General features: G+C 39.9%; 1 protein-coding gene across 1 annotated transcript; it reads left to right on the top strand.

Annotated features, from left to right (window-relative positions):
- The first annotated feature begins 34948 nt into the window (after positions 1 to 34948).
- Positions 34949 to 136994, top strand: LOC121959247 (SRC kinase signaling inhibitor 1-like). Its single transcript, XM_042508473.1, is given in 21 exon segments — positions 34949 to 35069; positions 62912 to 63219; positions 81479 to 81505; positions 98537 to 98738; positions 100686 to 100815; positions 102088 to 102259; positions 108898 to 109838; positions 112811 to 112900; positions 114481 to 114521; positions 117098 to 117258; positions 119451 to 119626; positions 120483 to 120613; positions 122398 to 122545; positions 124790 to 125114; positions 126279 to 126423; positions 126426 to 126620; positions 126711 to 126808; positions 126810 to 126854; positions 132209 to 132361; positions 132462 to 132563; positions 135910 to 136994. Coding segments are annotated over 20 exon segments (3720 nt in total). The 5' UTR covers positions 34949 to 35069; positions 62912 to 62934; the 3' UTR covers positions 136063 to 136994.
- The last annotated feature ends 7185 nt before the right edge of the window (positions 136995 to 144179 follow it).

The following is a 144179-nucleotide window of genomic DNA, read 5'->3' as shown; positions in this document are numbered from 1 at the left end:
CTTGCAATTTGTGTGACATTTCTTCGTCAGTCTTTGCCTTTTTTTCTCTTTTTTTGTGGTGTTTGCATGTTTGCTGGACTCTGCTCCTGCCTGCTTTGATTTCATGGCGTCTTGTGAGCTCATGCAGGCTGGGCGTACTTGTTTGTATGACACAATAATAAAAAATTCATTCATTCATTGTGAGGTTTCTGTGGATCCTCTGCTGCAGGACGCTCGGCTCTGCACAGAAGCTAAATGTCTCCACTGACCCGCTCTGTGTGTGTGTGTGTGTGTGTGTGTGTGTGGTTAAATATCAGCGTGTGCTCCGGTAACCCTTCCTGTCCTCTGTGGATGAGGTTGCTATGGTAACAAATTTTTTTGGCCTGGATGGCCAGGTAAATTAAAGGGGCGAGAGGAGACGGACGGAGGAGATATGGGTCAGAGAGGCTTCAAAGAGAGCGAGGACATGTGCAGCACTATTATGGGATGTGTGATCACCGAGGGAATGGGCTGTTCAGATATGACCATTCAACAATTCAAAATTAAAAAGAGAGTGTTTTAATATTTAGAATTTAACCCTTTGAAACTGGGGGACATTGGCTTTATTTATTTCATAAACATGGGAAAGCGATGAGCAGTGAGAGAAGAAAAATGTAAAATTTGCAAGAAAATAGCTACAAGGAAATTACCTGATAAATTAGTTAAAACAAACAAACACAAAATAACAAACAAAAATTTACAAAAAAAGTAAAAAAAACAAACAAACAAAAAAAACAATGACTGTGATTCAATATAATGATATAAATCAAGGGAAAATACAAAAATAAAATACTTTCTTTTTGTTTGTTTTTGTTTTTTTTTTCTTTTTAAAGCCAAATGATTAAAATAATATAAAATAAAATAAAATGAAATAAAATACAATAAAATAAAATAAAGGGGATTTAGTTTTCTCAACTAGAATTACCCACCTGGCAGTGTAGAGAAAAGCTTCAAAACAAACTTTAAATCACAATATAAAATTCAAGTAATTGCATTTTTTTTGCCAAATCTGTTATTCATAAGAAGAGATAGAAAACTGAAACAATTGTAAGACTTTTTTTCCTAAAAATTTGGATATCTTTATATATTTAAAAATGAAAAATAAAATAGATTAAAATAGATGAATAAACAAAAAAAAAAACATACAAGAAATATATGAAATACATGCAATATTTATCTGAATATTGGTTTAAATTCCTCTGCGTGATTGTAGGAAAACATAAAAGAAAAAAAAAATGAAAATAATATATTTTTCCTTCATTTAGCTATTTCTACATTGTTATATCGATTGTTAATCGTGTAAATTATATTTATTTACATTTAGCAAATATATCTCATTATATTTCATTAATTATATGCTCATCTTTGGTTTTCAGTAAGAAGAAGTAAAAAAAGACAACATAAACTTTATTTGGTTGAATCACCGCCCGGCGGGGCTGTTAGGTGACACAAATCAAGCGCTACCGAAGCTGTCACCGCCGCCCGGCAGGTGTGTTCACGTGAGCGTGTTTGGGAGGAAAACACGTCGGTTTAAATGTCCGTTTTTAACGTTAAAATGCCGTTTTTTCGCATTTAAGTGTTGGTTGAAAGCGGACAGAAAGAAGAAAGTGGAAACGTCTCCAAACTCAAGCAGCGGGTTTGTTCGGTTTGTTTCTGCGTCATCATCGGGATGAAGCGGCGAGCTAACATGCTAACGGTAAGTTTAGCTCCGTTTGTTTGTTTGTTTGTTTGTTTGTTTGTTTGTGTATGGAGTTAAACTAGCTTATATAATAATAGCGTGTTTTTGGATAAGCTAAGCTAACGTTTGTTTGTTTGTTTGCTTGTGCGCGGAGCTAAATAAGCTACTCAAACAGTGTGTTTTTCGGCCAAGCTAACGTTTGTTTGTTTTGCTTGTTTGTTTGTTTGTGTATGTGTAGGAACTAACATAGCTAATATAACGGTGTGTTTTTCGGCTAAGCTAACGTTTGTTTGTTTTGCTATGGAGCTAACATAGCTAATATAACGTGTGTTTTTCGGCTAAGCTAACGTTTGTTTGTTTTGCTTGTTTGTTTGTTTGTTTGTGTATGGAGCTAACATAGCTAATATAACGGTGTGTTTTTCGGCTAAGCTAACGTTTGTTTGTTTTGCTTGTTTGTTTGTTTGTGTATATGGAGCTAAATAGCTAATATAACGGTGTGTTTTTCGGCTAAGTTAACGTTTGTTTGTTTGCTTGTGTATAAAGCTAACATAGCTGACATAACATTATGTTTTTTAGGCTACCATAAGGTAACTTTTGTTTGTTTGTTTTTGTATGGAGTTAACCTAGCTTATATAACGGTGTGTTTTTAGGCTAAGTTAACGTTTGTTTGTTTGCTCGTGAATGGAGCTAACATAGCTAATATAACGGTGTGTTTTTAAGCCTATGATAAGCTAACGTTTGTTTTTTTTTGCGTTATTTGTTTGTTTGTTTATGTATGGAGCTATCCTTGCTAATATTACCGTGTGTTTTTTATGCTTAGCTAACGTTTGTTTGTTTGTTTGTTTGTTTTGCTAACCTAGCTAATATACCAGTATGTGTTTTTAAGGCTAAGCTAATGTTTGCTGGTTTGTTGTCAGTCGGTTTACGTTAATTGTCTGTCAGTTAATTGTAGTTATGTTGTGTCGATGACTGTTTCCCCCAAATCTAAACCCTCAGTTTTTCATGGTTTTATACTTAAAGCACTTACGAAACTAAACAAACGTTTAGTGTGTTTTAACCCTTTGAAACCTGGATCAGCATTCAGATGCCTGTCACAACCATTTAAACCTCTGAACACAGACAAAATAGGTGCGATTTTTTCTTAACACTTGGGAATAAAAGCAATGAGCAACATGGTAAGAAATGTTTAAATTCCTAGAAATTAGTAGATTTGCAAAATTATTTTTTAAAAGCTAGGGAAAAATGTCTGGGGAAAAAAAGAAAAAAGGCTGAGGAAAATTTTATTTATACTTATCATAATGACATATTTAAAATTCAGTAACAAAATGATTATAAAAATGTTTAAAGCACTTTATCCAGGTCATGTATCTGTTTTTCCTTCTCATTCTCCTTTTCATACATGAAATTTGCAACTAAAAAGGTAAGACCTCAAATATGAATTATATGTAATTGAAAATTAAAAATAAATAATTTATTCAAAAGAATGTCAGAATTAAAACAAAATTAGATTTAAATTGAAATGATCCGTTTCCCACAATTGTTATTTTGAAAATGTTTTTGATGAAAAATATATATATATTTCAAGATAAAAAAAAACATTAGCTTGTAGTTGCAAATGTTATTTGTTAAATCATTAAGAAAAAACAACAAAAAAAAAACAAATTAACAAATCTTTTGGCTCCATAGATTATTTGCTGGTGTCTTCCGTTTTTTTCTTTTTACAGATTTACAGAACCTCGATAAAACAGTTGTAATTGTTAGTTGCTCAGTCTTTCCCAGTCACTGCCTTTGTTTGGTTTAAAGAAGAGCGTTTGTGTGATTGTTGAGCGTCTGCAGCCTTTACTTGGTTTCCCACTCAGGAGGTAAGGAGAGGCTGATCCACTTAAACTGTCTTAAAGCGTCTTTTTATTTGATGAATAGACTTGTCGTTCAGGTGTTAAGTGTGACCTTGGTCCTCTGCGTCAGCAGCTGGTATGTTCTTACCTCTTTCCTTCAGTTTCCTCTCGCAGTGAAAAAGACGTGTCGCTCTCAGGTGAAGTGGAGAATTTGTTCAAAGATGAGAAAATGTTTTAATGTTAGTTCTGCATCAGCCTGAGGAGGTGTGGAGCAGTTCTTGTGCTTTGGCACAATGCATGCTGGGATAGGTTTGATCGCCCCTGGGACCTTGAATAAGCAGGTAAAGAGAAATGATGAATGAGCTTCACACAGTGTCAGAAGTTAACTTTTTTTGGCTCAGCAGCTGAGGGGAGTGGTAGATTAAAAAAAAATCCAACAGCCAAGGAAGTAGTGGGTGATAAATCGGATATACTTGATGTATTGCGTCTTGTTCCACATGCTGTGTATAAAATTACTGAGTATTAATTGTCTTGTTGTTATTGTAAGCCACCGGCATGAGACTCGCTTCGACATTATGTTTTTCCCTCTTTCACTGATCTCTGCCCCTCTCAGACACACACACAACATGCAGGGCTTTTGCAGAGCTCCAGATCATCACTATTTAGTCACATTTTGTGGCCATGGAGCACTACTGTGACTTGCAAATACAATTAATATATAAAGTGGAGAGCTGTTAGTTTATTTCCAGCTCTCAGAGAATAAATCATCACGTTTCGTGGCGTTGTAGTAACACTCTAACCTAATGAGTGGGAGTGGATGTAGTGTGAGCAGGTGAGGTGTGTGTTTGTATCTGTAGAGCTCTGATCATGACCAAATCGCACCAGTATGACTTGCAAATTTTAGTAATATCTGAACTGGAGAGCTGTTAGTTTGTTGCTCACGCACAGTGGATGAATCCTCACGGTCAAAGGCGCCGCTGTATCTGTTCAACTGTTCAACTTTTGCAGTCACTGTGTACTTAAAATGGTTGGCAATACTGGAATCACACAAGGGGGCATTTAACTGCTTTTAAATACTGTTAAATGCGAGTTTGTGGCACATATCCTACTAATATTTTGAAACCGAGTGTCGTGTATCTGTCTCCCATATGTCTCCCAGTGACCGCAGGTCACAGTTTAGCCCTGGCTTTACTGGACTCACTGGAATGAAAAGTGCAGCTTTTGCCATTTGTTGTTTCTGGTTTGTGGCCACTTTAATCTGACCAAACTGGAACGAAACATTGATATCGAGCCTTTGACAACCGAATTAGGCCGCTTATGAAGTTTTCTTTGGACCACAAATGTCCTGTGTTGCCAAAGTCTGTTGGGAGTTCTGCCATTATGGAGGAAAGCAGGACAGACGGCACACAGGGCAACCAGTTATCAGAAAAATCACTTTTGTTAATCAAGTGTGTCGCCTTTACTGAGAACATTTCAGCATAAACATAAAAAAAACACTTGATAATCTTGTCAAACATTTGTCATACAGATATTAAAGTAAAACTACATTATTTTAGGCAAATTACATTGAATGCGTAAGCTAAAAAAAACCTACCAACCTACCACCTATGAAGTGTGATAAACTTGCATGCTCTATGCATCTGCACAGAAACATTAGTCATGTTTCAGCCTCTAGATTTTAATTAATGAATCAATTTGTGACATTTATATTTATGTGACAACAATAGCAGAACAATTAAAATGCATAAAATAAAATAAAAATCACATTAGACTTCACTTAGTAACATGTTCTAAAGTTTGGTGGAGTGTAAATGGTTAGAAACGTTTTATTTGAACACAGTCAAAATGATAAAAATTGAAGAATGAAAAGCATATGAAACAGCCCCATAAAGATCGAGAATTTTCTCAGTTTTTTGATTCTTCATTCACCACGGAGACATTTGAGAAAAACAAATTCAGTATAAAAGAAGACGAGTAATTGATTAACAAATGATAATTTGAAAGTTGAAGTTTTACTTTAAAATGAAATAGATTGTAATTAGTCAACTACACACAGATATATTTTGCAGGTGGCATGAAAGATAGATTATTTTTAGTAATTAATGCAGTAGACAAAAGAAACTATATTAATAATAATCTTGAATATATAACAAAAAGAAAAGGAGCTCTTTTCAAAGGAGGAACGAGTTCATAAATAAGTGATTTGTGAGTTTTCAGAGCTGCACAGAAAAAAACAGGCGATATGCTTGAGAGGAGGGGAAGCTGTTGAGCTACTTGTGTATGAACTCATTAATTCCATAATGAAAGGAGCATTTCTTTAATCTAAACTTGGAGTTTTCTCTGTTTTATTCTGGTGCCAGCGGCTAAAAATGCATTAAGTTGTGGAGACATTGCATCTTGGTTGTTTGCTTGGCTGCTGATTACAGTTTGGCAGAGCTCCAAAAGACAAAACTACATTTAGAAGAGTATTTTTCAATATTAATAGGTCACAAAGTCAAGTCTCTGCAGATTTTTAGGCTCATATCAAGCCTTCAGGCATCTAAGTTTTCTGTTTTAGTGAATGCAAAGTGCTCGGTTGTCTCTGATTCGTCTCTTTGAATCATTTTTTTAAAACGACGTCCAGCAGAGTCATTTAAAAATCTGCCCACTCAGTCTAGAACTTCATTAAAACAACATAGTGTTTACCTGACCTACTTTTCGGCGCGATAATTCACATTCATGCAAACATCAAAGTGTCTGTCTGCCTGATTTGCTGTGAAACCCCAAAATAGAACGACTCAATTAAAACCAAACCAGTGACAAACAAAAGGTGTTTGGAGCCGTTTAACATCAGACAAACACCAGCTGATTTGAAGACGGTTTTAGTCCCGGTCGCCTCTTTCATCCCCTATGAAAAGAAGAAGTAATTAATGACAGACTCGCCCGATGCAATATGTTAAGAGATTGATATGATGATATGAGTTTTAATGCTGTAATGACAGGGTGTTTGTACTGCAGTCTGGCTTCATATTGTTTTCAGCGGGAGATCAAGGCTTTTTGATGCTGCTGTATGAGTAATTAAATATATCAAGGTGTGAATGCAATTACTACGAAGCACACTTTAATCTGATTTTCTTTGAAGTGCTCTCCCCGTCTGTTGAGCTCTATTCACCCGTCTGTCAGATGCTTTATGTCTTTTTAGAAACGTGTCCTTGTCGGGGGCATTTTTTATTCTTTTAACCAGAAAATGTCTGTAGCTCCTAATACTGAACGTCTCGGTGTAGACCTTCCAGTTAGTACGTTTACATGATGTTAGAAAAAGTCAAATTATTGTGTCAGTCCGAGTAAAACTGGTCTTTTGAAATACATGTAAATGTGTTGGTCCAAATTAAATCGGAGTAAATCAAATTTCTTGAAGTCGGACTATCGCAGTTGAGCTATTAGGTCATGTGCACACCTCAGACAGACTTTAACTGGATGAGGTATTCTCCACGTGCACCTAGTCGCCCTCCTGCGGTGGTCAGAGAGGGACTGTTTGTTAATTATGAAAGGGGGAAGAGGTGCTGCAAAACAGGTCAGGCATTTTTTTTAAAAGTAAGCACTGAGGAGGAACTTGTTTTTTTAATTTTGGCTTATAGGTGAGGGACATACGACTTTGAATTGTAGTATTTTATATTTATTTTAAATTAAAAAGTCACACTCAAGCCACCCCCCTCCTCTGATAAATAAAGAACAGTCCCACAACGCCAGCACGGAAGCTGAGTGGATGTCCTGCTGTGGACGGGGCTGCAGCAAAACATATTTTAGCCTCTGGAAAAAAACTAACAAAAAAAATCACCAGTATCAGTTTAAGTGTTGACTATATTTGAATATTTGCTCCTCTTTACCTTCCACAAGAGCTGAGGGGGGCAGCAGTAGAGCAGCAGCTCTGCTGTTAAGAGTAAATTGACTGTTTTTCACACTGGAGTCTTATGTTCTTGATACAGCAGGTCAAAAATACAGCATACATTGTCAAAAAATATATAAATAAAATAAAATAAATCAGTATGTTGTGTTGTATAAAATGTCATTGTAAAATCTCAAAAAAGTTCATAGTGTAGTATGTCTAAAAATAAAAAAACAACTGTATTTTACATTAAAAAAATGTCATAGTATATCAAAAAAGGGAATAATGTCTTAGTAATGTAGAGTCAAAGCGTAACAAGAAAGTCATAATATAGTACGTAAAAAAAAAAATGTATATAGTATTTATTTAAAAAAAAAACAGACTTAGTAAAGTATGTCGAAAAAATCTTTTAAATTTCATGGAATAGTATGTCAAAAAAATAAATAAAGTAAGGTCATAGGATATTATGTCACAGTATGGTATGTCAAAAACAGCTTCAGATCCCTGCTGGTAAAGGCTGCCTTACGGCAAAATAATATAAATTTAGCACAAAATTAAAAGGAAATTGACTTTATTAGGTGGCTTGATACTAATCACTTAAGGCAGAGTTTGCTCAGTGTCGTTTGATTTTGTGTACATGACCTGGCGGTTTTCTACCCGGAAGTTATTGTAAATAAAGTTATTATAGATTCTGATTTGGTCTATATCATAGACCGTATAAATAATGTAGGTTTATATCTCCACCTGCCGTGGCAGAATTGGACATACTTCCGTCAATAAATTGATTCTCCCCCGGTGCTTACTAGGACAAGGACAGTAGTCTAATTAAATCGAGCTATAGCCGTAGCTCGACTGAACTGTGCATGTAAAGGTACTGAGTGTGTCCTGGCTCCTCTGTGGTCTTGTTTCAGTCCAGAGTCATGAGCGGGTCCAGTCTTTATAAAGCTCAGTACTGTAACCAACCTGTCACCTGCAATTTTGTCTGAATCAATTCGGTACACGCTCTGCCCTGACCCGTTAATGTAAGGCCAACGACCCGACTCGTACCAATTATCAAACAGGCTCAGGACGGCCGCTGCTGCAGGCGGTGCAGGCACAGGTTAGGGCTGCGTAATGGCTGTGGGGCTGAGGGAGCAAATTATGTGATGTTGTACATGAAAACATTTTAAACAGTGTGATGATGTGACTGCAGAGGCAAAGGAGTCTCTGTGTTTTCAGTGGTTCATATTTATTTCTGTATCTGCTCACGTGTTGGGCCTGGGCAGTATTTAGTATTTCATACTTTAATACCTTACTGACATTTCACTAGGGTATACGGTATGTGACATCAGTGTGTGGCGCTAATATCTCCCCAATGGTGAGTTTACTAATTACTTTCAGCATTTCTGACTAAATAATAGACATAATAGAAACTATGGGTGGGAAAAAAGTTGGTTTTTGTATGTATTGTGATTTTCTTTGGGCTGATTTAAAAAAAGAAAAAAAGAGGATTTTTTCCCCTCCAGAATCAAGCTAGTTTTATTTATTTTAAAAAGCATATTTTTTGTTTAATTTAGTGTACAATTTGTTCATGTATATTACATCTAGGTTAATTTAAAGGCCCACATTTGTGTCGTGTGAAGATTTCAGGAACTCAATTTATTTTGGCCTGATTTTATTTAATTGTGTATGGTGCTATCTTAATGAACAGGCACAGCTAAATGTAGCAGTTTACTTAAAAAAATCAGTGTTGCATATTATTTACCATTAATCTGTGCAGCTGAAATAAATGTCAGACTGACTGACAGACATGTGATGTGCATTGATTTTTATAAGTGTATGATTCAACTTCTGTTTTTGTTTAAGAAAGGAAAGAAAATCGCAATAATCGATACTGTCAAATTAAAATACTTGTAGAATATCATGACGTGTAAAATCTTCTGAAAAATAAGCTATTTTCCTCATTAAACAAAGAAATGCAACAGACAATTTTCTTTCATACTTTTAAAATAATTTATGCTAATTTTTGGGCCAGGATCCTTGTCATTGTCTTTACATGTTTTTGAGAGAAATCAAGCCAAATTGCTCAGGTTTCAAAGGGAGAATTTGACAGCCCACCTGAGCGTTGCTGTCCTGCTGTGACCTCATGTTGGAAAAGTTAACTAGTGCTCCCTCATTGTATTAACCCTCATTGAGTCCGTGCACGTCTCCGCTGTCGCCTAACGTGAACCGATGTCCCTCTTCTTGACATCTGGCAATTTCCAGGAACGCCGCATCAGTCTTTTTGAAGTCCTCTACACCTGTCCTTTCCTCTCCGTCTGTGGGTAATTGCTGCCGCTCTGTGTGATGTATGTGCTGTTACTGTATGTGTCTGCAGCGTCGGCCGCATCCCCGATTCATTATTCAGCTCCCCCGGCCAGACGCAGCGAGAGAGCAGCTGCTCTCGCTGTCACCGGTCAACCAGGAATCCATGAATCTGTAATTATCCTGTCATCTCTTTCTGTCCTGCTGCCTTTTCTGTCCCTGCTCTGTATTTATTCCCTCTGTCTTCATCTGTCTGTTTCTGGGCTCAGTCCGTCAGTCACTCAGCCTGGCAGCCGGTCCACCTGTCACTTCTCAGCCTCCTGTCATCCTCCTTTTACCTGGAAAGAGTTTTCTTAACATCCTCTTCCTCTCCTCCCTGCCCTCCTTTGGCCTCATGCCGCAACATACTTAAAGGCATAGTTCACCAAATAATGAATATTCAGTCATTAGCTGCTTCACCCTCATTTCGATGGAAAGTTGGGTGAAGTTTTATTGTCCACAAAACACTGCTAAACGTTCAAAAATACATAATAATAAGGGTGCATATCATATACATAAAATGTGTCAGTAGCAGGAAGTATACAGATCCTTTACTTAGCCTAAGTAAAAGTAGTACCACACTGTAAAAATACCCTTTCACAAGTAAAGCACTACACATAAATGTTACTTTAGTAAAAATATATAAGTACAATGAAGTAAATTTATTGAAGTATTAACAATATGTACTCATGCATTTAGTAAATCGTGCATTTAATAATTCAAGATAATTAAAAGAATCAAAAAGAAAAGCAGCAAGTCCACATACATCTGAAGATGGAAGGATACATTTTTTTTTTAGCATGAAAAATGAATTAAATTTATAATTTTAATTTGAAAAGTCACTTGTAAGTTAGCAAATAATTGCAGTGGAGTAAAAAGTACAATATTTCCTTATGAAGTGTAGTGGAGTAAAAGTGGAAAGTGGCATGAGATTAAAATACTCAAGTAATGTAAATGTTCCTCAAATTTGTATTTAGGTATAGTACTTGATTAAATGTTTTAGTTACTTTCTAGCTCTGGTCAGCAGAGGGATGCACAGACAGTAATTTGTGTCAGTGTACCAAGTATAGCAATATTTCTTTAGCCCTGAAATTTAATAATCCCGTTATTATAATTACTCTAAAACACTCTCTAAATTGGATTAAATGTTATTCATGTATTTTTTAAAAAAATGTTCCTTAAAGCTAAAACTTATTTTCTTTTGCACTTGGCGACAATTTGTGGGCTGTGAAAACGAAATGTTTTTCTCTTATTTTGGTAATTGTGTTCTCTTATTTTTGCTTTTCTCTTAAGTGAAAAGCAAAAATAAGAAAACATTGATGAATTTCAAAAATCAGTGGGTATTCATCAAATAAGAAACTAATCGTGGATGCAAACAAAAATAGATGAAAATGAGTCCGTGTGTTTATGTGTGTTCAAATCCAGTGTTTATGAAGGTAAAACCCTCATAAACACTAAAAAGACTGATGTTAAATCGGGTAAATATGGAGTAAACTTCCGACCCATCCATTCATCTTTTTCCCACTCTCTTCCCCTCACCTATCCCACTTCTCACTGTAATTACATCCCCACTTCTCTCTCTTCAGGGCTCGATTTGTCTCTCACTGAGCTGTGACTTACTGTGTTAATTACCTCACCGCTGGTACCGAAAGGTGCCGAGAATGTCGCGCACAAACCATTCTCAATGAGATTTCGGGAGAGAGAAACCAAGGCTGAGCATACATCATGCTGATATATTTTTCTATTACCCACCTGTAGCGTGGTGCACGATGAGTGTGTATGTGTGTGTGTGCAGCAAAGTGAGGGCGTGTCCCTCAAGGGCAAAGGGAAGACACTCTGGAGCATTATAAGCACGGGAGCGTCCGCGCTCTCAAGGCCCAGCAAGCTCCATCTTTAATTTATCACTATGTTTTATTTACCAGCAAGTCAATTCAGGCCACCGAGCAACAAACAAGGCTCTGTATTGACTCGTGTGCAGCGTCCTGTCCACTTTGGTTTATCGGCATGCAGAGCTGCACTCGTGTCCGGAGGCCTGTCACGATAGCGACTTTTGGTGGACGATTAGGGCTGTCACGGTGAAGGAATTTCCTCTGTGGTGATTAAAGGTGGCTCAGTAGCACCTCACGTTGGATAAAATGGGAGGTGGACAAACAGAAGTATGTGTATAAACTTAAGTTAAGATTTATTTACAGAGAACAAAGAAATGAAGGCATACGAAAGTCTCTAAGGCTTTCACCACCATGCTCTTTGTGAGTGTTTTAGACACCGTTGTACTGTGAGGAGGGAGGGTGAGACCTGTAAAGGGGTACATGTAGGGCTGGGCAATCGGACTTTAAAATAATATAGCGATATGCTGATATACTGTAAGGGCTGGGCGATAAAATGATAATGATATCAAATGTGCAACAGCCCACTCCAGCGCAGACATGTCCGACAGCCCGCTCCAGCGCAGACATGTCCGACAGCCCGCTCCAGTGCGCAGACATGTCCGACAGCCCGCTCCAGCACGCAGATATGTCCGACAGCCCTCTCCAGTGTGGAAATGTGCGACAGTCATATAATGTCCACTGTCCACTGTCATATAATGAAGTTGAATACACTTCTGATATTATAACATTTAATAAAATACAGTTAAAAAGAAAATGTACTTTTATAATAAATTGTTAAAAAATACTGTTATAATTAAATAAACCAAAGCCTGGCACTCTGTGGTTGCAAAATGTAACTAAATAGTCACCATCAGTCTCCTGCTCACACTACCACTCATTAAGTTAGACTGTTACCACAGCACCATTAAATGTAATGATTTATTCATTTTTTGAAATCATTTTGATTTTTTAATTTAAAATTTAAAATTTGATTTAATTTTTAATTCAAATTATCATTTAAATGAAAACTTCATCAACTTGTCTTTTATCCTAAATATTCAGTTTTCAGTCTGTTCATCTCGCATTAGTTATTTTTATTGCAGGATAATGAATGTAGTGAACTAGAAGAAATTATTTTTTTAATCATTCTTTTGTTTTATCTAGAGGCTACCAACAGTTTCATTTGTTCTCACAGAATAATTTCTATAATCAGAAAAAATGAATACTTTGCATTTGTGTATTAATGCAATATTGCCAAGCAAATTATCACTTTGCTGTATTTATTTTTTTCCTTTCACCACAGTAATAAAAAGGATAATAATGGAAGTACACTCTTTGAAAGAGCGTTCACCTTTTGATTGTGGGTGCTGGATCAGCAAACTTAGAGAAGCAGCTGCTGCGGAGGTGAGTTACAGCAAACTTTCTGTTACTCCTGTTACAGAGGTCAGATATTAAACTTAGCGCTGGAAAGCTTTCACTGCGTTCTGCTGCTTCATCTGTGCCCTCAGTATGTGATTGCGATTGCTGATAATGTCACCAATTACATAATTATTTTGTATCTATCAAATGTCTGTTTATTTTTCTTTTTTTTTTTTCCCAGGATAGTTTGTTGACGTCAGGGTCCTTTTTTTGGTGAAACTCCTATTTTGCTTCCTCTTTTCTATCCTGTTTTGTGGTGTCCAGACATTTCCCAGCTCCCCACACAGGAGATCCCATTATCAGGTGTCATAGTGTGCATGACATACAGCCCCTCTGACCCTGAACACACACTGTCACACCCAAACACACACACACACACACACACACACGTACACACACACACACACACACACACACACACACACACACACACACACACTCTGTCTCATTAATTCATGGCCTTCAACTCAGGATTGAATTACAGCCTGTGCAAGTGCAGGATTTACTTTGACAATATCCTTTGTTGCATGCACACGCACACACACACACACACACACACACACACACACACACACACACACACACACACTTGCAGTTCAGCTGCAGTGTTTCATCACACATGCGTACGCAGCTCATGATACGCTATCAGTGTTTGCTATTCCTCACTTTGCTCGCCGCTATTCATAATTCATCGCCACCGCGAGTTTGTGTCCCGAAAAGTGTCAGAGAAACATCTGCATTTCTTGATTCCTTTTCATCCCAGCATCGGCTTCTTCCCCTCCTCAGCCGCACAGCGAGCGTGGCGTCAAGCCCACATATTGAATTACTGATGCACACTACAGTATATTCCCACAGACACATGATTAAAATCCAATGCGTATAATGACGGCGCTCACTTCAAAGGCAGCTGGTTGGGGGGACGCAGGCCCTTTAAGAGAGGCAGAGCGGGGAGGGCTCCGCATCCATAAAACATGAGTTTATTCAGTGGCCATGCTAAGACATGGTTAGGAGCGCCTCTGCACTCCGGCGTGCTCTCAACACAGGCAGAGCATCCTCCGTCCGTCCGTCCGACCACACGCTTCTCGCAGAGACATGGACGCGCTGAGAAGGAAGGGATAAAATCAAAAAGCAAGGGAGAAACAGCAGAAGAAGAAGAGTGAATGGGGAAGAAAGAAGAGGTTGTAAAGAAGATAAGAGAGAAAGTGACGGCAGCGCGGTAGAGGAGCGTAAACAGGTGCATCGAGGCGGAGAATGGGCAATTCCTCCTTCCCAGGCATGTCCCCTCTCTCTCCGTCCATTCTGTAGTTGCAGGTATTTCTAACTTGAGTGCCCTTCTCTGACGCGCTGCTGGGGGTGCTGGGAAACTACCGCTGTTTACCTTTCTCCTTCAGTGTGTCTGTGTTTGCTGCACATCTGTCTCTACATGCATGCTTTTGAGAGATTTTCAGAGTTAAAACTACATCTTTGGCACTTTTTAAAAATAGTCTGTAGCAGCACTGCAGTGTGTGTATTTATAATATCTGGGACACTGAGTTCTTCTAAGTTTTTTTTAAATTTGCTTTGATTTGTGATAAAGCCTCAGATTGAGTTATCCTGTTTTTAAGTGCTGCAGCCCATTTGAAATGCATTAGAAGTGTGTTTTGAGATGCAGATATTGAGTGTGTCTGAGAGGAGTGGCGGGTGTGAGCGTCTGCTGGTGTCGGTTGCGTCTGGCAGCAGCAGCACTTGTTTACTGGAGACTGTTGATGTTCTGGCTCTCTGTGGTTGGCATCTGGGGCAGCATGAAAGGGGGGCATTGAGGGATGTACAGAGGCTGCTGCTGGTCAGAGAGATGGAAAGAGTGATGCAGACAATGATGCTGGTTTATAGTCGATGTTAATGCAGTGGTTGGAAATATAGAGTCATTGATCTTTACTTGGAAGGAAGATGTCCAGCTGTAATGACAAAAACTAATTTGCAGCGTAAACATATTTGATTTATTTTTTCTTCAGATGTTAAAGTTAATGGTTTTGTGGTGGTTTATCCTTATTTAATTTGCAGTTTGTGCCCATCATATTGATAATCACATTTGAGTCTGAAAAGTAAATCCTTTACCAGTGATTAAATAAAACAATGACGCAGCATTAAATAAATCACAAAATGTAACAAAATAATACATTACATGTTAGAAAAATACAACACATGAATTATTTTCAAAAGCAAATGCCATTTATTCCAATGTGATCTCATCCCGACTTGTCAAATTGTGAAGCCCGAGGCATCATTAAAATGATGGCAAGGTTGCCAGTTAGATTCAGGCAGCAAAACTACTCTGTTACGTTTAGGAAAAGATGACGGTGGTGGTTTATGTTCGTCACGTCATGTGACGTGTCACTAATAGGGCTGGATGTCTTTTAAAAAATGACAGTACCTGTACCAAACCCCAGGTGTCCCTCAGATCCTTAAGAACTCTTAAAGGGCATTTAATTAATTAATCTAAAAATATAAGGCCTTAATCGGTATTAAGATGTCTTAAACCAATCTTTCAAGAGTCTTAAAAAAGAGTCTTAAAAAAACAAGATATTTTTTCTAACATTGTATTGTATAATCTAAAAATAAAGCAAATTCCTCTCAAATTAACATCATTAATGTTTGTTTCAATAAATATTTGGGCACACAGTTTTATTATTTTTTTAATATAGTATTAAGTAATTGATGTTGGCTAATGTGTTTGTCCTTTTTTCAAGTCTTAAAACGTCTTAAATCCCGCTTTTCTGATATAGGGACCCTGAATACCCTTAAAAAGATAGCGGGATTTGCTTGAAAATGAATACATTTTTGTATTTTTTTATTTTTACCTCATTTAATACCCATTGATTTTGGTAAAAATGCAGTTATTGTTTGACGATTGTTTGGAGAAGTTTTGATGCTACTTGGTTTGAACGGATACTGAGATCTGCGTCACTGGTCTAGTGGGTCAAAGTCCTGTGATTGTTTTGACCCATTTATAGTTTATTAAAACGAGCTTTCTTGCTCTATATATTCCGTCTGTTGCTCTGAACTAATGACATGTGGGTTTACGTTGGAGTTTGTTTAAAGCTCAACTTAATTTTGCACATTGCACAAAAGGTTTTGGCAGTTTATAATAATGATTATTCTAATAATAATAATAACTCTCGAAATTAAAACAGGTAAAAGTGCAAAGTATATGGAAGTGCAATAATTCGGGTTTGATTCTTGGCCAGAAAACTTTTGTTGCAATTTTTCAGTCCCTTTCTATTTCTGTCAATATACAAATATGAGGCAAAATGACATTAAAACAAATAAGCAAATGGTATATTGCCCAAGCAAAATGCCTGAAAACCTTTTTTTTTTTTTTTTTTTACCATTTGTATGATAAAAAAAATACTTTTAACCTATTTTGAAAACTGCATGCATTGTATAATGTCTTAAGTTTTATGCATTTTTCTGTATTTACTACCTTCCATCTCCAGACATATGGACATATGCATATATTTTTTGATACAGTTACAACTTGGTAAACGGCTTCAAATCCTTTTAATCGTGCAGCAATTGGAGAATATTTTTTATCCAGATAAAAACAGTCTGAGGTTTGTGGAAATACCTTCACCACAGCGTGTTGTTAAACAACCTTCTGGGCTTTTCAAAGATCACCACCTCCAGATAAAAAGCCACTTATCTCATGAGAGAGGCACAAACCGGTGCTGCTGCAGACCGACTGCAGGCTGCCAGAGTGCAAAATGGAGGTCTTCACCATCTTTAATCAGTATTGATTTACATGATACCCTCCAACACACTCACACTGCACAGATCTGTGTCGGAGCAAGAAAAGAGTCTCTTGAACACGTCGGGAGATAGGAAAAAACACCAGCTATCTTAAAACTTGGTTCGATATGAGGCTTGTCACATCCCGCGCGCCGTCTCACTCGGAAATCGCTGAGAGGATTAAATGTGAACAGAGCGTTTTGAAATACAGAATATACAGTCGCCCTTGAACATCTCAAACTTATCTCTTTGTGCTGCATGACGGTGTGAGTCATGTCACCTCAGTGACATGCCAGAGGAGAGGGGGGGCGGGCGGGGGCGGAGGTGGTGTAGCAGATCAAGCGTGCTGGAATCACAAGTGACTGGGGAGCAAAAGAGACGGAGAAGAGACGGGGTAGAGGATCTGTCAGAGAGCCGAGGAGCAGCAGCCAAACGGCAGTTTTCCCATGTCAGCCTGATCAAACTTGTTGACATCTGGAAGGAGATGGAAGAGAGAGAGAGAAAGGGAGGGAGAGATGAAGGGCGGAGAGAGGGAGCTGCAGAGGCAGAGGGTGTCGACATCTGAGCACTGATTGATGCGGTGGCTGCGGAGCCACCAGGTGAGGCTGAGCCGACTATAATATTGACTCAGGGATGCCTTTTTCTCCCGAGAGCTGCTTTGCACTCTGACATTCAGAAGCTCTGTTGCAGCTTCGTCCTTGAAGTCGCTTCGTTTGACTCCTTTCTTTTCTGAGTCAAAACAACATTTTCCAGAAATTTGGTTTCAAGCGCAGAGACTGCAGAGACCCAAATGCAGCGTCGACACCAGAGGCTTCATCATTTTAAAACGGTTGAGAAAGTGAAGCTTCGACTGACAAATGACTTCATATTGAAAAGTTTTAATATCTTCCTGCTCTGCTCGAACCCTCTGTGATACATGAAGGTAGTTAACCTGCTGACAGTTTAAACTTCTTATCACCTTATCGACTTATCTATGTACTTATGCAACCCATTGGTTAAAAATCTCAACTGTAAAGCCTCCTGCAGACTGTAAGATTTTTGCAATCTTGTAAGTTTAGTGCAGCTACACTCTGGGACGCGGATCTGAATAAACTTGGGTCCGACATCAAGTTTGATGTATGCAGACTGTATGATGACATCACCTAGTGAATCTCAAGCTATGACCCCTGTCCATCCACGTCAATACGCAAGAACAAAATGTCCTCTGCATCCCTCGTCCCGGGGTTATCTATTTAGAGTAAAATAATTGATAAAGTCGGGTATTATTTAGGGCGTGGCTAGCGACCTGTCAGTCAGAATAAGGATGTAAAATTACAGATATCCTCCACAGCTCCACCCTCTCATCTAAATATGGTCATTTTTGGCTCCAAAAAAGCAAGATGCGTTGGCCAAAATGCCAAACGTAAGCCATTAAAACCAAACCATAGATGATGTCATGGTGGCTCGGTCCACTTCTTTTACAATGTTTTTGATCAGTAGCTGTTTCACCGTTTTGCAGCCATGAAAAGTGTCTCTAAGTGGATTTCCATTAACCATCAAATTGTGCAAATTTAGGTGATATTTCAGACGTTTGGAAAAAGCCTTATTTGGTAAAACTGCAGTGGAAACACTTTTTGTCTTTTCTAGGTCACATGATGTCTATGTGCTTGTCAGTAAAAACCGGCTCCCTCATGATGCAGCAGGAGCTACATGAGCTGTTATTGCATTACTCTTCAAAAGTTGAGAGGATCATTTGGAAGTTTTGAATCCACAATTCCTCTGTGAAATCGTGGACTTGCTCCCAGAAACGCCTCATACGTGGCTGCTCGATCTATGAGGGGCTCGCCTTTCCATTATGGCTCCATAATACGCCTAGTCACCTTCGATTGTAAATATTGACAGCTAGTGCGGTGTCTGCAATAGAAAAAGCCTGCTAATGTTTTGAAAATCCATCGTCATGCTTCTTTTAATGTTATTGTCAGAGGAGAAGTTGCAGAACATCACTCACTGGAAACGCAGTCATCATGCGATTGTGTTTTATCGACAATATTTCAAAAATATCCTTTAAGTTTTGTGCAAGCCAGTAATGAAAATCCCGCCTTCTGTTTTCCGGAGTAGGTTGGGACGCAGTTGTGTCTCCCAGTGTCTTCATAAAGTATAGATTGTCCCGTTTGAAGGGGACGTGATGGGTCCGGGGACGATTGTGAGGCTGAGAGCAGCACCTGTGGAGCTGGCAGAGATTCAGTTTCTTGTTCAAGGACGTGACAGTAACTCTGCTCGCTGCTCGTCCCTGCTGCCTGTTTAAAAAAGGCTGCTCCAGTGTGATCTAATAGAAACTCCATTGATATAAAATCAGTTATGTACATATAGCTTTTTATTGTTGGATGATATCATCAGAAGTTTTTTACCAGCTTCAGAATCAGACGAGATCAGAGGATAGAGACGATTTTCAGTGTATAATTAAACAACCTTGGCCTTCCCTATCACAGACAGCAATGAAAGATTGACGACACATCACAGCAGAGTTATTAACAATAAATCCTGTTCATTTGGCTCTGTGTGGCTCTGTAAAGCTGACCCAGCATAATCTTGGCAGCCTTTCTGTGGATGTTGTTTCATTTATTCAGTGGAGCTTTTGGAACTAAAGAGAGCTGATCAAAAAACTCCTCTGCAAGGTGGTTTAAGATGTTGAGCCAGTGAGTTGGATGTCAGTCACACTGGCAGTCGGCTCCATTCAAATAAAAACACATTTCTGTTGTTGCAAGTTGTGTTTGGTAAAAAAAAAAAAAAAAGCATGAAGAGACTCCCAACATTTTTTTTCTGGGACAGTGAGAACATCTTTGCATCTACTTACAATTTTACTAACTTGACCTGCTTTGGCCTCCATGTGCATCTGACTTCCCCCTTACAAGCTGAGACTGCTAACATGTAACATGGTTGAAATAATCATTATTGTGCATCACTGGTTATGATATCTTCATGTCTCACTTGAGAGTCAAAGGGAATCTTTAAGCTTGACAGAAATAGTGATTTGATATATGTCGTGATTGATATCAAAAAAAATTATTGTGATAACACTTTTTTCCATATCACTCAGCCCTTGTAGTTTTTTAAGTTTCTCACCAAAAACTACATTTTACAAGATTACATTCAGACACATTACACTTTACATAAACTGCTTTGATAATTAAGTTTAATAAAATACTGTTATAGAAATGTAAAAATAAGGATTACCTTCGCATAGTCCACTAGTATACACTGTTCAAACATTTTACTAAGTATGAAATATTCGATCAAGTGGCTCTGACACTGCCGTTAGCTGTTAGTTGCAGCCACCAGCTGCGAACGTTAACTGGCTCCCCTCCTGCTGATTTTAACATAGATTTGATGCTCCCAATGTCGCATTATCAGGGAAACAACAGTGTGCGTCCCCCGGTGTGTCCATAGTTACTGCGTCCTTTTGTCCTGATGATACCCAGAAGAGATACCCCGTTCATCACAAACACGTTTTGTATTGTCCCCGTGATGACGGGACGTCATCAGTCTGGAGCTCTGCTTTTAAGACTGTGCTAAATTAATGTGACACAACAGAAAAACTGCAGCCACTGCAATTGCTGCATGTAATCGTATTTGCTGATAGTCCAATAACGCCAATACCAGCCGATACCAATTTTCAACAGATAAATCAGTGCATCCCTGTTTTGTATCTTAAATTTGTGTTCTAGCTGATTCAGGCTTCAGACAAACACACAAAGAAACATGTAAAAGGAGAATAGAGGATTATTTCAAAAGAGCATCTGCCTTTTGTTGTTATTGTTGCAGAACAGATGCTGTTGACTCTTATACAGTTTTGCATACACAGAGAGATTATTCGCTCTTAAAATATAACCAGGTGTCTTTACAAGCAAATCCCGCCGTATGAAGACAAATGATATTCAGTCGGCTCGGAGAGAAAAAAGTCTAACAATATAAAGTAGGATAAAAAAAGTGAAGCAGCCTTTTATGCTTTTGTCATCAGTATTTTTGTACCCCAGCCTCCTGAAGCTGTGTACAAGTGGAAGAAAAATGGAGGGAATAAGCAGGGAGAAGCTCCTGCTGGAAGCGACGCTGGTTTGCTTTTCTGTTGTAAATCAGCTTAATTGCAAACCACTGCGTCACATTTTTCTCCGTATAGCAGCCGTTCACATTTTCTCCTCCAATCGACAGCTGCTGGACATAAAGTGCTGATAATGACCTCAGGTCTGCTAATGCGGGCACGCTGATGTGTTCTCATTGAATCTCCTCTGCACCAGTGGAGGGCCGAGCAATACAGTATCTATCACAGCTCTCACACCAATTATATGTTATTTTTTAAATGATCTGCACACACACTGTCCATACCATCAACGACATAATGGACCCCTGCAGTGGTGCATGCAGTCACATGACAGAACAGATATATGTGTGTGTAATAAGGATGCAACTTTCTGATGGTTCTCCACATTGGTGCATTTGTGTATGTCCATTAAATGTCGACAGATTATCCACTTGGCCAATTATTGGGGCCGATATTTGGCATTTTGCTGACTATCTGCATCTGCATTTTATTTTAATGACTGCGATAATATAATTAAAAATTGCAAAGAAAGTGTCAGCATGGGAGGAACGTTTACTTTGTAAAACACCAGGGAGCTATTTTTATTTATTCTTTTTTAAAATTTTTCATAAATTTCACTTGAGTTAATTATAAAAATGCTGGGAACTTGCTGTATGTGATGCTAAAAGGTGCAGTTTCGATTTAACATTTGCTAAAGGCGTATTTTATATTTGCAATTTCGATTTGCTGAATTTGAGGGTTAACGGAAACCTGCCTAGAGACGGGAGGATTCTGGCGTCACAATAGGGTTTTGCGATATGAAGGTATCCAGTACTTTTCACAACATTAGAATCTATGTATGGATTTTTCATCCTGTGCCCCCTCTCTAAATTTTGAGATTTTGGGGGGTTTGTGGATGCAGCACTGGCAGACCTTGTCATTAATTTTCTTTAACCTCAGCAGCAGTTTATGACGTTGCTTCAGGTTCCGGTGATACGATCCAGAGAGTCCACTCGGAGTTAAAGCCTTCATCTTTTAGTTTGAAGGCTTATCAGACGCTAAAGCACGGCTCAGCGGTTTGCAATATTGGAAGGAAGGATTTTACTTCTCTGGAAAGTTATCATGACAGCAATCGTTTTATCTTTTGTTGTGATAACTGTGAGGTAAACAATAGAAATGCAGTGTGTATGTTACAAAGTAATCAACAAAGAATCGGGGTGCAGCAGAAGTTGGTCCAACTTTTGTGCCGGATAAACGTGTGTTGACACCTTGCTGCTCCATCTGAGGGGGCTGTGTGTTTTGCAGGCAGGGCTTAAATCTGTCTGTACACAGCTTTATCCATCCATGACAAAGGTATCAGGATAAATCCCACCCCAGGACATCACAAGTGCGTAGTGGACACTGCAGGCTGTTGAAATACCAAAAACCCACTGTATTGATCCCTTTAAAAAGTGCTCCAGTGATTTAACCCTTGTGCAACCTGGATCAACCTCAGTTCAGTTCTCGCCTTCAGATGCTTTTCAGATGCATTTAAACCTCGAAACCTGAGCAAATGGGTTTGCTTTATTTTGAAAACATGAAAAAAGGCAATGAGCAACTTTGCAAGAAATGTCCCAGAAATTGCAAGAAAAGTTAGTTAAAGGTGACCTGAAAATTTACCTGAAAAAAGAGGAAGAGAGGGAGTTATTAGAAAACTAACAAAAAAGGAGAAAAGTTACCCCAAAAATGTTTTTAATAATCAATCAATCATTGTTATAGTTATGTATTTAAAATTATCTTATAGAACAAAAATCTATTTTTTATTACTTATTTTCTGCTCATTTATTTGTTTGTTTTTGTTTTTTACTTTTTTTTCTCTTCAGGTGTCTTGAAATTATAACTAATTTCTTGCCAATATTTTGTGTCATTTCTTGTAAATGTACTTATTTTCTTCTTCCAGTGTTCTTGAAGGGAATAAGGACTATTTGCTCAGGTTTGAAAGGGTTAAACGTGCACTTGAATATGTCGCAGCTGGAATACATCTGGCACAGATGTGACGTGACGTGTTTTTTTACCTGCTACACAGACTCCGTCTTTATGTTTACGTGGCAGACTGTGTGTGTATGGAGTTTTTCCAAATGATAATGCAGTTGGTTACGCAGGGTTTGGAGGCGTATAGGCTACATTACCTGCTACTAAATTAATTAACTGGATCGTTTTAAATACACGATGCATTGCTCGATTTAATTTAATGTGAAATGAAACAGCATCTACAAGAGATACCTCCACTGCTCATTTAAATCCTTTTAAAGATAAGATTAGATAAGAAGCCTTTATTGTCAATGCATCGAAAATACAACGAAATTACGAGTGCCCCTCCCAGCAGTGCTTAAAAAAAAATCACACTGGAGCACATACACTTAAAAAACAGTCATAAAACAAGGGCAGGGAGAAAGTGCATTAGTATAAACTATAAATAAGTAGAATAAATACAATGACATCTATGATAAATAAAATGAAATGTATGCAGAGTCATATGTGTGTTGGCTGAGAGAGTGGAGGGCCGTGGAAAGAAACACGAGTGCTGATGAGTTCGGTGATTTTATTGACCTGTATCATTTACCTGAGGGCAGAAGGTCAAATAAGTGGTGTGTTTTTTTGTGCTGTGTTGATGGTGACCCTCTGTACAGATTGTACTTTATTTTTTTTTTAAATAATGTATGTAGTTTTTACCTGTTGGAGGGGTGTGGTCAGTGTGGGCTAACTGCATGTGTGAGCACTATGTGACAGCTGTCTCGCTGAGCAGCTGCGGCTCACACCCTTGCAGTATTTGCAGCATTTTTTGCTGTGACGCTCGTGCAGCGAGCAGCGAGTTTCCAGCTGATGTAACTACCTTATTTCCATAATTAAAAGCAGATACTACATTAATCTGTGGAGCCGTTAGGTGCAAAGTAGCTCAGGTGGTGGAGAAGGCGCCCCATGTACAGAGACTGTGTCCACGCCGCAGTGGCCGCCGGTTCTAGTCCGACCTTTGAACTTTGCTGCATGTCATTCTGCCTCTCTCTCCCCCTTTCACACTATGTCTGTCCTATACAATAAAAGCACAAAATCCCATAAAAAATATCTTAATTTATGGAGCCGTGCAGCCACTTCTTTGCCAACAACATGGTGCGGCAAATATTTCACAATAAAACGCGTTCACAACTGAAAGGATTATGTCGACAGAAATGTTGTCAGAGGGCTTTAAATGTGAAACAGAACCAGGAGAGATTGAGTTTAAGCATAAATAGTTATATTTTTCATGTCTGTGACAGATAAAGACAGGTGAAATGTGTTTATCGAAAGACCATATTTATTGTAATTGTTTTGCCGAAAACTGTGCACGCCATGCAGAAAAAAAATTGGCGAGCCCTCTATTGGTCGAGTCACAGGGTCCAGATTTCTCCATAGTCATTAGAAGTGTCAAACTTTTACCTTGTAAATCCTCAGGGAGATTTTTTAATTTATTCATTTTTTAATCTAAATTTTCACTTTGTTGCTGGAAACTTGCTTTATTTGATTTAGAAATTTCAGTTTCAATTTCAGGCATATATACAAAGTTTTGTGTTGGAGTTTATTTTATTCCAAATTCTTAATATTGACAAAAAGATTTTCATTTTTATTGTAAATGCATATCAGTTCCAAATATTGGTTATCAGTCTCATTAAGTACTAATAATAGGTATCGGTATGGGCCCTGAAAAACTTATATCGGCTGACCTCTACTTTACTTAAGTACTTTTTTTTCTACTACTTTAAATTTCATGCAACCTCATGTAATTCAACTTCATACTTCCACTACATTTCAGAAACATTCAGACACATGTCAAACTGGGAACGTTTCTATATTTATAGCTCTAACTTGTTAACATGGGTGCCAAAAACCCCCACCAGGTTCTGCAATGTACGCGTGCTTCTCACACAGGTAGTGTGGCCCTTGACTTTGAATGAGCTGCTGAAACATTTGAACCAGCACTTCCCAAAATGCAAATTCAAGCTCCAAAAACACAGCTTTATTAGAGCCTCCCTGCCTGGGAAAGCTCTGCAGCCCGTTCGTTATGCCGTCTCTCTCTACATTATGTCTGAACCCAGCTGAGATCACTTTGCTGACATCTCTTGCATTATTTTCGAAGCTCCTGCAGAGCTGCGGAGGACGTTATACAACAGTTTTCACAGGCTGAGAGCAGTGCTCACCGTGACCAGTAAATTGACTTTGACATGTAAAATTGGTCAAGTGCCTCTTTAAGTCCCACCGGGGACTTGTTCCATTAGTGCGACCTATAGATCTCCCTCACAGAGACATTTTTACTCGTCTCGCACAGGTGTAACTAATAATATTAATAATGGCTTTATTCTGTTTAGCAGTCTGGAGTCCTGCTGTCGGCATTTACATGCAGGCTCACTGGGACAGCTCACTAAATATAATGTCGTTAATGTTATTAGTTACACTTGTGCTTTTCCTGCTTTATAGGGTCAAGATGTCCGCCGTGAATAAAGGTTTATTAACAGAGCTGAGGACTCTTCTCTCAGGTTAGTGGATGGCAACCAAGATGTTCATGGTCTTGTTTTGTATTATAGCTCATAAAAGAAGTCTGTATCTCTGCAGTTATTGTTCTTGACGCAACGTCTGCATAAATTCACTGTTTAACACCTTTCATAGACATCAGTTTACTTGTGCTGTGTTCCTTTCACAACCGCTAAAACCTTTGAAACCTGAGAAAATTCATTTGGTTTTGTTTTTTTTCAAAGCTTGAGGGGGAAGAGCAATACGCATATCGGGTAGAAATACCCCGCAGTCGGCAAGAAACTGCCCTGGACATTAGTTTGTTGGTTTTTTTTTAAAGAGAGAGACAAAGTTATTAGAAATTTATATTAAAAAAAAGGGAAAATGTCTAGAGAACAGAACAGAAATATGTATATGTGTGTGTGTATTAGCACTTTTTTGCTTTGTTTTGCTAATTTTCAGGTTATTTTTTAATTTTCTAACTTAACTTTTTTTGCTTATTCATCAGGCCAATTTCTCTTTTATCATTTTTTTATCATTTCAGTTTTTTGTTTGTGCTTTTTTCAGGCAATTTTCTTGCTGTTTTTTCCTTTCTTTTTTATTCCTAAATTTGCTGGTCATTTTCTTTTTTCTTTTCTTTTTGCTGCTAAATTTTTGTGTCATTTCTTTTTTTCTTTTCTTTCTTTTGCTAATTTTCAGGCCATGTCTTTTCTTAATTATCAGTCTTTTTTTGTGCTAATTTTCATACCATTTTCTTTCCTTTTTTGTTGCTAATTTTTGTCCCCCCGCCCCCTTTATTTTTCAATTTTTTTCCAGGTCATTTCCTTTTTTAATAACTTTCTCTTTATGCCATTTTTCAAGTCATTTTCTTGTAACATTTTAAAAACAGATTTCTTGCTAATTTTGTGTAATTTCTTATTTAGTTGCTCATTGCCTTCTCCTTGTGATTTTGCAAGAACTCAAGCCAATTTGTTTCAAAGAGTTCAAGACTCCTCTGAAGCAGGTCTCTCTGCACATATTCTCCTGTATTTTTCCATGAGCTTGTTTGGCTCTGTAAAAGAAATCTCTGGATGACTTTCTTTGTTGTGCTACATAAAAGCACGGACTGATTTGTCCCACAGAAGACATCCCCGAAAACGGCCTTTGTAGCAGCTTTTAAGATACCATAGTGGAGGCATTTACAATTGTCATGGGGTTGTGGATTTTGCAGTGTGTGTGTGTGTGTGTGTGTGTGTGTGTGTGTGTGTGTGAGAGTGAGAGAGAGAGAGAGAGAGAGAGAGATTACTTCAAGGTCTTCTGCTTCCATCACATATTCTGGCATTTCTAGTGCAGTGGGAAATACATCCAGAGTCTAATTTGACAACTTTCCCTGAAAGACCGAATCACAGATATTCATCTCCACGTTTTTTTTTTCTCGTACAGCTGTAACGTTTTGTCCTTGATAAGGGACTGCTATTTCAGTGACATCTCTGGTAGAGAACGGCCTATCAGATGGCATTACTGTCACAGATGAGGGCACAAAGAGCAGAGAGGAGCCGGCGCTGTCGCAGGTAAACATTCCTGTGGCAGCGCAGAGAGGCCGGAGGATGAGGAGAGTACCTCTCGCTTTGTTGTTGTTCTGGTGAGAGAAATTCATCATGTGAAGCAGATTCATCACTGTAAGATCTGCAGGCACAGAACCGCACGCTGTTTCACATATTTCACATGCTGGATGCGTACCCTGATCAGCCCTGACTTCACCGGGGATATCAAGTCTTATTTGCTCAAACCGCGGCATTATATGGCGAAGACGGGGACTCCAGTTTGTCACTTGAAATCCCAAACAAATTGACTTTAGTGGTGACATTGAATCTGGATTTGTGGACTAATAAGTTTCTATAAAACGCCTCTACCTGGCAGACATCACGGAGAATGATAATAGTGAGAACATAACGTGGTGTTAAGGAGTAATACCGGGCTGAGAGCAGAGTTTCACCGCCTTCTCTTGTTGAATGTTTCTGTGCCACCTCCTCTGGTGTGACACACCCTGGAGTACGCATCTGCATCACTGCAGCAAAAGTGAGAAGTTTCCACTGAAGGTCAGAAAAAAACAAGATTTCAGCTGCTTTTTAGCTCTGGTGACATGGCTCTGTGGATGGCTCTGTGTGTCAGTCCTCCACTTTGGCCCAGACTGAAAACTACTGAATAAAATTAGCTGTGTTATTTGGAACGAACATTTATGATCCCCAAAAGATGAATCCTGTGACTTTAGTGATCCTCTGACTTTTCATCTAACGCCATCATCTGGTCATTTTAATTTTTGCAATACTTTGCTTTATGAATACCTGCAAAACTATTTCCATCAGCCTCATCTGTAATTTTTTTTAGTGCCAGTTAACAAATGCCATCATATGGTGAACATGCGTAACATGATTCCTGCGTAACAGCCCAGTCACCTGAAGAAAAGGTTTGCATTGTACTTTTCTGCAACCACAAATGTGTTACATTTGCACTTTAATATGTATCATATCAACATTTCTGTCCCCCATGTATTTTTCGGGTATAACTTCATTTTAGAATTTGAGTCTTGGGGTGGATAATTGATCTGTAGAGCGGGTCAGAGGTGATCAGATCGATTGATGACAGCAGCAGCAGGTGAAGAGGGTTAGCTTTAGGTCGGATTAACTTTTAGGGGCCGTTTACATGGCAGCGGTTCTTGTATGAAATATTTAAATTTTTTTGCCATTTGGCCTTTTGTTTACATGACAATGGTGTTTTGGGGACCTGAAAACACAAACTTTTGATACAAGGTTCTAGAGTTTGATCTTTTTAAAACGCCACTCCCTCTGTCTCTTTCTGACGCTCTTGTGAGAACGGTGATGTCATGACCGCACTTTACGCATTACGTTTCAGACAAATAGCCGCACACAAGTAGGAGGACAACGATAACAACAGTGGCGGACTACCGATCTGTGTTTGTGCTGCTTGCTCTACTGAGTTTATTAACACTCCTCCAGCAAAGTTTGTGCGTTTGCCATCCACAGAAGAACACCAGGCGCCTTTATGGGCAGGCGCGTGGTGTTCTTCTGTGGTGTTTTATTCTATTTGTTGCACATCATGTGACCTATAAAAGTGAAATAGTGTGCCCATTGCAGTTTTGTGAAATTTATGTTTTTTCGCCTGAAATACCACCTCATGTGAGCGTTACAACTTTTTTTGGCAATAAATAGCAGTTTTTTCAAAACTGATGTTTCCATTAGGTGAATTTTATATTCGCAGTTTCAATTTGTGCAATTTGAGGGCTTTATGGAAACCTTCTGTCACTTTCCACCCCACTGCTCAGTCACAGTGGAGGTGGGTCGAAAAAATGCCCCAAAGACCATCACCAACCAACACGTCCACCTACATGTACAAGTGCTGAACAACAACAGAGGAGAAATAACACTGAACCCAAATATATCCCGAGGGTCTGTCCTCTCTCCCTGCGTGCTTCAGCTTTCCACCTTAGGCCGACATTTTAACTTCCGTATATATTTCACATTACAACCAGACGCATCCTGATGACTCAGCTGAAAAAATGCTGCATCTCTAAAGAGCTCTAGAGAGCCCTGAAAAACCAATATCGGGAAAAATCATGCAATTTCGAATTTGGCTGGACAATCACATATCGCCCAACCGAATAGAAGAAAATCTGGAGCATTATTTACCCGACTGTTAGCATTAATTTAAAACCCTTGTATTTATTCTGGTTCACATTTTGTGCCTTCAAGCTTCACACATCCGAGCGTGGCTGCATCGTGTGTTTGCCGGCTGTGTTTCTGCATGTGCTCAGTGACAGCTCTGATCTCCCTCCTGCTCTTTGTTATCTCATGAGCCGGGGTGACAGCTCTGACACGTGTCTTCTGGAAAAGCAAACATAACAGACGCAGCCCGACCGCACTGATGACTAAATTACAGTGAACAGCATTTAACAAGCTCCTCAATTGCTGATTATAGAGAATGGTCCTCCTGAAACCCCCGATCAGACGCTCAAATGAAAAGCTCCTGTCTGCTGGAATAATGGGGGATCCGAAATGAGGAGAGAGGGGGCGATGGATGAACAGGAGGAGGAAGTTATTGTATTAGTGTTGCAGGACTGGGAAATATAGAAATTTATCAGGATATAAATGAATTCAATATTTCCGTTGATTTTTTTAAACTTGAAATTCCCCGGTTGTAGATTCCAGGAATGATTAGTCAGTTTTGAAGCAATAATGTTGACCGTTCCCTCGTTACAGCTCCTTGCGTCTGAGGATTTGATGCTTTTCTTTGTTAATCTGTCAAAAAATATCAACTGTCATTTGGTTTTGTACTGTTGGTTGCACCTAGCAATTCAATTATATAAAATGCCCATTTCATTCTATTTTATGACATTTTAACGGCCAAATAAACCAACCAGTAAATCAAGAAAACAATCAGCAGATAGATTGATAGTGAAAATAGTCAGTTGCAGCCTTTCAGCTAATAATTTATACCAAAATAAACAGAAATCCTGTCTGTTTGGATCAATTACGTCCATCCACATGCGTCCCTTATTTCATGCTCCTTACATCAGCATGATGTCTTTTTGTACTAAAAAAGCCGCAGTGTGTGAGTGTTTGAGGTTGTAACTCTGTGAGGAGCAGATAGTAACGCTTCAGTTTATTGCTGTTGTTTCTCCGAGTGTCTCTGTGTTTGTTCCACTGGATGAGTTTCACTGCTGGTGTGAGGCTGTAAGCGCCGCCATGCTTTATTAGACGGCGATGCTTCAGGTAATAAACCGAGTATGTGGTGTTTCACACTGTTTGTACAGTTTTCGTACAAACAGTGTGAAACGGAGTTAACAATAGACAGAACATTACATCTTCTTTTTGCCAAAATAGAAACCATATACATGTTAAGACTTTTTTCACTTTTTAGGATGTGTTTTTGCAGAAGTTCCCTGAGAGATCACTTATCTCCCGTCTTTCTATCAGTGGTGAAATCTAACGTATTACATTACCTCAAGTACTGTACTTAAGTGCAACTTTGAGGTACTTGTACTTGATTATTTATGGATCTCTTTATATCTACTCCAAAACATTTTCGAGGTAAATATCGTACTTTTTACTTCACTATATTTATTTGACAACTTTTATATTTTTTTTAATGGCGGTATGTGTAAAAGATATGACAACAGCTGAGAAGGAAAGCACATGTGCAAGCTAGGTTTTGACTGTATCACAGTATTTCAATATACCAGGGTATTAAAAAATCCCAATGGTATATATACTGTCAAAAATACAGACGTTCATCTTTCGTTGAACCTTACACCGTAGAGGCTGTGTGTAGTGCACATCACTGCCACAAGATGTCAGTCTGGTATAAAAAAAAAAGCAGCTCAGCTGACAAACATGGTGGCTGCCAGTGGTAAGGATAATGTGACCGGACTGCAAACAGCCGGCCCACAACAGTAGAGAGAGACTGCTGGGAAAACAGCATATTTTCACATCTTACTTATTAGGATTCATGTTGACCAGTGTAGAGTTGACGATTGTTGGGACAGCAGACTTACTAACTAGACAAATAACAAGACTAAGATGGTGTTGTTGAGTTTTACTTTGTTTCTGTCAAGTTTGAATGAGGTGTGTTAAACTATGAGTTAACAAGGCAATTAAGCTAGCTTTAGTTTGATGAAAGAAATAAACTTGAATGAACGCAATGATTGCACAGCTTCATAAATTAGTGGTTTGCTTTTAATTGCGGAAATGCTGCGAGTTGCAGCAGTTCAGCAAGGCAGCTGTCACGCACCACTCATGCATGAATGTGGCGACGGCGTAAAAATATTACCCTCCTTTACTTTTGTGAGTTTCTTGCTTACGTATTTGAATAAAAAAGCTAAGAAACCTTGTGAAACATAACAAATTCTCTTGCTGTAGGTTGGTGGGGTGGCGTCACACACAAATATAATTCGGGGAAACTTTAGGAAGGTTTGAAGGTATGAACCACCTGAGCCTAGCATATACCCAGCTGAGGTTCTCCATTTGGTTGCATTTTTTTCTCTAAAACAGCAGATAAGCAAATTTACATGATGAACATCAGTTTTCATACTATGGTATATGGCTGCAACCTAGAAACACTGCAAGACTTTGAACCTATAATACAGATTTCCCTATAATGAACATTTGATTTTTGGATCACTGGAGTGAATATTGATGTGACGACATGAATCATTTCGTGTTATTTGTGGTGTTGAGAGAAGCAGATTTAAGAGGAACATGTATCTAAGTGCGTGAGAGAAAAGATGCCTATTATAAGAGAGCACAATATAATCAGCAAACTGTTTTTTGGTCGTACTTTTCCGTCTCTTTCACTCATCTTGCTTCATGTCTTACACACACACACACACACACAAACACACACACATACACACACACACACACACACACACACACACACACACACACACAGGCTGCAGGATTTCATCTCTGTGCAGCTTTCCTCAGCAGCCTTGGAGAATGATTTCATTGGGATGACAAGTGTGCCTCTCCCTCCATATTTCTGCCACCCGGGCCCCTAGCCTGGATCCAAAGGCAGTCTGCAACAATAAAGGCTGTGTGTTTTTTTTGTGCCTCTCCCTTTCTTCTATCTCCGTCTATCCAATCTGATTTTAGCTGTGCTGAAAGTAGCATTTTCTTCCTATCACAACATCGCTAATGCTTACTTTCCTTCTCCTCTCCTGCCTCTCCATCCTTCATTCCTCTCCGTCCACTAAGCAGAAAATGGGTCCGGTCGCCGTTGCGGGCTATTATCTGCGCCAGCTATCTATCTTGATAATTGACTAGTGGGGGTAAATGTGACGGTGATCGGTGTGACGCTAATACATTCTGCCAATTTGACACGCTCATAATCCGCCGGGCTCGCGTTTTCCACCCCGCAGCCATCCCGGTGGAGGCGAGCGAGGGGTTTGACGTGTCGGGAGCAGTGTAGCGTCGTGGATCCACACAGCAGAGGCCGAGTGTGTGGGTGGGGAGAAACACTCGGTCTAAATTAGGAATCGGGAGCGTTTGAGTGGGCACGGAGAAGGAGGAAATTGGTCTAAACATGCACAGATGCGCGTTATAGAAGCCGACGCGTGCAGATGGATATAGCTGTCACAGTTTGGGTATGAGAGCCAAGCTGGAGGAAATAAACACATCTTAACATCACAACCAATTTGTTCTGTATACTGCTGATTGCTCTCGCAGCAGTGAATCGCTGTGAGAGTGAATGACATGAATAGGAGGCATACTGTATATCCGGAGCACGAGTAGTGATGTCTTCATCTAATTCCACCTGGCATGACATCCTTATTTGGCACCAGGAACAAAATGACATCCTGGTGTATTTATCCGTAAACACCTGAAGACATTTAAGCTTTGGTGTGTAGGTATTTGACTTATGTTGCACCTCCGAAACAATGCAGGGCGATGGGGATTTGTTTGTGCCGCAAACATCATTGATAGGTGACTTCATGACATTAAGTCAGTTAATTGTTTTAGCCATAGACTGCATGCAAATGACAGGGGGGCCATTTCTGCAAATGACAGGGGGCCAGGGGCCTGTCGCAGCAGCCCCATACATGTTTTAGGATTTTGGACATTTCTAGGATATCAGGACGTTTCTAGGATTTTAGGACATTTAAGGATTTCAGGATGCTTTTTAGGATTGAAGGACATTTGTAGGATTTCAAGACGCTGTTAGGATTTTAGCACATTTCTGAGATTTTAGGGCATTCTAGGATTTTATTATGTAGGATTTTAGGACATTACAGGATTTTAGGATGTTTTAGGATTACAGGATGTTTCTAGGATTTTTGGACATTTCTCCGATTTTAGGACCTTTCTAAGATTTTAGGATGTTTTCTAGGATTTTAGGACATTTTGAAAATTTTAGGACATTCCTTAGATTTTCATATGTAGCTACGATTTTAGAACATTCCTCACATATTAGGATGTTTCGAGGAGTTTAGGATGTTTCTAAGCTTGTAGGAAATTTCTTTTATTAAGTACATTTTTAGGATTTTGGGACATTTCTTGGATGTTGGGATGTTAGCAGTTTAGCTAGGACCTCTGTCAGGGGATCCTCCACTGGCACAATCTCTGTTTTAATGCTGTTTTATACACTATGGCACCTTATGTATACTGAAAGTACCAAAACAATCCCCAGTGTGAAGCGCTTTATTTTTATTGTGAATTAGAATATGGTCGAGGGGGCCAGATTTGGGCCGCAGGCCTCAAGTTGATTATCAGTGGTAGTAAATAATGGATGTAGCTACCGTGATATCACCTATTGGTTTGTGTTTTTGAAGCCCTAAGTTTGTTTTTTTTGACCGTTACCATCTTGGATCTTTTTTTGCCGGAGGGCGTTATGTGTTTGGCCTCCAAGAAAACTGGCCTGAGAGCACGGCCCACTTCCTTGGGGCCTGGATGTAGTGCACATATGACGAGCACGTTTTGAGGGTTATGTAACCACGGCCAAACATCCAGACAAAGTGCAAGATACAAATCTGTGCAAGCCAAAGTGCAAAATCCCTTAAAGGCATGTAGCACCGCTGTGGGCAGTTCATCTCGGGGTCCTCAGAACTGTTTGGTCTGAAAACACCTCAAGAGGAATATAAAACTATAAAACATTTACAAATTTGAAACTGTGAGCCTTTCAGTTTTACTATTTTTGCTTCAAAACTTACCTAAATGATTAATTGATTGGCAAAATTGCTGACCAGACCAAGTATACATCAAAAATAGTGTGGACAGGGGTGTCAAATTACTTTAGGTTGTAATGTTTACCTCAAAAACAATGCATTTTTGTAATTCGTGTGACCCTTTCAACATGCAAACACTGAAAAACAGCAGTTTGAATACATTATAAGGTAACAAGCACATCATGAAAGCTCCGTCAGAAGTACAGAGAGACACTGAATCACAGCCTCCTCAAACATGCTGCACACAGCCCGCGTTAATATCTTGCCAGACATTTCCAGATGGAATAAAGGATAGTCTGAGTCACTAACAACATTTGCATAGTGCATCTCAAAGTGTTGCCAGAAACGGGTACACGAAACTTCAAATGCATCTGAAGCCTTTGCACAAACAAGCCCGGCTCCAAACACTGTGTCAGCGGCGGAATGACACCGAGGTATTATCGCGTCCTAAGTGCTTGTATAAACAATAAACATGCATGTCTAAATAGCACAGCTGGAGTGACGGCGTAATCAGAAGCCACTGCGACACAAACGAGCGCGGCATCGTTAGGGGGAAAAAAAGGGGGAAAAGGCGTGATAGAGTTGTAGCAGTCATTAAGGGCAAGACTGCTCTCTGCATTTCTGGCTTATCTACTGCAAGGTGGAAGCATGGGGAGGGTAATTCTGCTCGGGGCTCATGTGCAAAGCCGAGATACAGAACAAGAGGAGAGTGGAGGGAGAGAGGGAGAGATAGAGCTGGTTCATTTGCAGCTCGTCCCCGTAGACTGTGGAAAGGATTATACTCACAGAGAGAGAGAGGGAGAGGGAGAGAGGGAGGGAGATGCACAGCTCTGTCTTAGCACACACTGAGTACCCTGCCTCCAATCTTCTCCACTGCACTGTGCACTCTCAAACAGCACTCATCCTCTCTCTCCGTCCTCCACACACACACATGTGCAGACACAAACACACCATGTAGAATCTCGGCCAGAGGGGGACACCAACCTGCACAGGACCGCGAGCCAGGTACCGTTCATTCATTCCTTTCTGCTCACATTTTGCAGCAGCAGATTTTTTTCGGGGGGTTTGTCGCCGTGTAGTGATCCAGCCACTCACTCTCTCTCTCTCTCTGCAGAAGACTCTTGCAGGCTGGCTGCATGCACCAAGATTATCCGGCTTCTTCTTTTTGCATAGCCCCAAGAGAACCAAAAAAAAAAGAGAGAGATAGCAGAGAGGGAGAGGAGCCAGAGAGGAGAGGGATGAAAGGACAGAGAAGACAAAAGCCAAACTAAGCAGTGTTTTCTCATGTAGGGCAGAGAAAAGTGTGCAGCGGGCAGCCAGCTAACCTGGGCTGACCTTCATGACTTGGAGCAACAGTATGTGGGACTCTGTCCAAAAAAGACTTCTTATCAAAACTTGTGCTTAAAAGGCACATTTAGCCCCCATTCTAACTCTTATTATCAGAGCCAGACCAATTTTTAGGGCCAGTGCTGATATTAGAGAAGAAAAAAATCCTGATATAGATATATCGGTCAGTCTATTGGTTAGATTTACGGTTTTTCAAGTCGAGTGCAGTGAACTTCTATTGGTTTGATTTTATGCAAACCGGCTGAACTGGCATTTTCCATAATGTCAGATTCTGCAGCCTACCACAGAGCAGAGAAAGGTTAACCAACTTAAAATAATCACTTTAACTGGTAACACATAATTTAATTTTTTCAATTTTGAAGCAGCTGTGTTAATCAAACTTAATAACTTGATTAGTAAAAAACTTCTGTGTAACAGATTGAAGTAATTATTTTAAGTGTGCTAACAATTCTCTTGTTTTAAGTGTAAATCAAAGTCAAATTTCAGTAGTAATAAGCAATATGACAGCGTGATTAATAGAGCTGGGTAGATTTCCGGTTTTGCCAGTCTGGTCTGGTTTAATTTAATGCAAACCAGCTGAACCGGCATTTGCCATAATGTGTCATTCTGACAATTATAAAAGTATTTCTGCTGTGCTGGAACGTCACTACTTTGCAGATTGGGTATCATTGAAATTTCCCGCTCGTAATTCCATCTTTGGACGGCCATTTATGTGCACGTAACTGATATGTCGGTCGCGCTCTACTTATTATCTGTCTCTGTCTCTGTCTCTGTCTCTAGGTGGGTTTCCATTACAGATTTGCACAAAACTTAAGCAATATTTTCAAAATGTCGATAAAATCCAATTGCGTGTTGACTGCGTATTCATTGAGTGATGTTGTGGGACTTCTCCTCTTGTGAAAACTTTCCCAGTAACCATGGCGATGAATGTTCAAAACATTAGCAACTTTATTACTATTGCACCCTCCGCACTAGCCATCATTATTTCCAATCCAAGGCCACGTAGGCGTGTTATAGAGCCATAATGGAAAGGGCGAGCCCCTTATACGTGGGAGTGGCAGCGTATGAGGGATTTCTGGGAGATGTAGTCCACGATTTCACAGAGGAATTGTGGGTTCAAAACTTTCTCAGAGTTATGTGATGCAATAACAGCTCTTGTAGCTCCTGCTGCATCATGAGGGAGCCAGTTCTTACTGACAGGCACACAGACACAGCATCATGTGACCTCACAGCATCATGTGACCTCATAGCATCATGTGACCTAGAAAAGACTAAAAAGGGTTTTCATTGCTGTTTTGCGAAATATGGCTTTTTAGAATTGCCTGAAATACCACCTCATGTGAGCGCAAAAACTTTTTGATGATAAATGGGAGTTCTTTTGCCTTCAACATGTTTCCATTTGATGTATTGTATATTCACAATTTAAATTTTCGGAATTTGAGGGTTAATGGAAACCCGCCTTCTCTCTCTCTCTCTCTCTCTCTGGGGAAGTATTAATAATTATACGTGGTGAACATGCTCTGGGGACTTGCTGCAGTTGGTCGGACATGTGAGCTGATTATCGCTTCTTGTGGGATTCATTTGTGTTTGTCAGCGTGCACGTGGAAAATCAGTGTCTGTTTATAACACCTGCCTCACTCTCATCTGACGGAGTGGTGTTTTTTTTACAAGGTGTGTCAAGTTTGTACACGAAACCCTCGTGAGAGCTCTGACTCCCAATCAATTCCAGGCTTTTTTGAAGTGTACCACTGTTTTTTTTTCATTCTGGTGGATCCAGTGAGTCACAATCTGGGGCTTGAGAATTCACTTTGATGCTGGTGTGATATCAGTTTGTACATCTCCAGGCTGCAGGGGCCTTCCTCCTTTCTGGAAATCTGTTGGAATGAAGTTGCGCCGGCCCGGAGAGGAAAAGCAAAGCGGCTCCGAATTGAAGTTTTTAATCTGAGTCATTGCTGACGTTTTCCCCCTCTGAGTTCTTTGATCTGGCTCTCGCCAAAGAGTCAGGGCCGTCTGACAAATAGCTTCAAGACCAGAAACGAATCCTACTTTTCTGAAGGAGCCTTTAAAACAACCGCAATGTTGTTTTGTGTTTGCTGTTTGTTACATAAGTCTTTATGATTAAATCACCGCCCCGGTTGCCTTCATAGTCCTGCCAAAAAAATCTGTTGTGTAATTTTCTTCTAAACTGTCAGATATCTTAATGATAATGGCTCCTGTGTAAATGTGGATCGGCAGTGTACTATAAAGAGTTATTAGTCTGGTGTGAAACTGACCATAAACCTGCAGCTACACGCCTCAGGTTGCTTAGAAACCATCAATATAGCATCATTAATTTGATATTAAACAAAATGCTGACCACATAAACTCTCAATCATCTTTTCAAAGTGAGAATCCCAGTTGCTTTAATGGGACTTGATCAGTGGTGCAGACAATCTTATGAAAAGCAAACCAGATAAAAACACATTGTGCTGTCACAGCTGCTGAATATGTTGTTTTTCATGTGGAATGCCCAAAATATGAATTTAAAGGAGGGGTCGGGGCCGATACTGATCATTAGTAGTTAATGAGACAGATAACCGATATTTGAAGCCGAAAAATGAAAATCTTTTTGTAAATATAAAGAATTTGGAATACGACAAACTGCACAGAGGATTTCACATTAGGCAGGTTTCAGTTACAGATTTGCACAAAACGTAAGTGATATTTTCAAAATGTTGATAAAACACAGCGAGATGAGTGATGAGGCTTCTCCTCTGGTGAGAACATCCCAGTAACCATGGCGATGGATGTTCAAAACATCAGCAGCTTTATTTCTATTGCAGCCACCGCACTAGCCGTCATTATTTCCAATCCAAGGCCACATAGGCGTGTTATGTATCCATAACCACATATGAGGAATTTTTGGGAGCTTATAGTCCAGGATTTCACAGAGGAATTTTGGATTCAAAACTTTCTCAGAGTTATGTGATGCAATAACAGCTCTTGTAGCTCCTGCTGCATCATGAGGGAGCCAGTTCCTACTGACAAGCTCATAGAAACCGACATAGAAAAGACAAAAAAATGTTTCCATTGCAGTTTTGTGAAATATGGCTTTTTTTAATGGCCTGAAATACCTCCTCATGCAGGCGTAAAAACCTTTTTATATAATGGGACCTATTTTATCTTTTTTATAACCCATTTATATAAACAATTTCAATTTGCGCAATTTGAGGGTTAATGGAAACCTGCATAGTGTAGTTTATTTAGACTCAATAGCACATACACCTTCCAGTTGCGACACGAGCACCAAATGTGAATTAATCTGCCTCTGAAGATAGTCCTCAATGAATTCACTATGTAGCTGAGTTTTAGTAACATTTCTTAAAAACTACAGAGACCAGCCGTTTCAGGAAATATATCTGTGAGCTGCTTTTATAGATTTTCAGAAGGAACCGGTGTCCTTTGGGACTTAGATTCACAGACTGCAGGGGATTCAACGTATTGACAGACATGTTGCTTTTGGCCTTTTTTTTGGGCTTTGCTGACAAGAAAAAAAATAGAAAAAAACAGTTTCATCCTTAAAAGAGAAAAAGAAAAAAGGAAACGACACGGTTAACACTCACTCACCCTGCAGTTTGATTTCCCTGTGGGTGCTCACAATTACCCGAGCTCCAAACACCCACGTAAATCGGCGCCTTTGAATGCAACGCTGCGAAAAGATACTAAAACGTATCCCCGAGTATACTGTGCACATCTGGCTGTTTGCATTCAGCAGTTTCCAGTTTCCTTTGCAGGAAGACATGAAGGAGAAGGAAAATGTGCCGTGGGAACACGACCCTCCGAGCCACCAGGGCGCGGCCTCCTGTTAACTGTATTGTGATTGTGTGTTTGCCCCCCCAGAGGGAGGCTGACCTACAACAGACAGTAGTATCAGCTCTGGCTCGCAGCCCACTGAGCTGTCAGCCTCACATGCCAAGCTAAGAGGAGACGGGGGACACGAACAGTACGGAGGAGATCAGGGATAACAAGCAGAGACTGGAGGTAGACTGCAGTCTGTCTCAGTCTGCCTCCATTAGTGCTGCTGGAAGGAGCCGGTGAGGCGCTGAACTGAATCATTCTGTGGGTTTGAGACGGTGAAGTGAGAGCGCTTTACAACTCATGTATAAAACAGTAAAGTTTTCCCGTCATGTCGCTGCTATTAGAGAGTCTGTGCATGAGCAGATTTAAAGGGAGAGTTTGGGTATTTTGAAGTGTGTTGTACTTAATCCACAGACAGTAAATCACACACAGGAGATGTCAGTTGGCCTGGTTGCAGAGGCAGACAGGAGTCTGACACAGATGCTAAATTTCTTTAAAAAAAAATATCAGTTGAAGTGTACGATGTCTTTATAATATTTTTCCTGCTTTAGCTTCAGTGTCCAAAATAACTTTTTGACTCACTGGTCAGACTCACTGTTGGATGAAAAAAATCCACAGCTGAGCTTGAGCTGCTCAATTATGCCAAAAATTATAATCACAATTATTTTGGTCAATAATGAAATCGCAATTATTTACCACGATTACTCATTGACTTTGTAAACATGTTGTATTTATTGAACATAAAAAACATTTACACACAGTTAAACTTTGATTTCCCCTAATACTTTTCCCATTTAGCTGCTTTTAATTCTTTAATTTAATAATTATTGAGCTGTTTTGTATAATGTGTCCTTAACTGATGACTGCGGTGTGGATCGATGAGGTCGTCCTTTTTTACTTTTCTTTTTTTAATTATTTGGTCACAAAGTGTTTAAACTTAAGATGATTCAAAATATGTGACGTGTTGCCATGTGATGCAGTCATCACCATGTTGCAAATCGTGCATTTTATTCTTTTTTTGTAATTTGTTTTGCCTAATTTGCTCACTAAATGCTGTCGCTCTTCTTCCGTCATCTTTCCTCGCACTGATACAACTCGTCTCGTTGGTAGTATCGGACGTTGAGCTCAGGCTGAGGGAAGCAGGAGCGAAAAATGTGCATGCACGTGGCTTTCAGGGCACGAGACAAAATAAGGGTGCACTTGCAAGACGGAATGTGGAAAAATAATCATTTTTTTCTTAATTATATTGATTTTGTAATTGTTGGAGCAAACATTGACATTGAAATCAAAATGCTATTAATTGCACAGCCCTAGGCCAATCATATTTTTTCTTTTTTTCTTCTTCTAATTTTCTTTTTCTTTGCGACTTTTAAAACCACAGCTTCAGAAATATAGGAAAAATGTTTTATAATACTTACAGTTATGCTCGTGTAATGTCGACATAGCACAATTAGGGAGGAATTAAGAAATGAGAATTAAGGATGATTGCATTACTTTTCTTTGTCCTACTTTTGTATCTTTAACATTATTTTGTTAGAAGAAAAAGAAAATAAATTACATGGCCAAATATATTTTCTTTACACATACATGTATATATGCATACATATATGTGTATATATTTCACAGTGCGGAGGTGTGTTAGGTAACCATGTGATATAAGGAGCACGAATGCACTTATAGGGCGGGCGGTTGGGAAGGTGGTTGGGTCCCACAGACTGACTTTTGTTCGTGCTGTTTCGTGAACATGTGGACCGTGCCGCGTCGTCCTACCACACGTGCATTTGTTGACATCACCGTAGCGTCATAGCTTGACGTGACAAGAATAAGTGCAGGGTTAAAGGTTGATGGTCAATGACCGACAGTCAGCATGTGGTGGGGCCGTGTTGCTTTTGTATATAACACGCTGACTATAAATACGTACCTCATACGACCCAACTTGAAAGCGTCTCTCCCTGTGAGGAAATAGTTGTGTTGGATACACTGTGCCATTACACATCAGCTGGGTCACAGTGCGCGGGTTTAAAACGACTCCCCTGCACTTCATGTGGGCTGACAGATGAAAGGTTTCTGAAATGCCAGGTAGAGAAACGTCCCCGCTAAGTGTTGGAATGAGTTTTTTGGATATCAGGGCTCACAGTTATTGCTGGATTTGTGTATTATTTGTATAAGCGGCTGGCACTTATGGTGCTGGGATTTCACTATCAGCGAGGCAACTTGAAGCTTTGAAATTCTGAAATATGCATATACAAACAGGCAGACACACAGCGCTTTGAAACTGCCTCCTCAGCCGAGCGGATTTCCCTCCTGCTTCACTTTTCCTCAGAGCACATCAGTCTTGTTAATTGCCTGGCCCACTCCATTTTTACCACACCAGTTGACTTATGACCACTGATGTAACATGCTGCCAGTTAGGAGGACACTAATCTGCAAATCATGCTAGCACACCATCTGCAGGAGAAGCATATTTTTAGGCAGAATGCCGGCGAAGGACCAGTTTCAGTGAATTATTTTGATTAAGAACACCATCTGTTTCATAAACTACTTTTTTTTTTTTTACACAGAGTTGACCTTGCACCAGCTGGTTGACTTAAGATGAATAAAAAAAGAAATTTAAATATGTATTTTTCTGCCTTTTTTGAAAGCAGGCAGGCCACCAGATACCACATCTTTCAGATTATCATAATTGTAAGTGCATGCTTTGGTGTTTGACTCTGTTTCTTCCTCTGGTCAAGACCATTTAAAGGAATATTCCACAGTTTTGGCATTGCTCTCTTGTAACATTGAGTATGTTTACAAGTGCAAAAAACAGTCTGGTTTTTGCCCTTATTATGAAAACAATAATATTCTTACTAAGCTGTTTATATGGCTAATGAAAATGAATATTCCACTAACACTTATGTTTCTTTTTTCTTTTTCTTTTTTATATTTTCTCTCATTTTTGAATGTATATTTTATTCTATTTTGTGCGTATTTGTTGTGTGTGAAGCACATTTAACTTACATTGTATGAAATGTGCAGTATAAATGATGTTGACTTGACATGCGGTCGTGCATATTCTGATTAATGTGCACTAACACGTTGTTTTTCACGTCAAAATATGGAAAAGTGGAACAGTTGAAGCCGCTAGTTATTTTGCATCTTTGCATAAAAGTTTCTGGTGGACTTGTTGGACTCTTTGCTTCCTTCACCTTCTTGCTTGCAGTGCAATGTCTGTTTTCAGGGGCTGCTGCAATACTTACAGTCGACCGTTGTGACTGTATTGATATTTTTTTTGTTTGTTTGTTTGTTTGTTTGTGTCTTCATTGTGTCTGTTGGATGTGCATCGCTGTCTGGAGCGTGCTGAGTTTGCAGTTTTTGTGCTGCATTGTGGCCTGAGACAAATTTCCCTCCGGGGACAAAGTTTATCTCGATCTTGATCTTGAAAAGCTCGGTGCTATGACATTTGTGCCAATCCAAAAACCTTTCATGAAGTTTAACCCTTTGAAACCTGAATCACCATTAGTGTTATTGTGTTGCATTCAGATGCCTTCCACAAGTATTTAAACCTTTGAAATTTGAGCACATTGGTTTCTTTATTTTATTTTCATTAGAAAACTTGGAAAATAAGGCAGTAGTTTCTTTGATGTGAAATGTCCAGCAAATTGCAAAAAGTCTTTAAAAGTGACGAGAAAATTAACTGAAAATTAGCCAACGAAAGGAGAGAGCAAGAGAAATAAAAAATCATCAGAAAAAATATCAAATAACCATAGAAAAATATCAAGAAAACTAAATTTAGAATTAATATAATTATATTCAAAATAAGTTTACAGAAAAAAATATATAATAATTATTTTATTTTAATTTAGCACTTTATGTCCTGACTTTTGGTACTTTTTAAACATATATACATGCACATTAGATTTCGAATATATTCCAAAATAAAGCATTTTCTGACTAAGACATGCTGGATATGCTGGCATTATTCAGGTTTTATTAACGTTCTTTGGACATTAAACACTTTTGGACTTTACATCTTAACTGGAGTTTTGACTGCAGTTCGTGACTCAGCCCACATTTTTGGTCAGAAGGAGAAATACACCAATATTAACCCTTTGAAACGGGCAAAGTGGCTTGAGATCTTTCAAAAACAAGGAAGAAGGAAATGAGAGCAACCTTAAAAAGAAATGAGACAGAAATTAGACAAGAAAATTACCTGCAAATTTGAAGAAAACAAATAAACAAAACCTCCCAAAAAAAGCAAAGAAAGATAGAAACAAATGAAATTGCCCGAAAAAAAATCTTAAAAATCATAATAAATCTTTGAAAATATTTTAAATATATAATTAGGATAATTCAAAATACATTTCTCTTGAATTTTTCACCAATCTTAAAAAAAAAAATCTAAATCTACGAAAACCAATTTGTGGGACATTTCTTTCTTCCCAACACTTATGAAAGGTGTCTGAATGCAGCACAAGAAAAGTGATGACGATCCATAAATCATGATAACTTTGGATATCAGCAAGTTTTTGGATGTTCACAAATATTGCAACACCTGCCTTTTCAAGAAGGTGGTTGAGTGCAGTTTTGATGGCAGGACTTTGACCTGTCACAGAGTATTTCTACACTGTAGTATTGCTATTATTACTAAAATAAAAGATCTGAGTACTTCCCCCATCACTGTCAAGAAGTTTGACAGTTTTTTTTTGGATTTCCCTGCGTACAAGCATTTTCTCCGACTGCCTGTCACTCTTCTCAGATAGTGGAAACCTCATTTTAAAAAGGGAAACTCTTCAGTATTAATATATGCAACAGAAAACATTTGAGCCATAACTGGGGCAGCCGTGAGTCTTTGAAATCTGACGAGCATGATTCATTTATAAAATAAATACTGGGACAGAACATCAGCATCCAGGTGTACGAACATCAGTGACGGAGCCAAATTACCGCCGTAACAAAGACCAAGTGAAATATAACAGTTGCTTTAAGTATTTAGGTAGAGCGAACCCCTCAGGGTCTCTTTCCAGACACAACACGACGCGTCGGCATGAAAGTGGTCGTTCTGCAGACGGGTTCAGGGAGGTGAAGTATTGATTTGTTCCGCAGAGAGCACTCAGTGTAACGAATGACTTAAAATGACGCAATTTGCTAATGTAGTTTGGTTTGTTTGTATACTTATTTAGGCTCTTTCATCTGAAATCAGCCTCATAAACACTGGTTATGTATTTTCAACATAAAAATAGACACTGTATATCCTCATAACAACTACAACAAAATGGTCGGGAAATGCTGTTGTAAAATACAAACTCCTTAAATTCAGTGGATCAGAATTAGGTTGAAGCTTGATTTCTGGAATAGCAACTTTAGGCTGCAAATGAAATTGTCTTTCCACTTCATCAGAGGCAGAACAAACAGCGAGACGAGCAAAAACCAAAGCTGCAGCTTTCGAGCCCAGCCTTTTGATTATCTCCGACTTGTTGTCCGAGTGTCTTGTCTGAGACTTGCACAGTGTGTGTTTTTGCCATGTGACCACCAAGCAACGAATGCCATTTAAATTCTGATTTGCAAGTCAAGAAAGTCGCAGTCGCAGATCATCAATTAAATGTTATCACCACAAATTCAGTAGTACTATAATTATAATATATATATTTGTAATATATATAATTTGTATTTTTCTACACTTATTTTGTGTCATTTTAGTTTTTTTACTTGCTTATTTTCAAAAACATATTGCAAATACTTGCACTGATCAGTTAAATGTCACATTTTTGATTAAATTTTTAACCAATGTTAATCGATTGGCGTTTGTTATCATCCCTGATTTATAGTAATTATGATTATATTATATTATATTACCTTATACAAAGAAATATGCATATTTTTTTCTGCACTTATTTTGTGTCATTTTCTTTTCTCTTTTTTGGGTTTATTTTCAGCAACATAGTGCAAATACTTTGACAGCATTGCATCAATCCCAATTTGTAGTTTTTATAATGATATATTTAAAATTATAAAACTTTTTTTGGACTTTTTTGTGTCATTTTCTTGTTTTTTCAGTTTTTTGTGCTTATTTCCAGGAACATTCGTTGTTGGGGAGGAACATCACAATTTTACACGTTGATTAAATTCTGAATAAACAACCTTATCATCAAAGGACAGCTGCCTTAAAATGATCATGTGCAGTACTTTCCACCACTGCATTTTGCCTGCAAAAAAAAACTTTCCAGATATTTTCAGTCCAGTCCATGCAGTATTTGTTTCACAGCGTTGTGACACAGCACAAAGCAGCGGCGGCAGCGGCAGCATCCAGCTGGCTGCCTCCCAGAGCCCAGTGTGAGACACTGATTAGTGGCCACTAATAGATCTCGATCCCTGACTCATCCTGTCCCACTGTTCACTCAATGATACCAATTACTCACCTTCAGGACGTGTCCTGGACTCAGACAAGCCAAAAATATCACTTTCTAATTACCACGACTTCCTCTTGGAGCTGGAATTGATGTCTGGCCTCGGACCAGCTTTTGTCCCGTCATTGGCTGAGAGGGTCGGGCAGCGATTTAGTGGTTATAACGGGGAAAAGAGGCGTGTGTATTGGCTGTGCGGTCTTCAGGGGCTGAATTTAATCATGCGTTTGTGATGGAGGGTGGCTGCTTGATAACCGCGGTCACATACCTGCACTCACACAGCCCTCGTTTCATCTGACATCCTCATCATGCAGCCTCTCATCCCGCCTTACTGGCACCGGGGACGTGCCACATCCTCACTGTTGCTATACTGATGCTTTGAGTGTCCCAGAGCCTCGTACTTGGACCAGGATGAGCTGATATGAGTGTGAAGTTTTTAAAAAAGAGTCAGATTCACTGAGCATGCAGTACAGAACCAGCACAAGACAGTTAGAGGATCAGAGCGTGAGAGGATTGAGTCTCGGCTGTCCCCGCTTCTCATGTCCTCAATTATTATTCTCTTTGAAGACGGATCATCAAATTTAAGATCTTCTCCCCGTGATGTGAGGGTGGAAAAAAAAATCTGCAGAGTGGTTTGTTCTCCAGCGACCCGGCTGGCACAAATTTCCAGAGATGACACCCAAAAGAAAGTGTCGTCATGCGCGCGAGGCGAATGTTGATACAGTGATAAATGTCAGTGCGTGCTGACCGTGTAACAGCATGAGCGGTGGATAAATGTCACACGGATGCATCACGTGGGATTATTTGTGCTAAAAATGTACCTGGCTTTATTAAAGCCCTCGTTTTCTCATTTCATTCTGCGTTTAAGTGGACGCACACACACAAATACAGACAGGAAACTTTGACTAATAGCTCTCTATTTCCTGCTGCGACTCTCCCTCCAAGCACGTTTTTAAAAATGCAGCAGAGGAGAGAGAGGTGTGAGGTTTGGCCTTCGACGTGTGTGACAGTTACACAGTGTGACAGCTGTGTAAGTAATACACACTCCAGTTATTTATGACCACTGAAGAGAAGTAAACCTCTCGTGTGTTTATGACGCTGTCCTCGGGGTTGTTAATGTTACCAGCTACGAGCTCGGCTGAATTAGCCCGAAATTTAAGGTATTTTTGGAGCTGCAGTTCTTAGATGTTCAAGTATGAAAAGCCACTAAAGCTGAATATTTCTTTTTTATGGAAAACAGGACAATTACTAAAACAGCAGGCTAGATCTCTCAGTTGTTGAAGTAGTAACTCGTGTTGTTTGGTTTTATCTGATACGAGTAATAAATAGGAGTTTAGGAATAAAATTGTGGGTTGGTCCTCTGGATGCATAAAGAGACCTGGATACAGCAGTCAAGGCGGGCCGAGTTCATTCTCATGAAAGTTGCTCAGTGGCGAATGAAGCCAAAAAAGCTCTATTTTTGTGGTATAAAATTACTCCGATCTTCTGAATTATGTGAATTAGAGCACTAAAGACTTATGGCTGATTTCAGCTGAGCGGTTAACTTTAGGTTTAGCAAAAATTGAAAAGTTTTTGCATCAGTTTGTACTAATTTTTTTTATTTAAATCAACATTTTTTAATTTTAATTAAAATTAAATATACCAACCCATTTTTAAAATTTAAGACAAAACAATTTTTTTATATTTTTTGTTTTAAATTAAGTCTAGTTTTATCATTAGGTTTTACATATGGAAATTATGTTGAGAATTAAATGTAGAAAAAACAATTTTTTTCTAAAAAATATTGTAACTGTTTGGATTACTTTTCACGTAAATCAGCTTAGTGATTAATGATTATTATGTTTCCAGCCAAGATGGACAGATGTAAAATTTTGGTTGGAGAATTGTTGCAGATATTTTTAATTTCTAACAACATTAGAATTTCATGTTGTTTGTACATTTGCATAATGACGTTTTGCAAACGTTTGGTTTTGTTCTCCATACTTCACGATTAAATGCGTTGATATACATTAAAATGATGTTGTTGATCGTTTCAACACAAGTTAAAACCAACTTAATATGAATATCATCTGTTTTCAATTTTCTATGTCAAACTGACGATGGCATTAGATGTCTTGACATTTAATTTTGGTCACCTGACCAACTTAATTTAACCAAATGTCAGTGTGTAACGACTTTAGTTTAGACAGCTGGGACGCCTTTGTGTATGCATGTTTAGCAATGGTTTAGTGAAAATTTGGATTTCCACGCGTCATAAACCGGATATAAGAAAGATTTAGAGAGTTTTCACATTTTAAAATCTCTTTGTCTGTCTTTGCAAAGGATTTTTTGGGCGCTCCACTCTCCGTAATATCCTTTGATAAAAAAACCTTTTCTGGGACCATAGAGAGCCAACGGACATAAGTACTAGATACACTTTGCAAAGTTTTTGGGTTAACTGTTCCTTCAGTACCCGTTGTGTCCTTGTGGTACACAGTGAGCTCTCTTCATTTTTTGCAACAAAGAAATATCTGCAAACATTAGATAAACTCTAATGAAGTTTGGTGCAGACACTCATAGGATAAAGTGCTTTTAAGAGCCTCTGCTTTCAGGTCATTATTTCCGTATGTCCGATACTTTTGGGGCCGCTGTGGTTCAGGAGGTAAAGCGGTTGTTGTGGTTTGATCCCCGGCCATTGCAGTATACATGTTGAAGTGCCCTTGGGCAAGATACCGAACCCCAAATTGCTCTAGTTGTGAGTTGTTATCACTTCTGATGGTGGTATTTTAATGATAGCCAGTGTATGAGGGTGTGAATGTGTGAAAACGGATGAAAGCTTGCTTGTGTTGTGAAGCTCTTCTAGTGCTCGCTAAAACTAGAAAAGTAGTATAGAAACACAGTTCATTGACTTTGGTTTATGATCAAATATCTGCAAAACTAATGACATTCCCATCAGCCTCAGCTGTGCTTTGTGTTCAGTACTAATTGGCAAATATTTGTAAAAAGCTAATGAGCTGAGCTTTGTTGCAGTTACCCTTTAAAAGCCTTTTTGTTTTCCCCTTTGATCCTGATGTAAATTGTGTTTAGTGATGAGATCTGAGGTGGCTTTTATTTTGTAGTAGTTTCTCGTGCAGCTATACGCTGTTACTAAAGACCGTCAGGGTTTGAACTAAATTTAACAATACAGGAAATATAGTGTATGGACTATCTCCCAAGTTAAAAGCATTTTCCCTCCTTTATAGTTTTTCAGCTTTATTGTTTTTGTTCCCACAGATTAGAAACCTAAAAAACTGAAACTACTGTGTGCACTCTGGTTCACTGATGAGACTGTGGAAATGACACCAAACCGCTGTAATTTAATGAAGCGTTTAAGTGTGAGTCGTCATTGAGTCATGAACTCCCATAAGAAGATCCAAGCATGCGTTCACACATCCTGTCATCTTAATCACTTCATGTGATTCATGTTCGCGCTACATGTGTGTGTGCTGCAGGCACAGGTTCACAGGAGTATTTTTTCCATAATTAGCATTGAACCCTTAGGGACTGTTTGGTGCATTTTACGCGCTTTCATTATTCATTTCATGATTATTTTTAGCTGTGTTCATGCATATGGCATACATTTTGGCAAGATTGTGTATTTTTGTTTAATCTGTGAATTTCCAGCTCAGCTCCTAAAATAAGTCTGAAATACACTGTGGGAACAAAATTGTTTCATTCAGACTGTTAAGGTAAAAAATGCTCCATTGAAACTCATTCAAACTGACATTTTTGATCCCACAGCCATCAGAGCAGAAAAACATGACTTGTATTATTTCTGGGTGTCATTCTGACATCATGACAAAAACCTGGCATTTAAAGGGTTAAATTCTGAAAATTAATGAATATTTGATATTTATATTATTATTATATATATATTATATACTAATAGACTAATGGTTAAAAAAATCTCAGTAAAAGTAAAAAAATAATATTAATGTATAATATTTTTTAAAGCTTGATTTTATAATTGCTTTTTTTTGGAAAAGCAGATTTTGTGCGTAGTGATATGAGCGTGTGTAATATGTAAGTTGCCCCGAAGGGTTAATATTGTGATTCGTATCATGTGACATATTAGGACCTATAGATGATACAGACAGTATGCTTTATGGGTAGAAAGGGACGAGGTGAATGGACGCATAGGAGGAGAGAGGACAGAGAGACGCTGATGCAGACAGGAGGACAGAGGGATGAACTGGGCGAGTCTTCCCAGCAGGACATTAAGTTTCCATGGTGCAGCGATGTTTATCTTGAGAGTAACCAGTTTGTCTGAGACGCACTCTCACAGGGTGTGGTCGTGTTTTCAAGACGCTGAACAACAGTTTTAATCTATTTACTGAATCCAAAATTCAATCCCTGGTTCACTGCTAATGAAAAAGAAAGAGGAGAGATAAAAGATTTGTTTGCCTCGGAGTTTAGAAAATCCAGGAACAGAGTCGGATACACACGGGAAATACAATGAAATCTCTTATCACTGTATCTGCAGTTTCATAGTGTGATATTTAAATATTGTGATGTAGTATAGCTTCTGAATAATCTACAGTAAATGTTTTAAGTAATCCAGTAGACTGAAAATAGCTGACGAAAGTCAATAATTGTCAAAATGATTAACATTACCTAATACACCTGGAAATACTAACAGGGAAAATCACCACGGTATGATTGGTGTCCAAAAATCTCTGATGGTAGGCAGATTGTTCAAATGTAAATGGATTTAACAGTCTGACACTGCTTTGAGCTTTTGGAAACATTTAAAAAATAATCTATGATGAAAATAACTTTTAGTTTCAGCCCTGCAGTGTAGCGATGTTAAGCAGTTAACCGCAGAGAAAATTTATGACCGGTTATGCATGTTAGTCAATAAATTAAGTTTCATACACACACACACAGTCCACTGATGGCTCGAGATAGACCGGCTGCCGCCTGCACCATCATGATGCAACTTCTGGAGGGGGATACCATAAAGCCCTACACGCTCTCTTATACATGCCAAAAACACGTATGTATATACATATGTATAGACTCATGTAGAAATAAACCCATAATACTTTAACTTGTTACTTTATTTGTAACTGTAGTTTATTAAATAATTTGTATTTTAGTAGTTTACAGTAGTTTAGAGGAGATTTCAAAGTATTGAGATATATATTGTGTATTGTATTGTCTATTTATGGTGACTTGCAGTCCATGAACTAAAGTGTATCGTATCGTATCGTATCGTATCGTATCGTATCGTATCGTATCGTATCGTATCGTATCGCGGTTTAGTTGAAAAATATTGTTATATTATTTTAAAGTGAAATTGCCCATCCCTTTTTCTGTGAATAATTCAGCTCCAGATAAAAACCTTACAATGAAGGAATTCTGCCCAGAATAAGTTTCAGCGGGTTGAACTGTGCAATCCTGACCATTAGATGTCACTTATCTCCCTAAATCTTACATGCTGCTCCAAATTTGCGACAACATGTTTAGCAAAACTAAATGTAAGAATAGGGAAAAAGACACTTTAAACAAAATTTTTTTTAAAATTTTTTATCATTTCTAAATGGGAAGCTCTTTGTTTTTTATATAAATTAAATTAAGTTATTTATAAGGGTGCCGAGCTGTCAAATTTGTATGAAACTAACTTCATTATCTCATATATATTCTATAGATATTGTTGTCTACATCTAGAGCTTAGAGCTTCGCGCGCATGTCGACAAATCTTGAACAATTCTTGAAATGAGTTTAAATATTTAGTTATTTGAGTTTTCAGTGTTGCTCTGCCTTCTGTCCGACCTCTCCCTCGATGTGTGTTCATCAGCGGATCAGTGAGATGTTACCGAGGCTTTACACAGACACCACGTTAAGGGTCAAGTGTCCTTCAGGCCTGTTTGCTCCGCGGCTGCAGATTGACGAGGCAGGCGAGGCTGTGTGTGTTGGTGATTTTGGGGGCCGTGCTGTGAACCGGCTCTCATATCTGGAGATACTTTAGAAAGTCACTGGTATTTTGAGACTCGCCCATAACTTTTTTATCAACCTGGCGGCTGTGAATGAATTATGAAGTGAGATCTGAACTGGAGGTCACAGAGAACGGTAGAGACTGAAGTTTAAATCGGTGCAGACTTTGTTCTCCCTCAGCAGGAATACTACAGCAGCAGTTCAACAGTTACTGTCATTAAGTGGTACAACTCTGAGAATAGTACATGTTACCTACAGGAGAGGCAAAAGTCAGCTTTTCGTACAGTTATTATAAGGTTATGAGGCAATCATCACCTCTTTCTAAGCTTAACAACTGGCTCTGTGATCCTGGATCCTCCCTGCTGGCAACAGTTTGAGAAAATTTTGTATTCAGCGAAGGCAAGACCTTGTGCCAAATATAGCCCGCTCTGCATTCGCGTTCAGATCTTGTTTGGGTTTTATTTTAATTTTCGAGCGCCCTGGAGAGCTGAATGTTATAATTTGTGGATGGAGGAGCACCGTTTTTTTTTTCTCACTCATTCCTGCCACAGTGCCTTCCCTTCTTAATTAATGCTCTCTGATGAATAGAGGATTTCTGAAGGAGAGGGAGAGAAAGACGGAGTTAGGAGTGAACTGAGCTGCAGCCGGTGGAAGGACATTTCTGACCGAAACTTAGAGTGAAACTGAGATTATGAAAGAAATGAATACATGAATAAATGTATGTGACAGTGGGAGAGAAGACAGAAAAAAGAAGGACGAGTGGAGGGAGGACAGTAGGGAGGAACTTTTTACTTTAACGTAGAAATGTAATAAATTTGTGGTTTGCAGAAATGTGCAGCATCATTTCGGCTGTGATTGATCGACTGGGTAAAATGTGAAAGCGATGTATGCAGCATTTTACCCAAAGTTCAGGACCAGAGAAAAAAAGCCTTTTTAATTTTTTTTATCATCAGGATGTAAACTTAGACAATGAGGAAATCACTAAAGATTGCAATGTTGCACTCACATATTTTTCTGAGTTACTTTAAAGGGAGTATCAGTGGAAAACATATATAGTATTTTTTTCTTTTTTCAATTCACCAGGCTTTTCTTGTGTTTCAGCTGTATTCTGAAAGCAGCAGAAAACTGAGCACATTTTAATATCTGTTAATTTCACGCAAGCAATATCGTTATCACAGTATAACTAGGTGTCGACCAATATTGGTTTTTCAGGGAAAGTAAAGATACAGATTATTAGTAGTTTATGAGACCAATAACTGATATTTGGAACCAATACGCATTTACAATAAAAAGGAAAAAATTGCAGTATAACAAACACATTAAATGCCTTAAGCAAAGTCAAAACTGAAACATTTGACATCATATACAGCAAGTTTCCTGCAACTTTTTAAAGAAATCATCTCAGTTCATCCCATGCTGACACTTTCTTTGCACTTTTTAATTAATTAATTAATTTTATCAGCAGTCATTAAAACAAAATACTGTAGTTGCTTATTTTATCTCATAACGCGCAGCCCTCGTAACTATTTGCAGGGTTTGCAAGTGAACAATTATTGCAAGCAAGCTAATCGCTAACATGGTAGCCAGCTGAAAACACGTTAAAGCTTTTGTAATGTTTCTTTGACACCCAACATTTAGGAAAGAGGGCAAAAACAAGCTTGTTGCTTATGGGGCAATAAGTCCACAGTTTATTTTAAAGACATACTTGTACCACAGAGCACAGTCTCTGTATAAAAACCATCAGCTCAAACTGTGACGGAGGAGTTTAAATAAAAGTAGACGGCGCAGCACAGCTAATAATCTACGACAGCTTCCTCCATTTTAAACTCTGCGGCTCTGCGTTCCCTCAAAGGTCAGCGCTGTCAGGACGGCTTCCTGTCCTGCAGCTGGATCCTGAAGCTAATCCACTAACTGCAGCATGAATGAATGTCACTGTTGTAAACGCTGGTGTGAGCGGGCCTTTAACTCCAGTGACATTGTTTCAGTGGCAATCAAAGAAGCATTTATTGTTGAATACAAATGAGTCTGCAGCTAACAAGTTTTGATTTTTTTTTTATTTTATAGAAAAATCATTTAGTCTATATAATGTCATAAAACATCCATGTGGTCCAACCAGCTGTCCAAACCCGAAGATATTTAATTTACAATATGCTTTGTAAAATTATATAAAACATAAAAAGCAGCAAGTCCTCACAGTGAAAAACAAACAAAAACAAATGTGTTCTTTATGATAAAATTGTTTTTTTCAGCCCTTGAGCTCCTTAGCAGAAACTTTTCCTGATGGCTTTTGTTGTTGATCACTGGCACACTATAAATGTGCTTTGTTTTTTCAACATTGGATTGTTAATTTGCTAACTAGTTAACTTGTGTCATAACGGGATAATTCACCAAAAAATGAAAAATTCAGTCATAATCTACTCATCACTTTTCATCATGCTGATGAAAGTCGGGTTTTATGGTCCATGAAACACTGCCAGAGGTTCGCAGGGAAATGACATTGACTCATTTCCCAAAATATTGAAGAAAGGTTTGACCAGAGTTCACACGTTTAAAACCACACAAAATGCCGTCATACTGCTCATCTGAAGTGATCCAAGTCTCCTGAAGCCCCGACTCATCAAGTTGTTTTGAAAAACGTCACTGGTGTTGTGTTTTTGGCGCCTGTAGCTCCTAGTGTGGCAGACGCATTCACGCATGCACGCTCACGAGACCAACGAGACCTTGTGGTATCTGCACACCAGTGTTTACATGCTACCCAGAAGCCTCCCCTATACACAGTAGTTTTAAATCCGACAAGGGACTTGTTGTTTACAGCAAACTCCACAAGTCTCTCTCTTGGTTCCCTTTGTTGGTCTTGCTTGGGTGCACATACATGAACACGGCGCCCAGACTAGGAACTATAGGCTACAACAATGCTAAAAACATGACGGTAGTGACATTTTTCAAAAGAACATGGTACGTCGGGGCTTCAGGACACTTGGATTACTTTGGACAAGCAGTATCAAGACGTTTTGTGGTTTTATTATGTATTTTTGAATCCTGGTCACCATTTACTTCAGTTGTTTGGGAGATGATTGCAATGCATTTCCCCTGTGAACATCTGCCCCCCCCCCCCCCCCCCCACACTTTCCATCAGCATGAGGGTAAGTAAATAATACTGAATTTTCATTTTTGGGTGAACTATCCCTTTAAGGTTTTCGTTTTTGAGTGAGTTTTTTGGTATGGAACTCATGCTGGAGCACAACCTATGTCTTGGCTGGCTGTTGGTTTTAGTCTTTGTGTTGCTTTTCATGTGCAACTTTTTGGCCGAGTTACAGACGCTGTGAAGCCATTCAACAGTCGCTTTCATCGCCTCTAGATCTATGATGTTGGTTTGGTGTTTCTGGGCCTTTATAGTTCTGTTGTGGTACAGCATAGTGATACTACTAAGACTAAACTGAAGACCAGAAAAATATACCTATAGACTGACAAGCCTAACCAGTACGAAATATTCTTGGCGATTAACTTTTAATAGCTTAACCGCCAAGACTTTGACATCCCTTGTGCTCACAGTACACTGCATTTTGCTGCACTTGTCAGTGTGAATGTGCTTATGCACTCAAAATAGCAACTCTTAGTACAGAAGAAGGCAATTAGAGACACAGCTGCAGTAAACTGACATGATTTTATCTCAGCAGCCCTGCAGCAGATGCATGTTAACAACTAATGCATGCACCACTGTAGGCAAACACACATATATTAATAGTGCAGTACTATGCATGCAGTGGACGTCAGTCATTAACTCTGTGTGCTCTCCTCCTGCAGCCTCACAACAACAAACTACAGTTCAAACACTCAGGAGGAAAATAATTTGAAGTAAATTTGAGAGAGGCGCAGACGAGTGCGAATGATTAGACCTTAGCCCAATGAAACCATAAAACTAACAAATGGCCTCTGTCAGACCCCGGCCAACAGTGGCCAAGGTTGTACTAACAACACACACACACACACACACACACACACACACACACACACACACACACACACACACACACACACGCTTACAGCCCTGTAATGAGAAATGTTTGGACGTGGCCTTGAGCAGCCTTTTGGAATCTGTCCCGGACAGTTGAAATATGGTATCAGTGGCACAATGACAATCACTCACTTGGTTTTTAGTCTCCCCTCAACTATAATGAACACAGAATAATGAATCATGTGGAGAGGCCAGCGTGGCACCTTTTAATAATGTGTGTGTGTGTGTGTGCCTGTGTGAGCGACAGACACACATTTTATTCTGTGTTTGATATATCAGAAACCTGAATGAGATTTTTTTTTAAAGGGATATCGGCAGAGGGCTTGGTTTGATGATGTTTGAGTTGGCATCTGACTGTGGTTTGACAGCCCTGACAGGTATGGTAATAATGTTCCTTTTGAGCAAATGAATAATTTCCTTCTGGTTACATGCATCATGAGAAACAAATATCATTTCACACAAATTTCCTCGCTCAGTAACTGAAAAAAGGAATAAGCTGAAGCCCAGGAATAACAGCAATAACAAAGTATTAATGTTGAAATCAGAACAACTGTAAAAAAAAACTATTTCTCCCCCGGGGATCAATAAAATATCTGATTCTGATGTGTGGCTTCAAACTGTTCAGTACAGTCCGGCAATCAATCTGAATTAATTCACTGGAAATTTACAAAGTCGTTTAAGTCTAATTAGCACCAAATTACATAATTCTTCCTGGGAAATTATTAGTAATTCTCCTCACTTATTTCACATTTCTGGCTCAGTTATAAGAAAAATGTTGTTTCCTATTAGGACAGTGTATGCACTAATTGGCTGACATTTGCTCCAAAGCTCACTTTTCAAAATAACAGCAACATCTTGACACTTTCCATTTTAGTGTTAGTTTTACTCGCACATTTTCTATTCCATTATATGCTTGTAATATCTTGTGTATGTTGTGTATTTGAGTAGAGACACATATAATGTACACATGAAGCACACACCAGCACATAATACTTAAATCGTGGCATTACTCATCCACAGCTCCCGCGCTCTGTTTTTCCGTAACTCCACCATGTCATTAGTGCTCCTGGTGGTAGTTAATGGGCTGCCACCTCCTCCCAGCGCGCTCCTGGCACCACCTCTGTTATTATGGCTCTGCTAACAGCACAACCAGTCCGGCTGATGAATTGCCCTTTAATTGTCTTACTTTGCTCACATTGCTGAATATTTAACTGCCATGTTTTCGCCATCGGGGAGGATGTAATATTTCAGCTTCACTCACATGAATGTAGGCAATTTTTCAACCCTTTGAACTCTGCAGCAGAAGGGGTCTGCCAGTATATATGCACATACGTTTTTGCTTATTGTAATGATGTTTTTTAAAGTATCTTAAAATGCCTCGTATTCCTAAAATCTGCACAACCTGAAATAAGTGGTTATGTAACTCAATAATCAATCAGTTACATTTTATTTATATAGCCGCAAATTTTACATTAAGTCTCAAACTGAGTAATTTTGGGCTGCTCATATGAAGATGAAGGTGATAAACTGTTGTTTCATCCAGCTGTGATTGTGTCCCCTAAACCAGATATTTTCAGTAAAAGCACGATATTTTCCGACCACAACCAAGTGCTATTTGTGTCTAAACCTATCCACAAGCTAACCACAACATTGTTGGGACATAAAGCATCAGTGCATCTGATACATGATAACGTGCAAATGTAATGTATCCGTTGTTTGCGGATACATACAGCAACAACAAAAAAATAGAATAAATGAAAATCGTAACCTGAGGTTTTACAAAGTAAAATTTCTTCCCTTCCCATGCTGACACTTTCTTTGCACTTTTTAATTAATTAATTTTATCACCAGTAAATTAAAATAAAAAGCAGATGCAGAAAATCGGCAAAATGCAAAATATTGGCCCGAATAATTAGCCGGGATGATAATCTGTTGACCCCTTGTTTAATAATCTATTAACAAACAATATTTATATTAAGAAATATATTGGGTATGAAGACAAATGCAAAAATCTGTGAGCAAAAAACCTAAATATCTATTTAAGAAAAAAAACCTCCAGTATTAATTCATCAAATCCCAGTGAGTAAGATGTCATTAGACAGTTAGTGAGCACTGGTCGCACTGGGCCGCTCCCAGCTCTGATTGCTGGAGTTTCTATGAATATAAATGACACATTTAATGTCGAGCGCTCCGAGTGAATCAAGTTAAAATGTAGGACAGATGTTCTTGCATCATCACTGTTACTGAATCCCAGCAGGTTTTTTGCAGCAGATGACCAGCAGAGCTTCTCCTGGTAAAATATAGCTTCTCTTTGTCCCACATACATACACTCCCCCCCTCGCCTCCCCCCTCGCCTCTCCTCCTCCCCACATGGCAGGGGTTTGCTCAAGGCTTCACATAAATTAAAGTGACAAGCTCTTGTCTAGATGTTCCCCTCCTCTGTTTTATAACGGCCTTTTTTTCCCTGGTTTCCTACCATGGAAACACCGCGGCACGCTGCTGCGCTCCTATTGGAAGATTTACATCTGTGACCAACTCAAACACTTTTCTGCCGACGCTTCTCAGCCACAAATATTGCTGTTGTTAGGCTGAATCCCCTGGAGGAGAGACACTTCAGCACAATGAATGAAAATGAAAGTGTTAATCAAAAGTGTACTGTCCAGTGGGTGTGATGGGAATAAGCTCCTCTCCACTTTAAAAAAAAAACGCAGCTTTGCTCCCACTTTTCATTCGTGGAAGGACCTCTTATTTTATTCTGTCCCTTTCACTTCTGAAACCTGCACTCTTGTTTTTTTGTGGTTGACACTCGTCTGTACATGTGAGTCCTCATAAAGGGTACCAGCCACTTTTGTCCCTCACAGATCCTCATCTGGTATGATATAGAACCGGAGAATTGGATTTGTCTAGTCTTGTTTGCATAGACTGTATATAAAGATGGACGACACGCCTCCACACTTACTTCTGCTATGCTTAAGTGATTGTGTTTTTAAACAAAGTTTTAAACAATTGAATTAACATTTGATCCTTGATCCTGCTACATCTTTGGACTTGAAGGATAAGTTGATTAAAATCAGCAGCTACTATAAAAATTAAATCTGGTTGCTTTGGGCATGTTGCTTTTGATGGCATCATTCAATTCCTGCAGTGCATTTTTTGAATTTGCATCAGAGTCTTGTGTCCCTTTGGCTCTAAACAAGCTCAGTCCATCCAGTGCAACAACCCGATCTGAGGTGTTTCCATTTCTCTGTGAAGATGTGTGCAGTGCAGTCTCTGATCTCCTGTTGCTGAGAGCCTCAATCACATCTCATCCACTTTATTCTCCTGTGAGCGGCCATGAGCCAGAAGAAGGCTCGGTAGAGGAACAGCTCTCGGTCCAAGTCGGGTCAGCCTTGCCCTGATGCCGGCTCTCTTTCCTCTCTTCATCAGGCACTTTCGGTTTTGTTTCTCCCCTCTGGTCTGACTGGCCGCTCAGAGTGTGCTGTTGGTGGAGATCCTCTCGCAGTCTGCTGCATTCAGTGCAAACTCCACACAACTTTTCCCGATGTTGATAATTGCTTCTCTATCTTACTGAAGTCGTGCTTCAGCAGAAGGTGCCATGGTGTAGAAAAAATATTTAAAAAATAGCAAAAAAGTAGCAAGGATTTGAGGAGCTACAGGCTGTTGCATCTACATGTACTGACGTGGTCTTGCGCTGAAGATATCATTGAGAGCCAGAGCCTGCACAGTTACGAAATCTGTGGTGGGGGAGTTCCCGCCAAAAAACCCGTCCGACCAATCACGAGCAGCTCCATTGATTGCAAGTGCACAGATTGGCTGTCACAGCTGTTAATCATGGAAGAAAACCCCCTTTTTGTAGAACTAAATAAAAACAAACACTTGAACAAACATCAGGGTGACCTACAGTGACACAAACCGTCTTTGTAAAAAATGTATTTGTCGTGTAGTTTGAGTTTTTAGTTTGACCTATCCCATTCAGTAACATGGAGGGGCGGGCTTTATGACCTGTACTGCAGTAAGACACTAGGGGGCGATCCAGATTGAAAAGCTACACTTTGGGTGAGCTGTCATGTCGTCCATCTTTATATACAGACTACGCTTGTTTGCAGCATCAGTGTGATAAAAAAGACAGTTTTTAATTTGACGCTTCTTTGCAGTTATCAGCACTGCAGTGAGCTGTTACCAGCAGTGATCTTTCTCTCATGCCACGGTCGTGTAACAACAGCCCAAAAGTTGACTTTGAGAACTTCTACCTTCTGTGGAAATCAGTGTCTGCAGTCCGCTTCATTATGTTGTTTCTTAACCGCAAGCTAATGAAGTTTAAGTTCTTGCTTCAGTGCACCTTTTTGTTGCCCAGCAGGCAAATAAGAAGACCTTATAGCACAGATCAATAATGTATAGAGCCCATGTCTGCCAAAACTCTGCAGTTAGTATTTATAGTTTGCATTTAAATGAACAAACTACAGTTACGGGAACCAGTAAGGAGCTTGTTGTACAGCCTCTGGGAGTGTTTGTACAGCATGAGTGTGCGTATTAAGACATAATTTACACCCAGGTTAAAATATTAAATTCACTTATATATTAATATTAATATAATGGAGAGAGCCTGGAAAGTTTACCTGATGTGCCTGAAAATTGAACAGAGAAAAAATCACCTTAACTTAGACCCTTAAACCATGAACAGATGAGAAGTTAAGAAACATGATTTGTAATTTGGTTAAAATGACCTTTTCTTGACATGCTACAGAGATTAAGTTTGAATTTAACGTCTGTTTTACTTTTTTATTTTATGTCATAATCTTTACACACAACAGTATCATAAACTCATGTGTTGCTTCTTTCAGAAGCAAAACTCACTGATAGACAAGAAGGGGACCGATAGAATTAATAGATGAAAACAAAAAAAGAAAATAGTGCAATGTGGAGATCGGAGGTTTTTGCCCGACAATGATAATATAATTTACAGTAGGTAATAGGGGTCGACAGATTATGGGTCTGTACAATTATCAAAGCCGATATTTGGCCGATTATCTGTGTCTGCGCTTCATTTTAATGATCGCCAATAAAATAAATTAATGAAAAAGTGTGTGTATTACACTCAACCAACACCAGGTGAGGCTGTCTGCAATACATGCGGCATGGGAGGAGCTATTTTAATTTATTAATTTTTTATTTAAATTTCCACTGGACTTTATAAAAAGGTTGCTGGGAACTTCTTTGTTTTTATAAAACATTTGCTAAAGGCATTTAAACAAACTTTTCTTGTTGTAGTTTATTATATTCCAATTTCTACATTTTTGACAAATATTTTCATTTTTATTGTAAATGCATATTGGTTCAAAATATTGGTTATCTGTCTCATTATTTACTAATAAATGGTGTCGGTATTGGCCATGAAAACCCAATATCAGTTGAAAAATAAATAATAAAAATAGAGAAGAAGACTTCACTTTGCTTTTTGTCTCTATCTATTCCTCTTTTAATAATTTTACATCATAAATAAAACTAAATGTATTAAACATTGTGTAAACAGCACTCAGACTGTGACTATTCACCTTCACAGAGTCAGCAGTGTTTTATGTACCAGTGGTCACAAGAGGGCACTAAAACCTGTCCCCCTCACTGGAGGACGTCCCCTCCGCTCATGTCTCTTCTCCTCCACTGGTTCTGACACCACTGTGAGACATTTCTGCTGTCAGATAATAGCAGAGGACGCTGCTGTGCAACAGTTTTTTTTTAAATTCCTGCCTCGGGGATCCCGGGACAGTTGCAGTTGTTGGAATAGACAGATGTTACAGCTGTTTTCACAAAGGCTGTATTGCTAGAGGTGTGTTTGTGTTTTTGTTTGTGTGTGTGTGTGTAACAATAAAAGAGTGTTTTTCTATCTGTTTTTCTCCCTAAACAGTGTTTCTTCTCCACATTAATATACTGTGTGCAGGCTGCTCAAGGACATAACGCATGCATGGATGCATTGTTACTCGACACATTAACACTCTCACTGCTGCTCGCTTGACGTGCCTCAAGGTACAGCCTATTAACGTGTGTGTGTTTACACAACGCAGTGTGTGCTCTGATGTCAGATCACTTACTTCCACTGTAATGAGCAATTTAAAGCACAACATATCCATGTTTGTGCCTGTAGACTATAAACACAGGTTTTACATTGTTGCTGTGTGTTTCTGGAGTGATTCTCCACCTTTAGGCAGCCAGTGCTTCTTTTTATTTCACCTTTCTGTAAAAATCAGCTTGAAATCTGATAAAACATCACAACAGGGCTGCAACACATGATTATTTTCATTATTGATTAATCTGTGGATTATTTTCTTGATTAATCGATTAGTTGTTTGGTCTATAAAATGTCAGAAAATGGAGATAAAGTGTTTTGTTTTGACCACAACACAAAGATATTCAGATGATGTCATATAAGAGTTAAGAAACCAGAAAATATTCAAAAATAAGAAGCTGAAATCAGAGAATTTAAGGTCAAGGTCCATTTAGTGGTAGTTTTGTAGGTCTTAGTCTTGTCACATGATTATGGATGTGTATCGTTAAGATTTTAACAGTACTAATACTCTTACCGATACTGCTTATTGATCGTGCGCTTGACTGGAGCGCAGAGGCATACAGCCACGTGGCGGTTTGTCCAGCACCATGTGAGGGACCGTTCACACAAAGACAGCATTTTGGGGGCCTGAAACTTTTGAAACAGGGTTTCAGAGTTTAATCTTTTGAAACACCACCCGTACGTTGCGGATGCTGTGAGAACTGTGACGTCACGGCCGCACTTTGTGCATATGCATGTTTGTTTATGTGTCATTTATGATGTCATCACAAAGTTACACTGCCAACCACTGTTCTGGCATACACACCAAAACGTTTTCGTTTGTCTTTGTGGATCAGCGTACCTGAGGATCGTTTTCACGATGTTATCACATGAACAGAGATTAATTTTTTTAAAACACAAAGGAAAGGCTTTTCTGTTTTTTAAAGGGCCGTTCTCGTCTAAACTCGAAACATTTAGTTGACTGCATGTAGACATAAGCGAGGTCAGATTCACGTCTCTGCGTTTTCATTTTAATCCCAAAATTCACCAGTGGCTACCTGAAAGGAAGGAAAATCAATCTTCAGAGCTTTGGAAGAGTGTTTGTTTGTACTTGAGTATTTTACAAATGCCATGAAAAACAATACTTGGTCGTTTTATTACACGATATTGTGGCGTCACCAGAAACGTGTAGTTGTGTCACCGCTCACTCCTTCACTTCCTCTCCCTCCTTCTCTCTTTATCCTCCCCCACTCTGACTCTCCTGCTGCAGGTCGAGAGAAGAGAAAGGGTCCCATGATCTCTGCCGGCGATGCCGAGTTCCCGCGGGATTATCACACCCTGGCGGCCGGCGGTGGCCGCGGGGCCCGACGGTTCCCCGACAACACCAACGGGGGGTTCACGTCGTCCTCGCTGGACCGCCGGCACAACGCCGTGGCCGCCAAGAGCCTGGAGGCCCTGAACAGCATCCACAAGGCGGACATCGAGCGCCAGCGAGACGCCCTGATGGACCTCCAGAAGAACAAGTTCTCCAACAGCCCCGGCAGCCTGTCGCAGGGCGCCGCTCCGGCAGGACGACAGGTAACTTCACAGGACGTGTGATCCAGCTAATTATCTCACATCAGCAAACACAATAACAAAGGAGGCTTTCATGTCGGGAACACGGGGATCATTAGAAACGCAGCAGTGAGGGTCTTGTCACCTATACTCCTCATAATAAACAACATATCCCACACAGTCAGTGATCTCCTAAAAATAGAACGAGGTTGGATCATTCTGCGGTTTCCCAGAATCCTCCTGAGGTCCAGAAGGCATGTAGGACTCCTGAAACTCCTCAGTCACGTCTAATTATGTTGTTTTTCTCAGTATCAGTGAAACACGATGTACAGTGCACACTGAGAGCTGAAAATACCACAAAACTGTAAAATATCAATCGAGAGTGACGTTAAAAAATCATTTGACTTTTGACCCTTTGAATCCAGGAGCTACGGCACTTTTTTGGTGCTGCTTTCAGGCTCTTTCACAAGTATTTAAACCTTTGAAATGTGAGCAAAGTGGTGCGATTTCTTTAAAAAAATGACAGTGAGCTACTTGGTAAGACATAATCCTCAAATTGCGAGAAATTAGTAGATTTAAATTTGTTTATTTTTTTAAAACGTCCAAAAAAAAGCAACAGTTATGTTACAGAATTATTATAATTTTCAGGCACTTTTCGCAGGTCATTTCTTGTTTGTTTGTGTTTTCACTTTCTTTTCCATTTGTTTTGCTTTAGCACATTTTTAGTATAATAAACATATTGTTAAATATTTAATTTTCTTAAAGCTTTTTACTTATTTCTTCACTTTAGTTGACAAGAGGTCACTACATTTTTGTGTTTTTTTTTCTTTAAAGTAATCTAATTTGGTTAATAAAGGTATCAGAAATCAGGAATCAAGGTGACAGGCTGTGTAAACATTTCGCAAATACTTTCTACATATTTTTAAACTTGCATTTCTCTAGCAGAGTCTTTGACTGGTTAAAAATATTTACGAACACACTGATGACTGATCATCATTTGAAAGCTCAAAATGTCTCGTCAGATAACTAATTTGACCCAACTAGGATTTGCAGTGTTGCGTAGGCTCCCTGTAAACTCTGATTCATCAATATTAGATTCCCGCCTGCGTGTTGTTTCCTCTCTCTCCGCCTCTATCTCCGAAGCGGTCCTGTAAAAAAGCAAAAAGCTTAAAAAACAAAAAGACTGACACCAATAGATCATATAGATTTGTCACCCGTCATTGTTTTTGTCTCTCCGTTACATCTCGGCCATTTTGAGCATTAACTTTGATTTTGGCATCACTGTGATGACACCTTTGATATTTAGGGTTACACAAAAATTCCTGTCTAATTATTCTATCTATTCAACTGTTTCCCAAGATGTCTTTAAAGTAATATTTTCATCATCCACAACAGAATATTACTTTCCATAAAATGTATTATATTAACATAAATATCAATATCTATGTGCCGATGAGAAGAGGGTTTAATCCATATTGCCTCTGCTGCACATGCAGATCAAAAGAGACACATTAATTCATAAAAACACAAATGCATCAAAGCAGCAGAGAGATGTTGCGATTTAATGTATTCTTTTCATGCTCCCATGAATATATTAGCATAAAGGTAGTATATTTCAGAAAATGACTTAAAACACCGGCAGTATCTAAATGGAAACATTATTATTGTTTGCCTGAGAAATCCAGAAGTCATCAGCTGATTTTTGTGAAATAACACATAAAGTTACAGAGAGAGAAACACTTTAGTTTTAGTAAAATTCCAGGATTTTATTTTACTTTATTAAGATTTATCAAACTGCGAGACACTCAGAGCATAAAAAAGCAGCAAAGTGCTGTTTTCAATGTAAAGCAAAGACCTGCCAAATGTGAAGTCGGTCAGATGAACATTTTGTGAAAGTTTCAGGACATGCATACACAACAGAGGTGCAAAGACTTTTACACACTAAGTCCAGATCTTTCTGTATGGTATAAAAGAAACTGTCAATGTTATATAATGAAAGTCTGAAAATAAAAGTAACTTCATAAAACAAACAAATAAATACAAATAATAATGAATCTAGTAACAAAATCTGTTTAAAATGGTCAATTTAATGTAATAAAAATAGAATTGAATAGAATTACAGTATAATAAGGCATTTAAACACCAAGTCCGTATATCTTTCACATGTATGTTTTTTTTTTATTCGTCATCCGTTTACAAAGTCACTACACACAGAAACGTAAAAAAGAAAAATGTAGAGAAACGTTTGCTCGCTTGCGTCTCTCCAAACTGGTTACCTCTGTGGTTTCCACCACTCTCTGCTGGTGTCTTGCTCCTGAAATGATACCGTGCTGCTGTCAAAGTGGGAAGAGTAACATTGCCTTCTGTTTGTTATGGACAGTTTCAAAAAGGACATTGCTTTTATCTCTCATTTCTTTTTCTTGCTGACTTGTCGTCCATTTTTGCAGCGTCCGTCTCTCTTGATGCAGATGAACGTGTCCCGCAGGTTATTTCTTTACTGTTTCTCGGTCAAAAAACTCTCAAAAGGCTTTTGACTTATGCTGAAAAATGCGGAAAATCGAACCTGTTTCAAAAACACTTAAATGACGGGCAAAAGTTTTGGAGAAAAATGTGTAAATGTGATGGAAATAAAACAAAACACAAACGCTGTATCAACATTTTTACTGTAACAATCAAAGTACACAACTTGACCATACAGAGGACCGAACTACGACACGAGACGGTGGACCGCATGTCGTGGTTTTAGCTTCTGCCACTGAACTATCATTCCCCTAAATACAAACATAGAACATCGAACCTGTTTCGAAAACTCTGATGAAGGATGTTTTAGAGTCACTGTGTAAACGTGAACGACAAAACATGACTTTGTATTTATTTTTAAATGTGCAACATGTGCAGAACTAAAAAAGACACGATTCAGTAAAAAGAAAAGGCAGAAAAAAGCATAGCGCCTTATTTATTTTCTGAGGTTGACGACGTGACGATGCTCAAACGTGCGTCAGTGTGACACCGTTCATGTCTGCCAGTTTGCCCAAATTATGTTTGAATAGAGTTTGAATCTGATTTGTTTGAAAAATGCCAGACACGGGGAGGAGCAGGCGCCCCACAGAGGCCGCGTGCACACTGCAGCGGCCGCGGGTTCGATTCTGGCCTCGGACCTTTGCTGCATGTCGCGCCCCCTCTCTCCCCCTTTCATGCTTAACAGCTGTCCTATAAATAAAAGTGCCAGAAAACATAATCTTAAAATAAAAAAAATGCCGGGCAAGTAAAAACAAAGAAGATCTGAAACAAAAAAATTAGGGATAATTGAAAAGTTATAGAAAAGTTTTGTCCATAAAAATGTGTGTGAGGTTGGGTTTATTTAAAAAAACAAGCGACAACTGTGTATCAACTGCACACAGAATTGACTGTTCAGTATGGACCTCATTTTTGGGGTCATAATTTGGTACATTTTATTAACAGTAGGTAAAAAAAACAAGCAAAAAAATGCAGAAAATAACATTTTTTATTGTAAATAGCATATTACACGAGGCTTCACTGACCATATTTCTTACTGCCAGTCAACGAAAGACGACCATGACTTAAGACCGTGAATGATGTGTTGCAGTATGGAGGGTTTTTTTTTTTCAGAGCCATTATGGCCTAAAAACACACACACACACACACACACACACACGAAAACCTACAAATATACAAACAGACGTAGAGACACAGGCTGGTTGCATTCGACTTAGGTTTCTGGGAGAGTGCAGCCTTCAGGGGGAGGTTTGAGCTCTCTGAGTGCTTTCTGTTTCCACATGTGACGATTTTCCTCTGAGAGATAATAACAGCACGTCGATGGACTCGGAAACCCACACAAGCGCATTATGTGCCGAGGCGCCTCTGGGGCTTCAGTCGCACACAGCCGAGGCATTTTTATGGCCGGCTTGGCGGGGCAGTAATGGCCACTTCTTTAGTGGTTATTATCTGAAACGAGTCGGCGATAGAAACGAGAGAAAAGGATTTAAGTGAGAGAAAATGTCAAAGTGAAATATTAAACTCACCGCTCCATCAAACCCTCTCCTCTCCTCCCGCCTCTCTCTCTCCTCTTTATATTCTCTCTTTCGTTCTGCCATCAATCACCAGGTGCCGACGTGATACCTGAGACAGATGGTCTGAACCGAACGGCCCGCTGCAGCTTCTCTCTCTCTCTTCAAGGAGGAGTTCAGCGTTTTGTTTGTTTGCTGTCTGAGAGCGAATTCACGAGATTGATGTCAGTTTCATGTCTGAGCGTTCAGCACAGAGCCGGAGTCAGGACGGGGTTAACTCAGATTAGCGTAAAGGCAGGATGAACGGCTAACGTGGCTCTGTCCAAACTAACGACACTTCTGAAGACTAAATATATATGTATAAATATCAATCCTTGTTTTATTCCGTCGTATTGCTGAAATACAGCTTTCGACCTCCTGCAGGAATGCAGCAGAAAGAGAGACTAAGGCCGCGTTTACACGGAAACAGTCCGCAGAAAACACGATCATTTTCTGTGGATCGTTTTTTAAACAAGTTCTGCATTTAGACGACAACGTTTTTTAAAGCAAATGCTGCAAAAAACCCTTTAGTATACGTGCGCGGCCAGTTGCTGGATGTGTGATTTTGTGCACATACACTTCCTCCTACAGAGCGCTGAGGTGTGAACATACAAAGACGGCGAATGCACAAACATTTATATGCGTGTTTTTGTACCTTCGTCGGCATAAAGGTGGATTTAGCCGTTGGAGCATGCGGTGATGCGTCTCCGCTGATCAACGTGATGGTGCAGTAAATCTACACTTTAGTGAGCAGCGCCGTTAAATTTTGGAGGGTGAGCAGCACAAACAGCACTCAGGAGTCCGTCGTTGTTGTTATTGTCCACCTACTCACGCATAACAACTGAGACCGTAATGTGCAAAAAGTCCCCGTTGTCAGAGGAAACTCCGTATCGGTAGTGTACATAACCACGAAAACAGTGGCGTTCTCAAAAGTTTGCACTCTGGAACCCGTTTTCAAATGTTTGTGTTTTCAGGCACACAAAACGGCGCTGACGTGTAAATGAACAGCCAAAACGTAACTAAACGTTGACGCTTTCTCCTGAAATTGTTTCCGTATACACGTGACCTTAAAGGGCGTCCTCGGTGTCACCAGGGTTGACTTGAATATCAAGTATATTTACGATTTTTCCAATTATCGGCTCTGACGGAATACTGATCGGAAACCTGCAACAGCCAATCAGAGCGAGGAGACCGAACGGATATGGCGTACATGTACATCTCAAAAACACGGCGGGCAACAGCAGGACTTCTGTACTCGAACCAGCTGCTCATTTCCAACTCACGCTGCAAAATGTCAAACGCTCACTCCGTCTCCTCAGCCATGACTCGATCCATAACTTTTTTCTGTTTTGGTTTTTCGCTGCAAAACAAGACGCACACAAATGCAGCCAGCCGACAACGACGGTCCTCCTTTTTTTCTGAAGTCACGTTTGATCACGCGAGATTCTATGAGATCCCAAGATCGCGACTGTGACATCTTAACTACAAACGGCGAGTGTGCGGTCTCACGATCTGCCCGAATCGTCTATAGTGTGTGACGATCATAACATTAGAAATCTTTTAAGTCTGTCATCATGTCTGTGATCTCCAGTTTTAAAAAATCGGTTAAGATTGGAGAATCCGTGAGTCCGTGCCAGCCTTTAGAGGCGAAAATACTCTTTAGAACTGATGCATTTCTTTGTAACTCTTTCTGACTGTTGGTTTATCAGTAAAGTTTATAAACTTACACGTCAGCACGGAGACTTTTCCAACAGCGAGGCGCAGAGTGACAGCTGTCTCGTGTGAACGCGTCGAGCCGACCTGCGTCACGCAGATATCTGTTGTCTGAAAGAGGTTTAAAAAAAAAAAAAAAGACTTTGATGAGCCACCGAGTGACAAAAATATCATGAGATGTTTATCCAGAACCAGAGGATGACTGATCTGGATTTGGCCTAGTTTTGGTTTCAGCGGAGGCTCGATGGGACCAAACCTGTCACTGTGATGACAAGTCGCTCCGACCGTCCGTTTTTTTATTCTGTGTGTGTGTGGGTGATACATATGTTGACATATGTTGTGTTATTCAGGAGCTTTAGAGGTGTCGGTAGGTGTTTTTTTTTCACTCGAGACAAAGCCAGGCTAGCTGTGTCCTCCCCAGCTTTTATGCTAAGCTTAGCTGTTTTTATCCCTTTAAAAACGGGAGCTAGTTGTTGCCATGGTTCTGTTCATATAGATCTAAAATGAGAACCATAATAGCTAAAACATTCATTTTTTTGCAGCAGAAAGCAAAAACGTCTGTCTTTCCTGTCATCACACCATGACCTTACTTTATCATGTTATGTGGCGCACAAACATGGAATTATGTAGTAATGGTCACGGGTTTGCATGTTTGCTTAATTCTGTATATTCAGGATTCCCACAGATCCTTAAAAAGTCTTAAAAGGCATTAAAGTCATTAATCTAAAGATAAATGTCTTAAATCAATCTTTAAAAAGCCTTAAAAATGGGAATAAGAAGTAGGATTTTGATTTATTTATTTATTTTATGATTTTGTTAAATAATTTACCAAATTCTTCTTCTTCTTCTTCTTCTTCTTCTTCTTCTTCTTCTTCTTGCATTATAAAATCTCAAAATATTTGATGATAAAAAGCTTTTAAATAATTACCATCACATAGATAAGGATAGAGGAGCCAACGACATATTTTCACATCAAATCAAATGACAAATTAAAAGTTTTTGTTTTTCAAGGAAAAACAAATTGATACTTATGTTTTCCATGTTTAGACATTTTTCCCAGCATTTTATTTAGATCATCCAATTTTTTAACCTGACCGAAAAAGTTAAAGTTAAGTTAAAAAATTAGTCCTAAATGTAATTCCAAGTGGCAATAAAAAGTCTTACAAAGTGTTCCTATATCAAAAACTACATAATAATAATAATAATAATAATAATAATAATAATAATAATAATAATAATAATAATGTTTATGTTTCTACAATAATTAATTTTATTTATTTATAAAAGATGATGAAAAACCAATTTCAATCCTTTTTTTTTTTCAATTTTGGTGGTTTATTGACTTGGATACCTTTTAAGCTTGGGTTGTACAGATTTAAGGGATATGACGCATTTGAAGATACTCTGAGAAATCACATCACAATAAGCAAAAACACCAGTGTAGGCACTGACGGAGCATTTTTATTGCAGAGTTCAAAGAGATAACTCAGAGATTGATTTTCTCACATCTCTCTAGGAAAGACAGCAAAAATATCCCCCCAAAAAACGTTGATCTTTTCCTTTAAGTGTGCTCCCTCTTCCTCCGAGCCTCCGTCAGCTCTCATCCTCTCCGGTCTCAACTCCTCCTCCCTCTCCACCCACTCTCCGCTCCTTCATGTGCTCGCGTCTGTTTACCCAAACCACACCATCTATCTCCTGGCGAAAAAAAAGGTGGACTGACACACCGACGGAGAGAGAGAGAGAGAGAGAGAGAGAGAGAAACAGGTGGAGTCTGCTGTCGTCATGGCAACCCCACCGTTTTACCCATATAAGGATAACTGAGTGATATCATATGGTTGGCAATGCTTTTTGGAAGGAGGCACATGCTGTTCTGAGTGAGAGGCAACAGCAGCAGCGGGGGAGAACGTGCGACAGGGAGAGACGGAGGTTTTTTTTATGTGTGAGGGGGCGAGAGAGGGTGACGGACACAGAGAGAGAGAGAGAGAGGGACAGGGGGAGAGAGGGAGGAGGAGGAGCAGCAGCAGGGGATGCTAAACTGCCTCCAAGGCGCTACTACGGGTACCAGCGAGGGGGGACTGTGGCGGATCCTCAGGGCGCGGGAAAGACACAGAGCCGCAGTGAAAAAAAAAAAGATGGAGAGGGGGGAGGAGGAAGAGGGAGGCGTGTGGAGCGGGAGGATGCGCCAGGCGGCCGCCGACGTGCTCATTAAGTAGCCACGGTAACTCTCTAACCGCGCTCTTGCATCCTCAGCTGAGACATTTCCTCTGTGCTTGTGTCGCTGCATGGATGATGATACATGAGAGTGTGTGTGTGTGTGTGTGTGTGTGTGTGTGTGTGTGTGTGTGTGTGTGTGCACCTTGTGTGTGTGACAGGTAGACCTGATGACCTCACACCTCCCTTTCTGCTTTAATGTGTTTTTTTAGGGGAGGGTCCGTGCGTTCCCGGAGCAGACAGGTGTCGACCAGGTGTGTCCGTGCTGCCGCAGTGACGTTTGTTCATGTGTGTGTGCGTGCCCCAACATGAGTGTGTGTGAGTGAGCGCACATGTGTTTGGGGCTGGAGAGGATAAAAAAAAAAAGAGGGTGGGTACAAAGATGGCTACTTGGCATGCAGGTCAGGCTCGCATGTCTCTGTGCTCATCCCTCTCCCCTCGCTGTCTGTCTCTGTGCATATGTGCGCTCTGGGATTTCGGCTCAAGTGATTGAGAAATATTGCAGGCAGTAATCACTGAGTCACGGTGCATAGGGGGCCTGTTTGTGTTAGATGAGACGGGTTTTATGTTCCAAAAAATGTCCGCTTGTTGGTGCATTAAATTATTTGTGGAGTGACTTGGCGGGCAGGTTTCGCCATTTTCCAATTTAAGGTGAATAAACGGAGCGAGCGGGTGATTACACAAGATATATCAGGGATTAGAGCACAATGGGTGCTTGACTTCACAATTATCAGCTGTTTGTTTCTGTCACAGTGACTCTGCGAGGAGGGCGATAATATTACTGCTTTTTTGTTAGCTGATAATTATAAAGCTGGAAGTGGAAGTCCTTCAAAGTTCAGCAGATGAAGTCAGCAGCAGGTTACAGAGGTTGTCGGCTGTGTATCTTGAGAGCAGCGTTATTATTCTTTTAGAGCTGTAAGCAGAAAGTAAAGTGGTGAGAAATGGATGTAAGAGGCGCCTTTATTGATTGCATGAGGGCAAGTGATCGACCTGAGGGTGAAGAGTGCAGGCACAACACGGAAACGTGTCAAAAGCATATTCAGAATTTCTTACCTTAATGTATAAATCTTGCTGCATGTTGGCTCTGAAAACATGCAGAATCCCGTCCAAAGGCCCTGACACACCAAGCAGACTGTTGGGCTGTCTGAGCATCAGTTGTCCTGGTTTATGCGATTTTTCAGCCGAGTCAGCATTTTGAATCAGAGGCGGAGCCTGTCGGTCAATGAAATCACTATAATTGTGATTGTCTGTTGATCCAGGTGTTAAGGTGTTAAATTGAATATTGCCCTTTCTCACTAACTTTGCAAAATGAACTTTTCATATGGTTTCCTTCCCACCTTAACGTTCACAGCATTTCGAAGACCATCATGCTGCACTGACATTTCAGCCAAACTTCAATTCAGGCTTTTGTTCCCTCTAAGTGAGGCATGTTTTAGTTAATCTTGCTACTGTTGTCACTAAGGATGGGGATTGAAACCCGTTTCAACCAAGGACCCGGTTCCACATTTGAGCTTGTCACTACTGCTGTCGAATCCAAACATTGGTCTGCACACATTGATTGTCCAATAAAGTTTTTGAATAAAAATGAATTGCCAGCTAACAGGTATTAAACTAAGCGAAGAAGAAATCTGGTGGTTAAGGGGGGAACACATCCTCCAGGATCGAGCACATCAACACCGTACATGAAATGAAATCTAACTGCAGAATCTTTGACTGTGTTCAGGTTGAAAAAAACACCTTCAGCTCTGTCAGCTGCTGCTGCTGCACAGCTGAAACTGTCGTCATCATCACCCACTCAGAGCAACAGCTGTAAACACACATAAACTCTGTAGCAAGTCCTGTCAGTTAAAAATACTAATCCAGTGTTGAAATTGGCAGATAAGAGCTAGTTAAGAGCTGGTCGTGGAACTGTGGACCAGCTCTGGACCCTTTGCAGGTCCTTGAGGGTGCATGGGAGTTTGCCCAACCAGTCCACATGTGCTTTGTGGACTTGTGGAAGGTGTTCGACCGTGTCCCTCGGGAGTCCTGTGTGTGGTTCTCCGGGAGTATAGGGTATCGGATCCCTTGATACGGGCCGTCCGTTCCCTGTATGACTGGTGCCGAAGCTTGGTCTGCATTGCCGGCAGGAAGTCGGATTCGTTTCCGGTGAGGGTTGGACTTTTTTTCTACCCTCACCTATGGTCACGAGCTTTGGGTAGTGACTGAAAGAACAAGGTCACAGGTACAAGCGGCCAAAATGAGCTTCCTCTGTAGGGTGGCTGGGCTCTCCCTTCGAGATAGGGTGAGAAGCTCGGTCATACGGGAGGAGCTCGGAGTAGAGTTGAGAAGAGTCAGGTGAGGTGACTCGAGCATCTAATTAGGAGGCCTCCCTGGTGAGATGTTCAGGGCACGTCCCACCGGTAGGAGACCCGGGGAAGACCCAGGACACGCTGGAGAGACCTTGTCTCTCAGCTGGCCTGGGAACGCCTCGGGATCCCCCGGGAAGAGCTGGACAAAGTGGCCAGGGAGAGGGAAATCTGGGCTTCCCTGCTTAGGCTGCCGCCCCCTCGACCCTGGATAAGCAGTAGAAAATGGATGGATGGATGGAGCTAGTTAAATAAACAAGGTTCTATAAAGTTTCACTGTGATGTGATCTAGGTCGGCTCAGCAAAATCAGGCAAAGGTAAATAAAATGTCGTCATGATGTGTTCAAATGTAACATCAGGAATAAGGAAATTTAGTTTCTGGGGAGAAACTTGAGTAATACAGTTGTTTGGGTGATAAGTTTGTTTCCTCAGCAATTTAAAGTTGTTAATAGAGATGGAATTACAATCTGTTTCACATTCTGTCATAAGCTCTAATCATCTTATTATACATAATTAAAACTACTGATGCCAAGAGTTTTCAAAGTAAATGTTGAAATAAAAATATTAAAAAAAAGGAAAAATAATCACCTCATCTTTCCACCAAGTAATAGAAAAGTATCAATACTGGTATTGATAAAGACTCAGATTGTTAACGAGTCTTGATAATGGTATCAATATCGATAAAAATGAAGAATCCACTAGTTATCACCAGTGTGTTGTTGTCTCTGTCGAACACACACAGGAGCAGTTAAAGTGACACTAAAAGTTTGCATTCACTGGCTCTGCACTCTGCTTCTCCTCTCATCCATCCGTCTGATCAGCTCTGACCAGATCCACAGATCATTTATCCACGCCGTGAGTCAAACTGCTGCTAAATGATAAAAATAACTCATTAGGCGTTTTGTTAAAGTGCCAACTGACTAACTTGCGTCATTAATCCGTCCTGTCAGTCTTAAAGTTTCCCTTTTTAATTACAGACGAGCGTGGTCCGCTGGTACGGAGAGTTATTTCCTCTCAGACAGGTGAAGAACGTAGACGGTTGTTGGCTGTAATCTTTGAGATGTTTTCAAGTGAAACTTTATGGCCGAGACCTTTTGGTTATCGGTTTGGTGTGTGTGGACCTTACAGGGATAGTTGTGGATTTTTGAAGTGGGACTGTATGAGATACTTGTGTATAGTCAGTGATATGATATAAAAAAAAGGGGAAAAATGTTTAGAAAACTATATAATTATTAAAACACTGAAATACTGTATGAGCTACATGACATGTGGCTGCTTTAGTGACAAAATGGAAGTTGGAGGTTATAAGATATTATTTTCTAAAGTAGTTCTGTGTAAATGTTACCTGCAAAATATGAAAAAAAAAGTATTTGGGGAGATAAAGTTAAAACGATACATTCTGGCTGCAGTATCTGGCTGTGTGGATGTTAAATGTTTGATTTACTACGCTGTGTGGCCTCAGATCAGGTATGAATTTGCTGTTTTGGTCAGCAGGTTTTGGACTGAGGCCGACAAACCGCACAGAGCTCTGAAATCTGGGTCAGAGCAGCCCACAGGCTTATTGGTCTTTCTTTCTAAAACCCTCTTTTCTTCCGTCCCTCAACTCCATTTTTTTTTCCAAAATAAAGTGAGATGGATTTCAAAAAAAAAGTTGCAACTGAGCTTTCAGGAGAGAATATTTGGGGATCCAGGCGGCTCCCAGAACAGCTGCTCAAACATGAATTAACTTCCACCTACACCTTCGCTTAATTATTAAGGGAATTTGATTTCCTTCAAAAGCTCTCGCAGCAGATGGGATGCAGTCTAGACTCACAGAAAACATTAACTCACCTCTGTAAATGGGAAGTCGCATTTAAGTAAGTCAGAGTGCAGTTATTTGAATAAATACAGTGACGGTAAAAGTGTTGCAGATGGTTTGTTGTGACAGTTATTTGTCAATTGTTAGTGTTTTGTGCTGAAACCAGAGAGTGAAAAGGAAGCTTTCAAATATCAGAATCAGCTTTATTGACTCAGTATGTGCACACAAACAAGGCTCTGAGTGTAGTTTAACTCCAAAATCTATAATTTACAGGTACGGTGGATGTGAGAGTCTCGGGGTAATTGCAGAGGGATTGTTCCTGACACTGTTTCTTATTAAATATTAAACGCATCCACTGTGAATATGTTTGGAAATGCTGAGAGTTGGATTAGGACGAATGGTTGGAAGAGGTGTTTTCCTCTAACATTTTGGGTTTCATATAATAAATGACATAAAAAAGTGCAGCAAAACTGTAACATTGTGCTGCAGATGTGATTGGGCAGAAGTGTAACAGAGTTATAACAGAGTCTGTCAAAATGTGAGAGTTAGAAGGCCAGTGGTCAATAATAATAATAATAATCTTTATTCATGTAGCACTTTTCAAGCTTAAGCACAAAATGCTTCCCAGATTGAAATACTTGCAGAATAAAAAATTAAATATGAGAAACCCATGTTGCCCTTCCCCCACCCCACTTATGACGTGACCAAAATTAAGAACATTAGAGCACAAATATTAAACAGCACTGCGTGCATGAACAGACGGGGGTGCAAGAACAAAAAAACAATTTCATAAATAAATAATTAAGATGTAGATATGAGAATGAAGAGAAATAATCATGTGTGCAGATGAGATGCTGATAATGGAGATGATTCATATGAAGCAGATGTGATGCCAATAAAAGAACAAACTGTTGAAGATCATCTCGTTAAGATCTTCTGCTGAAAAAACTTTTGGTTCTGGCATTCACGTGGATTCCCTTGGCACGCTCCTCCAACATTAAGTGCCTCCCTCATGGCAACGCCGCTCTGTGATGGCAGTGAGAGACCCCGTCCCGGCGGGGCGATGCACCACGCCACACTGCTTGGGAATGGCCTAAGAAACGTGACAAAGAGCTCAAGCCAAAACTCAAGCATGTGGATTTCATAACAACTCGGTGTGCTGATGAGAATAAAATGACATGCTGTCTCTAAGCGTCCAAAACTGAAGCTGGAGGGCTAGTGAGGCTACGTCCACATAAATCTGTTTAAAATTTAAGACGCATCAATATTGCTACGATTCATCCTGGCGTCCTCACAAAAACCTCATTCCCGCTCATGTGGACGGGGATCGATTTTGTTTTAAGACTCCGTCTTAAACGTAATAATGTGAATGTAGCCTGAGAATGTGTTTGAGTTTTGTATGGATTTGGAGCGACGTTGTGTGTTATCCTAAAGGACGACTCGTGCCTGTTAATGTTAATTGGAGTCATTATATTTCTGCAATTTACAGTTTTTTGTCTATATTGAACTTTATTACCACAAACCGCATTTTGAACCTGGATTTCCAGCGCTGGCATGTGCGTTGTGGTACGGCTCAGCTGCGGTTTTGCTCTGTGCAGTTTGAGTCCGGCACGGTGAAGCACTGCCTGATCAGCTGGAGTGGCGAGACAGAGGAGTTGCTGCAGTAATTACAGAATCACTCCCATAACTGTCGATATGGTGTGCCACGCATTTTCCTCTCTATGGTTGTCCTTGTAAAAAATGAGAATTTTGTGGTTTTCCATAATTAGCTTCTCCTCGTCCATGTTGTTGGTAGTGACCTCTGAAAACCTCTGACCTGTTGACTCCAGGTTGATCTGCTGATTGTGGAGTTTTGTTGATGTAGTTAAGTGAAACACGATCAGACGTAAACACGGAGTATTTAATTCTGAAAATTAGCCAGATGTTCTAAACTCGTGTGGCTGTCTGACTTCCTGTTTGCTCTGTGCTTAATTCGGCTGAATGGATGCGAAGTGCTCCGGCGTCCGGCAAAAATAGCAGCCTTGCGTATCTGATCCGCCAAGCGACCGCCGTTTGCCATGACGGATCGGAGCTGGATCTGGTGGAAATTAGGGGTTACATGTATGCCGTTTATTTCTCAACGGTCAAATGGAGTGTAAAATAATTTGTGTATCCACCCGTGATTTGGATCCACTCCAAAACTTTACGTGTTTCTTTGGCCCTTGCTTCTTCCCTCCCCTCATGAAAATTGGTTTTGCAGTTTTTTGTAATCCCGCTGAGAAACAAACTGAACCTAAAAAAAAGCTCCTTGGCGAAGTTAATAATGCTCGTCTGTTCTCTGCTGCAACATGATGCAGCTTCACAGTTTGTTCCTTTAACCTTTATTTCTCTTTATGTGTCGGATGTGTTTTCAGCCTCGCTGAGAGTCAGATTGGCAGTGATGAGGTCAATGCATCGTTCAGTTACCCTTTAACTCGACCTCTTCACAGACGTCTGCTGTCGAGCGACAATAAACTGCAACCAGCAGCCTCTAAGTTGTGTTCACACCTACAGTCAGAGACCTGCAGGAAAACATCCGAGTCAAACATAAAGAGGCGGACATCTTGGCACAAACAGGAGCAGTCGGATCCAAACATCCCGTCCTCGCCCAGAAGCTCAGTCTGTGCTGTCATGTGTGATTAATTGATGGGTTTTAAGATCACTGTTGCCTCTTTTCTTCCGGCAGAGAACTTGAATAAATGCAGGCTGTTATTAGTCGATATCGAGCCTCTTGAACTCGATCATGAAGTCAGTATTGTTCCTGCAGAAAATAATATTTACAGCCGTTTATAACAAACCTTAAACTGAAGAATTGGCGTGTTAATGTCAGCATCAGCCGTCATTACTGCGTCTCATATTCAGTCTCCTCTTGTTGCTTAACTTATTTATTATTAACCGTTTAACACCTTCTGTCAAAGCATTAGTGGAAGGAGGCCATGGGCAGTTTAATAAAAAATTACCCAAAAAATCAGCAGGACATTTACAAAACATTACAAGAAAATTAATTGAAAATAAGCAACAAAAATGATAAGTAAAAACAAACACAAAAAAACGTTCTTAAAAACATGCTAAAAACAAGAAAAAAATTCATGGAAAAATGTTTTATTTTATTGAATAACTCGAAATGTATGATCAGATTTATAAATGAAACACATTTATTTCTAGTTTTTTGATAATATCATATAATATGTATGTGTATGTTCATGCATGTTATTATTATTAAACATCCAGAGCTACAGTGAGCAAAACACTGAGCCTTTATAACGGTTGATCTCCGTTTCTTTGGCTCGTTTTTCTTCAAACAGAAATAACATTCTCAAACTCCAGCTGCATTATGGTTCAGCAACACCGGAGCTCACCTGCAAAAAGTTCCCATCTCACCCAAAAACAGTCAACTCATGCTTCAAAATTCAATTGTTTCTCGTGGGAAAAATCACCCCAATGCTGATCGAAATGTTTCAATGTTTTTTCTCTGAGGAGTTTTTGACGAACTGTTTGACGGAGAAGCAGCACAGTCAGTAATGATCAGCATGATACAGTCATTGGTGATTGTGCAAACTGTTGACAGTTGTATTTAATCATTTAATCGTTTTCAAAGATGTTTTAAGGCATTTGCAATTTTCTGGAAGGAATGACAAATTCAAATCTGCTGTGAACACGCAGCCTGTGGTTTGGAGGTTTGCACATGTTGTTTTGAGAAAGTTAATTATAAAAATGAGCCAAAGCAATTGAGAAAAACTAAATTCAGAGACTGAACTCAACTCTCTGATTTCTCATTTTTTTGGAAATAAACAAATGCCTGCTAAACACTAGAGGACTTTGAAAAGACATCAGAAAGACTTTGAAAACTAGACTGAAGACTGGGGATCTTGCAGGGTCAATAATATCTGCAAAACTACACCTTTTGAACTTATTTCCGACCTCGTACGTATAAATGTCAGGATACCCGATTCTTTGCTTCATATCGATGCCCATGGACCGTAGCTTCTTCAGTAAGTCGTAAGAATCATCATCGAATCCAACTGATCTTAATTTGAGCAGATAATTTGTCTGTTTAATTCCCGTTTTCACTGTTTCCGCGTTCAAAGTCTACAAGGTTGATGGCCTGTTCCAGTGGGGAGGTGACGCATTTATATCTGACAGGTCTCGAACACATGGGGTTACTGAGCTAAATATGTGAGCTAGAGTTATTGTGCGATATAAAACAGCCACAGAAGGTCACTTCTCCCGGAGTTACAACCATCGCTTCTTTATTTAAACCTCCTCCTTCTCTTTCTGGTGTCATGACTTCACTCTGAATAGAGGATTGCGAGACCTTGTGTTCAGAAATGTTTTTCATTCAACCCATTCAAGCAGTCACCAGTCCAAGGTAATGAGTGGAAATTGGTCAGGAAATAGTGCTGCTTTGTTAGGCTTTACACAGGAAATGTTTCATTCAGGAGGAAATGAAAGAATCTTGAGTGGGTTGCATCACAGTCGTGACCGAAAGTGCAGCGTAGTTTACAAAGTTCAGAATATCGTTGTAGCTGTCGCATTAAGATTCCTGCTCATTGGCCGATCATTTCTCTCTCCTGTAATTTGGCCTGCGCAGTCAATAATTGATCCTTTCTGGAAATGAAGTGTCTGAAACGCTTTAGGATGCAGCTGAATGGTACATAATTAAAACTCAACAACTTATGAGCAGATGATTACTGATGCGGAGAACCAAGCGTAAAAAATGATGCAAAAATCATTCTGGTCTCAAGCAAAAAGAAAGAAGCTCCATCATCGTCTCAGTGGAGGCTGATCGGCTTTCCTCCGCGTGATTAACTTACAAAGCAACACTGCTCCTGCTCCCTGCTACAGGCCAAACAAGTCTGCTGACTTTATATTTTTTTTTCCTTTTTTTAGCAAATTCCACGAAAAGACCGAATCCAACAGTCAGTACGTTTACAGGGCGTTAGAAAAAGTGAAATTACTCTGTTAGTCCGACTAAAACTGGAGTTTAAATTACATGTAAACACGAGAGTCTGACTGAAATCAGACTTATTCCAATTTCTCAAAATCAGACAAACACACCCAGATAATTCAGCTGGAGGCCGGGCTATTCTGACTCATTCTAAATGAGCAAAAACGTTAACAATAAATTAGCAAATGTTTCAAGAAAATTACCTAAAAATAAGTTTTTAAAAGTAATAAAGTAAGAAACAAGAAAATTACCTTGAAAATGTGCTGAAAATAATATGTCATTTTACAAATTATAAATATGTAGTTTTCTGGACATTTTTCCTTTAAAAAAAAAACCAAATAAATAAATAAATAAATAAATATTAAAAATAATAAAATAGGGACCCCAACCATGAAAAACAGTCCCAAAACAGAAGTATGTGAATCGGGTCGTCCACATACTTTAGGCCATAAATTGATCATGAACATATTAATTATTGTGCTTTAGCTGGATGTCCTACATGCAGCCCGAGCTGCTGCTTTTAAAGCGTCAGAGGACGCTGACCTGAATGTCGGCCTCCTCCTTGATAAAGTGAAAATGGCAGAGTCTTAATCCAGTGTGTGCATTGCTTTAATCCTGCTGCTGGGTCCGTGCCAGAAAAACTCTGCATCCAGGGAGAGCCGGGGCCTGAATTTAGGAGCTACATCATTAGTGTGTGTGAAGTCACTGTAAACATTTGATTAATTGCTGAGAAGCAATTACAAGCAATTAAAGTCCTATTATGATGGCAGTGAAGGACAACGCAAGTTAATCTGGCTATCATCACAATAATTAGCCCATCATTTTCCTACCAAGCCTAATTTATAAAAAATAAATAAAGAAAAAAAAGGCAATTTATTGGTTTGTTTGCTTCACTATAATTTTGGGCATTTTAAGCAAAGCGGTGGAGACATTTTAGGGCGTACTTCATACTTCATTCGCCGTGCAGAAGAAATGCACCGTTTAACCTTTATTAGTCACTCTTTGTGGCGTCTCCTGTATATTTGCACATGGGAACTGAGTGACGAAGCGTTTTCTCTCGCTTCTCGTTGATCTTTTTTACTGTTTTGCTGCTTCAGAAAATGTCTAATGCTCGATTCTTCTCTCCCTCCCCGTCCCTTTTCTGTCTCCTCTCCTCTTTGTTTTTCGTTTCTTCCCCCCTTAGCAACAACCAAACTACTGGAGCTTCAAGGTCAGTGCCAATATTGTGTTTGTGTTTCAGCGTAAATCTGTCCCTCTGTGTGGATTCGTCTCTAATAGGATAACTTTTCATTGTGTCTTTTGCATGCCCGCTCGCCTTTTCTCTGCACTGCATTCAGCGTCGGTCACATGTTGGCACACTCTTTTTTGTGTTTAACTCTCTCCTGTGCTGCACGCTGTGACATTTCTGTGTCGGCAGGCAAACAGAAATCCTTGACCAGAAGTGATATCTGTCGTCTTGTGTGGAGGATATTGTGCGGTGGAGTTTCAGTTGGAAAGCTGCTGGTTAGAGGTCAGATTTCTGCTCCTGCGTCCAGAATTCTCTGTCTGTAGCAGCACTGTTTCCAGGTTTTTGGGTGGCTGCCCACGTCTGCGATGTTTGCAGTGATTTTGATTGATTGCTTTTGTAAAAAACACTAAGGGGGATGCAGCGTTTGTCAGTTACGCCCCAAAGCTGCCTATAGATATCAGAGAAGCCGCCTGGCTTAATATTTTAAAAAGAAAACTAAAAACTAATCTCTTCATTTTCGCCGACTTGACGGCTTTGCATTCTGCTTTGCACTTACGCACCGCTGCACATCTTTAAAATGATGTATTTTCCCTTAGCCTTATTTTTTTATTAATAATGTCAACATGTCTCATTTTATTTATTTTATTTTCCATCTGATAGTGTGCATTCTGTGCATTCAGTTTTTATCCTTATTTTATCCTCCTTTTACGAGTATTTTCAAGTGGGTTGTTTCCATGTGAAGATGCATTGTAAGCTTTCTATTCTGATTTTATTTTATTTTTACATGCAGGTTTAATTATGTCTTTTTGTCTTCTATGTCTTTTTACGTGACGCACTTGGTGCATATCATTTTTTTCCTCTAAAGCACGTTTGGCTGCATTTCTTCTATGAAAGTTGCTATTTTTTTATTTTTATTTTGTTATTATCATTATTATTATTATTGAGCCGATCACAGCTTTTGTAGGCGGGATTAACAACGGGAAAGTCATCTTTCCGTGCAAGCATTAAACGTTAGCGACAGAAGCCGATGTCTCACACAGCATCGTCATCAATTCACGCCCCCCAAATGCTGCATGCACTTGCTCTGCAGTGTGCACATTTTTTATTTATTCCGATTCAGGCGCGGCCTACTGTAGGTGTGAAGCAGCAGTTAATGTGCCTCACTTGCAGGTTCGACTGCCTCCAGGCCTCGGGGCAGTTTCACCTGGGTTATTATTTGATTAGCTGGAGGAGTTTCTGAGCGGTCCCAGGTGTGGAAAACGGAGACAGCTGTGAAAAGTGCTGCGTGGTGAAAGATTATCCGTGCCCTCTTATTTCTTAAGGTGATGTGAATGTAATCTGTACTGTATTACACCGTTTACCTAGTGACAGAAAATATGAGAGATGGGATTAGCGGTCGTCACGAGCCAAATTTAAGCCCACGCTGTTACGAACACATGGTTTGCCTCCAGGATTTCTCTGAACCACTCGGTTGCCTCTGAAAGTGTGCCCACACCATCAAAATAAAACCTCATTTTCTGTTGGAGTCAGGAGTTTTTTTTTTTTTACCAAGCTCTGGCAGGGCTGCGATGTAAACAGTGTGAAATGTGAAATGCACAAGTTGATCTGGAAATGGAGCCATTAGTGGTCTGCCAGCGTCATGCTCTCTCTTATGAGTTTGTAGCCGTGGCTGAAGCCACACCAACTGGTTTCAAGTCTCCAAACTGTAGGATTTGAGCCCCATTATGTGGAAATATTAATGCAAAGAGAAATGACAGAGTTTGCAGCAGGCGTGTTTGGACCAGACGTGTGAAGGAGTCATTGAGGGGAAGCTCATTAAAAGTGAGATTTTAATCCCAGCAGTTAGTTTGAGGAGCCTGTTTTCGTGACTGTTGTTCTACGTGCTCCAATTATAATGAGCTCATGTGATTATATGTGAAGGGTCAGTTCACCCAAATTATTAAAAAGAGTTCAGACTTACTGTAGTGGTACCAGCCATGCAGAAAGATTTGGATTTCAGTGAAGATGAGACACTGAACATTAGATTTTTACTTTCGGCATAATTTAACTGCAGTCAAACTTCAGCCAAAGATTCAGCCAGACTTACGAGAAAACTAGAAAGTATTTTAGTTTTTCACAATGCACAACCATCTTTCAACAAGCTAATGCTAACGTCACAAGAATGGTTGTGTACTAGTAACACTGAGTACAACAAAGTACCTCAAAGTAGTTAAAGGTCCAGTGTTTAAATTTTAGGGGGTTTTAGGGGGATTAAGTGGCTTTAGCGGTGAGGATTGCAGATTGCAACCAGCTGTAACTTCTCCTGTTTATAGCCACAGAAGTCACAGAAGTCTCTATCGAAACAAACCAGGCGATTCAAACCAGCAAAAACACTAAATATTAGCTCTTTGTTGCAGAGAGGCTGCTAACTGTAGTCAGGCTTTTCTTTCAAACTGTATCACGTGTTCCTAAGATAAGTACACCCAAAATGTACATATTGTGTGTTTTGAAAGGCTGCGATCATGTGACCGTTGTGCTGATAAGAGTAAACAATAGCGGTCTTGTAAGGAGGCATTTTGGGGAAGTTGACTCACAAAACTTCCCCCCTGGACGTGTGTTTGGAACCGTGAAAATTTTTAGCCATTTTAAAGTGAGTCTTCACCATGTTTCTTTTTGTAAACCCAACGGTAGTAACTTTTATTCCCTAAACCTAACTTCTGAAACTTTATTTTTCAGGTAAAATATACACTAAATAACACACACTTACTGTATAATCTTACATTTATGCCCATAAGTTGTTTCATCTCTTCTTTAATACGCCGTGGCTCCTCTGAGATTTTGAAATTTTGTTGGAACTACTTTCTGGTGAAGAAATAGTCCCCACAGAAATGGCTGACAGTGTTGTGTTTGTTATTCAGGCCGAATGAGATACTTTTTTTTTTTTATGGAAAAACATGTTGCTGCTGGAAACAAACATTTTGTTTTTGTTGTTTTTGTTTTTCACGCTGAGCAGCACACACAAACCTCCATTCACCTCCAATATTTTGAGGTGAAAATCAACTCAACAAAAACTATCTACACAGAAAGATAACAGTAGAAGAAGGTGAGAAAATATGTGTTTGTGATTCGCCCAAAGTAAACATTTAACTGCTCTGGGAGGAGAGAAAACATGCGTGTGATTTTGACCTAAAATCTAAATGTCAGTGTTTCCCTCTCAGCTTTACAGAGCAAAGCAAGACTCGGTAAAGAGCAACAAAAGGCTCTAATGCATTATTAGTTCCACCTCAGACTGGAATACATTATGCTCATTGAGCAGAGCCTCTTGACCCTGACTCCATGTAGCCCGTGGGAGATTGTACTGTTATGCATATGCTAACCTAAGCACTTACTGCAGCTCACAGCATCTTAACCATAAAATGAGCTGATATTCTGAGAAGCTCTTTGCATAGCGACTGCTGATCCGGCGCACAGAAACGCTGCTGAAGTGGAACAATAATAAAGAGGCTGCTGCTTTAGAATCAAACATTAATATTAATATTAGATATTAAAGGATAAGGCTGGTATTCAGTATTTTTCTTATTGTCAACATGTTGAGATAAATCGTGTGTTGCTGCCTTTAGCTGCAACAGCCTTTAAACAAACTTTGCAGCCGACTGAGGTTTGTTTTCGAGAACAGACGCCGCAAAACTGTTCCAAACGACTTACGAGACGCTGGCTTTTTTGGGAACATATTCTTGATCGTCATTAACGCTCGCTGTCATGTTGTCGCTTGTGTGTGTCTCTACCATGGATGTATAATAGGGCAATCTGGATACAGCCAGAAAAAGCAGAAAAAGCTCTTTTTCCGGGTTAAGAAACGTGTAAAATACCCGGATCTACTGGCCCATAGAGCACACGTGGTCGAGCGGGTAACTTCTGCCAGCAGAGCGACTGTTTTGGAGGGAGTGGAGGGCCCAGTCCACTGTGAACTACGGAAGCCCAAAGAGAGTGGCGGAGGAAGTTCAGGAGAAAATCTAGATTTTTAATTTAAAAATCGTCCTAAACTAGAAATTCACATTAATCGATAAATTGATTTATCGCCCAGCCAGCAAAGCAGGAGTGTTTTGTTAATTCTTTGCAATGGGAGCGCCATGGATCTACACTCTGCTTCCAGCAGCGTGACTAAACAATGATTGGACCGTTTTTAGGTTTTTGAGGTGCAGAATGCAACACAGCAACTCTGCAGCGTTAGTGAATGTTTGGTTTTCCCTCATGGCGTTTTTTTGTGGGTGTTTTCATAAATATTGACTGTATCTTTAGAGTACCACCAGTTTTATCTTTTTCACACTGACACAACAACAGCACGATCGTCCGGCAGTGGAGACAGCACTAAAGGCTCTCTTTCCAATTATAATGTACGTTATGATACGAGCACATCCTCTGTGATGTCGTCATTTGCATAATCTTTCCATATTGTTCCTCTTCGTCATGTACAGCAGCAGCAGCTCGCTCCCTCGCCCGTTCAGCTCGTGACGAACACACATGCTGCTTTTTTTCCCTCCCGGTCTTCTCTTATTTGTTGCTGGTTGGCAGCTCATGCAGGATTGGTTATCGCTCCTCTTCCTCTCGGGGAGTCGGGGGTGTCTCGTCTCCTCCTCTGATGCAATAGAAACCCCTGCAGCAGTGTGTATGTGTGTGTGTGTGTGCGTGTGTGCATGCATGCGTGCGTGTGTGTGTGTGTGAGGGTGTGTATGTGTTTAATAGTCCCCCACTGGTCCCCTTTGATGTTTCATTGGTTTGCCAGCTCGCTAAGTGCACACACAAGCACGGGAGATACTCCCACTGCAAAAACACACCGTCCATTAGCAAACAATTATGGTATGTTAGATATGATCACACACATGGACTTTCAGCGGTCATGGGCGCCGTGTCTGTGGATGCATATGTTACACACTCTCTCTCACATGTTCGGATCAGGCAGCGTGTCCATGAGGGCGAACACGGATTCTAACAGCCGCCGACACTGTCGGGAACACAATGGAGCAGAGCGCTGCATAATTCTCTCCTTTTCATCGGCCTCGGCTTCACTTCCACAAATATTAATGCTCCATTTTGCTCTTGTCTTTCTGCCTGGAGTGGCCAGAGTAATCACAGCTCATTGTCTTCTCTCTCTTCGCCTCGGTGTTGAGTTCGGAGGATTGTAGCACACGAACAGGGGAAGGGGATCTTGTTGGAGCTGTCTCCAGTTCTCCAGTTATTCATCAGCCTTCTTCGTTTACACGGAGGTTATTAGGCAGCCTTTTGGTTTTTAGGGGAACCAAACAGAGAAAAGAGTTCATTTAATATCAGACTGTTCTGTAATACCGTATCATACTTAGTGCAGGGTTCATACGGTTAATAAAAAAACAAAAACGTCATGAAATTTGCAACAGCAGTTTCCAGGCCTGGGAGAGTTTTGAGAAATTAAAAATACCATAAGTCTTGGAAAGTCATGAAATTTTGTTTCACAAGCTTGCATAATAACACATGATGTGTTCATTGACAGTCAGAAAAGTGAAAATCCAATGATATTTTGTTTTTAAGTTTTCTAGCTTTGATAAATTATGTAATTTTTGGGGATTTTTAAAGAAAAAAGAAAAGAGAAAAAAAGGGGAAAATGCATTTCTTTCTTAGAATATGGCTAAAACATGTTTTGTTTTCTTAAAAAAAAAAGAAAACATGTTTGTAATCTAAAAAAACCTTTCATTTTCACCCAAATGATCTCTCCCGTCAAATTTTTTTAATTAAACAAAATTCCCAAATGTTCTCTTTCTTTTTTTTTTTTTTCCAGTTATTCATCAGCCATTTTCATGTACACGGGATTATCATGGATCATATGTTGCTGGTGGGATTTTCTTCTGCTTGTTAAAGTAACCAAACAGACCCATAAATCTATAATACCAAACATAACATCATACTTCATTACCATACATATCACCAGTCTGCCTCACTGCTTCTGTCAAAAAAAACAAAATAATAACTAACTTTTTTTTTAGCTGTCAAACGTTTTTTGGGAAAAAGTGTTTAAGCCCGGAGCCTCTTAAGTGGGCGTTTCCCATGACAACGGTGCAATGTCAACTTATCAGTTGTCATCCTCCATGGTGCACTACTGTGGAGGGAATATTAAACATATTATGAAGGTTTACGTGAGCTGTTTTTATTTTTCCAACTATTCCGTAAATATTTCTACTTTCGGCATTTTAGCTGTTGGTGTATTTACTTGTTCTTGTTTTTCCATTTGGAAAGAGGAAGGGAAATCAGCCAATCTTTCCAATTTCTTTTGCCTTTTTAAATAAAAACATGATCCATTTTTGAAGATCTACATGGCGGCCTGTTATGATAACTACCGTGTTTGTTGGTGACGTTCTTCCATAAACAATCGTATGTAAACACGACAGCTGAGACTGAGGTCAGTCAAAATGACAGAGGTCATGTTGATATATTGTACGAAATGTTGATAATATTGTTGCAGGCCTAATACATCTCCAGTAGGAACCAGCATCAAAGACAAGGTGGTCCGAAAAAGAGAGTCACACTACAAACTGGTTTCTGTATTTTTGTGGGATTTGTTGATGATGACAAAATTACAAAATATCTCCGGCTATATCTTTTAAATATTCACGTTATCAGATTGTGACAAAAATTCATGCCTGCCTGAAAAAAAAGTTATGAGCTCAATCATTGAAGGCAAAATAATCATCAAAGGATAAATGAATCCTTTTAATTTTTAATTTTTTGCATCATGTAGCTTTGCAGTGATTTTCCAAACTGCACTGTAAAAAACACAATGTGATTCTTTACTCAGCAGTCTTAAACGAGATGATTCGATAACAAAACAGAGTCAAACATCCACAAAAAACAACTTTGTAAAGGATTTGTGTCACCTCAGGGAGGCTGGAAGCTTCATCTGAGTCTCAGGACGTCCCGTCTACACAATGTGACCACGGCGTTTCTATACAGAGCGGCGTCCCCAGACTACCCCCGCCATATACATCCCAACCCATCCAGACACGCGCTTTTGTTGCCCTCGTGCTGTTCGGCTGTTGATATGACGCTCGGTGGAAAATCGCTATTCCCCAATCTGACTCTGAGAATAGCGGGAGCGTTTTGCACCGCTAAAAGGCTTAGGAGGCCGACGGCTGCAGCGTTCCCCGACCGGCTCGCCGCCTGGCACTGTGCTGCGGCACGTGGCCAGAATCACTTATTGACACTTCACAGCCATCTGCCAAGACTGCGAGGTTTGCTTAGCAGGCTGCGCATTAATAAGCTGAAGCTGGTGGAGAGCAATAACAGGATGAAAAGTTCCCGCCAGAGTTTATGTGAAAGACAATTATCTGTCAGTGTGGCTGAATATCTGAAGAGATAGAGAGCGCAAACGGGGATGAAAGCTGTATTTACACTCAGACTGGGATGACTGTGAGGCTCATGATGTGCTGCTGGAAAATAACTGAGTATATTAAGTACTGTAGTACTGTATTTAGGTATAATTCTGAGGTTTGTGTGCTGAGTATTTCTATTTCATGCTATTTTAAACTGCATCTTAAAGGGCAATATTCGCACTTATACATTTAATTGTTCATTTTAGTCATTTGCTAATTAACAGATTTTGATTAATAATACAAAATATGATTCTATGTAAACTATTTACTAATAGATGACCTAATGTTTTTAATATGTTTAGCATATGTTTTATATATATATTACTCTTATCTTTTTCTTTATTTTTTTTTTGTTTTTAAATCTTTAAAAAACAAAAATGTAATTTTTAAAGAAAACATATCCCCCAAACTCGCAGGCCCACCAAAATAAAAACCATCAAAAATGACATGGTCACGAATGAAGGCCTTACCATGGAAACATTGTGCCCATCCTTCGGTCATCCCCCGGGTTTCCTCAGTGATTAAAAGACCTAATTTTGAACAGCATTTAAAAAATCCCGTCAGCATTGTGAACTATAGTTTTCATGTTAGCTCTGTTAGCACCGTTAGCGGGGTCACCACAGTTAAGTTAGTGGTGCTGACAGTAATTAACAATGCTAAACTTAGGGGTTTTTGGCTTTGGAGCCCTGAGGATGGCCGACATGTTTCCATAGCAACACCATCCACCAGCGGTAATCCCAAAGTGGCCAGCTGACTGGTGGAGACTGGAGGTGGACGCTATGTTTCCTCATAGAAAAGGGATTTTGTATTTTGCGTCATTTTGTTATATTTTGTTTTTTCTTGCCCTTTTCTTCTTAAACAAAAGCAAATGTTGAATCATACACTTCTAGAGATCATGAGTCAAATTTCCAAAAACAATGCTCACCTCATGTCAGTCAGTCACTATGACATTTATTTCAACTGCATAGAAAAGTGGTACATTTTGTAATGCTGTTTGGGTTTGACATGTATGACATCTCATTTTTTTATTTCAAAAAAGGTTTTCTACATATTCTGATGTAAAAAAAAAAAAAAAAAAAAAGTTAAAAATTCACTACATGTTTAGTAAAATTGTGTTAATTTTGAATACTTGAAAAAAATGAGTTGGAAAAAAGTGGCACATAAAATGTACAACTAAATCTCCACACAGCAAGAATGCTGACCTTTAAATTAACCTAGGTGTTGTATATTAAATGAAAAGCAAAAAATATACGTTTTAAAATAAATAAAAATAAATCGATTCTGGAGAAACTCGTCCCATAAAAAAATCCCAATACATACAAAAATCTTTTTTTTTCCCACCCCTAGCATTTATTATTACTCAGATGCTCTGTCACTAGAAAGGAATGCCACGCTCGGCTGCAGTAATGCCCATGAAATCTCAGAGCTGGAGGTGTGGCAGCTGCGTGTCGGGGGGGCACATTACAGCTGTGCACAGCTGCCTCATCAATCAAGATCCTGTGTGTCGGCTGGTGGGAAATCTGGGTCTGGCCGGCCTGTCAGTGCTGCGTTAACGCTCAGAAAGGACTTGTTAAGGTTTCGATATTCATAGAAGGAGCTGTGGATTTTCTCGATACAAACCTCTGCAGAGCTGTTAGAGCACAGTGTGTCGGGAGAGGAGCTAATGGAGCTAAAGAGTAAATAATGAAGCTCTTTTCTTGCTTAACAACATGCTGGAGGCAGAGGTAAGGGTTAACTATGTAATGGAAGATGCTTTTTTAATAAACGGCGTCTTTTCGAAGAATCTCATGCTCTCTGATGGGTTCAGTGGGCGGTTTTTCATTTTATAAATGGCGGGATAATCTGTGTAATTTACTCAATAATGATCAAATCAACCTGTTTGACTGTGGAGGTAGCAGCATGTGGCGTGGCATGTGGTCAGGGCTGCAACAAGGTGTTATTATCATTATCGAATAATTCTGATGATTTACTTTTCTTGTTTTGGCTCCCACAGGTCCGTATATGTATGTGTACATGAATAATGGTTCTTATAATATGTTATAATAAGATGTGTTTTAAGCCCTAAATGCCCAACAGAAATCCAAATAAAGTTTTATGGGATTTATGAGACTTTATGTTTCCTAGTTGTCCGTCAGTCCTATTCTCGTTAACGCGATATCCCAAGAACAGAGGGAATTGGCACAAATGTCCACTTGTAGATTCAGTGATGAACAGATTTGAATTTGGCTGTCAAAGATCAAGGTCACTGTGATCTTGACTCTGTCTCATTCTTGTAAACTCAAAAAAAAAACCAAGTCAAAAATTAAGAATTTATTTGGAGTAATGACCAAAACTCAGATTTCTAAAAGGATAAAATTGTGAAGTGAAACTGAAACTGCAGATTGACTGGTGAACACGACCTCAAGGTGGTAATTCTAGTTTTTTAACGGAATAATTTGTCCATAATTCATCTCAGACGATAACTGTGTCGATATTTTCTTACCTCCACTCATTTTAGACTCACCAACTGTCCACTGAATGTGTCCAAACTCCAGCAGCTCAGCCACGTGTTTCTATAACATAATAACACTCACCTGGTGCAATGAAGTAATAATGTTATTTACAGGCAAAGTTTTTTCTCAGTTTCTTCAAAAGTGACTGCTGGCATGTATGTTGGTTTAAGTTAGTTGCCGTTGAGATTATCAGCCGCGCTGCAGCCGCTCTGACTGACTGGATTGAACCGTTTCCGCTGTGTTTGTGGCAGGAGACGGCTGGTATGCAGCCAGCTGTTTTTTAATTGTTATGGAGCAAAAACAGCTAAATGAGTAGTTTAGTGAAACCTCATGATGTTGGACGAGCTGATGTTATATTCATTTACTATATCAAATTACACACATAAAATAAAACATTCTGCTCTCTGATTAAATCTTGTAATTACAGTCTGTGCTGACAAAATTAAAACAGAATAATTTGGATGCTTTTTCTGGATATTTTACTTTTTCAGTCATCATAGAATGATGATATTGCGATTTAAACACCATCTGTGTTTGGTGTTATAATATTGTTGTGATTTAATCAGACTTGAGGCACCTTCTGCACTCAGATGTAGTTGTAAAAAGCATGAAACAACACTGTAGATCAGTGATACTCAACTTACGGCCCGCAGGACAAAACTGGCCCCTGATAGGGCACTAAATTGTTTTTGTACTTTTAGTATACATAAGGTGCCAGAGTGCATAAAACATCATCAAAATAGAGCTTGTTTATCAAAAAAAGTGCCAGTGGAGGATCCCCCACAGCCCCTGCCAGAGGTCCTCGCTATGACCCCAACATCCTAAAATCCTAGAAATGCCCTAAAATTGTAGAAACATTCTGTATCTGAGAAGCTTCCTTAAGTCCTAAAACCACCTTAAGATCCTTGACACCTCCTTAAATTCCAGAAATGACCTAAAATCCCAGAAACTTCCAAAAAACCTAGAACTAGCCTAAATCCGAAAGATGTCCTAGGGAAGTCCTAAAATCTCAGGAAAGTCCTAAAATTCTAGAAATGACTTAAAGTCCTAAAAAATGTTCTAAAATACTAGAAATCTCCTAAGATCCTAGAAATGTCTTGATATCCTACAAACGTCCTAAAACCCTAGACCTGCCTAAAATCCCAGAAATTTCCAAAAATCTGAGAAACTTTCTAAAATTCTGGAAACATCTTAAAAATCCTAGAAATTACCCAAAATCTGAGAAACTTTCTAAAATCCTGGAAATGTCCTAAAATTCGAAAAATGTCTTAAATTCTTAGAAACATCCTAAAATCCTAGAAATATCCCTAAATCCCTGATATTTCCTAAAATTATAAAAACATGCATGGGGCTGCTGCGACTGGCCCCTGGCCTCCTGTGGCCCCTACAGTACGTTTAGTGTCCCTGCTGCAGGTGCACGTAGGGAACCAGCATCTCTGCTTTAAAACAGAGAAAAAGACATTTGGCAGGAGAAAATAACAGAAGTGACAAATGGTCCTCTTGAACGTTTTCTGCATAAAAGCTCATTAATGGAAACTTGACAGCTCTATTCTTTAGGAATCACAGTCAGACAGGAAGGTGGAACAAGTGGAATTATACACGTCTTTTCATTGTCTTCCTTCAATGATTTCATTTCAGTCTGGAGCCGCAGAAAAGCAGAAGTGTTGCATGACTCGTTTTGCCCTCATGAAATTCATGGAGTCCCTCATGCAGGAAAACATAAATAGACACTTCTCTGACTGTGTGTCCTTGGTACTTCACATTTCAGAAGATGTTTTATGCACATTCTGGAGCAGCTGCTTCGATTTCAGAGACCTTTGTGCTGTCCGTTAACATCGCCTGATGACTGTACGAGTGGGCTTTTTACTGTAAACACCCCCGAGATATTAAAGTCAAACACAGCTGTGGTGCACCGCAGTTTATTTCTTCAGACTCTGATGCTTTAGGAATTTCTCCACTGAGGATAAATTAAGGTGTATCTTATCTTCTCTAATTGTTGCAGGTTGCTGAATTACATCTGAGTTTAAGGGAGCTCTGTAGTATCCAGAGCATTAATAAAGCTGCAAATCACTGTCTGCTATGTGAAGATGCAGTGGAGTAATAGTGTCGAGAGCTGGGAATAAAGTCACACTCCCTCACTTAGTGCAGGGTTTCCCAAACATGATGACCTAAAGTCGAAAAATATCCTAAAATCCTAGAAATGTCCTAAAATCCTTGAACCAGCCTCAAATCTTAGAGCCTCCTAAAGTCCTAGAAACATCTTGAAGTCCTATGAATGACCTAAAGTTTTAGGAACGTCCTAAAATCAGAGAACCGTCAGAAAATCCTTGAGCCAGCCTAAATCCTAGAAACGTCCTAAAATCCTAGAAATGTCCTAAGGTCCAAGAAACCCGAGAACTGTCCTAAAATTCTACACATGTCTTAAATCCTACAAGCATCCTTAAAACCTAGAAATGACCTAAGGTCCTAGAACTATCCTAATACCCTAGACCAACCTAAAATCCTAAAACATCTTAATCTTAGAAAAATCCTTAAAACCTAAAAATGACCTGAAGTTCTAGAAATGTCCTAAAATCATAGGAATGTCCTAAAGTCCTAGAAACGTCCTAAAAGCCTAGAAATGTCCATACATCCCAGAAAACTCCCAACATTCTAGTTTTATCCTAAAATTAGAGAATTGACAGAAAATCCCTGAACCGGCCTAAATCCTAGAAACATCCTACAATCCTAGAAACTTTCCTAAATCTTAGAAATGTCTTGAAGTCCTATAAACATCCTTAAAACCTAGAAATGACCTAAAATCCTAAAAATGTTCTAAAATCCTAGAAATGTCCTGAAATTTTAGAAAAATTCTAAAGAAGGAATTTTTTTTTCTTTTTAGAAATACCTGTGCCTGTGTGGTTAGATCTGACTGCTGTGTTTACATCTTCTTTAAATAATCCAACATAAAAAAGTTTGCAGATCACAACAGAGAAACAGAATATCTAATCCAGTTCATCGACAGGAGTGGATTCTCTTCGGGACTCTGTCTGATGAAGTTACCTCAACCAGAACATTCACTGCATTAATAATAGTGATCTTATAATGGAGAGAGTCACTCTGCCGCTCATGAATCTCTCAGTATTCAGACAGCAGCTTTTCCTTCAGGATTTACAGATGATTATTTTGTGTTTGATGCCACGTTTATTCAGAAATCAATTTTCAAAAAAAAAAACACAAGATGAACGAGGAGCCAGATTTCAAACTTTTACAACTTAATCTGGAGTTGTTTTATTTAATTATTCTCTTGTAGTAAAAACAGTGCTTTGAAACATGTGACTCTTTATTTCCATATTTGATTTAGAATCGTCTTGTCAGACGTTTTCTCATTTTTCTCTTTCTCTTGAGAGCTCGTCGTTACAAAAATCAATTTCATTTACACTTCAGTCACAGAAAATGCATCATATATTCATACCATTTCCCATGAAATTTCTGAATTAAATCACAGAACAAGTGTGTTTCTTATCAAACACTTTCCTGTAATGACTTCTCACTGCAGCCGAAGCTGCTTCAGTACGACACGAGCGTCTTACGAGGAGAGCGAGAGGGAGGACGTCCTCTGAGACATCCTGTGGGAGGGTTATTGACTGTTACTGTGTGAAATAAAACACCGGCGTTAGCCGAGCTTCCTGCCTTTCTTCCCACCTGAAGCAAAGCTCCTCTGCAGCAGATCAAACTAGTTCGGAGGAAGTTAGAAAATGCATCGCGAGTTTCTGTTTGTTTTTTCTCCTCTTCCTCCATTTCTCCCGTGCATATAAGCTACGGCACGTCTCCTCCTCCCAGCCTTTATCTGCTCTCTTTTCGCTTCACGCTCCACTAAACACAAACTTTATGATTCCCTTCCCCTTTCTTTTCCCCTCAGCAGCTCGATTCTTGTGCGGCTGAAGGCAGAAGGTGCGCGGCGTCTGGCTGACATTCAGAGACCATAAATCTCCAAACATATGAGAGGCGGCACACATAATCTTTCAGGCTGCTCTCACTGTTCGAAGACGTGTGTGTGTGTGTGTGTGAGAGGACTCCTAAAACACTGTTAAAGGGGAAGTTCAGATTGTTTGAAGTGGGGTTGTTTGAGATAAAATAGTCAGCGTGTTACAAACAGTAGATATCAGTCAGTTTGAAGAAGCAGGCGGGACTACAGACACAGACGCTAAGCAATGCAGCAGCAACAAAAAACATTTTAGCCACTCAGAAAAAGTCTCTCCTTTAAAAGTAAGGCCTGTCAAAATTACATTTTTTTAAAAATCCTGATTAATTGCTGGATTTCAATAGTTAATTGCCATTAACTGCATTTTTTAGACATTCATTTTTTAATCAGTAATTCCATTATTTTGCATTTCAAAACAGATTTGAAGTCCATTTACATATATCCTGTATATATAGGCCTATATGTCTTTTTTCTTTATAATTTGTTCCCATTGCCTTTTCTCTCCACGTTTTTGAAAGAAATCAAACTATTTTCCTCAGATTTCAAAGAATCAAATATCTCGTGAAAGGCGTCTGAACGCAGCACAAGAAAACTGATGTTGATCCAGGTTTCAAAGGGTTAAATGATATTGAGTTGTTTACATGGGACTTTTTGTAAGCGCTTAAATTATGTTTAGATGTTGACCCCGTCCACAGCCGTACATTGCTTAGATTAAGTGTCGGACTCCAGCCTGCTTCTCCAAACTGTGGATGTGCTGAGTGACATCCACTGTATGTAATGTAAAGTCTGTGGATAAATACCTCATACAACCCCACCTAAAAACTGAAGGTAGAAGGAGCAGAGCCCCAAGAGACAGTTTGGTGCAACAGATTAAATGCGAGTGCATGTGCATTTTCATGTTTGCGTCTTTTTGACACAATTTGTCAGAGTCTCCTGCGTGCTCTCAGCTTGTCGTAGCCTCGAGAAATCAAACGGCACCCATACAGCACTGGTGAGGCACTAAGCAAAGACCACGGATGCATGAGGCAAGCAGAGCCCGCTTCACACAGCACTGTGGGAGCTCATTACTGTACTCTTTGGGCTGGAAAATGTCTGTCAGCGAGGATTCATTAAAAGCCAACCTGCCGCAGCAGCTCCTGGCCGCGCTGTAATGAGAGGTCCTTCACTGTTTGGGCTCCCCAGTGGTTCAGATTGGACAGGTGAAATATCGGCGGTAATCTGCATTACGGACGGAGGCTTTGTTTGCGGTCATTAGCATCACAATGCTCGTGTTTGCTCTGGAACAGTTGCAGGTTACAGCTCTCTCCTGCATCTGCATAATAACATCCATTTATTTCATCTTCCTTCAGAAACGTTTCACTCGGCGACCGCTGCCCCCCGCCGAGTTTTTCATCCTCAACACTTCACTCTCCCCTTTTGAAAATTTAATTGAAGCATTGTTCAATACTTTTTTTGTCCGTCATCATTAATGCAGGTGGACTATTCCGAGGGCGTTTTCTGACTCCGGGTTCAAGTCGGTTTGTTTAACCCGGCGCTCTAATTTTATCTGCAGGATTCGGCTTGTTGGTAGAGGAGATGTAAAGGCTGCTCAGTGTGAGCTCAACTCTTTCAGTCTGTTCGCTAAAAGCTGTCTTTTGTTTCTTCACATCGATTTCCCAGGGACATTTTGTTTGTGCTCGACAGTTTTTTGGTGTCAGCTCATCGATTACTGCAGAAGTAGATGTCACAGCATCATTTTATTTATATCGTTTATTTCATGTGGACAACTCCTGTCTCTAGTTAGGCTTTTAGTTAAGAAAAAGAGGAAAAAAGAAGACATCAAAGTGACATACAATAGTGCGCAGTAACAGGAATGGTAAAAATGAAGGTAAACGTTTACACGAAGATTATATAGAAATACAACATACAGTTTAGTCGACAGATATCGTTTTTTCAGGGCCGACACAGATTATTAGTACTTAATGAGACTGATAACTATGGGCTGGGTGACAAAACGATAACGATATAAATTCCAAAATAACTTTTCCTCGATTGAAATTTGAGACAGAGTGGATAGAAAGTCGATAGAGCACTTTCCAGTCATGTTTTGACAGACAACACGAACAGCCAATGATAATAAGAACAGCACCACGGAGAACCAAATGCAGCGAACGACTTTGACTCAGAACAGCTGAGTGTTTGACAGCCACAGCGCTGAAACAGACACATTTGCAGAGGTGGAGAGTGACTTCTTTAGACTTCTACAGACTACTTTGTGTTAGTTTCAGCTTTAATCAGACTTTGGATGAATTATTGAGAAACACCAGGACGCATCGCTGCGTGACTCATCCAGCTGCTTGCTTTTTGGGGGGTTTAGCCTTTATTTTATAGGACAGCTTAAGTCAGAATCGAACCCGTGGCTGCTGCAGTGAAGCTTTTTTTCTTTTTTTTTTTTACAAAGTTATGGTAAAATTTATAAAATGTACAAATAAAAATAGCTCCCTGAGGTTTTACAAAGTAAACGTTCCTCCCATGCTGACACTTTCTTTGCACTTTTTAATTAATTCATTTTATCAGTGATCATTAAAATAAAACACTGATAGAGACATTCAAAATAAAAACATAAAAATGCCAAATATTGGCCCCAATAATCTGCCGAGCAGATTATCTGTCAACCCCTAATACAGTTACAGTAAAAAAAAAATAATAAAAAAGATTAAAAACACATAACTAACACTCAACTATAAAACATTTTAAAATAGTCAAAAATGCTCACATCTCGCTTTTGTTAAAATCTTTCTATCTTGTGTTGATTTTATTTCGGTTTGACGTGTATTCCACATTTTAGAACCTTTTTTGGAAACATCCAACTGTCTGAGGAGGTGTTATGATGTGCGATTTTACAGCTGTGCCCTTCATGTTTCTGCCAATATTTTGCTGCTGATGAATTTGAGAATTTGAGAAAAATGATCAAATTGTGCTGCTTTATTGTGTGACCGTGGTGCCATCTCATGTTTTTTTAGTCATTATTTTTAATTCTTGGTTAAACAAAGATGCAAAAAGCTTAATTATTAAGAGGCTCTGCAGTTCAACACAGTCAGAAATATGTGAAAAAGTCATTGCATGCACAGCTGTGTTTCTCTGGTCTGTCATGTCTGTTCTCTGTATCTTTTTTTTAAACACTTTAACTCGTGTGTTGCAGACTCGAACTCCGCGTGTGACTCGACTCAGCCCGACACAGCCGGCGCTCGCTGACCAGACCAGCAGGGTTTCCTTCGCGTCAGCTGAAAATCTGGAGACCATGTCGGAGCCCGACATCCCCATCGGCTTTAACCGGATGAACCGGCTCCGCCAGAGCCTGCCGCTGGCCCGCTCGTCCAGCCAGGCCAAGCTGCGGGCGCCAGGTCAGACCGCCGACTTTCAGAAAACGCCTTCGCTCTGTGTTTGACACCGTGACGCCAGCGAGACATCGGACGGGTCCGTCTGTTGGATCGCTGCAGAAAACAACCGTGTTCAGGAGTCAGGAGTCAGCTCAGCGTAGTTTCGGGTTCGTGCTCTCGTGTTTCCACCGGGTCAAACCTGGGAGGCGAGAACATTTAGAGGAGCGTCCTCGTAGTCCGTCCCCTCGTCCTTTGTGTCTCCACTGCAGTGTAGGTCCCCGGTAGGACCCACTGGACTTATGAGTCGAGATAATCTAAGAAAGTTTCAGTCGTGATGTAACCCTTCTTCATCTTCTTCTTCTTCATCTTTGTCTTATTTGTCTTCGTCTTCATCTTCATCTTCTTTGTCTTTTGTCTTCTTCATCTCCCTTGTCTTCTTAGTCTTTTTCTTCATCTCCTTCGTCTTCCTTTACTTTGACTTCTTCATCTTCTTCGTCATCATTTTCTTGGTCGTCTTCCTCTTTATCATCTTCTTAGTCTTTGTCTTCTTGTTCTCTTCGTCTTCCTCCTCCACCTCCTCCTCCCTCTCTTCCCTCCTCTTCACCTTTTTCTCCTCCTTCTTCTGCCCAAAAAAACACTAATGTGTTGATCACTGCGGACACTGCAGTCTAACAGCCTTCATTTATGTTGTTTTAAACATTTTACCTTCAGACTTTTGTGCCTTCGCTGTCGTCCAGCACGACTGCAGCAGATAAAGTGCGTGTGTCATGCTGATTTCTCCTCCTTATCCTTCGCTCATCTCTGTTTCATCACTGTTCGGTTTACATTCAGATCAAGGCCTCGGTTATTTTCCTGCTCCGAGCACGACGAAGCCCGATGATTCGACCGATAACATTCTGCGTTTTGACTTTGGTTCTCCTCATCTGATGATTCAATTCATCCCCATTCAGGGTGCAGCTGCAGTTAACAAACCGTCATTTTCACTTGCGTGTGTCAGCGCTGATGAATGTGCATCTGTCCGCTCTGTTGACACCTCTTTGATTGACGAGCCGAGAGCCAATCGCACGCTGGACGTGTCCACGCATGTAAACTATTAATGTCTTTTTGATGTTTTGGACAAGTTAGCTGTGACTTTTTTCGGCGGCGTCCTCTTCCAGGGAAGCGCTGATTCGAGCTGACTGAAGGCATCGAGTGTTAATCTCTTGAACCTGAGCCCTCTGAGCGCCGAGACGAAGTCAGACTTCAGCAGAGAGGAGCGCTGAATACAAACAGAGCCGTCTAACGCCTCCCAATGATCTCGCCAAGCTACCTGCCATCTTTGATTAATGACTTTGGCAAGAGGCAAAATCATCTGCTTCTTAAAATATCTCTCATGTGAGGACGGTGATGCATTTGTAGGAATTAGAAGAAATTGGACAAAATGCAACCAAATGTAATTCTCAGTTTCATATTTCACACGGGTGAGAATTTTCTCTCTGCTGTCGCAGAGTTCGGCTAATATTAGGATAAATACGTGTCGTTTCATGGGACTTTATCAGTTCAGGTGTCACAGAGGAGAATGAATGTTCAAAGCTATTTTAGGAATTATGACGTGCAGCAGAAGTTACAAGAAAGATGTGATTATTTCATTTTATAAATGAATGCATCAAAATTTAGATCAAACTATAATCTAACTGAGCATCTGAGAAAAGTAACTTAACACGATATGTATTTCTGTGTCTGCAAATGATACTCTAACTCTTAAAAGGCATTTAATTCATTAAACTTAAAAAGACCATGATTGCTTTTAAATTAACCCTTTGAAGCCTGGAGCAACATTACATTTCTTGTGCTGCATTGAGATGTGTATATTATCCTCCTGAACCACATTGTCCCTCCGCTCTCTATTTTCATCCCTGACTCTTCGCTCCATCTCTCCCCCTCCACCCACCCCTGGTCTCCCTCATTGCTCCTCCTCATCCATAAATGCAGGGATCTTGTTCCTCCAGCTCGGGGAGGAGACTCGCCGGGTGCACCTGACCCACGAGCTGACCAGCCTGGACACTCTGCGGGCGCTCATCGTGCACATGTTCCCCCAGAGGCTCACCATGGCCATGCTCAGGTACGCTAAAACAAAAATCACTCTAAATAACAGCATGTGTGTTTAAATATACGTATCTACAAAAGTTATTCAATCGTCTGCATCGATTGGTCTAGATGTTTTCTAAACATCTGGGCCGCTACATTTATTAAATGAATGGCAGGGCGAGCAGTTTAAGTTACATGTTGCGTTTTCATCTTCAGATACTCTTACAGAAATGAAACATTCTGTAAACAGATGGAGAGTGAAAGCTGCAGAGGATGAATGAAAAAAACACACAAATCAATAAAAACAAAGGAGGTGTGAAAAAGCCTCGTTCAGGCCACAAGTGGACAGAAAATCTCATCTTTGGGCTTAAAAATCATTAAAGTCAAACTGAAATCTGATTTCTCCTCATAGTTTTTTATACTAATAAGCTGTTGTAAACATTTTTACAAAGTATAAAAGCATTTTTGGACCTATTGTTGAGCATCTGAGTGGGCGTTTCCTTATAGATGGAGCTTTTTATAGCTCTGTATTTCCTTCCTAATGTTGATGAAGGTTGTTTTTTAGCGTAATTGTCTTTAAACATTGTCTGTCTGTACCTTTTACAACTTGGGATTTCATCAGGGGGTCCTCAGATTAGCTGAAAGAGGGCCGTCAAATCATTTTTTGCTATTAACTATACCTGAAAAGGCGCATAAACATGAAAATATTAGTAGCGAAGATAAATTGGTCTATGTTTAAAATAATAATAATGTAAATAATAAGAATACACAGTAGATAACACTGACGAAAGGCTAAGTTTGGTGATTTTTTTTTTCTTTTTTTTAATTTTAGTGATTTTTTTTTTACTTTCGAAATTGTTGGTAATTCTTTTTCAAATTGGCAGGGTTTTTTCCTTCTGTAAATTTTTTTGGTAATTAAAAAAAAGTCAATTTATTTTTCATTAAAAATCTTTTTTTTTTGTCTTCAAAAAGACATAGGTTTTTTGGGTTGATTTTTAAAGAAAACAAGCAGAAACAGCAAAACAGCAGTCCACAGACCAATGAAAGCCTCACGTTTGGCATTTATTTACTGTCAGCAGGAGTCTTTTAGTTCCAATAACACTGAATATTAAACTTCTCATGAATTCAGTACGAGGCTGCGTCCAGTTGGTTCTCTCATTACGCCTCGTGCACTTTAAAGAGCTTCAGTCCTCCTCGTCTGTAAATTAACGTACGTCCCTGATTATTATCAGGTAACAGGAGCTGAAATTGTCTTTGAGAGGTCTATTGATCAGTGTTTGCTGTTGTGCTGATTATTGATGTTCAGGTCTCCCAGCACGGCTCTGCTGATCAAAGATGAGACCCGAAACGTCTTCTACGAGCTGGAGGACCCGCGGGACGTTCAGGACCGCTGCGTAATCAAGATTTACTGCAAAGAGCCGATCTACGGCACGTACCCCGGACACCAACACCCACACCTGGCCAACGGAGACCTGCGGGTAGGCGCGTCTTTTTATTCCTTCATATGCGAACCTGCTTTATTTTAATGCTTCTTTTAAACACTGTGGCACCTTATTTACCTGAAACACTTCTTTAACTAAAGTTATGAACTGACTGAATTGAAAAATCAAACTAAGTACATTTAGTGAAATATGAGTATGAACAGAGTATTAAATCTGTTTTTTTAGATCAGTATTAGGGACTGTTGGTCATTTATGAGAGGGGGGAGGGTGGTGCAGAAACAGGGTCATGTCAAATAATTCTGAAGCTCACAAGTGGCGCACAACTTTAAATGACTATTTATTTATTTTACCACCAATTTTTAAAGGAAACATGCCCACAGGTTTGGCAGGCATGTTTTCTTCTAAAAATGTTGCCAGTGTTTGTTCTTCACACATTTTTGGTGATTATTTTTTCTTTTAACAAAATTTGGCAATTTAATAATTTTTTAAATTTGGGTGATTCAACTTTTTTTTATTATTATTATTTTTTTGTATCAATTTCTATGTCGTTAAGCATCTTTGATGATTTTTGTTTTTAATTTTGTTCGTCTTTAAAAGAAAAAAATGTCCTCAAATTTTTGGGGCAATGTTCTTTTTTTTGGGTATGTTTGGGTAGGTGTGTTTTTTCTTTAAAATTCTTTTGGCATTTTTGTTTGTGTGTTTTTGGTGTTTTTCAGGCCACACAAACAAACAAACAAACCAAAAAGAAACGTATACATGCTTAGATCGGGATCTATTTCTAAAACATTCAGGGCTGACGCCTCTGACACGCAGGTCTAATGACGCCCGTTTGTGTATCACAGAGTTCCTCGAATTTTACGGATTTACACGATTTTTCAGTGTTGTAGGAAAGTTCATTCACAGCTCCGAGGAGAACGATTTTTTCCACTATTTGAGACTTTTCATCCGCTTTAGCTTTGTGTTTATTGTGTTGCCAAAATGTAAACCGATGCAGAGAAACTGATCCCGCCTCAGTCACAGTCACCTTTTCCTTCATTACCGACTCACTCTGTGTGCAGCTGGCTTATGACTCATAGATTAGGAAGCGAGACAAACACTTGTCTCTTTCTGGCAGCGGCAGATAGCAGCCGACCAAATCATCCCACCAATAACACACTCTGTAATTCCCCGGGAAAATTGTTATTTATTCACCCACCCGCTGCTTTCCATCTCCCCATATCACTGATATTATTTCTGCGTGTGTTTACAAACACTAGTTTGCATTACATAATGTGTCCGGGCAGAAGTTATCCACTCTGAGAGTGTGAGTCACGTGACCTTTTCTACTCCAGCACTGCTGCTCCTGGACCAGCGCCAGCGCTTCACATCGCGGCTGCTGAGTGTGCAGGACGCCGGCCGACTGTAAAACAGCACAAACACCGTTCAGAGATGACGGACCGCGGTCCGGTTCATCCGGGGGCCCAGTCTGATTGTTTCAGTCGCCTCTCAGTCAACTCTGATGAATTTCTACTAAATTTGTTCGCTTATGTCGATTTTGCTTTTTGTGGTTAATGTTGGACGGTGGTGGCATGTGCCTGTAAGTTCATAATAATTATAATTACAATAATTATAAAAATAATAAAAATTTGTATAGCACCTTTCATACATAAAATGCAGCTCAAAGTGCTTTACATGCCAAAGTGCTAAAAAAAAATGAAGACCAAACAATATAAAGACATATGTATATTTACAAATATAGAATAAAACAAATAATAATAATAATAATTTAAAAATATAGATAAATACAGGAATAAATAAATAAATAATTAAATACACAAATAAATGAATACAGCTATTAAAAATGCAAATAAATAAAATATTAAATGTTTAAATAAGTAAAAACAGTAATAGATAAATAAGGAAATAAATAAAAGGATAATGTTTAGATAAATGTGAAAAACTAATAGATGAATGTATAAATTATTATATACAGAAATAAATAGATACAAAAATAGAAAAATAAAAAAACAGAAATAAACTAATAAGAGAAAATATAAATGTATAAATAAATAAAAACATTATCATACAGCACATGGATACCATAACTCTAATAATTTAATAATTTGCAGACAACAAATAAAAGAAATATAAATATAAAAGAAAACAACAAAAGCAAAAACAGTAAAAGTGAATAAAGCATAAAACAAGTTTATAAGTGATAACATCAATAATATGCAACCAAAATAAATAGAAGGTGGAATTATCAGCTTTCATACATAAAATGCAGCTCGTGCAGCCGAATGTGAGGAATCAAATACAAGCGACTGTTTTGAACTCTCTGCCAAACTAGCACTCAGCTGCCCGTAACATTCACGATGCTGTGAAACTGGACGACCTCCGTGCCCCCGACCGTTTCCAACGTGTTTCCAAAGTGCAGAAATGACCAAAACAAATCTAGAAATTAGTAAAACATGTAAGAAAATCACAGGAAAATTATTTAAAACAAAAAATCCTGGAGAAGGGTGCTTAAAATTATAATTCTGTTGCGTGATTTTAAATTATGATAATTTTAAATATATTTTTTCTGTAGCTTTTTATTTTTCTGCCTGGCATTTTTCCTTTCTTAAAAAACTCAAAATTTGCTAATTTCTTGCAATTTGTGGAACATTTCTTACCAAAAAGCCTGTCGCCTTTTTTTTCCATGTTGTTGAAAGATTTCGCACCAATTTTCTCAGAGCTTGTGAAAGGCGTCTGAGAGCAGCACAAGAAAAGTAATGTAGGTTTTTTAAAGGTTAAATTAGAAAAAAAAGCAAAATTTGCCCCAAAACAACCAAAAACCGGTGATGCCAACTCGAAATTAGTACAAATAGTCAACCCTAACTTTCTGATTTAAACACACGTTCAGCGATGACTGTGCAGAAGCAAAAACACGACTCTGTGCAGCTGGTAGCAACAATGTTTTGAAATGTAAAAGCTGTTAAATAAATTTAAAAAATGCTCTTTTATCCTCCTCCACCATCATCGTACCTGTGACTTCCTCCTGTTCAGCCGCTCAGCTCTGATCGAAGAGCCACAAAAGGGTTTTATCTTGATTCATCAGTCAGCTGCTCGAAAAATTAAACGAGACGTCGGCCTGATTAGGTGATTACTAATGCTATGTGCACTCTGTTACAGCTGGAGCAGAATAAAGCCGTCGACACGCTGAGCGCCTCGTGTCGCTCCGCTCTGCAGTGTTGGTGTTTTCCGCACAAGACCTCGCGTTTTATTGCCGCCTAATTACAGCGCGATTATGGAAATGAGAGAGCGGTAATTTAAAGTGTTGGAGAATGCTGCTTTTATAGAATAAAATAAATTATAAACTGGATCAATTACATTACAGAGGAGCAGACATATGCAGCGCAAGAAATGAATTTGCATGCTAAGCAGGCGGGATGAGGCGAGGGTTGTTCGACAGCGGGACGTTTTCGACACATTTTTTTTTTTCCCTTGCTGTCACTCAAACACCCCGAGGCCTTTTGTTTACATGCAGCTGTGTGTGTGTGTGTGTGAGAGTGTGTGTGTGTGATTGCTTTCCCGCCTGCCGATTTGCATGATTCACAGCTTAATGTTTTGGAGGTCAACTGTTCGTCTCGGCCATGACGGTCGGCGCTCAGAGTGCTCTGAAACCTTTCTGCCGTGTTACAGCCTTATCAAAGCGGCAGGCTTACCTTGACTTTTATGTGTGTGTGTGTGTGTGTGTGTGTGTGTGTGTGTGTGTGTGTGTGTGTGTGTGTGTGAGGTACACTGCAGCTTCTGGCATTACCAAGGTGAGTGACTAGGACATGTGTGTGTGTGTGTGTGTGTGTGTGTGTGTGTGTGTTTGAGCCTATTGAACCTCAGCCAGCCGAGCCAAAGATTATTCCCTGATTGCGGCCCACGAAAGCATGACCAGGATTACTGAAGTCCGTCCCCGCCTCAGTCTGGAGGACACTCGGTGGTCAAGGATGAGATTGATCGGCAGATTTTCCTCATAGGGAGAAAAAAGGGACAGTTTCGAGCCGCGTCTTCGTTTACCTGCAACAGACGTGTTGTGAAATGACAGGAGGTCAGGGGTCAGTCGCAGCAGCCTCATACGTGTTTTTAGGGTTTAAGGACATTTCAAGGACTTGAGGATATTTTTAGGATTTTAGGGTGTGTCTGGGATTTTAGGATCTTTCTTGGATTATAGCATGTGTCTAAGATTTTAGGGCTTTTCTAGGACTTGAGGACATTTCTGATTTTAGGCCTGTTCTGGGATTCAAGGACGAGTCTTTGATTAAAGCATGTGTCTATGATTTCAGGACAGTTCTCAAATTTGGGGACATTTCTAGAACTTTAGGACATTTCTCGGATTTCAGGACATTAAGAAAATTTTAGGACATTTCTATGGTTTTAGGATGTTTCTGGGATTTTAGGACTTTTCTAGAATTTAAGGACGTTTCTCATATTTTTTTGGACATTTTGTGAGTTTTAGGATGTTTCAAGGATTTTAAGCCTTTTCTGATATTTTAGAACATTTCAAAGATTTCTGGACTTTTCAAGGATGGTTCTCATGTTTTTGGACGTATTTTCAGATGTTCCAAAGATTTAAAGGGTTTTCTGGGATTTTAGGGCGATTCTTTGTTTAAATCAAGTGTCTATGATTTCTAGAACTTAAGGACATTTCCATTTTTTAGGATGTTTCAAGGACTTTAGGACTTTTGTAGGATTTAAGATGTTTCTCATATTTTAGTTTCCTAGGTATATCCTAGGTAAGTTCCTAGGATTTCAGGACGTTTTTCGGATTTTGGACGTTTCTATGATTGTAGTACATTTCTCAAATTTTAGGAGTTAACCGGGATTTTAGTACGTTTCTCAGATTTCTAGGATTTGAGAATGTTTCCAGAATTTCAGGGCATTTTAAGGATTTTAGGACATTTCTTGGCTTTAATGATGTATCTCAGATTTAAGGACTTTTCTAGGACATTAGGGTCTTAGCTAGGACCTCTGTCGGGGGTGTGGGGGATCCTCCACTGGCACAACAAACAAAAAAACAAGCTCTTTTTGGAACTGTTTAATGCACTCTGGCATCTTATGTATACGAAAAGTATAAAAACAATTAACAGTGTCAGTCACTTTATTTTTATTGTAAATTTAAAAATGTTTGTGGCGGACCACCCGGCATATCGGGGCTCAGATTTGACAGGCAGCCTGTAAGTTGAATGTCGACGCGTCAGGGGGTCTTGGATGGGGAATAAAGCGTCTGTATGTCCTCAGTTAAAGGATGGTGTCGATTCGAGGCTGTTGCTAAGCTACAAGATGGAGGATGATGGCACTGGAGTCATTAGTGGGCTGCGAGGCTGTCCACAGGGTGTTGTTGTAAGAGGCCTGAGGGTTATTATGTGGAAATATTGGTTTTTCAATTTGCATCGTCTCCAGGAGATAGCTTTGTGCGTCATAAGCAATTACAGCGCTGTCTTCCTTTGTGTGTGCTTGCTGTATTACTCTTGGCTGGAACCATCCAACGCCGGGATTTCAACTACGCTCTCCGTTCTGCTCCGCTTTGTTTTGCCTTTCTCGCTGACATTTTGGGACTGATGCCAAAAGATAATCCTTCATGCTCAGTCCATCAATAAGCCATCAAGTGCAACTCAGAACACACTTAGGGGGGCAATTTGGAGTCTTTCCTGTCAATCTTCAAACAGCATCTATGAATTGCTCTAAAATGTTACAGTAGACTGAACCGTAAAGATTTTTTAACTGACTAGTTGCAAGGTCATGTCTTTCTGTAATTGCTGAAAAAATATGAAATTAAATAGGATTTTTAAGACTAGAAGGGGTACTTAAGAAAGTTAAATTTGCAATCATTACCTACATAAAACAAAAAATGGGAGTGGGAAACTAACAGTGGACAATTTGTCCAGGCTTCTTCTTCTCAATGTACCTTAAATGGTTATTTTGTCAGTTTTTTTGAAACTATCAATATAGGAGTTGATAGATATGCTTGTTTTATGCAAATGTTTATATATTATTATTGCAGTAATCCAAAAAAATACTCTCCAGAATAATCTTAAAGGTTCTGCATGCTCCAAAAATATACTGAAAGGAGAAACTTTTTTCTGTAGAGAAACTGTGATGGCTGGTTGGCTGTGAACGACTATCCGGAGGAGGAGCTCTCTGCATCAGCTGTGTGTTTGGCCGGTCAGAGGCATTTTGGACTGGACGTACTCCGGTGATAACTCATTCACATCAAAAGGAAATGCAAATAACTTTGGCCTTGTTGAGAGAACCGTCTGGCCGGGCTTTACAGCAGAACCTGTCATTCAAAACAAAAAACGCTTTCTTCATCTACATCTGCACACGGAGGCTTGTTTCTGCTGCCTTTCACAATGTTAACGTTGTATCGTTCCCCGATATCTGAGCGTCAAAAAAATTAATGTTCGGCACTGCTGGCTGCAGCCGTCTCTCTTCAAAGGTTATTGTTCCCATTAGTCACAGGAAGACATAAAACCATGTGAAAATAGGGTCCAAGATGTGAAATACAGAACTGATCCTTTAAGAAGGATGATATCGTTCTTTTGTGGTCAAAAGTCGGACTTAAAGTATATTTTTTTGTCCAGTTAGGACTGATTTCCTGCTCTGAGGTACTAGATCATAACAAGTCCAGTTCTGTATGTTTTTGTTGTCTGTCCTCACAGAGGGAGATGGTGTACGCACCTCAGGACTCTCCACCCAACCGCCGCCTCAGCAACCCGCCCATGTCTTCCCAGCATTCATCTTCCTCTGCCTCCCCTCAGGGCTCGCCGTCTCGCGCCCGCCTCCTCTACAGCGGCGGCCGGCCCTCCTCGTACGCCGGGCCTCCGCACCACACCCACTCCCTGCCGCACCCGCACTCCCAGTCCCACCACTCCTCTCCCCACCAGCAACCACAGCTGCACCAGCCCCATCACACCCAGCAGGCCTTCTGCACCTCCTCCAGTGCCATCCTGGAGCGCCGGGACGTGAAGCCAGACGATGAAGTGGGCGGATCCAGGAGCATGGTGCTGCTGCGGGGAGACGAACGAGGAGGAGGAGGGATCTACGCCGACCCCTACTCCCTGGGCCCGGACACGAGTCGGCTGAGTCTTGCAGGAGGTCCTCACTCCCCTCTGCCAGCCAGAGCAGACCCGTATGGCTCCTTATACCGCCGTGGAGGAGGCGGTGGCGGCGGCGGAGGAGGAGGAGGAGGAGGTGCTGGATCAATGCGTTCTCTCACCTCCTATTCAGCAGCCGCTTTGCAGGGAGAGCTGATGGAGAGCGGCGCTCTCTACAGACCAGGAGGACCGCTCTATAACGACGCCTACGCTGCGTCCATGCTGGCGATGGGGCTGCGGGTGCCTCCTCCGTCTTCCCCACAGAAGATCCCCGACATGAGGGAGTCCTTCGGGGGCACCATGCCCGGCAGGGGCTCCCCTGGGAGGCAGAGTTTACGGAGGGACTCTGTGACCTCCTCAGTGTTCGGGGACAGTCCCAAAGCTCGGGGTCAGGGGTCGGGGCTGGGTCTCACCTCGGAGCAGCTCTGCCTGATGGCGGGTCCTGGAGGAGAGGGGGGTGCCGGAGGCTTCGGCTCACCTCTGCTGGGAAACGAAACGGAGACCAGGTAGGACACGTTTCTCAACTAGAGCTGTCAGCGTTAACGTTAATCACGATAAGGTCCATAATTAACGTGTGAATTTTTATTATCGTTGGCCGTTTCCGTCTTTAAGCGGCTGTAGCGGTCAGTGATGATTCTGGTATCATACGAGTCTTGAAGACTAAACGAACTTTCTAATCTGATCAGCTGATTATTCACTCCGTGACTCTAAGAGCCCGTTCACACATCAACCGTTTCTCGCATGAAACGTTAAACTTTTGTTGCGGTTTGATCTTCCGTTCACACGACAAACAGCATTTTGTCGGCCTGAAAACGTGTAGAAACAGTGTAATTTTTGTAAACCGCCATCCCTTCTGTCGCCATGTTCACTGGTAATGTTAAGATCGTGTGAAAGCGATGACGTCACGGCAATGACGTCACGGCAGCTCTTCATGCATGCATGGTGTTTTTCTGTGGTGTGTCGTCACAAAGTTACACCGCCAACTACTGGCGTGGCATGCAAACTACAGCGTTTTCTGTTGTGTTTGGGGATCCGTGTACACCAGGATCGTTCTCACAATGTTATCATATGAACGCAAATTAAAAAAAAAAAAAAAAAAATGCAAAGGAAAACTCTCTCATTTTTAGCTGGGCCACTCTCATCTAAACGTGGACTAACTCAAGTGTTGCTGAGGAAAAAAAATAAAGATGAAGAGCTCGATCCGTGCTGCATTCGTGGACCTGCCAAAATCTACAAATTTGGAGAGGGGACACAGAATGACATAATAAAGTGAGTTTAAACGAAAGAAAAAAAACACAGTTTGCTGAGCTCCCCAAATATTGAATATATAATTCGCCTGTGATAACTAGTAAAAATAGCTCACCGAGGTGGCAAAATACCAATTATCATAGTGTGACCATATTTTCAAACCAGCACCTTTCGGTGTACTGCACATTTGTGCATGTGCACACCAAAGGCGCACTCATCAGGATGGGGGATAATTATTTCAGTGTTTAGGACACCTACTGAGGGCCCCTTTTACACTTTAAAGTCCACCTCAGCAAAAGAAAAATTATATTTTGTCCCCAAATGCACCAAAACAGTTCGTTTGAAAACTGTGTAATCACACTGTGACACATGAGAGCAGCTGCAGAGTCCGTAGATCAAAAGCTCCGGTTGTGTTTCAGCAGATGGTGGTCAGAGGTTTCCTCCGAACGACCTGTTTCAGGTGACTGGTGTCTGAAGTAGGTCGCAGCTGTGATACTTCTTCACTGAAGCCACCGCTCATGTTTGGATATCTCTCAAAGATCTTCCGAACGCAGCATTTTTGTTTCTGAGTCTTTAACAAAGGAAGGAGACTCGGGACACTCAGTTTAACCCTTAGGGACTGTTTGGTGCATTTTATGCGCCTTTCAGTCTTCATTTTTTGATCATTTTGGCTGTGTTCATGCAGATACCATAAATTTTGGCAAGATTGTGTATTTTTGTGTGAATTTCCAGCTCAGCTCCTACAATAAGTCTAAAATGTGGAAACTAAATAGTTACATTCAGACTGTTCAGGTCAAAAAATGTTCCATTGAAACCCATTAAACTGACATTTTTGATCCCACAGCCATCAGAGCAGAAAAACAGGACTTGTATTATTTCTGGGTGTCATTCTGGGCTTTTGACTCTGAATTTGTCATTTTGACTATTTTCCACCTGATGAGGTCATTTTGACCATATTTGGCATATGGAGGAAATACATGCTATTTCCACTAGGTGACCTGTCACAGTCAATGTAGCTGCAAAATATTGAAATATGATTATCAAAAAAAAAAAAAAAATCCACTTTGCATGTAGTATATTGAAAGTACTTAATTTGTTAAATCTAAAATCATAAAATTAATGAATATTTGATATTTATGATTTGGACTGATGGTTAAAGTCAGTAAGAGTGGAAAAATCAAACAAATGTCTAATATTTTTTAAAGCTTGACTTTGAAAGGCTCATTTTGTGTGCAGGGCAATACGAGTATGAGTATTTGACACTGCACAAAAAATATTAACGTATAAAAACCAATATTACTGCAAATTATTGTCATATTCCAGGCTGTGATGATTTTAAAAAATCTACTTAACATGTAGTCTATTAAAAAAAAAAATCAGTGGCATCATGACATAAACCTGGGAATTTAAGGGGTTAAAATTTGGAAAATGAATGAATATTTCATAATTATGATTAGGACTGACTCGAAAATTAATTAAATAAAATTAGAGAATCATTTGAATGTATAATATTTTTTAAAGCTTGATTTTGAAAAGCGTAATTTGTGTGCGTAATATTAAAGTGGGCCTTAAGGGTTAATTAATCGTGGACAAACTGGGACTCCTGGTCTACAGACCTCCTTCAGTATCTTGAACAAAGAGTTAAATCTGTTTATTGATCTATGTCGTCGCTGCCTTCAGCACCAGCCGCAGATCTTTTTTTGCAGAGCAGTTTTAACTCCAGCAGAGCAGAGTTATACAGAATTGGATTGTGTTGTTGTATTGATTTATTAGCTTTTTTATTTTAGGCTGTCAGCTCTCTCAGAGGTCAAAGCTGTGAAGACAGTTTATATTCGTGAAAGGAACAAACTCATGGGTCAAAGGTCACCAGTCTGAACTCTCAGGGTGGATTTTCATCACTGATCGCAGCCGTTCCAATAAAATAAATTGGTTTCTGTAGGTTTTGAAGCGTAGTGCTCATAAAAGCAGGATTGAGAGTAAAACTGTGCCTGATTTTCCAGCTGTGATCAATATAAAAAAAACTATAAGTGATTATTCATGAGCTGTTTTATCAATACAAGCATTTATCTTAAAGCGGGTGTGAAAGTGGTACCAGTACCGCACTTTCATCATGCAAATGAAGGTTAAAAGGGGGAAGACGAGGGAGCAGTGGGAGAGTTTTCCAGTATTTATTATGCATTATGTAATTATGCTTCAGTATTCTGTGTGTGTCTCTGGTGTGTGAATCCAGGGAGAGGATGGAGGCCATGGAGAAGCAGATAGCGAGCCTGACCGGGCTGCTGCAGAGAGTACTGAGCAGAGCGCCCGAGGCAGAGAGCCCGTAAGACGCACACGCACACACACACACACACACACACACACACACACACACACACACACACACAGACTACACAAACTGACACACACAGACTACACAAACTGGATGTGAAAACACACTAGATATTCCACATAGTGCACTATAAATACTTAATATTTTCAAACAACAGCCCTCAAAACAGGGAGAATATTGGAAAAAGAAACATCAGGTTATAGTTAAAGCCATGTTGGAAAAATATTGATTCAGATATTGATTCAGGTCTGACATTTTTTTTTAACCTTTTTTCGTGTTTCATTTGATTTTACAGAAATATTTTACTTATTTATTTATTTATTTATTTGCAAAACAACAACAAAATAGAAGCAGGTTTTGCAGGAGAGATACAGAAAAACCTAAAAGGCTTACAAAAGAATCTCACCTCAGAATAAATTACAAAAGCAAATACAAATCCTACAATATTTTGAAATAAGATCAAGCAGACACAGGATTAATAAAGTAAAAGTAGACAGATGGCAGTTCATTATACAAATATGCACACTTTCCTTTACCCCCCCCCACAACCACACTCTACCCCATAGCCAAAGTAAAGTAATTAAAGAAAATAATAATAATAATAATGATAATAATAACAACAACAATAATAAATAATAATAATAATAATGATAATAATAATAATAATAATGATAATAATAATAATAATAATAATGATGATGACAATAATACATATACTATATACATATATATATATTAGTATGTATTCTTTTCTGTGATATTTTCCCTATTTTTTTTGGATAATTTTTTTAATAACCCTCCTCTCTTTCAAATAGCTTGTGAAAGGTGTCTGAATGTCAGTGCATGAAAACTGATATCGATCAAAGTTTAAAAGGATTAAAATTAGAGATAATAAGAACTAATCAACAACTGATTAAGACTATAATTGGACATGTGACATTTCTTCGATTAATCAATAGGCTATGAAACGCTGTTAATGTTACTGTGAGCTTTGACTGAGGATTAAAAAAAATTTGGTATTGTTTGAATTAAGTAAAGTTTTTATGTTTTTTCTTTTTTTCAAATAACAATTAATCAAAACAAATAATAAAATAATGCTCAAAATATTATTCAGTGATTCATGGGGCCATTTTAAAAAAAAATAAAATAAAATAAAATATAATATGATATAATATAATATAATATATATATAATATATTATATTTTATATATATATATATATATATATATATAATATAGAATAAAAAAGAATCAGAAAACTTCAGGGGCCTTTCTCTGTGAATTTTCCCTGTAGGAAACAGGGAATGAGACACACACACACACACACACACACACACACACACACACACACACACACACACACACACACACACACACACACACACACACACACACACACACACACACACACACACACACACACACACCAGAACGTACACTGTGCATAAAGCTGCCAGCCGCACATACAGTATGTTTTTTTCCACATTTTCCCACCGTATATCAATAGCTTGTCAGTAGCTGAGTCGATAGTGTGTTCTGGCTCTTAGCACTGTAACGCTTGCCTCTTCCAGGGAGAAGATTGAGTCAGCCAGTGACTGCTCAGGAACTGACAGTAAGTGCTCTCCACCAAAAAAAACAGCAAAAAAAACCGAGACAAACTATTTCCTATCACTGCCTGTCACTGCTCCCCTCTGCCGCCTGTTTGATAGCCACATAAATTGGCTCTTCTTCCTCACAGAGCCGCTGCTACTTCATTTTCTCTGCATAAATCTTAAAGTGCCTCATATTGTGATCGTAATGGCTGACTCTGCAAGCTTCTTCATACTGTGTGTGTGTGTGCGTGTGCGCCGGCTCTCTGCTGCCGCTGTGTAACCGCTGCTCATGCTTCTTGTTTTAGCTGGACGACTAAAAAAAAGAAAGGTAGCTATGTGTTCCTGAAGTGTCTGCTTCCTGTTCCCCCGTGTACTCCCCACTGTGGTCTTTATTCTTTATTTGGATCCCTGTTAGCTCCCAAACAGCGTGTGTGTGTGTGTGTGTGCGTGCGTGCGTGCGTGTGTGTGTGTGTGTGTGTGTGTGTGTCGTCCTGAAGGATTTACCTCGCTCTCAGCTGGTGTCCTTCACCTCCCCCTCCTCTCCTGTCGTCTTGAGTAAAAAAAACATTTGAGTTGCATTAATACTGAAACAGAAATATGTTGTTTTTCGAGCTGTTTTTTCCTCCGGCTGAGTTATTTTCGGTAGCCAGAGATGATCCGTGTTCAGAAGGTCCGGGGAGCATCTCAACATGTGTTTTGCTGTGTGTATACCTTTTCAATACACACCGTGCTGATAAAACTGCAGTTTAGAAACCTGAAATAGAGCAAACTTTGTTTTAGGGATGCACCGATTTACTGACCAACAGCAATAGCAAGTCCAGGCAATTTTATTTATGAAGCCCATCAACTGAGGAAAAACTCCCCCCAAAAAATGATAGAAACCTGAGGAAGAGCGGCTGAGGAGGGATCCCTCTGTCAGGACGGACAGACGTGCAAAAGATGTCGTAAAAAACAATGAAATTAAGTAATGACAAATATATATATAGGAAAGAGACAGAGAGAAGAGGAAGGGAGCGAGAGAGATGCACAGCAACAATAATAGTAACAATAACATTACATAAAACAATCGTAATAGACAAAAATAATAAACGTAATTTATGATAGCATGTGATGCTACATGCAGTATTGTAAGTGGTGATATCGGTCTCGTGTGTATACAGGCTGCCAGCATTAAGATCTAGTTGAGATTCTCCTGAACTATGTTGCTCTCTGTGGACACACAACATTTCTTTGCCACAAAAGGGAAATAAATAACAACAACAACAAAACAAACAACAACAACAAAAACCTCTGTTTGGCCATCACCCAAAGTGTCATTTTCAACATCAGTATCAGTATCGGTGCGTCCTTAAAATTCTTTAAAGTGTTGAGTTTGAGCTGCTGTTTGTCAGCGTTGACGTTTCCAAAAGGAGTTAAATTAACTTGTTATCTGATTTTGCATAAACGGTGCAAATATTTGATCTAATGTCAAATTATAGATAAGTGCGGATATCCGAATGGACTTTTCTTTGTCGTAGTTTTGTTTGTCAAACATTTATTTCTGCTAAAATTCCAGTGAGGCATCATAGTGTCGCCACTTTTTCGTCTTCTTCCTGTTAAGATCAGATATCATCTCTCTGCCAGAGTGATGAAAGTGAATATTTTCAGCAGATATTTTCTTCAGATTGACTCAAACTGATATCTGTGTGGGCTGCCTTTGTGCTTGCAGTTAAAATCAGGACATTTCTCTTATTTATCTGAATTGGTGAGGCAGCAGAAAGTCATTTGGGTAACGGCGGCTGTCAGACGCTCCTCTAAAGCCGGCCTGAGTTATGGTTAAAAATACTCAGAAATTCCCTCAGTGGCTGCAGATCTGCAGGTCAGAGTTTGTAGGACAGAAAGTCGTCGCCTCGTCTGCAGAGGTGTTGGCGGCATTTGAGATTCAGTAAACGTGTCGGTGAAGCTTGAAAGCAGCTTTTAAAGATGCAACTCTTCAATCTGTATCGATTGATTGTCTTGCAGTTATTTTCCCTCTGTCTCGTTCTGCATGATGCGTGTGAGTCAACTCCCTAATTACTGTCAGAGCGAAGCATTCATCGTCATTTCAAAAGATTATCTGAGTTGGAAACACTCATACATTCGGGCTGTCAGGGGACTCTTTTATAATGAGAAACTTGGATGTAGTGGAAATGCTGTTTTTCACTGCTGATCCCGTTTGTCCCTGAAGCCTTCCCATGCTGTTCATCATTGTTAAGTCCACGTAAGACTGTAATCTCCACCCCTGACCTACAGCACAGATAGAACTTGTCCTGAGCTGCCGCCGCCAAATCCTAAAACGACCAATATCCAGGCAGACAAAATTGTTTTTCTACTGGATCGACATCTGAGGTCATGAGACTGTTTGGGGATTTGTCCTCTGAAGAGTGAAGCTTCCTCTGATGCTCCATGAACGCTTCTTTAATTTTTCCCCCAAGCATTCATTTAAAACCTTTTGATTTGCTAACAGTGTTTTGGGACAACTTCTATCAGTGCCGCTGTGCTTTAAAGGAACCCAGAACAGAGCCGAGAGAACATCTTCTGAATTTTAAACTGCTGCTTTTTTTTCCTCGTCGGGCAGCTCTGACACCATCTGCTCCCTTGGCTCTGATGCCACCTCCGCCCTCGGGGGCCAACCAGCCGGTGACGGTGTCCCGTCTGCAGATGCAGCTCCACTTACAGGGCCTGCAGCAGAACACCAACGCGCTGCGCAAACAACTGTCGCAGCTGCGCAACATTCAGGTGTGTGTGAATGAGAAGAGTCTAAAACTGCAGTGTCATTTTCAGCCCCTCCAGGATGTTGAGATCACATCAGTCAACACAAATTCAGCTGTAAATTCTGCACGACCTTTGCAATATTAACAAAAAAAAAAAAATACAAAAAATAGACATCAATAGACGTAAATTGTGTCTATTTTAAATGGGTGAAATCTCATATATTGTAGAGCTGTGTGCAGTGTATTGATTCGCTCAGCCTCTCTCCTGGCCAGCGAAAGTCAAAGTCAAAGCCAATAACTGATTCATCCACATTTGCTCTAATTGCGTGTTTTTGGCACACACATACATACATACACAATCACATACTCAATCCATGTACATGTTTTGCTATATCACTGTGATTTTTGTTTTGTTTTGTTTTGTTTTGTTTTGTTTTGTTTTGTTTTGTCTGTGCTGTAACCCTTGTCTCTTTTGTATTGTTTCATTCTGCTGTCTTGAGTTTAATCGTATGTTTCATTGTTTGTCTCTCTTGACTGTTTGTTTGTTGTTGTGCTTTTTTCACCTGTTTTGTTGTCACTGCATTTCACAATTAAAAAAAAAATGCTATATTTGCACCTGGTCTGAGCTTTCTCACCTGCGGTCTTTGCCCAGGAACGACAGCAAAATAATAGAAAATGATCAAATGTGTGCAAAGATAAGTCTCTGCAGATAAATAACACTGAGAGTGGGTCATAGGTGATGATTGACGTATAGAAGTCTATACATTGTTTTTAATGCATCAGTTCTGCGATAAATTATAATGTTATGTCTTTGTTTTAGGAGCTGTTGATTAATCTTTATCGTTATTTTGAGGGCCATTCTAAGTTATAGCATGCTGAGAGGTGTTTCTAATAATTTGTCCACCTTCGTTATATCATTTAAGTTACACTAAATAAGAAAAACACCTCTTTGTTTAACCCAATACATTTAAAGAGCACCACAAACCTCCAGAATAACTGCATCACGTCCATTTCAGCATCTGTTCTGTCTCTTTCAGTATTTGTTTACATCGCTGTGGGTGCTTTAGTTTTTCTATTTATTCTCCGAGCTGCTTCCTCAAGTTACCAAACATTAAAGTATTAAATGTACCAACAGTTAAAGAGGCAGAGCTGCGGACGAGTCTGCACATAAATATTTGACCTGCAGCGTCTGTAAATTTCTCCAAGAAACATCTGAAGGCTTCAAATGGTTTCTTGTTGGCTTTTCTTATTTGACTGAAGTATTTTATTTTCTACTCGCTTCTGTTTATTTTTGACCTTTATAAAGCACCTTGAGCTGCATCTTGTGTATGAAAGTGCAAATAAATAAAGTTAGCTTTATTATTAAGGTTGAATGAACAGCTCTGCAACAAAAACCGAACACTAGAAAATTCAGAAAAGTAGAAAATATTGCAGGACCGTTGTAGTACAGAGTATGAGCTTAACCCTTTGAGACCTGAGGAAATTGGCTTGATGTCTTTAAAGACATAGGTAAAAGGCAATGAGCAACGAAGAGGAAATTACACAAAAACTAGCAAAAAAAGAATTGTAAAAATTACAGGAAAATTACCTGAAATTCAGAAAATAAAACCAAAGAAAAATAAAGCCAAAGAAAAAAACAAAATAAACAACAAGAAAAAGACCCTAAAAAGTGCTTATAAAAATAATTCTGTGAAATAACTTCAAATATATTGTTATGATTATTTTAAATGTTATAGTAGGATGGCTCGTTGGTGTGGTGGTTAGTGCTGTCACCTCACAGCACAAAGGTCCCTGGCTCAGATCCAGGTTGGGGCAAAAGTTCATGTCTTGGGCAGGGGCCCTTCTGTGCAGAGTTTGCATGTTCTCCCCACGTCTGCATGGGTTTTTTTCCGTGGTCTCCGGCTTCCTCCACCCCCGCGACCCTTACGAGGACAAGCAGTTACAGACAATGAATGATAAAAAGTCATTTTCCAAAACCAATTTCTTGTTATTTGTGGAGCAGTTCTTGCCAAGTTACTTATTGCCTTTTTTCTCATGTTTTCAAAAGAAAGCAAACCAATCTGCTCAGATTTCAAAGGTTTAAATACTTATGAAGATGCCTCAGCGCAAGAAAAGTGATGTTGATCCAGGTTTTAAAGGGTTAAACTTTAAATGAAGTATTTCTACACGCTCAGACACAAGTGTAAAATGACAACTAACCGTGTGTTTGTGTCCCAGCTGGAGAACCAGGACTCGGTGTTGGCCCTGCTGAGGCAGACGGAGTCGGAGCTGAGCCTCATGATGCTGGACGCCATGCGCACGCAGGAGGACCCGCTGCAGAGACAGCGCCTCCTGGTGGAGGAGGAGAGACTCAAGTACCTGAACCAGGAGGAGCTGCTCATCCAGCAGCTGCAGTGAGTTCAGATCAAATAAAATCTTTGAGTGTAGAGCGGGGATACTCAGCCTGCTTTGGTTCGGGACCACCTTTGCAAAATGAGGCCAGGGGCCAGTCGCAGCAGCGCCATACATGTGTCCAGGAATTTAGGACATTTTCATGATTTGGGGACATTTCTACTATTTTAAGATGTTTCTGTGATTTCAGGACATAGGATGTATGATCTTTGGCCATTTCTATGATTTTGGGATGTTTAGGATTTTCAGATGATTTCAGGACAGGTCTATGTTTCTCAGATTTTGGGACCTTTCTGTGATTTTGGGATGTTCCTGGGATTTTCGAGAATTCCTAAGATTTTAGGACGTTTCTAAGATATTTGTACATTTCTCAGATTCTGGGAAAATTTCTAGGATTTGGAGAACTTTCTTAGATTTTAGGGCAATTCTACTATTTTATTATGTTTCTATGATTTTAAGACATTTCTAGGATTTTCAGATGTTTCTAGGATTTTAGGGCATTTCTCAGATTTTTGGACATTTCTATGATTTAAGAACATCTCTTGGATTTTAGGACATTCGGGGCTTAAGTAGGACCTCTGTTGGGTGTGTGGGGGATCCTCCACTGGCACTTTTTTGACAAACAAGCTCTATTTTGATGCTGTTTTATGCACTCTGATGCCGTATGTATACTAAAAGTACAAAAACAGTTCTCAGTCTGAATCACTTTATTTGTATTGTGAGTTAGAAAATGGTTGGGGGTTCACCTGTCACCTGATCAGGAGCCAGATTTGGTCCGTGGGCTGTAAATCGAGTTTCACTGGGGTATAGTGACACACAGGGATGGTGTGGAGTGATCTGAGTCTGTGACCTCCACAGTGACCTGGAGAAGTCGGTGGAGGAGCTGCAGAGGAACTCGTCGGTGAATCACGGCCTGGTGACGGAGCAGGACGTGGAGCAGAAGAGCAAAGAGCTGAGGATGCTGGGAGAGACGCTCACTGAGCTCAAGAGTAAGTGCTTCTATCACCTCCTGTGAGAGTGTTTTAAAGACTGCTGAGGATTTTCTGGTGCACACTTTGCATGTTTGCTCAGCGGTCAGCGCGCTCACCTCTCCTCTCCTGTCCGTCTCACTGCGTTTACCCTCAAATTACATCGAATTTTAGAGCAGCTGGTTTGAAAAAGTCCAACTTCTGCGTAATTTCCTCTCTTCCCCTGCTGTTTCACCACTGCTGCAGCCTCATTATACACATTTCTCTCTTCTCATTGTAAACATCCCATTAAAACACCAAGAGGGAATGTATCTACTAACAAGTATTGTGTGTGTGTGTGTGTGTGTGTGTGTGTGTGTGTATCAAAGCCCGATACATCCTCTTCCTCTGTGCCAGAGCGCAGCATTGTTGTCCAAAATCTAATAAAAACACATCAGTGAGTCACACTGTTGCACTGGGTGAACACATGAACACACACATTGTAGTTTATTTTTGACTCAATCCCACATACATCGTCCTGCTGACACAAATACTACAGCATTATGTGGATTAATCCACCGCTGAAAATAGTCCCCAACAAATTCGCCATTTCCTCCAGTTTGCTTAATTAAAAACTACAGTGAGCAGTTTAGGGGGGTGTATGTGAACCCATGGATATCAATGGATATCTGTATTGATCGTTTTGTATTTAGATCTATAAATAATGCTGACTATTTGTTTGTTTGGCTCACAGTCACAGTCGGACAAAAGCAAGCTAAAAAAAAACCCACAAATATACAGTGCAGTGTAAAAAAATGACAAATATTTGAAGTGACTGTGGTGAGATTAGTTTTTAAAAACTTGAGCTCACTGTATAAAATGAGTTATAGTGACTCCAGGATAATCACACCCACAGGAAACGTTCAGAGGACGTTTGGCTTTCATAGAGATATTGACAGCAGAGAGGCAGCAGCTCGAATCACCAACACTTGCATTTCTTAAAGAAATCTAAAAATGTCAAAAGTTTTTGATACTAAATCACAGCATGTTTTTTCCTGCGGTGGTCCTCAAGGTCTTTGTGTCTGAATGTGGTATTTTGGGATGATTTTTGACCATTTTTATCAATTCTCAAACGACGAGGAGCCCAGTTTCTCCGTTATTCCTAATAGCTCGCCTGGAGATTAAGTGCTAGAATTGCTAAAAAGCTCCGTGTTCAGTCTGTCAAACTGATGTTCTACAAAGTCACAGATGAATATTTATGAGTCTTCTCCATATTCATGAAGTTTCAGGTTTGGCCTCTTGTCCTGCGACTCTGACCTGTGTACTTCCACTCTGCGTCTTGAATATTAATGAGCACTTCCTCCTAAAGCTCTGGGGGGGCCGCGTTGCATTAATGTGTACTGACCACTCCTGGTTGTCCACCGAGCGCCTACAGATGCAACACCGCACTCAGACTCTGCGTTTGAGTGGCAGTTGGACATTTTTCCAGGACAGCTGAGCGTTTGCTGGCTGCGAGGCGTCCACACATACACCCACAGTCAAACACAGGCTGTGTTTTTGTTCCCGCGTGCCCTTCCCTCTCACTTGGCCGACCTTCACCGAATCCTCCTCCTGGATGTGACGGGAAAATCCAGCAGCTTCGAATGGCGGCGACAGAAACAGCATCCTGTCTCCCCCTCCTGTAATCTCCCCCGCCTCCGCTCTCCCACACATCATTATCTCAACACATCCCTCTAATAACGCCACTCTCTCCTCTTCATCCGTCTGTCTTTCCCTCGCCGCCGTCCTCATCCTCCTCTCTCTCTCTCTCTCTGTCTCCCGTGCAGACCAGTTCCCCAGCCTGCAGAGCAAGATGCGGGTGGTGCTGAGGGTGGAGGTGGAGGCGGTTAAGTTCCTGAAAGAGGAGCCTCACCGGCTGGACGCCCTGCTGAAGCGCTGCAACACCATGACGGATGCGCTCAGCACGCTCCGCAGGTACATAATACCTCACTGTCTTATTAAAGCGGGCCAGCTCACAAACGTCTTTCTCTCCTCTCAGAGACACTTTTATGGAGATTTTCCTTGAGCCTTGAGTTATTTTGCTGAGTAATAGTGCTGGTACTATTAAAAATGTTCACGTCAAGTCAGTTTTATTTATAAAGCCCATTATTACAGATCAGTTTGCCTCAGAGGGTTTTACAGCAGACGACGTCCCTCTGTCCTCAGACCCTCACATCCACTGAGGAAAAACTCCCCAAAAAACCCTTTAACAGGGAAAAAAATGGTTTAAACCTCAGGAAGAGTGACAGAGGAGGGATCCCTCTTCAGGACGGACAGACGTGTAATAGATGTCGAAAAAAACAAATTACAGTAGAAGGATATATGGGAAAGAGAGAGAGAGAAGAGAAAGAGATGCAACAATAATGGTTACAATACCTAACATAGTAAAATATTAATAAACACAGAAATTAATAAATATAATTCAAGGTAGCATGCAATATTACATCCAAATATTGCAGTTTATGTAAGTGGAGATAACAGTCGTGTGTATATTAACAGTGGAGGCATGACTAATTATAACGGCAGTATAAGTTGACCATGTTACACCTGAGTTTTCTTTCTCTAAAAAGAAAAAAAATACAATTATTATAAAAGATAATTTTAAAAAAATCACAGCTGTTGCACATAAACAAAAGCACTTTTACATGAAATATGTATATTGTACATATTGTACAATATTGTATATATGTATATATGTTTTTAATATTAAAAAGGACCCACATTTCACGTTTAAAATTTGTCTGAAAAGTAATGTTAAAGCTCAGAAAAAGAGCCCTTTTCCACCCAAAAAACAGATCTTACAAAGGATTCCTGAGGATAAATATTTAACTCATTTATAGCAGAAGTCTTGCTCCTCTCCTTCCCGTTCAATTTTTGTTTATTCATGTGACGAAAAATGATTTCTGATGTAAAAACGAGGCATTAAATAATCCTGCAGGAAAAACGTGCTGTCTGAATACAGAGAGCTACATCAGAAGAGGCTTACTGCGAGCATCGCTCTCCATTACGGAGTTAACGATTGCTGATGCCGTTGATAGCGAGATGTTCTGGTCAGACGGAGTTCATCAGACGGCATCCGAGATGAGACGATTATTTCATCAGAGCACGCTGTTAACAAGGTTGTTGAGAATCCACTTCTGTGTCGGCCCCTGGATCGTCTGAAATGTTTCACTCTGGTCCTCCGAAGAGCTTCAGCGCTTTTATCAAAATGAATGCAACAAAAACTCTCGTTTTAATCCAACAAAAACTCGCAAATGTTTAATTTCTAAACACACGCAGCCTAAATCAACTGGAGTTTGAATCTAGAAAATATCTGACAGAAGAGTCAGTGAGCAGGTTTACAAATCCGACTAAATATTTGACGCAAGCTTTGAGAAAGCTCTTTGAAATCGCACACATATTATCCCACATTTGAATCTGAAAAAAAGATTTGATTTGGAGAAAACAAATCAAATATTTTGTTCACAGAATCCGTATCAAATTTAGACTATTGTTGTATTGAAAATAATAGTGGAATATAACTGAATCTGAACTTTGTTTATGACTGCAAACAAAACGGCAGAACGGTAGTTCGAGTGTATGTAAATGAGGGTTTTAACAATTAGTCGATTAATGTATTTGTCAACAGGAAATAAATCAACAACATTTTTTATTTCATTGTTATTTTTATTGTTTTTATTATTGTAATTATTATAAGACAATTAATGTATTTGTATTTTGCCGGAAATAAATCATCAGCAGTTTTTAAAGATTGATAGTTATTAATAATAATAATAATAATAATAGGAAGAATTATTATTATTATTATTGTATTTTTTGCAATATTGTTGTAATTTTAACTTCTAAAAAGCACTCTGTTGATGATTTTCTCATGTAACTTTGGGCTCTGGGAATTTATCATTTTGTCATTACAATTATTCACTATCATCTGAAATTTTTTTGCAAATGCTTAATTATTCTAAGAAATTAATTAAAATAATTTTTAATAAAATAACACTGTTGTGGCAGAGGGGTTTAAGACACTGAAAGCAAATTGTAAGTAGATCTATGGAGAAAATCAAATATCACAATCTTTTTGTCATCTTTTTTATTGCAAATGTTGTTTATTTTATTTTATTTTTTGTATTGTTTGTCTTAAAAGCTTTATTTGCCATAAATTGGGTGTCCTCTGTGTTGTAGTTTCTTGTTTTCATCCTATTTGTACAGACAGGTGACAGAAGGCATGTGGAAAGGCCCTGAAGACCTCTCCAGCCAATCACAGAAGAGATCGGAGGACATAAGTCGCAGCTCCGACCTGGACATCCTGAACAGTCCTCCGCTCAGCCTCACTGACCTGAGCACCGGCTCCGGCCTGGCCAACTGGATGCCCGTTTCCGGCGGCGACGCAGACACCTCTGGCCCCGAGCAGGACATCCAGCCCTCCATGACCTTCAGAAACCGGGTCCTCGACGAGCTGCCGAGTCGACGCCCTGCCGACAAATCCGTGTCGGCCGAAGTCAGACTGGTAAATCAGATAATGATTATGTCTATTTTTCTTTATTTTCAGCTCATACTGCTGTGAATAATTTAACACTCGGTGAACATTATTCAGCGCTGTAAATACGCCAGCTGGCCAAATGTCCATTTACATTTGAAATCGCATCTGAAGGTGCTTAAATTTCTTATTGAGACTCTGCACACACAGCAGCTGCAGCATTTGGTTTATGAATCCATTTATCAACGTAACATTAGAAAACCTGGTTTCCTAAATGTGTCTTAATTATGTTTTTTCCAGCTGGGCCTGTCTGTAGTTTGCGTGTTTGTATGGAGGGTGAAAAATGACTTAATTATCAATGAATAATGCTAATTTATATATACAGGAAAAGTAAATAAACATGTAAAAAATAAAAAATAAAAAAGTATGGATAAATACATAAATAGATAAATACAGTAATAAATAAATAAATAAATACAGTAATAAATACATGAGTATGGAATAATCAATTAAAAATAAACAAATACATACATAATTAAATACAGAAATAAATAAATACAGGAAAAATAAAAATACATTTTTAAAAAAGTATAGATAAATATGGAATAGATAAAAACTAATAAATAGATAATAAGGAAATGAAATTTAAAGAATTTAATTTCTGAAATAAATGTGAAGAAATGATAGACGACTTTGTAAATAATTACATAGATGTATCTATTATACATAAATAGAAGAATAAATAAATGTTGCAATGCATTAATGCATTAAATTAAACAGATACATGCGTGAATAAATAAATGATTAAAATAGTGAATAATTCCAGAAATAAATACAGAAATAAGCTAATAAATGAATAATGCATTTAAATTTATTTTCATGTTTGTTTTAGTATTGCATTTATTTATTATTTTATTTCTTTATTTAAGTATTTACTCACTTATTCCTGTATTTATTATAACCCTATTATTTGTACATTTACACATTTGTACATTTATTTATTTATATCCATTTTTATTTTAAGAATATATTTATTATTATTTTATGTATTTATTTATTTCTCTATTTGTTTAGACTTTTTTTATTATTAATTCCTGTATTTACTTATCTCGACATTTATTTTTGATACTTAAATCATTTTTCATCCTTCACACACTGCAGCTCATCATTTGTCTAAATCTGTAAATGTGTCAGGCGGCAGAGCGGGACTGGGAGGAGAAGCGAGCCAGCTTGACCCAGTTCAGCGCCCAGGACATCAACCGCCTGCTGGAGGAGACCCAGGCCGAGCTGATGAAGGCCATCCCGGACCTCGACTTCGCCGCCAGGCACATCAACAAGCCGCAGTGCCCCCCAAGCCCCAGATCACCATCCCGATAACCTCCATCACAGCCACGTCTCCTGCGGCTGGGACCACTGGGACCACAGCCAATACCACATCAACCACCACACCCAGCGGGGACCAGCAGCCTGGCAAAGTGCAGCTGGCTGCCCAGAAGCTGAACAGCATGGAGGGGGCCGGTTCACATCGAGGGTCGGGTGGGTTGTTGGTTATTTATGTTGTAATTAGTACATTTTACAGTTGATTTCTGTCGTTTTCAGTTCTGAATTGTTGTCCTCCGTTCACAGTGGATCTGAACGTGGCCAGGTATCGCACAGAGAAACCCTCCAAGTCTCCGCCTCCACCGCCGCCTCGCCGAAGCTTCCCGTCAGCGCACGGCCTTACCCACCAACCGCACCGGAGAGGTCATCGTCACCAACAAGAATATGAAGGTGAGACACGTTCAGCAGTCCAGGAGGAGGAAGTTTAAGTCTGTCACACTGATATTCATTACGTTAACCCTTTAAAACCTGGAGCAACGGTGCTTTTCTTGTGCTGCTTTCAGACGCCTTTCACAAGAATTTAAACTTTTAGATGCTGAGTAATTGGTGCATTTTCTTTCAAAAAAGATGAGAAAAAACGGCAACAAGCAACTTGGTAGGGAAAACGATATTTCTAATTATTGTAATTGCATGTTTAAGATTGTGTTACAAAATTATCCTAATTTTTCAAACACTTTTATTAATACATTTATTAAAACTTTATTTTATTTTTTATCTTTTTTTTTTCTAAATTAATTTTCAGGTAATTTCTTTGTTTGTTGCTCATTCCTTTTTTCTGTGTTTTTGAAAGAATCAAGCCAATTTTCTCAGGTCTCAAAGGGTTAATTTTGTTGTTACGTCAAACTATGACTGTGCCTTCAAACCCTCTCAGCTCAAGTCACATCGCAGCTAATCAGTTTAGCACACTGGTTGAGGGAGTGTTCACATCCATTGTTGTCATTGGTGTCATTTTTTTGCAGTGCAAATATTGAGAAAACAAATTTGCAGTTTCTAAAAAAGCAACATAAGCAAAAAAAAAAATAATAATAATAATATTACACACAATCGTATTGCTCCACGCCCAAAAGTGCTTTTCTAAATAAAGCTATAAAAAATACTGTACATTAATGTTATTTTCTAGTTAACTTTTAACAAACATCAGTCCTACTGATAAATATTGAACATTTATTAATATCCAGAATTTTAGCCATTTAAATGCCAGGTTTTTGTCATGACGCCACAATGGTTTTAGATAAAGAACACATTTAATGTAACACAAAAAAATAATTATTTAAAATATGCTTCATGCAAAGAAGATTTTTTTTGTTTCTTTTTTTTGTTTGTTTATCACAGCCGAGGATATGTCAGTGACTGACAGAGCAACTAGTGGAAATAGCATGTTTTTTCTCACCATATGTCACCTGTGTATTTAATATGTAATATCAAACCACTTTGATATTTGAAACAATCAACAACAACATGTTGCCATGGCAATATGTTCTTGTTTATGTCAATAAAGTTGACACTTGCAAAAGTCATCGTATCAACTTGACTGAGAAGAAAATGGAAACTCAAATCACTTTCTATCTCAGCACACTGGAGGAGCAGGCTCAGTGCGAGCTCAACAACGAGGACGCAACACTCACCCAAAGTCCAACTGAGGGGAGGATCCTCCTTAACATCCAGGAGGACTGTCTTGCAACCTTTTTGGATCTCCTCCAGGACAAAAGGGAGAGCATCGGCAATGCCCAGCTGCATTTAGCTGCAGCTAAACAAGGCAGCTCTGCATCCAGCGACGGGAACAAGACCGCCACACAGCTCCGGACCGTCGCAGAGGCCAGTACCAACACGGAGCCAGAGACCCAACTGGACTTTGGTGCTCGTAAACACCTGGAGCACCAGGCCCGTATCATCGTGTCCCTCCAACACAGAGCGGCTCAGGTGGAAAGAGAAAAACTCTTCCTTCTGAGAGAGTTGAAGGCAGCTAAATTTCAGCTCGCTCGGCGAATGCGCTGTTTCGCCGTGACCGGGACCAATGTGGAGCTGGAGCTGGAGAGCCTCCTACAAGTGGACAGGACCGAAGCTCAGAAACGTCAGGAGCAGCAGTCCTCCACCATCAAGCTCCTGAAAGATCAGTTGGAGCAGATGAAGGACCAGAAAGACGCCCTCCAGAGAAAAATGGACGCAATGGTGTCGCAGCTTCGCATCGAAAGAGACACCAAAACTGAGACTCTCTCAAGAACAAGAGCGCTGGAAAAGTATTTGGTGCATGAAAGGTCTCAGACCGAACAAGTGCAGCAGAAACTGAAGCAAGTCGAGGACGCTCTGTGGCAACAAAAGGTTGGAGCTGCCAATATGCTCGAAAAGGTCCAGGCCTCCAGTCAGTCAAAGCTGGAGGAGCAAAAAAGAAAGGTTACTGCAGCCTTAAAAAAGGCCAAAGAACAACAAGAGATGCAGCACCTCTCCTTCCAGCAGGAGGCTGAAAAAACCATGTTGTCCTCTCAGGCTCAGCTGGAAAAAGAGACTGAAGAAAAGAGCAGACTTGCCGTTGCTCTGAAGGAGGCAAAGGAGGAGCTCAACAACAAACAGCTCCAATGGCAGGAAGAGAAGTCCGCACTCACCGCCAGAGCAAATTTAGTCTCAGCTCTGAAGACAAAGTTTGAACTCATCTTGTCCAGCTGCAAATGATGGAAACGGACAAGAACTTGGTCGCTGCTCTCACGACCAAGTTTGAAGATCAGCTGCAGAACGACCGTCACCTTTGGCACCTTAAGATTGATCCTCACAGATGTGTGATAACTAATGCGAACAAAAACACACCTGCGTATTAGTCGTTGTTTACATGTGAGGATGACTCCTGACCCCCAGAAAGTGGATTTCTGGGGTAAAGTTGGTCCTCACAAGTGAATAATAACTAATGCACACCCAGCCGTCCGCGGAGAGGGGATCTCTCTTTGAAATGCCCCTCCCGACGTCCATCGGCCTGTCCTGATGTTCATGGGGAGTTTTCCCGCATCATGTAATGATAAATGATGAACTACAGCCTGAAAATTAAGGTGAAACTGATAATGTTTCAAGCTGTTCTACAGGTTTCAGATGAGAGTCAGTTTTAATACAGCTGCAGTAAATAAAGCAGTGTTTGTTTCTGGAGTGACGGCTCTCATTAAAACACTGACCTTGTTTGTTCCTCGTGAGCGAGTGAACCGCGGAGACGCTAAATAAACAGCCAGCAGTTTCAATTAATGATGTGACAGAGAGTCCAGAGCTACTCTGAGTTTAAACAACAGTTTTATGTCTAATTTTAGTGACATGCCACAGCTGAAACACACCTTTATAATACTGCTGTTGGTAAAAATCTGTTAAATCTCATGCAGTTTGTTCTGCAACAGCGTTTTTTTCTAAAAATGATGTCATCAGGTGAAAAATAGTAAAAATGGGGGTTTCATTGAATGGGTTTCAATGGAGCATTTTTTGACCTTAACAGTCTGAATGTAACTATGTTTTATGTTTTGGTTTTCCTGCGGCTCTAAAGCCTCCCTGATCTACCTGATCTCTGTCTCTCTTTGTGGAGAAACTTGCTGAGTCAAGTGTAGTTTTGTCTCCAGAACAGCGTGAATCCTTTAAGGCGCTGATTCAACGAGGTGCTGAAACCGTCCTCGGGGACCTCGGCCCTTGAATGTCAAGTGGCTCATATTAGATTGGATTTTTCTTTTTTTTGCAGTTCATTCACATTAAAGTTCGGTTTGAGGTCTTTGAAATGTGTTTTTATAGTTTCTTTCTTGCTGAAGGCGAAGGACACTCAAAATCAGTGTAGAGGTTTTTTTCTTTTTTCATTTTAAGGCTGACAGAAAAAATGTGTTGCAAAGTATCTGCATCACATCACTGTTATACTCAGCTCTCAACTGTTGTCCTGTGACCCTTTCTGTCAGTGCACCCACAGGACTGCTCCGACTGTGTTTCTCCGGCTGTTGTCGAAGCGTTCTCTGTGAACCAAATACTCAATATTCCTTCATTCATGTCTCCATTCAAGTGTGAAACACTAAAGCAGGAGGAGGTGACTGCTTTGGTTGTCTGTTATTTATGATGATGATGATGATGATAGTGTGACAGTAACAGTACATATTGTACTCGTAGTACTTGTATTCACACTGGGAATTGTTTTTGTGCTTTAAGTGTACAGGCGCCAGAGTGCAAAAATCAGCATCATAATAGAGCTTGTTTATCCAAAAAAAGTGCCAGTGGAGGATCCACCACACCCCCCAAGAGGGGTCCGAGCTAAGACCACAATGTCCTACAAACCTACTGAAATCCTAGAGATGATGTTAAAATCCTAGAAATGTCCTAAAATCCAAAAGATGTCCTAAAATCCGAGAAACGTTCTAAAGTCTTAGAAGCTTACTAAAATTCTGCAGAAAGCTTACTAAAATTCTCCAAAAGTCCTAAAATCCTAGACAAGCTGTAAAATCCTGAAAATGTCTCAAAATCCTAAAAATGTCTCAAAGTCCTAGAAATATCCTAAAATAGGAAAAATTTCCTAAAGTCCTAGAAATGGCCCTAAAATCTTAGAATTGTCCTTAAATCCTAGAATTATCCTAAAGGCCCCGAAATGTCCTAAAATCCAGAAAATGTCTCAAAGTCCTCATAATGTCATCCCAGAAATGCCCTAAAATCTGAGAAATCCTAGATATGTCCTAAAGTCATAGAAATGTCCTAAAATCCGAAAGTACTTGAAAAGTAAAAAAGTTTATTTTTTATTTGCAAAGCTGCTGTAACACTACAGTCTCCTGCTGGGATTAAAAAAAAAAGTCCTCTATATATCTGTTAGTAAGCTTCAACCATTAATTATTTTCATTTTTGAGTACATTCTCAATTATTCAAACATATGTGATTTAGAAATTGTGTAAAAATGCCCAAGAGGATATCTTCAGCTGTCTTGTTTATCCCGACTTAAAAGTCTCAATTCTAAAATATATTCAGTTTTTGTTGACATAAGACTGTGAGGAAAAATAGAAAATCCTCACAACTGCAAATTCAGTGCGAGGAAATTTGGTTTTTGTGCTTAACAAAAAAGGCATAATCCACTAATTAGTGTGCACCCACTAAAGCGCTTACTGTGAGTACGAAGAACAGATGAGTGGCTGTATAAACAAAGTTTGGAGACGCAGACAGGCAGCAGGGATCGGGCTGATAACACTGAAATAAAGATATAGTGTGTGCCGTAACTAACTTTATTAACTTTTGAAACTTGGCTCAATTTTTTTAAAAACACACAGCAAGAAGGCAATGAGCAACAAACAAAGAAATATCCCAAAAATGAGCAAGAAATTGGCAAAAAGTTCAAGAAAAAAAAAAAAAAAAAATGTAGTTTTTCCCTAGAAATTTTCTCTAGCATTTTTTAAATGATTTTCTAAATTTACTAATTTCTTGCAATTTGTAAATATAATATTCTAAACATTAACATTTGTGATATATATTATTAACATGGAAATGACCTCGAAAAAAGTGCTTAAAAATCATCATCATCATTTTGTGTCAAAATAAAAAAAACAACTAATGTAATTATATATATAATAATAGATATAGTTTTTCCCTAAATATTTTTCAAATGATTTTCTAAATTTACTAATTTCTTGCAATTTTTAAATTATATTATTACCAGTTTGTTCGTTGCCGTTTCCCCATATTTTAAAGTAAATTGCACATTTGCTGTGAGTTCAAAGGTTTTAAACTTCAGCATCTTTAACATCTTTATTTTCTCCTTTAAGATGGAAGAAGATTGCGAGATTCCTAAAACTCTGGTGAAGCTGAGGCGGACCCCCTGTGACACGCCTCGACCCGCCTCGACCCCGCCTGTGATCGCAGCGTCCGCCATTCAGGACGACGAAAACGAGGAAGAGAAGATAATCGCTGAGCTGGAGGTAAGACGCTTAAAATATCTTATTGATGAGTCACACAGAGGTTTGCTTTGCTGATTTGCTGATGTTTGGTGTGATAACATGTCTGTGCCACGGATCAAAGATATTTCAGAGAACGGCTGTAAAAGATTGTAATAAACGCTACGGCACGCAACCAAAGGCCGCCCCCACCCCTCCCTGCACCTCTGAGCCACTGAGCAGAAAGGTAAATTAAAAACCAGCCCTCTCCGTCCTCTGTGGACTCTGCTTCTGCTGACTGTCTCTTTGCCGTCCTCCTTTTCTCTTTTTATTCTCCACTTTATTTCAGTCTTTTTTAATGTGTCACACTGATGGGTGTTAATATACTGTAGCTACAGTGTGGCTACATTTAGACATTTTGGGGAGAATATTAGATATTTCACAAGAAATAACTTATCATATTGCAGTTTTTTTCCACATTAACCATATTAGCAATATTAGCCATAAAAATTATTAAAAATTATTACATGTGTCACTGCAGGTGTCACTACATCTGTCACTACATCTGTCAGTGCAGGTGTCACTGCAGGTGTCACTACAGGTGTCACTACATGTGTCGCTACAGGCGTCACTACAGGTGTCACTACATGTGTCGCTACAGGCGTCACTATAGGCGTCACTACATGCGTCCCTGCAGGTGTCAATACATGTGTCACTACATGTGTCACTGCAGGTGTCACTACATCTGTCAGTGCAGGTGTCACTACATGTCTCACTGCACGTGTCACTACATGTGTCGCTACAGGCGTCACTACATGCGTCCCTGCAGGTGTCAATACATGTGTCACTACATGTGTCACTGCAGGTGTCACTACATCTGTCAGTGCAGGTGTCAGTACATGCGTCCCTGCAGGTGTCACTACATGTGTCACTGCAGGTGTCACTACATGCGTCCCTGCAGGTGTCACTGCAGGTGTCACTACATCTGTCAGTGCAGGTGTCACTACATGTGTCAGTGCAGGTGTCAGTGCAGGTGTCACTACATCTGTCAGTGCAGGTGTCAGTGCAGGTGTCACTACATCTGTCAGTGCAGGTGTCACTGCAGGTGTCACTACATGTGTCACTGCAGGTGTCACTGTAGGTGTCACTACATGTGTCACTGCAGGTGTCACTGTAGGTGTCACTACATGTGTCACTGCAGGTGTCACTGTAGGTGTCACTACATCTGTCAGTGCAGGTGTCACTGCAGGTGTCACTACATGTGTCACTGCAGGTGTCACTGTAGGTGTCACTACATGTGTCACTGCAGGTGTCACTGTAGGTGTCACTACATGTGTCAGTGCAGGTGTCACCTGGTGGTTTTTAAACCCCTGCTTCATCCTTGTACCTTGTGAAAATCATGTTTTTATACATGCTTTTAAACTTTTTTATGCTTGGATGTTGTTTTAGCTTCAAATTAAAACTGCTGGCACAAACACTGTATGTTTTGAAATTAAATTTTCCCCTTAAATTGTAACCCCACTCTCTCTATCACTGAACAGTTTTTGAAGTATTTTTAACCTTAAACATCATATGTGCCATTGCTAATTTTGACTGAAAGAATAATAATCAGTGAAAATATTCCAATAAATTGAGCAAATAACAGAAGAAAGACATTTTTTATGAGCTCTCACGTGACCTTCAGTGTGGTTTGAGTTGTAGCTGCTGGTGTGAACTTCTTTTTCTCACCTTGTTAACAGTTCCTCTTCTACTTTCTGTTTCCTCTGAACATAACCTGATGTTTGTGAGTTTGTGTTGTTAACTGAAGCTTTATCAGTGTAAACACACAACCTTGTAATTGATGGTGTGATGTGCGGCGCGTCGGGGATCGAGGCGGACCATGTTGAGTTTTTTGGCTCGCAGACGGTGGCCGCGAGGGCTCTTCTTGACAGCTCCGCCGTCACATTTAGCTGAGTATAGAGCTCCTGTTTTTGTTGGTATTATCGCACACAACGGCGCTGAGCAGGTAGCTGTCAAAATAAGGGACCGAGCGGGGGGACGGGAGGGAGGAGCTGCAGACAGAAACGTTTCTCTGAAAGAATCTATTTTCTCTCCTGCAGTTGTTCAAATTCAGGTCCTGTTTGTATTCACTGAAGACGTTTGGGCCGCTGCGCTGTTTAAAGTTCCTGCCAACAGTGATTAATGTCAGCAGAGAAAAACACCGTTGCAGACTAATATTGGTCATTAAAACAATATTTCCCACGGTAGAGCATTTTCATTTACTGTGCACACGCTGTTTACAAATGCATGAAAGGTAAAGAAGCAGAACCGGATCATTCTGTAACATTTCTTTACTTTTTTCTTTTTTTTTTCACAGTAAAAATAAATACGTGAAAACAATGTTAAAGTCAGAGCGAGATTATAAAGGTTCAAAAACATCAGCGGGACTAACGACAGATCCAAGGAGCTCATTATGTGGCTCCGCTTGAAGAGAAAAAATCACTTTTCAGGAGCAAAATAACTGCAGACAATCAGATGATTACAATCATCGTGCAAACTTGATATAATAATAGTGCTGTTGGTGAAAAGAAAATGGAAAAACAACCATCAACAAAGCATGAGAAGAAAGAGGGGAAAACATGTCTTAGTCTGCTGTTTTTGTGTCCGTATTGGATTCATACAGATATTTCAACGTCCTCATTGTTTGCAAAGAAGGTGAACAATTTCTGCTATTTTCTGGGAAGTCTCTCATTTTTCCTGAAGAAAATGTAAGTTTAGTTTTACATCAGTTTTTTGGTTTTTCTGCAGGAAACCTTTAGAATAAATCAGTTCTGAAAACAACTTTCTTTGTTATTAATCTAAGACACAATATCTGCCCGTCCTAAGAGACATTTTAGATTCTTGAAACAGCTTTGTGATATTCCCACTTTGAACAGGTCGTGTAAAAGAGGCGACCGGTGATTTATTTTTCTTTATTTAAAGTTTGATCATACAGTTTGACAGGTCCTCGGCTATAATATTTTGGTGTTCATATTGTTCCCGATCTTTGTTATCATATTGATAAGGACCTAACAACTGCGCTGCCATTTTTTACTGTTACTTTGAATTTAGGATGGGGCTGTACCTCCCAAATTTAGGATTCCTAATTTAGGAGATCCTAGCGTTAGCTATCTTGAGATCTTGAGAAACGTCATCCTAAAAAATGTTTCATATACTCATATATATAAGTGTATATTATATGATATTAAATGATATTATATTGATGTGTATATGCATGTATATATACATAGACATGTATATATACAGTATATATATATATATATATATATATATATATATATATATATATATATTTTTTTTTTATGTATAACATAACATTATGTTATGAAATTTTCCCAACTTTTTTTTTTTTGACCCTCCAACGTTGAACCGAGTCAGCACCACGGGAGATGTTTAACACTTTTTTTTGTCACTTTTGGGTGTCGTGTTTAGGCGTCCACATACTTTTGGCCATGTAGTGTTTGTTTATGCACAATGATGTGAGGTTATAGTTATAGGTTAGAGTAAAATAAACCAGATTAAATTAACCCCGTGCCCTCTCCTGGCTCCCACAGAACAGCACCAACTCTCCGGGGCCGACGAAGGGCCCCACGGTTGCGGCCCGGCTCAAACACCTCCAACAAGGCAGCCTGGAGAGGCCCAAAACCCGCAAGCAGAAAGAGGATTTCCCCAAAGTCCAGGGCCAGCAGCAGGTATTCCACTTCTAAAACAAAAACGCTCCACCTCTGATGTCCGTCTGCCTCTCCTCTCTGCTGTGGCTTCAGAGGGACGTCTGACCCCACCAGCAGACAAAGAGACATCACACAAACACCAGAACTCTCCACAGAAACATTGATTTTTACCAGTTCTTGATGTGTGTTTTGACATTTTGAGTTACTGGAAATTAACCCCTAGCTTGCTTAGAGATCGAGTTTTTTGTCGTACGAGTTTGTCGATGTTTTGATTTCCTGAGGGAAGGTTTCTTGGTGGTGCTCGTGACTGATTCAAAACTAGCTTTACTGTAACAGTCAGATACATCCTCTTCCTCCATGATCCTGGAGGAAGATCCATGCCACGGAGTTATTTCATATCAAAAAGTGATGATGTTTCACCATGATCCAGCTCACTCACCCCTCTCTCTGATCATCCACTAAAGACCACATGCTGCTCTCTTTAAATCACCCATCAGATCTGGTTAGCGGGCAGGAAAGCGCTGCAGCGGGCAAAGTGTTTTTAGCACGTTGGTGTTTAACAGCCAAGAGGCCAATCCATTAAGCTAGCTTACTCAGAATTGCCTTTTTAACAGCTCCAAAGCTACGACTTATTATGCAAGAGTGAAGCACAAGATGCAAGGTTATACCTGAGAGAGCTGTTTTTTAATGTGGAGGCGCTTTTCACTTTAATGTTGCAATAAACAGATTTACGGAAGACAAGAAGTAGAGAAATATAAAACAGAGCGAGGCAGTAAAGGAAGACAGATATGGAAGCAAAAACAGAATTTAAAGGTCCCATATTGAGTTAATTTTCATGTCCATACATGTATTTTGGGTTCATGCTTAAATGTTCAAAAAACACTTTATTTTCCCCAAACTGCCTGCCTGGATATCCCCGTATTCATCCTCCGAAACGTTACGTTTTAGCGCCTGTCTCTTTAAGACCGCCTCCCGATGAAGCTCAACCTGCTCTGATTGGTCAGTTTCTTGGTATTTCACATCGTCGCTCTCGGCGTCTTTGCGAATATAAAGTACGCCTGATGGAAACGCATCAATTTTTTAAAAAAAAATCAATTTTTTTTTTTGCGAAAAAGTTTTTATGCTCACATGAGGCGGCATTTCAGCGATTCCAAACGACATATTTCACACTTTTATAGGTCACATGATGTTCAACAAAAGTTGTGTTTGAAACCGTTCCCTCATTCACTCACTATTCTCTACGTAGTGTGTATGAAATATATAGGGAATAATAAGATTAAGGATACGACGTTGGAATTTTCTGCCTCTGCAAATACATGACCGCATCGCACTGAGAGTAAAATTTAGGGTACATTATATGTACACCCAAATTTGCTGCTACTCCGCTACTACACACACACTATAGCGTGCTATTTCCATGATCGGTTTCGAACACAGTTAGAGTCACGACATTCTCAAAAACACGGTGCGTTGCGTGTGGCCGGAAAAAAAGGCAGAAATCCTCCTTTTTTATTAATACTAGATGAAGAAATTACGGCGCTTCACGACGTGTTACTGCATCGCATCATCTTCAAAAGTTGAGCGGATCATCCGGAAGTTTTGAATCCAAAATTCATCCGTGAAATCGTAGACTATCAGCTCCCAGAAATCCCTCGTACGCTTCATCTCGCAGTACTTTTTTTTATTGAAATTTGAAAAATATTGCTTAAGTTTTGCACAAATCCGTAATGGAAACCCGCCTAATGTAGCATCAGAACTCCTCAGGAAAACAAAATTAAAACATTAGAAACAAAACGTCCAGTCAGAGCGGAGCGTGTATGTTACGTCAGCTACTCACTGCTCGACACGTCCTCAAGGCTCAAAAAACCACAGAGACGTGTGTGTGTGCGTGTGTGTGTGTGTGTGTGTGTGTGTGTGTGTGCGTGTGTGTGCGTGTGTGCGCGTGTGTGTGTGTGTGTGTGTGTGAAAGAGAAGGAGGTTAAACTCAGTACTTGGCCTTTTCGGTGTGAAGCTGCGCTCGTCTTATCTGCTCCTGCAGACGCTCTGAGCCGCCCTCGACCTGCTGAGTGGAGCAGCCTTGACCCATCCGCGGCCACGGTCCTCTTTAATAAAAAAAAAAAGAGCTTTTAGAAAATACGCTGAGAGAGAAAGTGATAACGGCAGTCAGTGAGAGCCTGACTGCTCACTCCGGTCCCCGTTTTCACCCATCGTCTCTGCATGTAGAGAAATTTCGTGAATCTGATTAATTCATGATTTCACCACATTAAACTTGCAGCACCTCATTTATAAGTTTATTTAGAGTTGATTTTTCCCAAATACTCCCTTGAAGCAGCTCATTCAGACGTTTTTTGGAGACTTAACTTTCATGTATCGAGCTGTTACGACTCTCCGGAAATCACGGACAATAGCCTCTATTAGTCCAAACAGCAATTAGTGCCCGGCTAACATGGCTGACCTCCGTTTGACACGCCGATGCCATCTGGGAGAGCGCTGCTCTCCCCTCCATACACACGCACACACGCACGCACACACACACACACACACACACACACACACACACACACCACACACACACACACACACCTCCAGGATTAGTATTCAGGGCTGCTTGTATCTCGAGCCGTACTGAATATCAGCTCCGTGGTTTTTGCGCCTCATTTCCCTTATTGCTTTTTAAAAATGTATCACCCAGAGAGCCTGAAAGCAAACTGTCATGATGTTTTTTTTCTGTGCATTAAGTCCATGTTTACGTAGTCGGGAGTGAGCTCATGGCTTCAGATAATGTCTTCAAACATGCTGATAATGCTGAACAGGAACGTGTCAGCAGCACCGATTCAAAGTGATCTGCAGAGTTTCTGCTGTGATTTACAGTTAATGTGAGAAGTTATTTTGTTCCTTAAAAGAAGAGAGTGATAAAAAGAAAAAATTAAAATCTTTGCACTTGTGTCACCAAAATTTGACAAGAATTTTGAACCAAACATATTTTATTTTCAGCTTTCTGTTCTGGAGAAGTATGCAAATCAGTGCATAATTTTCATATTTGAACTATTTAAACTTGTAATACAAAAAGTAATTATTATCCTAAGTTATTCACCTGAAGTGTTTCCCCTGATACTGTGATTACTGTGCTGTAGCTGCCGCATGTATGATAGTAAATGTAAAGAAAAATGATAAAATCAAACACATAGGGGACAAAGTTTGAGTCATGAGCTAGAATCTGCTGCCGTCTCCGTCGCTTTAGTGTCGCTTTATTTTCTTCAGTGGGTGAAGGATGCAGTAAACATCCCATGATGCCTGTTTCCAGATCAGCAGAAAGTGATGCGACGTGTGCACACGCCTCGAGGAAATGAGCGCATTTAGACCGCGAGATGTTTGTGAACCAGAAGCCGTTAGACTACAGCCGCCAGAACAATGAGAGCGAGCGCTTCAGGTTTTATCTTTTGCTGACCCGCGTGGGCTTTTGTTTTTCTGACACATTCGCAGTTTATTTCTGACTTTGATGGAGAAGTCGTCGCTCTGCTGCAGTCAAAAAGAGGCGGTGCACTTTGTAATCCCTTTTCGAGCGCGGGTGGTGCACCTGTCTGCGACTCCTTTTGTTCTGGAGCGCTGTGAGAGAGCCACAGATGTACCCGTGTCCCCCCGAGGCGCCACGCAGCACCTTGTCACCAACAAACTGTTTGCTTTTATCGCTGAACTTAAGCCGTTGTCAGGCTTGGATTCTTCCTCCCTGTACACTGTGTTCCAACACAGTTACAGACAATATGAGCTTTCAGAGGACGTGAAAGGCTTTTTTAAAGTGCGTTTTATTCAGCCAGCCTTTTCTCCAGGCATTACAGTCGAATGTTTATCCTCGCCAGGCTGCAAAGAATCCGTCTCCACCCGAGCGACGTTCGCCAAAACTGTGTTTCCTCTTTGATGTCCTCCTGTTCTCACAGAGGCATTACTGCCCGCTGGATTTTACACTTTAAGTGATAATCCAGTTCAACTTGAGTTTTATTTCTGTAGTTTTGGCAATCACTTCTATCAGTAATGATACTGTTGCACAAACTGAATTTAGGTATTGAAAAACCAGACGGGTCAAGAAACAAACAGACATGTCGTTCACCATCATCACAGTTTACAGGCAGACTTCTCTGTTTAACTTTGACCCACCGCACTTTCTGTGGTGATGCCACCACAATCACCATCACAGTCATCATCTGAAATTAACACTTAATTAGACGTGAAAATATGCCGCACTGTAACAAATTGCTGTAAAAAAAACAGCCAAATTCTAACAGTAATGTACAGTTTTTCAAATCACAGTAAAACGTCACAAATCTTAATGCTTTTTCAAGTCAATATTACTGCTGCAAGAATAAGTCTAAATTCCAAGAGTAATGTAGTTTTATTTATGAATTACGATGAAACTATAAACTATAAATCTTGATGCTTTTTCATGTCAATATTACTGATGTGAAAAATACGCCCAAACATACATACATTTAATCATAATAATAAGCTTTATTTTTATAGCATCTTTCTGGATAAAATGCAGCTCAAATTACAGTAAAACACTATAAATCTTAATGCTTTTTTAGGCCAGTGTTACTGCTTTTACATGCATGTTACAGCGTTTTCGGTTGTTTTTTCAGATCCATGTACAGGAGTATCTTCTCACAATTTTAACTTATGAACACAGATTTTTTTCTTTTCCATTTTTAGGACGACCTTTCTGGTCTAAATGTGGCCTTACTCACGGGGGCAAGCTGGGGGGAGACTGGTGGGTGGGCACATTGTTGCCACAGCGACGCTGTCCGGTCAGGACGGCATCGCTGGTGGTGATCGCTAAAAAAGCGGCTTCGCTAGCTAGCTCTTACCAGACCGGAGTAGTGTGCAGAAACTGAACAGCAGCAAAATTAACCAACATACCGACGAGCGACTGGTCGAAATATTCAACGACAGCAACAGTTAACCAATTAAAGGGTCAACAGCTGGCGTCCCCAGATTCAGCTCATCATCAGTAGATTGTAGGTTATCGGCTGTCCTGCAGCCAGCCACCAGGGGGCGATCAAGATGTTTAGGCTTCACTTTTTGGGGAGCTGTTATTTAGTCCAGATTTATAACACAGTTTATTGCGAGCATCTAATTTACAAAGTTGGATCATCCGACTGCTCGTGTGTGTTGTCCTGCTGGTTTTCGTTGTACTGCGATCACTTTAGGCGACAGTAAGATGACCAAAACTACAAGAACAGGACTCCAGTTAAATCCTTTATCCTGAACTTTTCTTGAGTTTTTTTTTCTCTGTATTTTCTCTCTCAAGGACAAACTAAAGATCCGATCCATCATGTTTAGATTTCAGCCCAACACGAGTCCGGATGAACTTGGCGCTCTTTAGTCGTACATTCCCGCTGTGGCGAGTATTTCTCTGCAGACTCGGAGCCGTAAACGGTCCGTCATTAATCTTCCTAAACGTTCGTTCTTAAAGCGTCGCTGAACATTTGGACGAACCGTCAGCAGCCTCAGATCGAGGATCGGTGATGTTCATTAGCTCCTCAGCAGAGGAGGACCAGGAGACGCATGTTGTGTTTGTTTTTACAGCTGGTTTATTTATTTGGGGCGTAAAGGAGCCTCTGAGACTCCTCCTGCTCCTCCTGCTGCTGCTGCGGAGCTGTTTGAGCAAAGATCAGGTCATAGAGGAGGAAATCTTTTCTAAACAAAACCCGAGAGACGATCACTCCTCCTTCAACTCCTCTCCTCCTCATTTCCTTTTCCTCTAGCTGCTTCCCTCGTTGCTTCCTCCTTTTTCACGTCCTCTACTTCTTACTTCCTCTTTCTTCAGCTCCTCTGCGTCCATTTTCCTTCCACTCCTCCTCTCCTTGTTTCCTCTCGACTCTGCATCTCTTTTCATCTTTATCATAATATATCATAATATCATCCTAATATCTCCTTCCATTTTCTCTCCTTTTCCTTTCTCATCTCCTTTACTACTCTCCTCATCTCCTCATCTCTGTCCTTTCCTTGTCTCCTCTTGCTTCCTCTCTTCATCTCCACTTGTCCTACTTTTTTTATTATTATCTCTCCTTGTATCTCTCCTTCCCTTGTCCCCTCACTTCTTTCTCCTCTTCTCACCTCTCCTGTACCGATTTGTCTCCTCTTCTTGTCACCCCTCCTCTTTGTTTCCTCGCCTCTCCTCTCTCCTTTCCTTAATTTCGTTACCTCATGTCCTTGTTTCCTCTCCTTCCCTTTTTCTCCTATTCTCATCTTCACTTTCCTTTCCTTTCTTTATCTGCTCTCCTTGTTTCCTTCTCTGTTCTTGTTTCCTCTCCTCACCTCCTTTCCTGGGCTTGTGTTCCCCTTTTTCTTTTTCTCCTTGTATCCTCTCATCTGTTCTCCTCTCCTTATCTCCTTGTGTTTTCTCCTATCCTCTCGCCCACTTGTTTCCTATCCTCATAACCTCTTGTCTTCCTTCCCCTCTTTCCTTATTCCCTCTCCTTGTGTCCTTTCCATCTGTCCTCTCAGACACGTCTCCTCTCTCTGCTGTCTCCTCCTGTACGTTAACATCATTCCTCCTTTCCTTTCCTTCTCCTCCGTCCTCTGTGACACGTGGAGGTGAATGAGGACAGATTTTCGGGTCCCTCGGCTCTGACAGCAGACTGTGATCACAGCTTCAGTCCGGCTGTTTTCAGCTCAGCGACAGCCTCACACACGCTGTCATCTACCCACGAGCACGAGGACCGTCACGCTGATGCACCAACCCCCCCCCCGTCCCCGTCCCCGTCCCCGTCCCTGTCCCGTCCCCACCGGCCAATCAGCATGTCAGGGTGTAGTGTGAGGGGGCAGGTGCGGGGGGGGGGGGACCTCGTAGGACACACATGTGAGATTTAACAAAAACTTGAAATACATTTGTCTGTTTGTAAATTTTGATTTTTGTCTTTTTTTCTTTTCCCCCCTGCCTCTCACTGCTTCGTTTCCATTCAAATTTTTCTCGTTTTTTTTTTTTTTGCTCTCAAATCTTCCCTCTCTGCTTCTTGCTTTTTTTGGGGCAGTGCTGAGATTTTTTTTCTTCTTCTTCTTCTTGTGCTACAGCAAAAAAAAAAAACGCTGCTCATCCTTCTGGCCAATCACCATCAGTTTCGCTGATGTTTTCCCCCTCGCGCTGCTTCTTCCTCACATCATTTTGGTCTGTGAGCCAGTTTCTCTCTCTCTTTCCTCTCCCTCTTTCTCTCTGTTGCTTTGCTTCTCTCATCCTCTGTCTGCTTCTCAGGTCTCAGCTGGACTAATAACGTGAGGAGCGGATCATTCTGGTTTTGGACTCGATCCTAGCTCAGACCGTGAACGCGTGAGATTTTGTCATTTGAATAATTTGTAAGCAGCTAGAGGTCAAAGCAGGGAGCCAGGGAGGATGATAGCACAACGATAATTAGTACAAATAATCTGATTTTTTCCCTCATCTTTCTGCAGCTCAGATAAAGATTTATATATTTGGAGGTAATTGCATCGGCTCTTGAGCTGCGGTATGAAGCTGTGAGAGGATTTCGCTCCTAACATCCACCATATCTAACAATCCAACCCAACATCTGTGTCCCACTTACATACTACGCACTAATTTTGAACATATTCTGTGTGTTTACTCTGGAAAAGTGGCAAAATTGTTTGATGCTCAAATAAGTCAGTATGCAAACCCAAAAAATTAAAGATTTCATTTTCCACTTCCATAGATTTTCAGGATTTGCAACAGTGAAATAAGAGACTTTTAACGATTAGTTGTAGGTCGAGCCACAAACATGTTAGATCCTACATTTCCCATAATGCAACCTGATAGCATATTTTTATAAAGTGACAGGTATGCTTCATCACAACTGCTCATCAGATAGTTGAAGTTAGTCCGAACCTTTCCAGCGTTGGATCAGAGGCAGTCTGATCATTTCTGTAAATTTACAAAAGCGTTGATCCTACATTCACGCCCGCTCTCAGGAGGCGAGAATTGAACCACGCAACTATTTCTGTCAATTTTTATTATTTTTTAATTTCCAGAGTATTTCTTACAATTATGACATTCCAGCTTTTTGCTGTTGATACATAAAGTTGTAGTAGTACACTGCTGATACGACTGAAACCATTTTAAAGCAGCATTACATCAATTCTCCTCTTTTCGTTATTTTTGTCACTTT

The sequence above is a fragment of the Plectropomus leopardus genome, chromosome 19, assembly GCF_008729295.1.
Source record: "Plectropomus leopardus isolate mb chromosome 19, YSFRI_Pleo_2.0, whole genome shotgun sequence".
NCBI classification, from domain to species: domain Eukaryota; kingdom Metazoa; phylum Chordata; class Actinopteri; order Perciformes; family Serranidae; genus Plectropomus; species Plectropomus leopardus.
This window is presented reverse-complemented; position numbering and strand designations above follow the sequence as displayed.